The 144,179-nt window shown below is 46.6% G+C and overlaps 2 protein-coding genes across 3 annotated transcripts in view; both read right to left on the bottom strand.

Annotated features, from left to right (window-relative positions):
• Nucleotides 1-13,848: 13,848 nt before the first annotated feature.
• On the bottom strand, nucleotides 13,849-77,616 carry mut (methylmalonyl CoA mutase). 2 transcript variants are annotated; one of them, XM_038799941.1, is made up of 13 exons: nucleotides 77,175-77,616; nucleotides 69,072-69,119; nucleotides 64,280-64,647; nucleotides 62,191-62,348; nucleotides 56,132-56,303; nucleotides 54,693-54,941; nucleotides 46,221-46,332; nucleotides 38,461-38,576; nucleotides 37,941-38,056; nucleotides 21,273-21,404; nucleotides 19,292-19,439; nucleotides 16,736-16,903; nucleotides 13,849-14,348 (listed from the first exon to the last, which is right to left on the bottom strand). In XM_038799941.1, exons 1-13 carry the CDS (start codon nucleotides 77,524-77,526, stop codon nucleotides 14,220-14,222), a joined length of 2,268 nt encoding a protein of 755 aa, XP_038655869.1. In that variant the 5' UTR covers nucleotides 77,527-77,616; the 3' UTR covers nucleotides 13,849-14,219. The 2 variants fall into 2 exon arrangements, with proteins under 2 accessions (XP_038655869.1, XP_038655870.1); XM_038799942.1 differs by lacking the exon at nucleotides 69,072-69,119 and having other exon boundaries at nucleotides 77,175-77,526.
• Nucleotides 77,617-99,254: 21,638 nt separating this feature from the next.
• LOC119967418 (ammonium transporter Rh type A-like) overlaps nucleotides 99,255-144,179 on the bottom strand; it is a 66,744-nt gene continuing 21,819 nt past the window's right edge. The window contains exons 2-10 of the mRNA XM_038799943.1: nucleotides 141,784-141,970; nucleotides 138,197-138,347; nucleotides 130,039-130,186; nucleotides 125,135-125,301; nucleotides 122,775-122,912; nucleotides 114,354-114,487; nucleotides 107,130-107,239; nucleotides 103,448-103,521; nucleotides 99,255-101,914 (exon numbers count right to left, since the gene is read on the bottom strand). Coding sequence (XP_038655871.1) covers nucleotides 101,837-101,914; nucleotides 103,448-103,521; nucleotides 107,130-107,239; nucleotides 114,354-114,487; nucleotides 122,775-122,912; nucleotides 125,135-125,301; nucleotides 130,039-130,186; nucleotides 138,197-138,347; nucleotides 141,784-141,970 — 1,187 coding nt within the window. The 3' untranslated portion in view covers nucleotides 99,255-101,836. The remainder of the gene's footprint in view (nucleotides 101,915-103,447; nucleotides 103,522-107,129; nucleotides 107,240-114,353; nucleotides 114,488-122,774; nucleotides 122,913-125,134; nucleotides 125,302-130,038; nucleotides 130,187-138,196; nucleotides 138,348-141,783; nucleotides 141,971-144,179) is intronic.

A 144,179-nucleotide genomic window follows, 5' to 3' on the forward strand; every position in this document is an offset into this window, starting at 1 on the left:
ATCCCACACTCGGTCACCTGTTCGGATACACTGAGGGAGAATTCAGAATGTCCAATTCACCTAGCATGCACATCTTTCGGGACTTGTGGGATAAAACTGGAGCTGACACAGTCAGACGTGCAGACTCTGCACAGACAGTCACCCAAGCCGGGATTCTAACCTGGGTCCCTGGCGCTGTGAACCACTGTGCTACTGTACTGCCCATATAGGAGTGTCTAAAAATAAATTTAGAGTACCCTGATTATTTTTTTTCCCAATTAAGGGGCAATTTAGTGTGGCCAATCCACCTACCCTGCACATCTTTGGGTTGTGGGGGTGAGGCCCACACTGACACAGGGAGAATGTGTAAACTCCACATGGACAGTGACCTGGGCCGGGATCGAACTCGGGCCCTCGGTACTGTGAGGCACCGGTGCTAACCACCGCCACCGTGCTGCCCCCTTTTAAGGAGTGCCTTAAAAGAGGAAGGTTGCAGGCTGGGAATTCCAGAGCTTGGGGCCTAGACAACTGAATCCATGGCTGCCTATGATGGAGCAATTAAAATTGGAAATGCACAAGGAGCCAAAATTAGAGGAATGCAGACATCTTGGAGGTATGTGAGGCTGGAGGAGATTGCAGGGATAAGGAGGAGTTAACCCATGGAGTGATTTGGAAATGAGGATAAGAAATTTGAAATCAACATGTTGTTTGACTGGGAGTCTATGTTGGTCAGCAAGCGCTGAAGTGATAGAGGAACAGGACTTGGTGCAAGGCAAGGCACAGCCAACTGCATTTTGGATGACCCCCAGTTTACTGAGTAGAATGTGGGGAGTCCAGTCCTGGGTGGACTGGGTTAGTCAAGTCAAAAAGTAACAAAGGATGAGTTGAGATGAGCAAAGTCAGCTTGTTATGGAGGTGGTAAAAGGGAGGGGAATGGATCCACCAGATGGGGAATAAAGTTTATAATTGGTACCAAAAACGACGTCATACTTTCCAGTATTTAGTTGAAGGAAACTTCTGCTCGTCCTGTTTTTAAAAATTAATTTCCGGGATGTGGGAGTCGCTGGCTAGGTCAGCATTTATTACTCTTCCCTAATTACTATTGAGAAGGTGATGGTGAGCTGTCTTCTTGAACTGCTGCGGTGTAGGTAAACCCACAGTGCTGTGAGGGAGAGAATATCAGGATTTTCACCCAGTACTGTGTGTTGAATAAGCAGTCTGATAATTTGGTCATATTATATAGAGACGTTGCCCAGGGTAGAGGGGTCAATTACTAGGGGGCATAGGTTTAGAGGAGATGTATGAGGCAAGTTTTTTTAAGAGGGTAGTGGGTGCCTGGAACTCGCTGCCTGGGGAGGAGGTGGAGGCAAGGATGATAGTGTCGTTTAAGGGGCATCTTTTTTTTCTAAATTTAGAATACCCAATACATTTTTTTGAATTAAGGGGCAATTTAGCATAGCCAAGCTATCTAGCTTGCACATCTTTTTGGGTTGTGGGGGCGGAACCCACGCAAACACTGGGAGAATGTGCAAACTCCACGTGGGCAGTGACCCAGAGCCGGGATCGAACCTGGGACCTCAGCGCCGTGAGACTGCAGTGCTGCCCCATTTAAGGGGCAACTTGACAAATACATGAATAGGATGGGAATGGAGGGATACGGACCCCAGAAGTGTCGAAGATTTTAGTTTAGACGTGCAGCATGGTCAGCGCAGGCTTGGAGGGCCGAAGGGCATGTTCCTGTGATGTACTTTTCTTTGTTCTTGGAGGAGTTGAGACAGTTGTGGTAATGTAGAGCAGGGTTTTGCTGGTTCGTGTGAAAACTAACTCTGCTTTTGGATGATGCCACTGAGGGGCGCAATATAGTTGAGAAGCAGGATCGATTCCTGAGAGAGACTCCTGAGGCAACAGTGTAGGCACAGGAAGCGAAGCCGTTGCAAATGGTGCTCCCAATACAATTAGATAAAGATGGAGCCAAGTAAGAACAGTCCTACCCAACTGTAAGGTACTGGAACAGGTGGATTCAGAAAATCAATTATCTTAATACATCTGTGTATGTGTAGTATATTATGTTGAAATATTTCAAACTTGCTGGACAAGTCACACCACTCTGGTGTTTTGTAAGCAAACTTGTGCCAGCAGCAAAGCGTAGGCAAGCAGAAAAGTCAAGTTAACCTTATTGATAACATTGGCTAGGCTACACTTGGAGTACTGTAGATGTTTCTGGTCTCACTATTACAAAAATGACATAAAAACACTTGAGTGTTTACAAGATGATATCAGAACTGGAAGATGCAGTATCAACAAAGATTGAATAGGCTCCTTACTCTAGAAATGAGAACTTGAGAAGCAGCCAAAAATAAATCTTTAAAGTTATGAAGATATATGATGGGGCGAACTTAGGGATGTTATGATTTGAAGGCAGAATCAAATTTAGGAACCATAAATATAAGAGTAGTAAATCCAATGAGGAATTCAATATTTACAAATGAGTTGTTCCAACAGTTTATGCAAAGGAATGGAATACGCCTTGTGCATACCGCACCTTTTCATCCTGCTTCAATTGGTTTAGCGGAGAGAACTGTTCAGACATTGAAGGAAGAGAGACTAGTAATCTATCTAGCATGTGAAAAACGGTTGTACAATTATACAACAATGTACATTTATATTTATATAATATAAGAAAATAATTCCAAGCAAAAGAATTATCTAGTTAGAGGATCAAAAGTGAAGTCAAAAAGGAGGGTGTTGATGCAGGAAAGTGAGTTGGAGAGATGTTAGTTCAGGGAAATTTCAAAGCCTTGGGCCTATGCAATTAAACACAGCTAGGTTTAAACTAGCTTGGCAGGGGAATGGGGACCCGAGAGGGAATTTGAACAGAGAGGAAGATAGTTGGTAATGGCAGGAAAATAGTAGTAAGTGAAATTGGAAGGCAACAGAAACGAAGGCCAGAATCAAATCCGGTCAAAATATCCACAGCCGGATTTCCTTCTACTGTGATATCTGAAATCCAAGTTACGTTGTAAAGGAATAAGATCACCCGCGAGTGGTCCTTGGTTCAAAACAGCGCAACAATCCTGCACACTTAACTCATCTTTGTGCCTCATATTTGCCCTTAAACCCACCATCTATGGTCATCCTTGCAGATGAAATATTTTAACTTGCAAACAATTCTTCCATTGTTTAATTTTACTGCCAAAGATACTGGATAACTTCAGTTAAGAATAACTCCAGGTAGCCAACGTTGGTTGCTGCTAAAAATTTCTGAGAAAAATTCAATCATTCCTGTTAAAACGTCTCCACACACTGCCCCCCCACATAGCACTGTTCCCCCCCACATAGCACTGTACCCCCCCACAGCACTACGCCCCCCCACAGCACTGCCCCCTCCCCACAGCACTGCCCCCCTCCCCACAGCACTGCCCCACCTCCCCACAGCACTGCCCCCTCCCCACAGCACTGCCCCACCTCCCCACAGCACTGCCCCCCCTCCCCACAGCACTGCCACCCCCTCCCCACAGCACTGCCCCCCCTCCCCGCAGCACTGCCCCCCCTCCCCGCAGCACTGCCCCCTCCCCGCAGCACTGCCCCCCCTCCCCGCAGCACTGCCCCCCCTCCCCGCAGCACTGCCCCCCCTCCCCGCAGCACTGCCACCCCCTCCCCGCAGCACTGCCCCCCCCTCCCCGCAGCACTGCCCCCCGCCGCAGCACTGCCCCCCCCCCCACAGCACTGCCCCCCCCTCCCCAAAGCACTGCCACCCCCTCCCCAAAGCACTGCCACCCCCTCCCCAAAGCACTGCCACCCCCTCCCCACAGCACTGCCCCCCCACAGCACTGCGCCCCCCAGCACTGCGCCCCCCACAGCACTGCGCCCCCCACAGCACTGCCCCCCCCACAGCACTGCCCCCCCCACAGCACTGCCCCCCCCCACAGCACCACCCCTCCCCACTGCCCCACTCCCCACAGCACTGCCCCCCCTCCCCACAGCACTGCCACCCCCTCCCCACAGCACTGCCACCCCCTCCCCACAGCACTGCCACCCCCTCCCCACAGCACTGCCCCCCCTCCCCACAGCACTGCCCCCCCTCCCCACAGCACTGCCCCCCCACCCCACAGCACTGCCCCCCCACCCCACAGCACTGCCCCCCCACCCCACAGCACTGCCCCCCCCACCCCACAGCCCCCCCACCCCACAGCACTGCCCCCCTACCCCACAGCACTGCCCCCCTACCCCACAGCACTGCCCCCCACCCCACAGCACTGCCCCCCCACTCCACAGCACTGCCCCCCCACCCCACAGCACTGCCCCCCCCACCCCACAGCACTGCCCCCCTCCCCACAGCACTGCCCCCACACCCCACAGCACTGCCCCCCACACCCCACAGCACTGCCCCCCACCCCACAGCACTGCCCCCCCACCCCACAGCACTGCCCCCCACCCCACAGCCCCCCACCCCACAGCACTGCCCCCCCACCCCACAGCACTGCCCCCCACCCCACCCCACCCCACAGCACTGCTCCCCCCCACAGCACTGCCCCCCCACCCCACAGCACTGCCCCCCCACCCCACAGCACTGCCCCCCCACCCCACAGCACTGCCCCCCCACCCCACAGCACTGCCCCCCCACCCCACAGCACTGCCCCCCCACCCCACAGCACTGCCCACCCCACAGCACTGCCCCCCCAACCCCACAGCACTGCCCCCCCCACCCCACAGCACTGCCCCCCCACCCCCACAGCACTGCCCCCCCACCCCACAGCACTGCCCCCAACACCCCACAGCACTGCCCCCCCACCCCACAGCACTGCCCACACCCACAGCACTGCCCCCCCAACCCCACAGCACTGCCCCCCCACCCCACAGCACTGCCCCCCCCACCCCCACAGCACTGACCCCCCACCCCACAGCACTGCCCCCCACCCCACAGCACTGCCCCCCCCACCCCACAGCACTGCCCCCCCCACCCACCCACAGCACTGCCCCCCCACCCCACAGCACTGCCCCCCCCACCCCACAGCACTGCCCCCCCACCCCACAGCACTGCCCCCACCCCACAGCACTGCCCCCCCCCACCCCACAGCACTGCCCCCCCCACCCCACAGCACTGCCCCCCCACCCCACCCCACCCCACCCCACAGCACTGCCGCCCCCACAGCACTGCCCCCCCCACCCAAAGCACTGCCCCCCCACCCCACAGCACTGCCCCCCCCCCCACACACTGCCCCCCCCCCCACACACTGCCCCCCCCCCCACAGCACTGCCCCCCCACCCCCAGCACTGCCCCCCCACCCCACAGCACTGCCCCCCCCCCCCACAGCACTGCCCCCCCCACCCCACAGCACTGCCCCCCACCCCACAGCACTGCCCCCCCACCCCACATCCCCCCCCACCCCACAGCACTGCCCCCCCACCCCACAGCCTGCCCCCCCCCACCCCACAGCACTGCCCCCCCCCCCACAGCATGCCCCCCCCACCCACAGCACTGCCCCCCCCACAGCACTGCCCCCCCCCAGCACTGCCCCCCCCACAGCACCTGCCCCCCCACCCACCCACAGCACTGCCCCCCCACCCCACAGCACTGCCCCCCACCCCACCCCACAGCACTGCCCCCCCACCCCACAGCACTGCCCCCCCCCCACCCCACCCCACCCCACAGCACTGCCCCCCCCCCCCACCCCACCCCACAGCACCCCCCCCCACCCCACCCCACAGCACTGCCCCCCCACCCCACCCCACAGCACTGCCCCCCCACCCCACCCCACAGCACTGCCCCCACTCCACCCCACAGCACTGCCCCCACTCCACCCCACAGCACTGCCCCCACTCCACCCCACAGCACTGCCCCCACTCCACCCCACAGCACGGCCCCCACTCCACCCCACAGCACGGCCCCCACTCCACCCCACAGCACTGCCCCCACTCCACCCCACAGCACTGCCCCCACTCCACCCCACAGCACTGCCCCCACTCCACCCCACAGCACTGCCCCCACTCCACCCCACAGCACTGCCCTACTCCACCCCACAGCACTGCCCCCACTCCACCCCACAGCACTGCCCCCACTCCACCCCCACAGCACTGCCCTACTCCACCCCACAGCACTGCCCCCCCACCCCACAGCACTGCCCCCCCCCCACCCCACTGCCCCCCCACCCCCCACCCCACTGCCCCCCCACCCCACTGCCCCCCCACCCCACTGCCCCCCCACCCCACTGCCCCCCCCACCCCACTGCCCCCCCACCCCACTGCCCCCCCCCACCCCACTGCCCCCCCCACCCCACTGGCCCCCCCCCCCCACTGCCCCCCCACCCCACTGCCCCCCCCACCCCACTGCCCCCCCCACCCCACTGCCCCCCCCCACCCCACTGCCCCCCCCACCCCCCTGCCCCCCACCCTACAGCACTGCCCCCACCCTACAGCACTGCCCCCGCCCCACAGCACTGCCCCCCACCCCCGCTTCCCACCCCACACCACTGCCCCCCTCCCACACCACTGCCCTCCTCCCCACACAGCTCTGCCCCCCCTCCCCACACAGCTCTGCCCCCCCCCACACAGCTCTTCCCCCCCTCCCCACACAGCTCTGCCCCTCCTCCCCACACAGCTCTGCCCCTCCTCCCCACACAGCTCTGCGCCTCCCTCCCCTCCCCACACAGCTCTGCGCCCCCCTCCCCACACACAGCACTGCCCCCACTCCACCCCACAGCACTGCCCCCACTCCACCCCACAGCACTGCCCCCCCACCTCACAGCACTGCCCCTACTCCACCCCACAGCACTGCCCCTACTCCACCCCACAGCACTGCCCCTACTCCACCCCACAGCACTGCCCCCCCACCCCACAGCACTGCCCCCCCCACCCCACAGCACTGCCCCCCCACTCCACCCCACTGCCCCCCCACCCCACTGCCCCCCCACCCCACTGCCCCCCCACCCCACTGCCCCCCCACCCACTGCCCCCCCCCCCCACTGCCCCCCCCCCCCACTGCCCCCCCCACCCCACAGCACTGCCCCCCACCCTACAGCACTGCCCCCGCCCCACAGCACTGCCCCCCCCCCCCGCCCCCCACCCATGCTTCCCACCCCACACCACTGCCCCCCTCCCCACACCACTGCCCTCCTCCCCACACAGCTCTGCCCCCCCTCCCCACACAACTCTGCCCCCCCCCACACAGCTCTTCCCCCCCTCCCCACACAGCTCTGCCCCTCCTCCCCACACAGCTCTGCCCCTCCTCCCCACACAGCTCTGCCCCTCCTCCCCACACAGCTCTGCCCCTCCTCCCCACACAGCTCTGCGCCCCCCTCCCCACACAGCACTGTCCCCCCACCCCACACAGGAATGACCCCCCATACTGCACTGCCCCCCCCATACTGCACTGCCCCCCCACCCCACAGGAATGACCCCCCACACAGCACTGACCCCCCACTGACCCCACCCCACATCACTGACCCCCCACCACACAGCACTGACCCCCCCACTGACCCCACCCCACAGCACTGCCCCCCCCCCACAGCACTGCCCCCCCCCCCCACACAGCAATGCCCTCCCACACAGATGACCCCCTCAGCACTGTACCCCTCCCCCAGCACTGACCCCCCCTCAGCACTGACTCCCCCCCCCAGCACTGACTCCCCCCCCCCCCCCCCAGCACTGACTCCCCCCCCCCCCAGCACTGACTCCCCCCCCCCCCAACAGCACTGCCCCCTCCACACAGCACTGATCCCCCTCTGCACTCTGCTTCTCCTGGTCACCTACCTTCCCCCACAAAGCACTGACCCTCCACACAGCACGGCCCCCTCACATCACTGCCCCCCCACAGCACTGACCCCCCCATCACTGCCCCCCTCCACACAGCACTAACCCCTCCACACAGCACTGACCCCTCCACACAGCACTGCCCCCCACAGCACTGACCCCCCTCCACACAGCACTGACCCCTCCACACAGCACTGCTTCTCCTGATCACAGCTCCTGAAATAAGCTAGGTCTTTGTATCACTTACCTTCCCAGGATCCTCTCTGGATCTCCCTGCAGATTAACAGTTACAAATCAAGAGGAAAGAAAACAAAAAAAAAACAAAAAGGGAAAACGCACTTCCCTCCACTCTCCTCCCAAATTACAACATTTCAATCCCACTCTGGCTGCCTCACTCACTCAGGCAGTCTCCCACTTCATGTGCGCAAGGCTTACTGAGTGTGTTTTAGGCCTCTGTCTTGAATAGAGCTCAGCTAAGATGAAATGAGACATTAATTAGGCTTCAAACCAAAGATTGCAATTTACACCTTTTAGACCATAAGACATAGGAGAAGAATTAGGTAATTCGGCCCATCGAATCTGCTCCGCCATTCAATCATGGCTCACATTTTCTCATCCCCATTCTCCTGCCTTCTCCCCATAACCCCTGATCCTCTTATCAATCAAGAACCTAACTCTGTCTTAAAGACACCCGATGATTTGGCTTCCACAGCCTTCTGCGGTAAAGAGTTCCACAGATTCACCTCCCTCTGGCTGAAGAGATTCCTCCTCATCTCAATCTTTTGCCTCTAATCAGGCTTCAGGTGATTGACAGATAACTGCCACTCAGTAATTTAGGTGGGGGGCAGCTCCTTTTTGGTAGCTAACTAAGCCACTAAATGTATAATTGAAATAAAAACAGGAAAATTAGATTTATCATTTACCTCTTTAATTACCACACCACTCCAAATTACCAAGTTTCAATCCCACTCTGAATGCCTCACTCACTCAGGCTGTCTCCAACTTTACATGTGCAAAGCTTACAATTAAATTTGAAAAATCTTTGACAACCTTTTATGCGTGTGGATGGTCTCGTACTGCTTTGAATATTCCTCTAGCAAGAGTTATTCATAGGCCTGGCTCATGTCCATTTTTGAAAACGTCTTGCTTCCTACAAAGGTGGAAAACAGATCCTCTAGCCTCTGCCTCAATGTAGCATAAATAGTCTCTGCATGCTCCTCATTGATATTAAACATGTCATAATAGTGCTCCTCTGCCTGGTCTAATCTTTCCAAGCAATGTGCCATCGACTGAAGCTTCCTTGCATTTAAAGTTCCCTGCTCAGCCTTTAACATTCAATTAGCACCTCATCACTTTTTTGCTAAATGTCCCTTCTTGTGGCAGCACGGTGGCACAATGGTTAGCATTGCTGCCTCCCGGCACCGAGGTCCCAGGTTTGATCCCGGCCCTGGGTCACTGTCCGTGTGGAGATTGCACAATCTCCCCATGTTTACATGGTTTCACCCCACAACCGAAAAGATGTGCAGGGTAGGTGAATTGGCCATGCTAAATTTCCCTTAATTGGAAAAAAATAAATTGGATACTCTAAATTAATTTGTTTAAAAGTCCCTTCATGTTACACTGGTGACAAACAGTGTCTATAAACTTACAATGATTCGCATAGTGACCCTCCACACCCAAAACGTTCCAGTTTTCACCTTTTAACTTTCAGCTTCTTTTTCTACTTAATGCAATGCACCTGCCTGCGTTCTGCCATTGTCGTTCTGAATATCTTTTGCATTATTGGCAGCGATTTCCATGCCCTATGAAATTTCTGGAGCCTTCGTAAAAGTAATTGTGGCTTACCCCGGCAAACACCGCTGAATGCTATCCCTTTTAATGCCACCAACTAGTCTATCCTGCAGCATCTCTTCCAAAACTGCCCTGAACTCACAATGTTCAGAGAACTGGCGCAATTCAGCAACAAAATTAGCTAGACTGTCCCATGTTCCAAAACTTACTATGGGATTTGAAACATTGTACAATTACTGAGAGCTTAGGATGGTGGTGATTCTGAATGAGTGTAACTAAATCTGCACTGTAGGGTTTAGACAAGCTAGCAGGATAGCTAGGCAGTTGATAATTCAACAGAGAACATTGCGAATAATATGATTTTTTAAAAAGAGTTACCAAGCAGTTATGGTTTTTAATGTTAGCAGCTATTTATGCTCTCTTAGCAACCCATTGTGTGGAATTGGAGTCACATGCAGGTCCAACCAGGTAGGAGCAGGAGTCTAGAGGACATTCATGGACCAGTTAGGTTTCTACCAACATCAGCTTTAATTAACATTTTTATAACCCACAATTTACAACTTTAGTTAATTACTTTTCAAATTTTATTGGAGACAAAGCCTTTGCTTATCACTTTCCCCTTTGTTATACATTCAGAGCAATCATATTGCATGCTTTTTCTTTTTAGGGAGTATCATGTTGTGAAAAAAAAGACTTCTCAGCTGTCCGCTTTCTTTCTCGTCCATTTAAAATGAATTAGTGGTGTAGGTCGGAGGACTTCATGCAAATTGCCAGTGTTACTATGGAGATTAATAACTTTAAAAGATATTTGAATTTCCAGTGACTGAGTAGAAGGATCAGGTGCTAAGAATTCAAGTTAATAGTTTTACTGTAATAAACAAATCAAAAGCACCATTGTCTAAACACTATTCAGTAGGCAACTGGCACTCTAAACTACAGAAAAGATCCCCCATTTAACTTTTAAAATCATCAAATTTCCCCTCCATTTCAATAAAATTGCCTCTTACTCTTCTAAACTCCACAAATATCTGTCCCTGAAAAGGACACTTCATTCTCCAAGGAACCAGGAACAAATCAAGCTTCCTGCATCGTCTTAAAACTTTAAAAAGCTGTTGAGAGCTGACGAGGCGTCCGTAACACTGTGCAGAAAATCTACCTCATCCTTAACCTTCCTATCACTTTTAAGAACTTGCTGGATTTGCACATTAATTTCCTATTAAAGTTCTTTTGGAAAATAATAGCTTTAATTTAGAAACATAGAAAAAAGATGCAGGAGTCGGGCATTCGACCCTTAGAGCCTGCACCACCATTTAATATGATCATGCAAATTCGTTATCCCCCTCCCGTTTTCTCTTCATATCCTTAATCCCTTTAGCCGCAAGGGCCATTTCCTGCTCCCTCTTTAATATATCCAACAACCATCTGTGGTAGAGAATTCCCCAAGTTCACAACTCTGAGAGAAATTCTTCCTCAACTTAGTTCTGAATGGCTTGCCATTTATTCTGAGGCTGAGACCCCCTAGTACTAGACATCCCCAACATCGGGAACATTCATCCTGTATCTAGCCTGTCCAGTCCCATCAGGATTTTATATGTTTCTATGAGATTCCCTCTCATTTTTCTAAACTCCAGTGAGTAGAAGCCTTCCGATGTCAGTCCTATCATCCTGAGAATTAGTCTGGTGAACCTTCTGGACACTCTCAATAGCAAGAATGTCCTTCCTCAAACTAGGAGACCAAAACGGCACACAATATTCAAGGTGTGGCCTCACCAAGGCCCTGTATAACTGCAGCAAGACATCCCTACTCCTATACTCAAATCTTGTCGCTGTGAAGGCCAGCATGCCACTAGCTTTCCTCATCGCCTGCTGAACCTGCAGACCAACCTTCAGCGACTGTTCCACCATGACACCCAGGTCTTGTTGCACTTCCCCTTTTCCTAAACTGCCACCATTCAGATATGATGTGGAGATGCCGGCGTTGGACTGGGGTGAGCACAGTAAGAAGTCTTACAACACCAGGTTAAAGTCCAACAGGTTTGATTCAAACGCGAGGTTTCGGAGCGCAGCTCCTTCCTCGGGTGGGTGGCGGGGTATGTTCCAGAAACATTTGTATGGACAGGGTCGGAGGTGCTTGGAGTGCGGGCATTTGCAGGTGGTCGGATCGTTGCGGATCCAGGGAGAGGGATGATCGCAGGTTGGGGAGGTGTGGGTTGTCTCGGGCCAGAACAGTTGGTGGGATTTTGCGGGTCCGGGCCAGATGGTGGATGTGGTGCGACGTGGGTCCGGGATCCCTGTTGAGGCCGCGCTCGTGCGTGTGGAGCTTGGCTATGGGTTTTTGCTCGGCGATTCTGCGTTGTCGCGTGTCCTGGAGGCCGCCTTGGAGGGCGCTTGCCCGGAGATCAGAGGCTGGATGCCCTTGACTGCTGGGGTGTTCCCTGACTGGAGGGGAACGTTCCTGCCTGGTGGTTGTCGCACGGTGCCCGTTCGTTCGTTGTCGCGGTGTCTGCATGGTCTCGCCGGTGTGCCGCGCTTCGGGACATCCTTTCCTGCAGCGTGGGAGGTGGACTGCATTGGTCGGGTCGCATGGGTGTGTGCCGCGTGCCTGGTGGGTGGTGTTGCCACGTGTGGTGGTGGTGTCCGGGTCGATGGTCTGGCATGTCTTGCGGAGATTGCCCTGGCGGGGTTGTGTGGTGTCGTGGTCGCTGTTCTGAAGGCTGGGTAATTTGCTGCAAACAATGGTTTGCAAACCGCACCGACCTCCTCAGAAGACAAACACGGGACACCACTGACAGAGTACCCTTCGTCGTCCAGTACTTTCCTGGGGCGGAGAAGGGCAACACGGTAGCATTGTGGATAGCACAATCGCTTCACCGCTCCAGTGTCCCAGATTCGATTCCCACAGACAGTGGGTCACTGTCTGTGCTGAGTCTGCACATCCCCCCCGTGTGTGCGTGGGTTTCCTCCCACTGTCCAAAGATGTGCAGTTTAGGTGGATTGGCCATGATAAATTGCCCTTAATGTCCGAAATTGTCCTTAGTGTTGGGTGGGGTTACTGATTTATGGGGATAGGGTGGATGTGTTGACCTTGGGTAGGGTGCTCTTTCCAAGAGCCGGTGCAGACTCGATGGGCCGAATGGCCTCCTTCTGCACTGTAAATACTATGAAAAGCTATTCTTGGCTCCCCCGATGGCTTGCTTTCCTTCCAGTGGGTAATTTCTAATCTTAAAACTGACTTTCTATTAGAGAGATTGGAGATTCTTCCCTCTAGTTAAAGGTCAGCAAATCTTCTAGCATTGCTTAAATCCTCACAAACCTGGTCTTTTTAATCGGAGCAGGAGGTCCCAGCGAACAACGGAGACGGATTGGCTCTGTCTCTCTGCTTTCTCAGATTCTTGCAGGCTGATCGAAGAGATTCAGGGCTATCTTGAGAAACATGTAAAACATGATGCAATGGTTTGCTATGGACTCCATCCTTTCCTAAACCCATCCTCATGGCTACATGAATCACACAGGCCTTTTATGCAAGTATAAATGCAAATTAGGTATCCTCTGAACCCCCCCAAATCCATTCCATCTTGGAATTGAACAGACAATTTAAAGTATAACCATTTATAAAGCCTGACATTCTGAACATCTCTGAGAGACTTGAAGACTAAAAACATATTCACTCTAAGGAGAGCTGCTCTGGTCATGGTTGACAGGCGTGAACATCTTGCACCTTCTTCCCAGTAAAACAACCTGTCCATCACCACCGTTAATAACAAAGCCACACGTTGTCAGCAGGATTTAGAGACTTCTTCATTCCTCTATTCTACCCTAAAGTAAAGACAGAGTCACAAAACATAGAAATCTTATAAACTTTGCAGTATTTCCAATCTACATCATCATAATGCCAATGGTATGCACTTGCTCAGGATTTAGTTTCTCAGACCAAATAAACTAGTTTATATTCCAGTGGTGTGCAGAGGTTGCAGAAAGAAATGTTTGTAAATTGTCAGCACAGACTTAATGGAACAAATAGCCTCCTATTTTCATATTTTTATAAATAGTTCAAGTTAAGTCTCTATCAAATTTGTTTTGCTAACTCTGGTCTTTGGGCATACTCCTACTCGTTGACAATCATTTGCAACCAAATCCTCAGCCTCTGTAGAATTCCCTCCCTTGATTCATCGCTCAAACTCCCTTTAAGATCCTCCTTCAAAACCGTACTCTCTAGTTCATTTCTCCTAATATATTCTTTGGACATGTACCAATTTTCCTCATGTCTCTGAAATGTCTTTTTATGGCAATGATATTTAAAATATGCAAAGTAGAAGTGTAGACCAAAAATAATTAAATATTTTCAGAATTTTATTTGTATAGCTGGACATGAAACTGTAACTGTTTGCCATCATTAATTATGCAAATGCAATTAAATTCCAAAAATATATTAGGCATTTACCTTAAATTTATACATTTCAGTAACAATATGCCATTTACACAAGAGCTGTTATAACGTCTTTGTGAAAGCTTGCAATCAGTTATCAGAGTTTACAATCAGTAAGTGAACTGAAATACAAATAGTTACAATATATTGATAATCTACAAACTTTCCCAGAAAGTACAAAAGACAAATGTATTTCAAGTTATTTTTGACTGACATCAGTGAAAACAAATTTCATAACATATGTGAAATAAAAAGTAATCACTAGCATCCACAATCACATTAATTGCTGCCTCTTGACCAAATTTCTCTCAATGTCAGCAAGCACCTGAACAGCTGCAACTGGAATTCTGGTACCTGGGCCAAAGATGCTGCAAACGCCTGCCTTGTACAAGATGTTATAATCCTAGAGGAGTTAGAAAAAAATGTTAGCACTATCTTGCTTCTGTTTCAGACATATCAATCGGACGTACCCGAATTCGTACATTTTCTTAGTAGAAGCTTTTTCCTTTTTGGGTATGCCACGTTGAGGTATATACATATGTGTAGAAATAGAGAGAGAGATGGAGCGAGAGAGGGGGGTGGGGTGGGAGTAAGACCGAGAGAGCATCACTACAACTTAATTATATACAAATTGGAAAAAACTAGAATTTTGAGTTTTAAAATACTTAATTTATGAGCATTTGGAAAGACTGGATAATCACAAGGTCAACTCTTTAAGTTTTGCTATGCTTCCAGTTTTAAGTATCAAACAATTCAGAAAAGCTGTTCCATTTTCCTTCGTGGATCAAGACTGTACCAAATACTGAAAAAGCATATGCCCTGATCCTTTAGTTGATTAAATTTGTTTCTCCAAGTTAGTTAAACTTGCTAAGTTTCTATCCCAGTGGTTTCCAAATATTAGTATGTCCCGCAAAAGTAGGAACCATCAGATATACTTTCGTTTTGTAATTTCTCACCTGTCTTTCTTCTACCATCATCGTATTCACCTTGTGCATTTTTCCTCGATCCCAATCTCACTTAATTCCTGAGGATATATAACTGCTCTTCCTAATCCTACCTCCTTGCCCAGCCATGTGATTGCTACCACAATCAAGGTTCAGTTTCCTCAGGCATCGTTGCTCTCCTCTTCAAAACCTCAGTCATGACCCCCATTTTAAAAATATCCATTGGTTCACTCTAACACCATCCCATCTCTAATCTTTGCTTTCTCTCTAAAGTCCTCCAACAGGTTTACATCTGGAAACTGGTCAAATACCTCCAGTTCAGACTTTGTCTTTCTTAGTACTGAAACATGAGTAACAAATGAAACCCCGTGACATTACCATGGTGCATGCCTTCTCTCAAGCTTTCAGTACAATCCACCATTTCATTATTCGTCAATGCTTCTCTAACATCAAGTTCTATGGGACTGCCTGTGCATTGTTCTACTCTCAACCATCTGACCTCAACTGGTGCTTCTTCATGATGTGGAGATGCCGACATTGGACTGGGGTGAGCACAGTAAGAAGTCTTATAACACCAGGTTAAAGTCCAACAGGTTTGTGTCGAATCACTAGCTTTCGGAGCTAGTTGAGCTGCAAAACTAGAAGTTGATGCACATTTATTGCTCTTTCCCGACTGATACAAAACCCCTTTCCCCAGTTACAAAACCCCTCTGTGTTAGAGTATTTCAACTCAAAACATTGGTTTTGCATGGTGTATGAGATATTAGTGAGAAACGTCTGCAGAAACAGTGAGAACTCAAACCTCTCTTTCATTAAACAGCAATTAAAGAGTTTATTAAAATTGAAGAAAGATAACAAAACACTACAAAGAGCAATCTTATACTTCAGCACATTAACAGTAAGCACATTGTTCCTCAAAGACTGGAAATGCAAAAGCAGCAGTTTACCCCCGCAAACTAACCTCTACCGGACCCTCAGTTTCCCAAACAACCACCATAAATCTATTGGTTAAAACTAGCCAATGACCATCACATCGTACAGCCTAAATGATCACAAATGGGGAACAATCTTTGGTTTCACGAAGAAAACTATATTTTACATAAACTGGCTTTTGCCTTCAGCACTTCATCTCTAGCTGAGCGGTTTCCTGAGGTTTCTCTTGCTGTTGCTCCTTTTACATCTCATCTGAACCTAGCCCGCTTCCTGGCTCACACTCTGACTACTAATTGTATCAATAGCAAAGAACACACTTTGCTGCTTCTTCCATTGTCTTAGTTGCTGGCCAGACATGGTCTACATGGCAGTTTTATTTTAAACTTTGTGAAAAAAAAACATTAATTTTATAACATCCTCCTATTTTGTGACCCCTAATGTGTCAAACTAACATTTTGTGACACCTATCCTCTAGTTAAAATATCTCAAAGCACCATCAAAATTGGCCCAAATCCTCAAAGGATTGCGAATGTTAGAGGAAGAAAACTGAATCAGAAAAATCTTGGTCTTTTATGTAGTTAAAATATTAAAGAGGAAATCCAAATGAGAACCAATAAAATTTCTTCCTGTTACAGAATATAATAATTCTGATGATCATCACTACATTTTTCAGGCAGAGATATATTGTAGGCTGTTTTCACAAGCGTTTTCCCCATTTCCTTATGTCTAAATGATTAATATTACAATTACAAACAAAAAAGGTTAGCATAGCCATACATTTTTTTTTCCAATTGCCACCATTAAATGCAATCCGGACAAAAGAAATGTGATTATACTACCCACTTAATATCAGAGCATGCATCATTATTCACAGTACAAGAGTGACCCTAAAATTACATTTTAAATATAGTACCTGAGGAGGAATCACACCACCACAGATGACCAAAATGTCAGGGCGCCGAAGATCATAGAGCTCTTTAATGAGTGCTGGCACAAGGGTTTTGTGCCCAGCAGCCAATGAACTGACACCTACACAGTGTACATCTGCATCTACTGCTTGCTGAGCCACCTCTTGCGGAGTCTGGAAGTAAAATAGTGTTTTGTAGAGGTCTGATGACATTCTAATAATCTTCTAATCAGCATTAAATATGAGTGTATTTCAATGATAATATTTCCGTTATCTATTTTAAAACTGAAGCAGAATTTTAGACATCATTATCAACTAATAGCGCTCTGGCTATTTTCTGATCTATAACATCATAATACTTGTGGCAGAGTCTTAGATGCTTGGCCACACGGCATCTGATCTCTGAACTCCTTTTAACTTTCTTACTGAGTGGTTAAAATAAACATGCACATGCACACGAGACAATTGGTGGCAGGGTGCAAAGGGAATATGGAACAAAATGTAATATCTCCAAATTTGCAGATGACACCAAGTTGGGTGGGAGGGTGGGTTGTGAACAGGATGCACAGATCCTTCAGTGTGATTTGGACAAGTTGAATGAGTGAGCAGATGCAGTATAATTTGGAGAAATGCGATGTTATCCACTATGGTAGCAAAAGCGAGAAGGCAGATTATTATCTGAATGGCCATTTATTAGGAGAGGGGAATGTGCAATGAGACTTGGATGTCCTCGTACACAAGTCACTGAAGGTAAGCATGCAGGCGGTAAAGAAGGCAAATGGTATGTTGGCCTCATAGCGAGAGGATTCCAGTCAAGGAGCAGGGATGTCTTGCTGCAATTATACAGGGCCTTGGTGAGACCACACCTGGAATATTGTGTGCAGTTCTGGTCTCCTTATCTGAGGAAGGATAATAATAAATAATAATAATAATCGCTTATTGTCACAAGTAGGCTTCAATGTAGTTACTGTGAAAAGCCCCTAGTCGCCACATTTTGGCGCCTGTTCAGGGAGGCTGGTACGGGAATTGAACCTGCGCTGATGGCTTTGTTCTGCTTTACAAGCCAGCTGTTTAGCCACTGTGCTAAACCAGAGCCTGCATTATTCTTGCTCTAGAGGGAGTGCAGCGAAGGTTTAACAGATTCCTGGGATAGCTGGACTGATGTATGGGGAAAGATTGAATAGGTTGGGATTGTATTCGCTGGAGTTCAAAAGAATAAAGGGCGAATAGCGGAGAAACCTACAAAATTTTAACAGGACAAACAAGGTAGATGCAGGACGGATGTTCCCGACAATGGGTGTGTCCAGAACCAGGGATCACAGTCTGAGGATACGGGGTAGACCATTTAGGACAGAGATGAGGAGAAATGTCTTCACTCAAGAGTGGTCAGCCTATGGAATTTGTTACCACAGGAAGTAGTTGAGGCCAAAATATTGTATGTTTTCAAGAAGCAGTTTGACATAGCATTGAGGACAAAGGGGATCAAAGGTTATGACGGAAAGCAGGATTAGGTTATGGAATTGGGTGATCAGCCATGATCATAATGAATGGCGGAGCAGGCTCGTAGGGCCTCCTATTTCTATGTTTCTGTGTTTCTATACATGGATAATTTGTGTTTAATGGCTTTTATCAGCAACCATGTAGTCTTGATTAATACTGATCTTTAAAAATAAATAGTAGAATGCAAATTGTGCAAGAGTATTTTAAGACAAAGATATCTCCTATCTGCATATATTTTGAAAATAATAATTGCTGACAATTTTTAGTTGATTGTGCTCTCAGGGAAGGCTGCAGTTTTGAACTTCGTACTCAGTTTTGTTCTAATAAAATGGTTGCTTATCCCACAGTTAACCCATGGAAAATGAAAGTGCCAGTCGAACTTGTTTTCCTATACATCGTCAAACAAATCGTCAGAAATGAAACAAGCTACAGTCAAGGGATGTCATATCCTCAACAGCAAATGTAGGAAGTGGAATTGGAAACTTGTCAAATGCAAAGCTTTGCGTTCATTCAGTTTTGGTAATTAATTTCTCTAAACAATCATGTAGATTGTGGCCTCAGCCTTCATCGACATCTGGCAGTACGTAGTAAGTGCTGAGTAAGAAAGAATTAGTAATGAGATTGCAACTTTCATAGAGGGATGTAATTTAGAACATCAATTTTCTTGTTTAAAATGTAGGTGGTCATTGTGGAAAGGAGAGACAGCTTGTGGAAAATTATAACAGAACTAAACTTAACCTTTTGGGTTTTAAGGAAAACAAACGAACAGCATAGTGGGTGCCCATCATTTATAATTAAGAAGGAAACCACAGCTTCAGCCAACTGGAACCATGAGTCATTTTATTTTGCATCATCTTAAGGTGACCTTTTTTAAAAATATGAAGCATTTTACTAGCTTATCTAGCTTGAAATGACATACATGATGCATACCTGGTTGGCAATATGCAATTGTCAAATCATGTTCTCTGCCCTTACAGGAAACTAAATGGTAATATTTTTCTTTATAACTAAATTGGAAATCAAAGAAGTTTCTACCTCAAATTAGAATATCCGTCAAACTACCTGAAACAGTGGTCCTATATCCACATCAAAGCCAAGATCAGCAAATCCTGTTGCAATAACTTTTGCTCCTCTGTCGTGCCCATCTTGACCCATTTTTGCAACAAGCATTCGAGGTCGACGGCCTTCATTCTCTGCAAATTTTTCAATCCTATACATAACAGGACCAAAGCCAGACTTACTTATCAGCAAACAACGAACAAATTTCAGTTGACACGTCAAACAAACTTAAGAATTAGGAGCAGGAGTAGGCCACTTGGTCCCTCGAGCCTGGTCAGCTATTCAATAAGATAGTGGCTGATCTGAATGTAACCTCAACCCCACACCTACTAAACCTTGAATGAATATCTTTAAAACATTTGAAGAATATATATAACTTTGTACATTTATGTTGATTGAATAGACTTGGAGACAGTGCAGTGCTGCAGTGCAAATTTAGCAGAATATTAGGACTCCATAGGTTAGATGATGGAGAGTGATGAGAGTCAAGATGATAAACCAATCTTGAAAACATATAGGTTTAGGGGCAATTTATTTGAGCATTTTCAAAGTAATTGACTTAGGGCACAATCTAACCAAAATAAAACGGAGTCTGTTCTGGGTGGGATTAGCGGGGTAATTACCGGCGCTTGTAGCCACCCCACAGCACAAGGCCACAAGTAGCGCCATTTCAGGACGAATTCCAAAACCCCCGATGCAACCTCCAGACCAACCCTTCCCCAATGCCTTAATTCGCCTGTTGGGTGGTCCTCGCCCCCACCACCCTGCTCCCGCACCATCTCATGCGGACAGGGCACCCCTGGACGCAATCCCCAGTGCGGGCACATTATCAGCTTGCCATCTGGCACTTCAAACCTGTCACCCTGGCAGCATCACTGGGGTGCCAAGGTGGCACTGGTGCCAGGGTGCTCCCTTGCCAGGGGCCTGTGATCGCCTGGGAGACCTCCCAGGTACCATTCGGTGTGGGGACCAGTACTGATTGGTGCCTTGCAGGGGTCTCTGCGGTGAGGCTGGGAAGACGATCTATCCGGCATCAGCATGGCTAAGTCGGTTCTTAAACTTACTTAGCCGTACAAGACTGGGTCCTGCCCATTGTGGCCACATCCCGCCCCAATTCTGCTAGTGGGGAAGTATAGGAAAAGGGCATATAATGTTTGTGCAAACTGAATCTCCCTCCCGGCAAAGTTGTTATGATACCCTGGGCTAGTGCGCGGTCAACCCCACCCCAATTGTCCCAGAGTCACAACACAAGTGAATTAACCAATAGTTCTTAGAAAAATACCCAAAGTCTTTGGCCCTTGGCAGCCCAACAATTACAGTCATCAGGCGTATAAATGTAAACACAATTACTGTTTATTTACAACAAGGACTATAATGAAACATGCAGCAAATAGAACTGGTTAACTATTATCGGATTCCTAATCCCCGCCTTAACTTGCCCCCACCCTCAATATGGCAGACACACTCGGAGGGGAAGAAAGGGATAAAAAAAATCATAAAGGGAAAAAAGAAGAGTCCAATCACGACCTATTACCGGGCAGAGTAAAGCCTTTTGGGCAATCAAACTGACTCCCACCCCATTTCTCTCTCTGGTGCCAACAAGTCTAAAGCGCTTGTTTAAACCAGCAGAGACTAGCAGAGTGTTCTCTCCTGTAACTTCTGAATTCTGCTGCTTGACTTAAAGATAAATGTCCATTATGCATCCATGAATCAAAAATAGTATAACTGCAAAATAAAAGGGGAAATAAAGGAATAAACAGGAAGAAAGCTTACAAAATGAAAAATAATATTTCTAATAAACTTACTGGCAGCTGGAAAAATTAACTCAAAATAATTGGCGCCCATCTTAATTATACATTTGCTGAGGAATAACTGACTATTAAAATACTGAGTTTTAGGGTTTTAAATGAAATCATTCCTTTTTATATGTTTTAATAAGTCCCCCAAAAAACTATAAATATTATTAACTTAATTTTTAACTCACCGGTTTATTGCCATAGACATTTCTTCACTCTCACCAAATTCTTGTCGATACGCACCACTCACCATGCGATTATGAGGTTGATGTTCACCAAACACTTTTTTCATTGCATCTGTAATTTCTCCAACTGTACATCTAAATAAATGAGTTAATATAATTAGTCAGTTTGCCAATGATTGTTGTTAAATTAAATAAGACACAGTAAAGTGGGATTGGGCAAAAATATATATGTAAGAAAAGTTGGTGTCTTGACCACCAAATCCTCGATATTACTTCCCAAAATAAACTATGATGATTGATTTTATATTGTCAATCCTTTCCTCTATTGATGTATGAAAGTACTCTTTTGATACAATATAATTCTAAAGTGCATCAGTTGATTGATCCAATTTACAACCACGTCTACCACTGATGAACAGTGGCAACCATGTGTACCATGTATAAGATACACTGGAGGAACTCACCGCATTTCCATACACGTAGAGCAGCACGGTAGCACAGTGGTTAGCACGATGGCTTCACAGCACCAGGGTCCCAGGTTTGATTCCCACTTGGGTCGCTGTCTGTGTGGAGTCTGCACGTTCTCCCAGTGTCTGCATGGGTTCCCTCCGGGTTCTCCGGTTTCCTCCCACAGTCCAAAGATGTGTAGGTTAGGTGGATTGGCCATGCTAAATTGCCCTTGGGTTAGATGGGGTTGTTAGGTTAAGGGGATAGGGTGGAGGTGTGGGCTTAAGTAGGGTGCTCTTTCCAAGAGCCGGTGCAGACTTGATGGGCCGAATTGCCTCCTTCTGCACTGTAAATTCTATGATTCCCCAAAGGACAGGCAGCAATTTTGATTTTATTTTCATGGGATATGAACGATGCTGGCAAGGCCAGAGTTTCTTGCCAATGCCCAATTGCCTTCAGGAAGATGTTGTGTTGCTTTTTTAAAACTGCAGCAGTAGAAATTGTTCTTGTAAGCAGTCTCGAACATCCCCCTTAGGTGAATCAGGTGTGCATTTTCCTCTTTGTGCACACAACTCAGAATCCCAATATCTCGTTCCAAGGTATCATATTGGACTCAGAACATTAAAAAAATTAATTTATGGGACTAGGTGAACATTGCTGGCTAGACCAAAATTTGCTGCCCATCCCTAATTGCTCTCAAAAAGTGATGGTGAGCTGCCTTTTTGAACTGCTGCAAACGCTGAGATGTAGGTACACAAGAGTGGTGTTAGGGAAGGAATTCCAGGATTGTGACCTAGCGACAGTAAAAGGAGTGGTTGTGGGGTTGGAAGGTGCTGCCTAAGGAAATGCGGTGAGTTCCTGCAGTGCATCTTACATGGTACACATGGTTGCCACTGTTAGTCAGTGGTAGACGGATTGAATAGCTTCTGGAAGGGGTAGCAATCAAGTGGGCTGCTTTGTCCTGGATGACATCAAGCTGGAGTGTTGTTGGAGCTGCACTCATCCAGGCAAGTAGTAAGTATTCCATCACACTCATGATTTATGTCCTATGAATGGTGGACAGGCTTTGGAGAGTCAGGGGTGAGTTACTCGCCACAGGATTCCTAGCCTTTGACCTGTTCTGGTAGCCACAGCATTTATATGGCTAGTCCAGTTCAGTTTCTCGTCACCGGTACATCCAAGGATGTTGACAGTGGGGGCTTGAGAGATGTTAATGCCATTGAATGTCATGGGGCAGTGGTTGGACCCTCCCTTGTTGGAGATAATGATTGCCTGGCACTTGTGTGGCATGAATGCAATTTGTCACTATCAGCCCAAGCCTGGACATTGTCCAGGTCTTGCTGCATTTGAACATGAACTGATTCAGTATCTGAGGAGTTGTGAATGATGTTGAACATTGTGCAGTCATCCTCAAACATCCCCACTTCTGACCTTATGATGGAAGGAAGGTCATTGATAAAGCAGTTGAAGATGGCTGGGCCTAGGACACTACCCTGAGGAACACCTGCAGTGATGTCCTGGGGCTGAGATGACTGACCTCCAGCCACCACAACCATCTTCAGTGGAGAGTTTTCCTCCCGACTCCCATTGTCTAGAGTTTTTCTCGGGCTCCTTGATGCCACACTTGGGTCAAATGCTACCTTGATGTCAAGAGCAGTCATTCCCACCTCACCTCTGAGTGAGGCAGCCAGAGTGGGTATGAAACTTGGTAATTTGGAGCAGTGAGGTATTAAAGAGGTAAATGGGAAATCTAATTTTCCTGTTTTTTTTCCAGTTATAAGGAGCTGCCCCAACCCAAATAGCCGAGTGACAGTTAACTGTCAATCACCTGAAGCCTGATTGGAGGCAATTGCATTCTTCTGTTTGAAGCCTAACTGGTGTGCAAGTCATCTCAACCCAGCTGAGCTCCATGTAAGAGAGACATAAGTGCACTTTCAGTAAGCTTTGCGCACATGATGGGAGACAGCCTGAGAGAGGCAGCCACAATGGGATTGAAACCTGGTAATTTGGAGCAGTGTGGTAATTCGGTGCAGAGTGGGAGGAGGTGCTTTTTCCATTTTGTTTTGTTTTCTTTCTTCTTGCTTTATAACTGTTAATCTGCAGGGAGAGATTCAGAGAGCATCCCGGGAAGGTTAAGTGATATAAAGACCCACTTTGTGTATCTGCTGAGGTAAGTGAAGGGAAGAGATCAATAAATTTTCTTAAATAATTTAATTGGTGATAGAAACGTCAGTCATTTCTATCACCCGCATCTCACAAGTGCTGCACTTCTGAGATGGGGGAGATCCGTGACTCTTCCAGCATCTCCGCCGACCACATCTGCAGGAAGTGTACCCAATTGCAGATCCTCATAGACCTCATGGATAGGTTGGAGCAGTAGTTGGATGCACTTAGGAGCATGAAGGTGGCGGGAAGCATCAAAGACAGGAGTTTTAGTGATATGGTGACACCCAAGGTGCAGGCAGATGGATGAGTGACCGCTAGAAGGGGCAGGCAGTCGGTGCAGGAGTCCCCTGTGGTCGTCCCCTTCTCTAACAAGTAACCCGTTTTGGATACTGTTGGGGGGGGGGGGGGGGGGGGGGGGGGGGGGGGGGGGGGGGGGGGAGTGATGGCACATCAGGGAATAACCGTAGCAGCGGCCAGAGCAGGTCATCATGGTGGCTCTGTTGATAATCAGGGAGGGACAAAAAGCACCAGAGCAATAGTTATAGTGGATTCGATAGTTAGGGGTACTGATAAGCACTTCTGTGGATGTGAAAGAGACTCCAGGATGGTATGTTTCTTCCCTGGTGCCAGGGTCCAGGATGTCTCTGAATGGGCAGAATGCATTCTGAAGGGAGAGACTGAACATTCAGAAGTCATGATACATATTGGTACTAACGACATAGGCAGGAAGAGCAGCAGCAGTTTAGGGAGTTAGGTAGAAAGTTAAAAAGCAGGACCTCTAGGGTTGTAATTTTAGGATTACTCCCTGTGCCACTTGCCAGTGAGGCTAGAAATAGGAACATAGTACAGCTCAACACGTGGCTAAACAGCTGATGTAGGAGGGAGGGTTTCAGATACCTGGACCATTGGGATTTCTTCCGGGGCAGATGGGACCTGTACAAGAAGGACGATTGCATCTAAACTGGAGGGGCATAAATATTCTGGCCGGGATGTTTGCTAGTGTCACATGGGAGGATTTGAACTAGTTTGGTAGGGGGGTGGGAACTAAAACAAAGGTGAATTATCTGAAGGGGAACTAAAGATTAGGGCCAGTAAGACTCAGAGGAAGAGCAGGCAGGGTGTAGTTGCTGATCAAAGAGGGTCTGGTGGACTGTAGTGCATTTGCTTCAATGCAAGAAGTGTAACAGGCAAGGCAGATGAACTCAAGAGCTTGGAGTAGTCCTTGGAACTATGATGTTGTTGCCATTACAGAGACTTGGTTAAGGGAAGGACAGGATTGGCAGCTTAATGTTCCAGGATGTTTCAGGTGGGATGGAGGGGGATGTAAAAGGGGTGGAGGAGTTTCACTACTGGTTAAGGAGAATATCACAGCTATACTTCGGGAGAACACCTCGAAGGGCTCATGCAGCGAGGCAATATGGGTAGAGCTCAGGAATAGGAAGGGTGTAGTCACAATGTTGAGGGTTTACTACAGGCCTTCCAACAGCCAGTGGGAGATAGAGGAACAGATATATAGGCAAATTTTCAAAAGGTGTAAAAGTAACAGGGTTGTTGGGGTGGGTGATTTTAAACTTCCCCTATATTGACTGGGACTCACTTAGTGCTAGGGGCATGGATGGGGCAGAGTTTGTGAGGAACATCCAGGAGGGCTTCTTGAAACAGTATGTCGGTAGTCCAACTCGGGAAGGGGCCGTACTGGACCTGATATTGGGGAATGAGCCCTGCCAGGTGGTCGACGTTTCAATAGGGGAGGAGTTCGGGAACAGTGACCACAGCTCAGTAAGCTTTAAGATACTGATGGATAAAGATAAGTGTAGTCCTCAGGTGAAGGTGCTAAATTGGGGGAAGGCTAAGTAGAACAATAGTAGGCAGGAACTGAAGAATATAGATTGGGGGGGCAAATGTTTGAGGGCAAATCAACATCTGGCACATGGGAGGCTTTCAAGTGTAAGTTGATAGGAATCCAGGACCGGCACATTCTTGTAAGGATGAAGAATGAGTATGGCAAGTTTTGGGAACCTTGGATAGGGCAGCACGGTAGCATTGTGGATAGCACAATTGCTTCATAGCTCCAGGGTCCCAGGTTCGATTCCGGCTTGGGTCACTGTCTGTGTGGAGTCTGCACATCCTCCCCGTGTGTGCGTGGGTTTCCTCCGGGTGCTCCGGTTTCCTCTCACAGTCCAAAGATGTGCAGGTTTGGTGGATTGGCCATAATAAATTGCCCTTAGTGTCCAAAATTGCCCTTAGTGTTGGGTGGGGTTACTGGGTTATGGGGATAGGGTGGAGGTGTTGGCCTTGGGTAGGGTGCTCTTTCAAAGAGTCGGTGCAGACTCGATGGGCCGAATGGCCTCCTTCTGCACTGTAAATTCTATGATCTATAACGAGAGATATTGTAAACCTAGTCAAAAAGAAAAAGGATATAGCAGGACTGCAGAGCTTAATCTGATTTGTTGGTTGTGGGATCACTCCGCTCTATCTATTACTTCTTAATCGTACTGTTTGGCACACAATTAGTCCTGTGTTGTAGCTTCACCAGTTTGACACCTTATTTTTTAGGAATATCTGGTGCTGCTCCTGGCATGCCCTCCTTCATTAAACCAGCGTTGATCCACTGGCTTCATAGAATTTACAGTGCAGAAGGTGGCCATTCGGCCCATCGAGTCTGCACCGGCTCTTGGAAAGAGCACCCTACCCAAGCCCACACCTCCACCCTATCCCCATAACCCAGTAGACCCACTCAACACTGACAATTTTGGGCACTATGGGCAATTTTGGACACTGAGAGCAATTTATCATGACTAATCCACCTAACCTGCACATCTTTGGACTGTGGGAGGAAACCGGAGCACCCGGAGGAAACCCACGCACACACAGGGAGAATGTGCAGACTCCACACAGACAGTGATCCAAGCCGGGAATCGAATTTGGGACCCTGGAGCTGTGAAGCAATTGTGCTAACCACTATGCTACCTTGCTGCTTGGTTGTAACGGTAGAATGTGAGATATGTCGGTCCATGAGGTTAGATTGTGGTCGAATACAATTCTACTCCTGCTGATGGCCCACAGTCTTCAATTGCTAGATCTGGTCAAAGTCTATCCCATAAAGTGCAATGACAGTGCCACAGAACACAATGGAGGGTATGCTCCATGTGAAGACGGGTCGACGTCTCTACAAGATCACTTCTACCAATGCATATGTGGTAGGCAGGGTGGTGAGTATGAGGTCAAGTATGTTTTTCTCTCTTGTTGGTTCCCTCACCACCGACTGTAGTCTAAGTCTAGCAGCTATGTCCTTTAACTCTGTTTCTCCCTCCACAGATGCTGCCAGAGCTGCTGAGTTTTACCATCACTTTTGTTTTTACCCCAATATCTAGATCACCGTTTATCTTAATGAGCCTGGTCCAAATTGTTGATTTTATCTTTGAAAGATTTATTAGAAAGTCCATGATTCTCATTTTTTCCTGGTGGCATATCAGTGATTTAGCACTGTCCTGGAGAAAAATTAGTGACCCATTACGATGTTCAGAAAACCCAGGTTACAAAAGTAGAATTTGTTAACCCCAGGATCACACCTTGGAACACCAAAGATTCAACCTCTATTATTCAGTCAACAACTCTGTAAATAAGGGAAGACATAACTGATCCACTGACATAAAATCGTTATGCTGCAAATGCAGAAAACAGAGCAACTGGAGAAAAGAAATCTTCCTTAGTCAGAAGCTAAAAAGGCAAGCATACGAGATGAAATACAATGCTGCTGCATTACAGTCTTCAAATATCCATCAGTCCAAAATTCTTGCAATTATGGGGAAGATCTTCTTGAAGGAGAGCAGCCCCTCATATACTGAAATATTGCACCTAGAATTACGTACTGATTCCCCAGATCATCTTGTCTGGAAATTCCATAGCAATGATATCCCTTGATCTCCAACTAATATTCATCTCTAAGCAAAGGGAAAGTGAATCTGTCATAATGCAATCTTAGGAGGCATGGTGTTACAGTGGTTATCACTGCTGCCTCACAGTGCCAGGGACCCGAGTTCGATTTGAACCTTGGGTAACAGACTGTGGAGTTTGTACATTCTCCCCGTGTCTGCGTGGGTTTCCTCCAGATGCTCCGGTTTCCTCCCACAGTCCATAGGTCTGCAGGTTAGGTGGATTGGCCATTCTAAATTGCCCCTTAGGATGGAGTTCCTGGGGGAATGGGCAGAATAGAATGGTCTTTCGAAGGGTCCGTGCAGACTCGGTGAGCCGAATGGCCGCCTTCTGTACTGTTGGAATTCTATGAGAGGATGATGTAACCTTCTGGGCAGAGGAAGTTAAAAAAAAACTCAGCTTATTCATTGAGTCAATAAACTGGAATGATTCAGTCTATGTTAACTGACTTCGAAAAAGATTGAGTTTTCAACTGTAATAAATATATTAATACCAAAGTAGAAAAATAGTAATACCAAGGTGAAGAGAATAGGGAATGATATTCCTTCCTACTTTGAAAGACGCAGGTTGATTGTAGCCAATCTTGGTGCAAAAGAATGACAACAAATTAAAAGAACATGTATCAACATTCTTCTCCAAGAATGAGCAACCAAAGAGAATTAAGTGCATTGCAATTACATGCTTGAGTGATTGGAATGCACTTACTTCTCTTTGAAGTGGTTGATGTTTGTAAACATGGGTTTCAGCATTTAAGAGTCACTCACGCACGAAGGGAGATGAATGAAGCAAGGCTGCAGCTATTTTGTGGAAGATGTCACTCACAGCCCACTACCAGAAATGAATGAATGTTTGCAGCTACTGGATCCAAACTGTTCTCTTTCCAGGAATGGACACTTGGGGCGCGATTCTCCGGACTCACGACGGGTTGGAGAATAGCGGGCGTCGGAAATTTTTACGGCGACGCTGTTCCGACGCCCTCCCGCTATTCTCCGAACCCCGCAAATTGTCGGAGTCGCGTTTCCCGACAAACGCCTCCTTCCCGCCCCTGACACGACCAGAATCGCCACTGAGAGCCCCCCCCGCTATTCACCGGCCCGGATGGGCCGAAGTCCCGACGTTATGGCGCCCTGTTTGGACGTCGTGAAACACACCTGCTTTTTAAATTCGTCAACCAGTCGGCCTGGCTGACGACTGCTTGGAGGAGGTCAGGGCACCACTCTACGCACCGCTCAGCGCACCGTTCAGCGCACCGCTCGAGTCTGGCCACAACGGGGAAGGCATCCCTGGGAACGGGAGGGGGTCCAGAACGGGGGCAGTGGGGGGGAGACGGGGGAGGCAGTGGGGGAGACGGGGGAGGCAGTGGGGGAGACGGGGGAGGCAGTGGGGGAGACGGGGGAGGCAGTGGGGGAGACGGAGGGGGCAGTGGGGGAGACGGAGGGGGCAGTGGGGGAGACGGGGGAGGCAGTGGGGGAGACGGGGGGGGCAGTGGGGGAGACGGAGGGGCAGTGGGGGAGACGGAGGGGGCAGTGGGGGAGACGGAGGGGGCAGTGGGGGAGATGGGGGAGGCAGTGGGGGAGACGGAGGGGGCAGTGGGGGAGACGGAGGGGGCAGTGGGGGAGACGGAGGGGGCAGTGGGGGAGACGGGGGAGGCAGTGGGGGAGACGGAGGGGGCAGTGGGGGAGACGGAGGGGGCAGTGGGGGAGACGGAGGGGGCAGTGGGGGAGACGGGGGAGCAGTGGGGAGACGGGGGAGGCAGTGGGGAGACGGAGGGAGGCAGTGGGGGAGAGACGGGGAGGCAGTGGGGGAGACGGAGGGGGCAGTGGGGGAGACGGGGGAGGCAGTGGGGGAGACGGGGGAGGCAGTGGGGGAGACGGAGGGGCAGTGGGGGAGACGGAGGGGGCAGTGGGGGAGACGGAGGGGGCAGTGGGGGAGACGGAGGGGGCAGTGGGGGAGACGGAGGGGGGCAGTGGGGGAGACGGAGGGGGCTATGGGGAGACGGGAGGCAGTGGGGGAGACGGAGGGGCAGTGGGGGAGACGGAGGGGGCAGTGGGGGAGGAGGGGGGGGGCAGTGGGGGAGACGGAGGGGGCAGTGGGGGAGACGGAGGGGCAGTGGGGGAGACGGAGGGGGGCAGTGGGGGAGACGGAGGGGGCAGTGGGGGAGACGGAGGGGGCAGTGGGGGAGACGGCGGGGGCAGTGGGGGAGACGGAGGGGCAGTGGGGGAGACGGAGGGGGCAGTGGGGGAGACGGGGAGGCAGTGGGGGAGACGGGGGAGGCAAGTGGGGAGACGGGGGAGGCAGTGGGGGGAGACGGGGGAGGCAGTGGGGGAGACGGGGGGAGGCAGTGGGGGAGACGGGGGAGGCAGTGGGGGAGACGGGGGAGGCAGTGGGGGAGACGGGGGAGGCAGTGGGGGAGACGGGGGAGGCAGTGGGGGAGACGGAGGGGGCAGTGGGGGGCGACGGAGGGGGGGGGGGTTAGGTAGAGAGTGAGCCGTCCAACCCCGTAACAAATGTCTGCCACCATGCCATGGTGTGCAGGTGACGAGGACACGGGCCGCTGGTTCCCCTGTGGCTTCCGGCCACAGGCCACTGACGCACCCGTGAGGAGGCCATAGTTTACTGGCCGTTGGATGCAGAAAGTGACCAGGGGTTAGGCTGACCGCGTGTCAGCAGCGCGACCAGGCCACCGGGACACACTGGTATCCCATGGCTGGCGGCTGCCGAGGTGTCGACTAACATGTCCCGTTTCTCTGCCTCCTACCACCCTTCTGTAGGTTAGCACGATGCATGGGAACAGAACGGCTATGTTCTGCGCAGTGGTTGGGGCCGCTCTACTGGATTTGGAGATGCAGCAGCATCCACACCCACAACCCGCAGTGGCTGCAGGGCCAGCTGCAGCAGCGGAGGGAAGGGCCGAGGAGTTGCCAGTCGTCGAGCAGCATGGGGGGGGGGGGGGAGGGGGGGGGGAGGGGGGGGGGGGGAGGAGGAGGAGGAGGAGGAAGAGGAAGAGGAGAGAGTGAGGGTGCAGCCACGGCGTCAGAGGCGACGACCAAAGCCGAGGGTTGTACCGTGTCCGGGTCTCTTTCCTAACAATGCCGGACATCACCTGCAGGAGAAGACTCCGGCTGAGTAGGCAGACGGTGATACATATCTGCGAACTCCTGTCGCACCTCGCCCCACGTGGAACGGGGGGAGGACACGCGATCCCGGTAGCCATCAAGGTGACGGTCGCTCTGAACTTCTATACTACCGGCTCCTTCCAGTCTCCGAGCGGGGACGTCTCTGGGATCTCCCAGTCATCGGTGCACAGGTGCATCCGGGATGTGACCGACGCCCTCTATGCCATCGCCGATCGCTACATCACCTTTCCCGAGGACCGAGCAAGTCAAGACTCACGAGTCCGTGGATTTGCCAGTGTGGCCGGGATACCGAGGGTTCAGGGGTCAATCGACTGTGTTCACGTCCCCATGCGCCCGCCTGCTGTGGACAGGGACGTGTTCACAAACAGGAGGGGGACATACTCCATTAATGTCCAGGTGGTATGCGACCCCCACATGAGGTTCATGAACGTCTGTGCAAGGTTCCCAGGGAGTGTGCATGACTCCTACATACTAGCGCAGTCGTTCATCCCTGCGATGTTTGAGGGACGTCCCCCCCGGCTGAGGGGCTGGTTGCTAGGTGACAGGGGTTATCCGCTGAGGTCTTGGCTGATGACGCCTATACGGAGGCCTCAGACCAATGCGGAAACACGATACAACGAGGCCCATGCAGCAACCAGGGGTGTGGTGGAGCGCTGCCTTGGCCTCCTGAAGATGAGATTCAGGTGCCTGGACCGCTCCGGAGGGGCCCTGCAGTACCAGGCCGACAGGGTCGCTCGCATTGTAGTGGTCTGCTGTGCGCTGCACAACATCGCGATGCAGAGGGGAGATGACCTGTTGCAGGAGGCGGAGGGAGAAGCTAGTGGCAGTGGTGCCAGCACAGAGGAGGAGGAGGAGGAGGAGGAGGAGGAGGAGGACGCTGGCGGAGTGGCGGGCGCAGCACGCAGACACGACCCAGGTGCTGGTGATGTCCAGGAGGCGGCACGACGGACCCGGCAAGGACGGCGGGCACGCGACGCCATGGTGGCAGCACGGTTCACGCATCGCATGTGACGTCCCCGATGAACACCAAACCACCACCTGCATCGCTAGTCATGCAGAGGGTCACCACACAACTGCCACCACCACAACCCCCCCCCCCCCCCCCCCCCCCCCCCCCCCTCAGTGTACACTGCTCCACTTCGACATGACGCTTATCACTGGGTACAGACCGAATGGCACAACATCGATGGCTGTGTCAGCGGGTGTGATCAGTGCCATGTGGAATGATGACAGCCCGCTCTGCGAAGAGCTGTGAGCTCAGAATCGTTAGAGAGAGTCTGACCCATGGCAATAGCTGAACCATCCACCTTGGTGGCCGCTGAGTTCGTCACTGACACTCCATCACGTGCCCGCGTGGGCTAGCTGTGGGAGGGGGGTAGGGGCAGGGACTGCACACCCGGCACCGAGGTTTCACCACCCGTCACCCCCAGCGACACTCGGTCACCATCACGATTCCTGTGGAACAATCACACGGTATTACAAGTAAGGTGGAACAGTGCGTTTAATATTAACAATTATTTACAGGTGCCCTAGCCCCTACAACTAAACTGTGCCCTTCACCCGTGCCAACTTACTCAGTGTCTATCTTAGTTGCCTTACGGGCCCTACCACTACGTCTAAGTGAATCCCCAGATGATACAGCAGGAGTGGAGGAGGATTGCTGCGAATCGCCCCCCTCGACTCGTTTCTCCTTGGCTATGCGTTTCCTGGGGCGACCCGGCCTTGATGGGCCAGGCTGCTCTGCGGGCGTCTTGGGTGACATTGTGCCACCCTGCTCTGACTGCTGCCCACCCGATGCACCAGGGATGGGACGGGGGGAGGCCGAGAATTCCGGGACGTCCCGTGATGGAGTTAATGGGACGGGCCCCGAAACCTCCTCCTCCCTCGGGGAGCCCGGTGGCCCCCGGGCCTCACTTTGGGACAGAGGTGCGAGCGGGGAGGTTCCCCGTCGCACCACCGACACCTGGCGCTGCCAGTCCTGGAGGCCTGCAACGGTATCCACCAGGATCCGAAGGTTTGCAGAGACGGAGTCCAGGGAGTTAGACATTCCCGCCAGGGACTGTGCGATCTCAACCTGTGTGTGCACGACGCCATCCAGCACATGTGTCAGGCGGTTGATGGTCTCCGCGACTGACAGCTGGGACTGTGCTATCGACTGCTGGGACTGTGCCATGGCGTGCTGCGACTGGCCAATGACCTGCTGAGACTCGGCCATGGCCCGCAGGGCGCCGGCAATGTCGGTTTGGCTCTGGCACATTGCTGCCTGTGAGAGGGCAACCCTGTCCAGGGCCGAGGATGACGCGTGCACATTAACCCCAACGTCTTGCATAACCTGACCCATTGCCTCCACCGCGGATGCCACCCGTGCGGTGTCGGACTGGGTCTCTGCCATGAGCGGCACCACTCCCTGCTCTTGGACGCGGTTCGACTCCTCTAACAGCGTCTGCAGAGTCTGGAAGGAAGCCCTCATCCCGTCATTGTTTCCCTGGGTTTCCTGAGGCATCGGCTGTGCGGGTGGGTTGATAAACTCCAGGAACTCAGAAAACGTCTGGGAGCCAGCTGCATCCTGGGCCTGGTCTGGCCTCCGCGAGTCCGGGCCCTCTGTTGCTCCGACCTCCACCTGCTGTACCTGCTCATCTGTGATGTGCCAACCAGACTGTGCCCCAGGAGACTCATCACTAAATAGGCCCGCCGGGGTGTGTATCTCTGGGATGATGGATGTGGTGGGAGAAAGCAGTGCCGCAAGTCCGACGCTCTCAATGGTTAGGTCCTCGTCCATGGTGTGGGGCTGCTCAGCGACAGGAGGGTTGTCCCTGGCCATTTCTGGTGGTGGTGGTGGACTTCGAACCCTCTGTGCGTCCTGGTCCGCAGATTGGGTTGGGGCGGATAGGGCTGCCCGCTGATCGGGCACCCTCTGTTGTGAGGCCCCGGGTGAGGTGGCGGCAGATTCCTGTCTCCGTCTGCAGCCAGACGGCCCTGGTCGTTCGGCATCACGTCCTAGGGAAGAGAATGAGACGGGTTATTTCGATTTGCTCGGCAGGCCGCTGGACGGTCCCAGTGGGCAGGGTGTGTGAAGGGACAGAGGATGGGGAGGTGTCCCAGTGGGCAGGGTGTGTAAAGGGACAGAGGATGGGGAGGTGTCCCAGTGGGCAGGGTGTGTGAAGGGACAGAGGATGGGGAGGTGTCCCAGTGGGCAGGGTGTGTGAAGGGACAGAGGATGGGGGGGGGGGGGGGGGGGTGTGTTTGTCTGGGAGGGTTGTCTCACTTGCTGCAGTTCCGCCAACCTCGCATTGCGCGATATCGCGGGTGGCAGACCCCCCAACAAGGTCCAGTGCCCTCTGTTCAAAGGTGCTGAGGGGGTGCATGTTGGGCGAACCCCCTCCAGTCTTGTGCCGCTCACGGTGGTTATGACCGGCCTTGGCCTGTTGGGGGAGGGAACATAGGTAGATCATTACAAAACGGTAGGTATCAGCAGTCCGTTCTGATACTGACACAGTTTGGGGGGGGGCAAGTTGTCATCAGATGATTGCATCTCTCCTCGGGGCCAGAGCGCTGGGTCTGTGACAACTTTGTGAACCACCCTCAAATAACTCTGCCCCAATCCCAATCCCTCTCCCCCCCCCCCCCCCCCCCCCCCCCCCCCCCACCCCCCGGGCATTTAAGGGGGAGGGATGGTTGTGACTAGGGGGCACCCTCATGGCACTTACCCTGGCAGACCTGGTGAGGTCGTGTAGCTTCTTTCGGCACTGCTCTGCTGAGCGAGGGGTCTGCCCCACAGCACTGACGGCAGCAGCCACGTCACGCCAGGCCTGGCGTACCGTGCTGGCAGGTTGGCGATGCCCTCTCCGCGGGCGGATGATGCCCCTCCTCTGCTCCACGGCATCGAGCAGCGCCTCGACGTCTGCATCAATAAAGCGAGGAGCAGCTCGCCTAGGCTCCGACATCCTGCCCGACAGATTCTGTGGTCGCCCGCGCCTTTTTACGGCGTCGGGCGGCGTCACATGGGCGGGTTCGTGTCGTCGTCGCGTTCCGTCGTCATCACGCACGTAATTGACGCGGCCGCGCTGCTAGCCCATTTCCAGGAAGTGAATCGGTCGGGAAATAAAGCCTTCGCGACCGTCGTAAAACGGTCCCGATTTTTACGACCGTTTGCCGACTTTCCGCGGGTGCGGAGAATTTCGCCCTTGGTGCCTCCAGGTAAATGTTACAACTGTAATTCAGGTCACTGCCACAGTCTGGTCTTCTCTCTAGCTTCCAGACAGGAGCCTTTTTTTCTTGTGGGAGGAGGGGGGGGGGGGGGGGGGGGGTGGGGGATGGGGGAGGAGGGAAGAAGTGTCTCACTGTTTAGGGGTCCATTAGTTAGTGGATCCAGGGGTGAGGGGTTCTTTGCAATGCCGGGGGGGAGAAGAGATGTTGGCCGGCCGCAGGACTTCGCTATTTGGCCGCCTGCTCAAAATGACTGCCCGGCAGCGTCGCCATTCATAAAATTCTCAGACTTTTGTATCTCCTGCCCGATGGAAGAAGTTGGAAGAGAGAATAACCAGGGTGAGAGGGGCCTTTGATCATGCTGCCTACTTTCCCAAGGCAGTGGGAGGTGTAGATATGCTACGAGTATTGTGCTGTATGTTACAGATAAATCGAACTCTCTATGAACTGGCATTTTTGATCAACCAGAACCACCTATTCCCTGCATATGCCAAATAACAACAGGGAACCGGGTTCAATTCCGGCCTTGGGTGACTGTGGGGAGTTTGCACATTCTCCCAGCGTCTATGTGGCTTTCCTCTGGGTTGTGCGGTTTCTTCCTACAGTCCAAAGATGTGCCGGTTAGGTCGACTGACCATGCTAAAATTTCCCGTTCGTGTCCAAAGATGGGCAAGTTAGGTGGGGTTACAGGGATAGGGCAGGTGAGTGGGCAGAGGTAAGGTACTCTTTCAGAGGGTCGGTGCAGACTCGATGGGCTGAATAGCCTCCATCTGGGCTGTAGTGATTCTATTAAAAAGATTTTATTCGGGGGAAGGTAGCCGGGGGGAGGGGGGCTACGGGCTCGGTATGGGGGTTTGATGGCAAGCCAAGGCCCAAAACCAAACTATAAATAAATGCCTATAAACATGTGCCTCGGCCATATTGGGGAATGTAAAATATGTATGCTGGCTAAAGGGGGCGGCCACAATTATTGTTATGAAGGTGCTTACCTGTAAATATTCATGTTAAATTTTTGTGTTTTCCTTTTTTTTTTCTCTCTCTCTCTAATAACTTGTAATTTGTCATATATAAAATATGAAAACTCAATAAAAAAACATTTATAAAAAAAAAAAGATTTTATTGCAATCCCTCCCCTCCCATCAAAATAATCTTCTTCTTGGATGTTGTTGATGCATTTCATCATGATATCAATTTAGTTTTGGCAAGTCACTCCTGATTAGGTGTCGTGGAGGGTTCTATCTCCTAGCTTTAAATGTTCCTGGAGATATAGGTTTGTTCTCAGGAGGTCCATCAGTGATGTTGGGCGCCCACTGAATATGGGACACAATGGTGGTCTATCCACCATTCAAGTACCGAAAGTGGATAACGACTTAAAACACTTGGGTGCATAATTAATGAGGTCAGGAACAGGATTTGATGCACTGTCCTGCCAGCCTCCGGAGTGGAATAAACAACACTTTCCTGCCCAAGCCATGTCATTAAAAAATCAAAATGAGGGAATTACGCCCAATATTTCAGTCATGTTACATTATTCCATGACAGGTAAACAAAGACGCCAGTGGATACCCAAGAAAAAGAATATAGCGATCTATGCTCAGCATCCTTTTGTCTATTATCGCTTCTCTGTGAGTTGTCAGCCTGACTCAGATATGAGGACGGTCAGAAAGTTGTGAGTTTAAGGGTGTTTTTCTTTCTCTACTCAAGATTGCAGGCAACCTTCAAAGGCTAGCCACCCTTGTTCAAAAAATGGGTGGTTGACAGTTAAAAAATCAGGAATGGGGAAGGTAAGGTGTTCCCTTGGTTATCTTATTAATACATCCTGAAGCAGTTTTCAGTGGAGCCTGTGAAAGGGGGAGCAGCTCTTCCAGTTTCTGCACGAGGAGTGCTTAGCTAGGCAAATCATGATCTTTTGTCATTTATGGACTTGGTTTGCAATTCTCTGGTACAAACATGCAACACGGGCACCATGCACACTTTGTCCATTGTTATGAGGCATTGAGAATCTTAGGTCAGCAGTCCTTCAAGGGGCCATAGATGATTGCTCAAAAAAAAAGCGTAAATACTTTTCTGGGAGTATTTCTATGGGTCCACGTATGGATAGATAGATTTTTGATCAACAAGGGGATCAAGGGTTATGGGGAGAAGGCAGGAGAATGGGGATGAGAAAAATATCAATCATGAATGAATGGCGGAGCAGACTCAATGGGCCGAGTGGCCTAATTCTGCTCTTATGGGTCCACAGTGAAAAAAAGTACTCCTGCTAGCTCAACAAAAATATGCTTATCACTGCAAGCTCTCACCATCCCACAGCCAGCAAGCTGCATTAATGCTTTTTGTACGGCTTGTATTAGGCTCAAAACGGTTCTGCCATCCTCCCTGCCACGCCAGGTTTGGGCAGCTAACATATTAAATTTGGGTGGAAATTGAAGATTGGACATCTTGTAAAATGTGGAAGACTCAGAAATAAATGCAAGTCTATTCCTTTTTCCTGATATCAGGTCATTAATATTTATAAAACATATTAAATTACACCTCCAACACCTTATTTGCAAATCCATCAAGACAAAAGCAAAGTCTAAATCATAAGGAGAGCAAAAAGAATCTCTAAGTATTTGAACACTTTGCTGAAACTTATATACAAGTTTCAAGACAAGAATACACTTTGACTTCACATATGAGTTGACTGACCAAACCTGCAAGCCAAATATAGTCAGCTCTGTGACTAGCAATACATCAGATCTCAAATATTCATTCTTGGCATTAGGGAGCCTTGCTTTACCTTGCGCGAGCAGCTTCCACTGCAAGAGCCAGCAGGTTTTTCTCTCCTGAGCATGAACATTTGGTGATGGCATCAAGACATTGTTCCACCTCTGCACGATTTCTGGATGCTTTTAGCTAAGTCGAAGAAAGATATTCTTTGAATCAAGCACATTGCTTACTGAACCATAGTATTAATCCGATTAACAGAAATAAAAAAAGAGGAAACATTTTTTACTTCTTTCCACCAGTTTTCTACTTGGTCTAAATATGCATGTTACAATTTAGCATTATTGCTTGGCAACTGTAAAATAAAAGTAATATTTCCACAGGGGAATCCTAACCTTCCACAGAAATCTCAGAAAAAATGTATAAACCTTTTATTTTATTTTGCTTTGGTTTCTGCAGATCTTCCAAACTCTTACCATAATCTTAATTGAAGATCTCCGCAGAAATTAAAGAAACCATAACATTATAATGAATGTCAGTACAATTACTATGTTGTAGCTCTACTGGATACAACAACTGTGGAAACAACTTACCTTTTCCAGTTTTGCTATCTGTTGATTACGCACAGCAGTGTTATCAATAACCAACACATCAACAGTTTCCTCTTTCTCCAGGCGATACTTATTTACTCCTACTATTACCGTTGCACCTAATAAATAATGTGGGAAAGATACGCCATATTTAATTACTGCTCATTAAAGCACCATTAGTATTTTATTTGAAGATAATATCCCTCATCTGATGTAAAGTTTTCAAATTATAAAGAGTTCTTACAGCAGATTGCAAAGCCGCAAATGTATCCTATCACAACAGATTTTGAGGCTAAAATTTATGATTTAAATACCGTACAAGCAAATTTATTCTCAGATGACATAGTTTGGCTCTTAGCAGCATTTTAAATTAAAAAGGCACTGAGGCTTCGGGATTTCAGACTCCAGCTAAACGAAGTACCAACTGAAACATTTAAATTCAAAGAATTTATTAACCATAACAGTAAATATTTTATCAATGCTAACAAACATCCCCCACATCTCTAGGCTTCCTTTGTATTAACTTTACAGATAGGTTCATACAATTAGTAGCAGTCAAGATACAAATTACAAAAACACTGGAGGGATTAAATATTTTACAATTTACATGATACAGCACCTTAAATGTAATAAAAAGTTCCAAGGCTCTTCACAAAGGAGTTATCAAACAAAACCTACACTAACCTACACACAGATATTATGACAGATGACTAAAAGCTTGGTCAAAGGCTTAAAGGAGCATCTTGAAGGAAGCCAGAAATTTCAGAACTTAGGGTTTGGGCAGCTGAAAGGGTGGAGAGATTAATATTTGGGATGTGTAAAAGACCAGAATTGGAGGAGCAGGGATCCCAAAGGTTTGTGATGCAGAAATGCAAATAAACATATGTTCAGAGTAGAGCACAATACTGATTTCAACAGCAACATGATGAGATACAGGGAGAAAAAAAGATAAGTTCAAGGTCTATATCCAAAAGTAGGAACCTCATTGAGATAAAATATATTTATATAGATATAGAAGATTTGAATTTATCCATTAAAAGTTTCTGAAAATTAAACAACATTTTAGGAAAAATCTTTGTTTAGGGGGTGACGGCGTTTGGTATTCTCTGCCAGGCAGGTTGTTAGGAGTCTCAAACATTTATATTGCTAGAAATGGAATATTACTGTGCAGGAGCAGTGTACAACAGGAATGAGTTTTGACAAATGTCCTTTTTGCACATTTTTTCCCATTTTAGACTCTGTCACAGAATCCCAATGTGCTCGCTCTTGTCATTTGGTATTATTCCCACAGCCACATTTATTCTCTTTTTGTCTTATTCTCTGACATGTGCACAGACAGACTTTATCATAAAAATTGGAGAAAGGAAACAAACTCACTACCGTCTACATGCCATCTATGTTACATGCCTCGCAGACGTGAACAACTATTGATAAGCTAATTGAATTTGAGATGTGTATAGATAGGATATTCTACATATGCGTATGTTGAAAATATCTGGAGAAAAGCAGAAATTAGTGCATATCAAAGGAGGTTCCAATACTTCAGCCACATCAATAGAGCAGATAGTGGGCAACCACAATTATTGAAGAGGAAGTTGATGGAAAACATAGCAGAGGAGAAAATGGATGATGGATATAATGCACCGGATGCAGTTGGCTTATGTGGAACATGTAAGGAGCAATACAGGACAGATAGAGGTGGAGATCCATGACAGTCTACTTTCTGTGACGATGACAACATCAATCAAACCATGACTGTCACATTACACAAACTCTAACTTGCCCAAAATTATATTATCCTCATCTTGTCCTGCTTGCCAGTCATCCCAATGCTCAAGTCCTATATAAGATCCCTCAATTCTAATGTCGCAAAGCTAAGATCCTGTCCTCATTTACAAATCCCTCCACAGGTGGAGTGTCACTGTAATATTCTCCACCTATTCGCCCCTTCCATACAAACAGTGGCCGGGATTCTCCCCTACCCGGCGGGGTGGGGGGTCCCGACGTACCGGAGTGGCGAGAACCACTCCGGCGTCAGGCCTCCCCAAAGGTGCGGAATTCTCCACACCTTTAGGGGCTAGGCCCGTGCCTGAGTGGCTTCCGCTCCGCTGACCGACGCGAACGATGCCCCCACGGCACAGGCCCGCCCGCCGATCGATGGGCCCCGATCGCAGACCAGGCCACCGTGGGGGCACCCCCCAGGGTCAGATCACCCCGTGCCCCCCCCGCAGGACCCGCTCACGCCGCCTGCTCCCGCCGGCACCAGAGGTGGTTTAAACCACGTTGGCGGGAGAGGCCTGACAGCAGCTGGACTTCAGCCCAACACGGGCCGGAGAATCAACTGGCTCGGGGGGCCTGCCGACCGGCGCGATTCCCGCCCCCGCTGATTCCTGGGTGGCGGAGAATTCAAGCCACGGCGGGGCGGGATTAACGCCGGCCCCGGGCGATTCCCCGACCCTGCGGGAGGTCGGAGAATTCTGCCCCTTTTGTCCATCCCCACTCCCTTAACTCCATCATCCCAAACCCACAATTTCTACCACTTGGAAGGACAAAGGCAGCAGATGCATGGGAACACCACCACTTACAAGTTCCTTTCCAAGCTGCACACCATCCTGACTTGGAACCATATCAGCATTTCTTCACTGTTGCTGGGTTAAATCCTGGATTTCCCTTCCTAACAGCACAGTGCATGTTCCTACACACAGACTAGGGTGGTTAAAGAAAGCAAGTAAGGGCAATTAGGGATGGGCAATAAATATTGGCCAGTAACATCCACATCCCATGAAAGATTTAAAAAAACAGTAGAAGAGCCTTCAGTTAATTCATCCCTACTTTTAATTCCTCCCTAAACTTCTGTGTCTTTCAAAATTTCAAGATTGTAGCTCTGCCCAAACTGAATGAATATACTCTTTTTTTAAGAAAAGGCCTGGACATCCTCAGAAAGAAATCCACATGTATACAATAAATATATTACAACCAAACCTTATGGAGCATTTTTGGAACACTATCATTAATCAATCAGTGAGCTGCTGTTTTAATTCTACAAAGCTGATATACCACCAACAAACCCAGTAGTTATGCCAATAATATTACTTATAATGTTTTGGTGTATTTCAAGATTTAATAGAACTCAGCTGATTTGGATCAAGTCATGTGAACGCTTGACAGATTACTCTGGTGATTTAGTTTATGGGAAAATCTTAATTTTAAATGGCTAAAATGACTTTAATTGATGTGCTTGCACTGGGCTTTTAAATGGCTAAAATTACTTTAATTGATGTGCTTGCACTGGGCTTGGAGTATTGCTTCACGATGTACAATACTGCCTTTTCCCAAGTTGTTAAATGAGAGAATGGGAACTGTTTATTGCTCAGGTTATTCTGTACGACAGCAAAATCAATGATTAGACCTTAATTTTACCAACAACATAGGGTGCACTTCCCCCAAAAGGGAACAAAGTTCCCCAGCAAGCACATTTAGCTAAATGTTTCCCGGTGCTTGTAGTGTCAAGAAACACATTGCTATTCAATGCGTCTCGCATTGTATAAGAGGCCTGAACGGGACGCGCGGCAAAGGCCACATATAGCCCCCGTTTTGTAGCAAGAGACCGGGATGCCATTTTTAAGCATTGGTGAGATGCCTAACTTCCGACAAATCGAGAAATTATCAATGTTCTCCAATATTTATATGTTTACAACACTAAGACTAGAATTTAATCCATCTACTGAACCAAACATGGATTTCAATCCTTACAATTTGCTGGAGCGACTCGACAGTACAGCAAGATGGTCAAGGATCCTGGGCGGTACAGTGGTTAGCACTGCTGCCTCACAGTGCCAGGGACCAGGGTTCAATTCCAGATGACTGTCTGTACATTCTTTCCATGTCTGCGTGGGTTTCCTCCGGGTGCTCCAATTTCCTCCCACAGTCCAAAGATGTACAGGTTAGGTGGTTTGGCCATGCTAAATTGCCCCTTAGTGTCCAAAAGGTAAGGCGAGGTTACTGGGTTACAGGGGTACGGTGGAGCTTGTGTCCAGATAGATGTTCATTTGGAGGGTCAGTGCAGACTCAATGGGCCGATTGGCCTCCTTCTACACTGTCGGAATTCCACGAACACTCTGTTACATGGAATATTGCAAATTGTGAATCTCACTTTTCCAAGCTGATTGAAAACCCCCAAAAAATCAATTGCATTTGCTGTGATAATTAATGTCTACTACATCCAATAAAGTGAAAGTTATACTAGAAAATAGCTTTAGTTACAACTTGTGTTTTACCTATTCCTAAGTCCCAAACAAAAAAAGAATCTCCAGAAACTAAATGTTTTAATACGCCTGTTCAGGTACATAGAGGGAGAATCCAGAATGTCCAATTCACCTAACAAGCATGTCTTTCGGGACTTGTGGGAGGAAATCGGAGCACCCGGAGGAAACCCACGCAGCCACGGGGAGAATGTGCAGACTCCATACAGACAGTGACCCAAGCCGGGAATGAAACCTGGGACCCTGGCGCTGTGAAGCCATTGTACGAACCACTGTGCTACCGTGCTGCCCTATTTCGTCTGAAGAAAACACCTGTGTGACAGATTCATCCCGTGTGAACAACAAAGAAAGATCACCTAGAGATACTGCATGCATGAATATACCTGGAAAACATGCAGGGTGGGAACAGAGAAAAAAAAAACTTGTGCAGCACATCAGGTGAGTAAAGTTGATTAAGAAGCCCCTGTATCAAGGACAATAGTGCAGAAATAGGAAAATCATGTAAATAAAAATGGCAAAGTAATTTAAACATTAGTTAGTGGTTACAAACACTTACTAATGCAGTACATAATTTTAAGGTTTAAGACTGGAGTAGAGAGTTGGCATACTGGCAGTTCACATTCTGGGTTTGAATCAGGATCAAATTTGGGCAGAGCTACGATCTTGAAATTTCCTTGCAGGATTACAGTTATGTCAGGCACTGATCCTTATTTGGAGCCCCTTTAACATGGGACCACTAGAATAGCCAGTGCAGGAAAATAAATTTGCCATCAGATACAGGAGGGATGGCCTCAAGGTTGATGCTGGGACATTTTGTTAGGGTAGATAAAAATATACATTTGCTGGAAGCGCCTGATGCTGACACCCTGGATGGGATTCTCTGATCCTAGGTCTAAGTGTTGAAGCCATCGTAAACGGCGGAGCGTTTTGCGACGGCATCATCTGGCCCCTAGGATCAGCGATCCTGCGCCGCACAGGGGGCCGGCATGTCACTGGAGAGCCTCACGCTGCTCCAGCTACTGATGCGGGCGACAGAACGGGCGCCACAGGTCCGCCCATGCGCGCTACGGCCGCGCGTGTTCGCGCATGCACGTGGGTTGCCTTCTCCACATTGGCCCCGATGCAACATGGCGGAGAGCTACTGGGGCCCGGCGCGGAGGAACACAGCCCCCCCCAGGATCGGGATAATCGCCAGGCGGGGGCGGAGTCTCATAGAACGACCCCCCCGACCGGTGCCACGCCGGATCGGCGTCGGGAGGTGTCGCACGAATCGCGCCCCCACACCCCTGCGATTCTCCAACCCGCTGTGGGGTCGGAGAATCCCACCCCCTATATCTCGAACATGCTCTTATCTCAGTAGAGTAGAAATATCCTTAATCTTAATTTTAAAACAACTTGAGTTTTATGTTAAAGTTTCTTTGCTTACAACAAACAAATATCATTGCCTGCTGGAAACCTGCTAAGTTTTAAAATTACAAACCTTTGAAGTTTACTTCAACATTGAATGAGTTGTAGCAGCTAATCAAGGGCAGAGCATGGCGTCAATACTTTGTGGTTGTGGCTTTGATAAAACTGGCAAATGATGGAGTCTTCTTCACAAAAAAAAGCTTTTCTCTTGTGGGTGAGTCCAGAGGGCATAATCTAAAAAGTGGTCATCCATTTAAGACAGATGAGGAGGATTTTTTCCTCTCAAGAGGGAATCCGTGGAATTCTTTACTGCAGAGACTTGTAGAGGCTGGGTTAAGTAAGTCCAAGGCTGAGACAGCCATTTTTAATCAGTATGGGAGTCAAGGGATATGGAGGTACAGCAGGAAAGTGGAGTTCAGGATTATATCAGCCATGATCTCATTAAACTGTGGAGCAGACTCAATGGCCCTACATCTGCTCCTGCATCTTGTGGTCAAAATCAGATACACGACAATGCAAGTTATTTTATTCCTTTTCCCATGAAAACATTGTTCTCCACTATCTTTTGCTAGGGTAGTTTCACAAGAACTGGAGTACCTCATCCAAGTAGCCATTTCCAATTGCAAACCCAACAAGGGTCAGTAAGGTATTCAACTGTAGAAAGTTTTTCCCACTCACACAGTTTCAGCAGAGGCCACTGCAAAGCATTAAGGGACAGGAAGCCCGGATGATTTCTGTTCCAAATAAACCGTAGGCTCTCTATTGTTAGCCTTGCTATTATCTGCGAGCTTAGCAAAGACTGAACAAACTTGCAGCCTGCCTGATCCATGTGGCTCAGCTACCCAGAAGAACTACATGTTTCTAATTATTTATCTAGCTTCAGTGAGGCATATGCAGCAATGTTCTTCTTACAACATGCAGCTTAACAAGGAGGTGCAACTGAAAAGCACTATTCATCAAACGCAAAGTCAGATATTAATATTAATCTTTGAAATTGCAAAGTAAAAATGTTTAAATGCCAAATACTTGTTCTCTCACAAATATACATCACAATTTGATTTTTTTTGTGTAATTTAAGTTTGAATGTATTACCAAGATTTCTTATCTCATACTTACATTCGCAAAGGAACAACTCAATGTTCAGTTAACTTTGTTAAATATTAATTAATGTAGAGGCTAAATGTGTCAAAGTCCTGTCCATTTAGCCCACATAGAGGTCCCTCCTGTGCTTGGGAAACTCATGCCTAACAGAGATAGCTGCCTGAGGCAGGGGCCTTCTATGGGTAAAGATCATGCATGCCCTAAATACCAACATCCCTCCCTGTTTCCCCACTCCCGCTCATGCCACCCTCTCAGTCTCCGGCAAACCCACCTCACTTGCCTTACTCCTGGGGCTCAATCACCAATCTTCTGTGCGAGCTTTCTGTCGTACCAGCAGTGGCCAACGTTTCCAATAGCTATGCGTAGTAATATCAGTACTGGAATACTACTGGTCTCGGATTGGCCAGCAGCTCTCTGGGGCAGGAACTTCCTCCAGTGGATAAGGACTCTGATTCCGACTAGATTAAGTACCTGAATGGCGCTAACGCAAGTCGGGATGGAGAGGGGTGGGAGATGCAGACTTGCACCAGCAGGGTTCCCAACTGCTCTCTGGTCAGTGTACAAGTCCACTGCTACAAGCATTCATTCCCATCCTGCATTTCAATGCAGCAGAAATTGGAGACATTGGTGTGATATGCAAGTAATGCATATTACAAACACTGAAATATAATACTTTTTTTTGTTAACAGAATCCAATCCAAAACAGCATTAAACCAAACTTATAGTTACAAGATTATTAGTACTAATAATTTCCTATCTTTTAATACAGTGTCCATTTATTTCCATTGAAACAATTTAATAAAAACTATGATGATATGGCACAATTTATAACTCAATTACTTTGAGTTTGTGCTGTTACCAAAAATTCTAAAACTAAAAATTGATCTTTTTAAAAAGACAAAAACAATATCCGGTCTATTGTAATAAAGCTCATTTTTATCCTTTCATTCACCATTTCTTTCAGCATCAATTAACGGTTGTTGTTTTGTTTACCAGAATCAATCCTTGCTTGGTTTCTAGCTGCACACTCTTCAATACGAAGTTTTGGGATACCATCGGCTACCGCTTTAGCCATACCACCCATTTCTTCAATCTCATTGATAAGCTAAAATTAAACATAATTACATTTTAGTCTAGATTGCAGGAAACAATATTTTCATTTGACTGTAATGCTGCACTGGATTCAATTGTTGATAGAAAGTAGGTTAGGTTAAGGAGGCAATTTGAAGGGAGGGGAAAACTCGTAAGTGGTTATGTAACCTAGGCTTTACTTTATGAACAGTTGAAGAGAAAAAAGGAATCAAATATAAAAAGATGTTGGACTGAAAATCAGCCATCTTTATTGGGATGAAAAGAGACCTAGCTCAGACTGACTGGTTGGAAAACAAAAGGTAGATCAAAAAGCAGATCACCAAAGATATATTTAAATCAGAGATGAAGAAGGAACAGTGAAATATATTTGAAAAAGACCAGTGTTTCATGAATAAAGATATAAGTTAGCTCGGGACATAATATAGAAAGGGTATAACAGAGGCGATGACCATAAATCTTTAAAAACACTCCAGAATCAGAAATTGTCCCAAAGGACTGGAAGGTGACAAATGCTTTTCATCATTGTTCAAGAAAGTAATGTCTGGAAATTACTGACCAATTAGTCTATCCCTGTTGTGAGTAATTTAAAAAAAAAATCATATTAGAAGAAATTAGTGAACACTTAGAAAAGATTAGTCAGGGATATTCAGCATACATTTGTAAAGAACAGACTGATTGATTGGTATGAAGCCATGTTTCCCACCTCTATTTACCTTTTCAAAGCCACCAGACTCCTTGTATAACATCCAACATGAACAACTTGCTTGTCGTACCTTCAACAAAGTAACTTCCCAAAACCCTTCACACAAGTATGAGACAAAGCCACAGAAGATGATATTAGTGCCCAAAAGCTGAGTCATTGGCTTAAAGCAACTAACTGGCTATCACATAGAAGACAGAGGGTGGTGGTGGATGGAAAATGTTCAGACTGGATACCAGTTACCAGCAGTGTACCACAGGGATCAGTGCTGGGTCCTCTGCTATTTGTGATTTTTATCAATGATTTGGAGGAGGGGGCTGAAGGGTGAGTCAGTAAATTTGCTGATGACACCAAGATTGATGAAGTAGTGGGTGAGGTGGAGGGCTGTTGGAGGCTGCAAAGAGACATTGATAGGATGCAGAGTTGGGCCGAAAAATGGCAGATGGAGTTTAACCCTGATAAGTGCGAGGTGATTAATTTTGGTAGAAAAAAATTTGAATGCGGATTACAGGGTCAACGGCAGGGTTCTGAGGAATGTGGAGGAACAGAGAGATCTTGGGGTTCATATCCACAGATCTCTGAAGGTTGCCACTCAAGTGGATAAAGCCGTGAAGAAGGCCTATACTATAGTGTGTCAGCGTTTATTAACAGGGGGCTCGAGTTTAAGAGCCGCGGGGTTATGCTGCAACTACACATGACCCTGGTGAGACCACATTTGGAGTATTGTGTGCAGTTCTGGTCACCTCACTATAGGAAGGATGTGGAAGCATTGGAAAGGGTGCAAAGGAGATTTACCAGGGTGCTGCCTGGTTTGTAGGATAAGTGTTATGAGGAAAGGTTGAGGGAGCTAGGGATTTTCTCTTTAGAGCAGAGGAGGATGAGAGGCGACTTAATAGAGGTGTATAAGATGATGAGGGGGATAGATAGAGTGGACGTTCAGATACTATTTCCTCGGGTGGATGTAGCTGTTACAAGGGGGCATAACTATAAGGTTCAGGGTGGGAGATATAGGAGGGATGTCCGAGGTAGGTTCTTTACTCAGAGAGAGGTTAGGGTGTGGAATAGACTGCCTGCTGTGATAGTGGAGTCAGACACTTTAGGAACTTTCAAGCGGTTATGGAGCACACCGGAATGACAGGGAGTGGGATAGCTTGATCTTGGTTTTGGACAATGCTCGACACAACATTGAGGGCCGAAGGGCCTGTTCTGTGCTGTACAGTTCTACATTCTATATAAAGCAACATCTTAAAAAAGAGGAGAATGATGCAGAGACACAGAAATTTAGGGTGGTAATTCAGACTTTAGGGCCCAGGCAGCTGAAGGTTCAGTGATCAATGGTCAAAGAAAATAAACTTGGCATATGCAAGAGGTCAGATTTGGAGGAGTACTAGATCTTGTTTGGGGGGTGGGGGGGGGGGGGGGGGTGGGGGGAAAGAGAGGAGGCATGGGGTGTGATGGAAGGGTTTTAGAGCTTAAAAAGGGTTTCACAGATAGGGAGGGAGACTAGTTACTTGCGTAAATTGAGGTTGAGTGTATACAGGTAGAGGGCATTAATTGGAGGGTTACTTGAGCACATACAGACAGACACTGACACAGGAGTGGAGTGAAGCCAGGAAGTATGTACCTGTAGTTTCAATCTATAAATAAATCTATTTCAAGTAAAGACTGGTTCTGGTTTCTTTCTTCATTAACTGGCAATCGGAAATTTAAAAAACCCTTGGAGAGGTTTGAAGCATTTATCAGAATTTTAAAATCAAGGTATTGTTTGCTGGACCAGGAGACAACATAGATCAGCAAGTTTGGGTAAGTTCAAGTTGATAAAGTGACAAGGTGGGGGGCTAGGCAATACAGTGATGCCTTGAACTAACAAAGGCTTAGAGCAATAGATGAACTGAGGCAGAGGTGGAAGTAGGTACAAAGAACAAAGAAAACTACAAAAACAGGCCCTTCGGCCCTCCAAGCCTGCGCCGACCATGCTGCTCGTCTAAACTAAATTCTTCTACACTTCCGGGGTCCGTATCCCTCTATTCCCATCCTATTCATGCCCCTTAAACGTCACTATCATCCCTGCTTCCACCACCTCCTCCGGCAGCGAGTTCCAGGCATCCACTACCCTCTGTGTAAAAAACTTACCTCGTACATCTCCTCCAAATCTTGCCCCTCGCACCTTAAACCTATTCCCCCTAGTAATTGACCCCTCTACTCTGGGAAAAAGTCTCTGACTATCCACTCTGTCTATGCCCCTCAATTTTGTAGATCTATATCAGGTCGCCCCTCAACCTCCTTCATTCCAGTGAGAAGTAACCAAGTTTATTCAACCTCTCCTCATAGCTAATGCCCTCCATACCATTACCTCCAACATCCTGGTAAATCTCTTCTGCACCCTCTCTAAAACCTCCACATCCTTCTGGTCGTGTAGCGACCAGAATTGAACACTATACTCCAAGTGTGGCTTAACGAAGGTTCTATACAGCTGCAACATGACTTGCCAATTCTTATACTCAATGCCCCGACCAATAAAGGCAAGCATGCCGTATGCCTACTTGACTACCTTCTCCACCTGTGTTGCCCCTTTCAGTGACCTGTGGACATGTACATCAAGATCTCTCTGACTGTCAATACTCTTGAGGGTTCTACCATTCACTGTATATTCCCTACCTGTATTAGACCTTCCAAAATTCATTACCTCACATTTGTCCAGATTAAACTCCATCTGCCATCTCGCCGCCCACGTCTCCAAACTATCTAAATCTTGCTGTAGACTCTGACAGTTCTCAATCGGTATCCACAATTCCACCAACCTTTGTGTCGTCCGCAAACGTACTAATCAGACCAGTTACATTTCCTCCAAATCATTTATATATACTACGAACAGCAAAGGTCCCAGCATTGATCCCTGCGGAACACCACTAGACACAGCCCTCCAATCAGAAAAGCACCCTTCCATTGCTACTCTCTGCCTTCTACGACCTAGCCAGTTCTGTATCCACCTTGCCAACTCACCTCTGATCCCGTGTGACTTCACCTTTTGTACCAGTCAGCCATGAGGGACCTTGTCAAAGGCCTTACTGAAGTCCATATAGACAACATCCACTGCCCTACCTGCATCAATCATCTTTGTCACCTACTCAAAAAACTCTATCAAGTTAGTGAGGCACGACCTCCCCTTCACGAAACCGTGCTGCCTCTCGCTCATACGTCCACTTGCTTCCAAATGGGAGTAGATCCTGTCTCGAAGAATTCTCTCCAGTAATTTCCCTACCACTGACGCAAGGCTCACTGGCCTGTAGTTCCTGGATTATCCTTGCTCCCCTTCTTAAACACAAGAACAACATTGGCTATTCTCCTATCCTTTGGGACATCACCTAAAGACGCCCAACACTTCGTCTTTTTGGATCTCAATGTGACCCAGGCTATCTACATACCCTTCTCCAGACTCAACATCCACTAATTCCTTCTCTTTGGTGAATGCTGATGTAAAGTATTCACTTAGTACCTCGCCCATTTATTCTGACTCCACACATAGATTCCCTTCCGTCCTTCAGTGGGCCAACCCTTTTCTTGGCTACCCTTTTGCTTTTTATGTACGTGTAAAAAGCCTTGGGATTTTCCTTAACCCTATTTGCCAATGACTTTTTGTGACCCCTTTTAGCCCTCCTGACTCCTTGCTTAAGTTCTTGCTTAAGTTATGGTAGTGTTACAGAAGTTTAAGATGTCAGTCTTTGTGATGATGAGAATACTGGATTTAGCTCAGAGTCCATCAGGATGCCATAGTTAGAATGGTTTAACCTAGCTTAAGACAATAGTACGGGAGACAGATACCTAGGGAATGGAAGCTGTAGTGATCTTCAGTCTTCCCAATTAAGAGGAAATTGCTGCTCAGTTACTAATTATTAAGCAATGTGGCGACTCAAGAGGCAGTGGAAGGTCAGTACTGGTGGTGAAGTACACCTGGGTGTTGTCAACCTACATCCAGCCTCAAATAAGTTTTTAAATATTCTCCAGATAAACACGGGCATATCAAAAGTACTACGTCTTGTTTGGGCTGAACGTCTAACACCTCTAATACAAAAGACTGCCTACTTCCACAATTTTTTTTACCTTCACCTCAGCTCATAGACCTTTGCAATGCCCATTTATACCTTCTTCACTCAATTACTCCATTGATCTCCTGGCCAGCCTCAAATATTCTATCCCTCATAAACATCACTTACCAAACCTCTGTTACCGGTGTCTATTCTGCTCCACGTTATGTCTGCCCATCATACCTGCCTTCACTAATGTTCAAATATTGCAAATTTAAAATGTTCAGTTTTACATTTAAATCATTCCATTTCCTTGTCCCTACCCATATCATTTCTCCAGTCCAACTATCCATGCCCCTGCAGAACATGGGCAGCACGGTAGCACAGTGGTTAGCACAGTTGTTTCACAGCTCCAGGATCCCAGTTTCAATTCCAGGCTGGGTCACTGTCTGTGCGGAGCCTGCACGTTCTCTCTTTGTGTGCGTGGGTTTTCTCCGGGTGCTCCGGTTTCCTCCCACAATCTAAAGATGTGAGGGTTAAGTGGATTGGCCATACTAAATTGCCCTTAGTGTACATAAAAGGTTAAGTGGGGGTTACTGGGACAGGGTAAATATGTGGGCTTGAGTAGGGTGCTCTTTGTAAGGGCGGGTGCAGACTCGATGGGCCGAATAGCCTCCTTCTGCACTGCAAATTCTATGATTCTATGAACTCTATTACTACACTTTCTTGAGTATCTTGCCTTCACCTATATCGCTGTGCCCTTTTTCTATTGGTATATGGTTAGACTCGGCAAGTGAAAATAATATTAAAACAGATACCTTATCCCTTGAGTCTTCATTAACAAAATTAATAGCAGGAAGGCTGAAATGAATCAATGTTTGGAAAAAATTGAATCAACTGATGAAATAAGGTACTTATTACTGTTGTAAATGTCATGATTTTAAAAATGTAATTCAAGGGATGTAGCTTCGCTGGCCAGCCCAGCATGTATTGCCTATCACTATTGCCCTCGAAAAGCTGGTGGTGAGCTGCCTTCTAACTGCTGCAGTTCATGTACGCCAGCAGTGTAGGGAGGGAGTTCCAGGATTTTGACCCAGCAAACAGTGAAAGAACAACGATATGTCTGTTTCCAAGTCAGGATGGTGAGGGTCTCAGAGGGGAGATTCCAAGTGGTGGTGTTCCTATGTATCTACTGCCTTTGTCCTTCTTGATGGTAGTTGTCGTGGATTTGTAAGATCCTGTCTAAGGAGCCTTGATACATTCCTGCAGTGTATCTGGAAGAGGTTACACACTTCTGCTACTGTGTATCAGGGGTAGAGGGAGTGAATATTTGTGGATGGGATGCAGGCTTGGGATGACAATGTTTTCCAGAGTACTGTACTTGGAAAATAATATACACACAGTCTACTAAACTAATGGGAGGGCTGGTCTGAATCAGAGTGCTATAGCATGTCAATGCAATTGATATAATGAACAGGTTTGAGGAATTGAGTCTTCTTTAGTGTAGTGAAAGATGCTCATGTGGTTGTCATGGCATTATTGCCTGAGTCAGAAGGTTGTGGGATAAACATAGAACATACAGTGCAGAAGGCGGCCATTCGGCCCAAGGAGTCTGCATTGACCCACTTAAGTCCTCACTTCCACCCTATCCCCGTAACCCAATAACCCCCCCTAACCTTTTTTTGGTCACTAAGGGCAATTTATCACGGCCAATCGACCTAACCTACACGTCTTTGGACTGTGGGAGGAAACCAGTGCACCTGAGGAAACCCACGCAGACACGAGGAGAATGTGCAGACTCCTCACAGACAGTGACCCAGCGGGGAATCGAACCTGGGACCCTGGCGCTGTGAAGCCACGGTGCTATCCACTTGTGCTACCGGGCTGCCCTTAAAGCCACACTTCAAAGACCTGAGCACCAAATCTATACTGATATTTGAATTCTAAGTGCGTGCTGCAATGTTGAAAGTGTTCTGCGCGATTTACTGGCCACGCTGCACTGAAAGGCAGCGTGCTACGGTGCAATGACGGGAAACTGCCTCTCAGGATCTAAACGGTTTGCCACGCCTTGCAGGATTTAACACGATCTTGCGAAATGTTGTGAAGCCCACCCATTGTGGGCAGGATCTCTTTTTGGCAAATCTGCATATTAGAGAGAGAATATGCAGTTCCTTGAGTAAACTAAGGCATTGGGATCTATCCCCTTCACCTTGGAGACCCAAGGCAATACCGTTCAGCACAAACGGGGATTAAACAGAATGGCACTTGTGGGGATCTCCCAGAGGATTGGAGGGCCCGATGATGCATGTCCTCTGGGCAGGGTGGTACCCTGGCACTGCTGGTGTCACCTGGACACCTTGACAGTGCCAGTCTAACACTGGCCATCCCAAGGTGCTCAGGTGGCACTGCCAGCTGGCATGGGGCACTGCCAAGATGCCAGGCTGGCACTGCCCAAATACCAAGCTGGCATTTCTTGTGCGGCGATCAGGCGTAGGGGTGCCTGAGAACCCTTTATAGTGATTTGGGATTGGTGATTTGGGACCTCAGCCGCATGTTCCATGCTGAGGCCCCGTATCTAACCGGATGCACATTAGGTAGCGCTGTGTTTCTCGGCGTTGTGAGCAGCGGGAAATGCGGCTAAACATGTTCGCTATGGGGCATAGTTCCCATTTGGTTAAATCATGCCCATTATCTTTCATATGGAACATAAAGTGTGCCTTTCTTCTCAGGTGGATGCAAAAGACTTGGAAGTCAGACAGAGCTAAAGTTTAGCGTTGATTAGTTTCAGATAAATTTCTAGTCAATAAGCCTGATAAATCAGGATAGCATGGTGTAATTTATTAATTTATGTTAGAAAAGCATTGCAAAACAGATTAAAATTGTAATGTTCACAAATTAAACATAAATCAGCAGTTTTATTTGTTTATTGTCTTATCTAACTTTTGTGTGTTGCATTTGTCATCCTGGAAGATGGGAGACATATATGTGATTGCGAAGGGGGAATTACGAGACCACAGTATCCAGTTCACTTAATACAGTAAGAGGTGGTTAACAATCCTTGGTCCTGCCACTGCATGACTAGAAATTGGACAGCAAAGGTAAACTCTTGTGTATAAGGGATGTGTGACTCTTTTACAAGAGAAACTAGTGATATTGAACAATATATTGTGCCGATCTGAAATTTCATAAAGCAAAGGATAAGGGAAAAAGAATGGAGAATTGGGATTTAAAATTAAAAGAAAATCGCTGTGCCTAATAAATCACTTTAATTTAAATGGCTTGGTCTTGTTTTCAAATTTAAATGACGTAGGTCAGTTTCAGAATACAGCAAAGTTAACTGAAGGAACAAAAAGTCAGGCATTTAAAGCCAAATTAAAAACCACACTTTAAAAAGCTAAACCATCCCCAAAACCAACAAAATCTAAAAAATGGATTCTAGACACGTTGGCTGAAGATTTCCATCTGTAAAAGAATTGTAACATGAATGCTCCCGTCAAAATATTATTTCAGCGGTCTACATCTCCAGTTATCATCCTATAAAAGTATAATTTTTTTTTGATTGTTGTACTGTATTGCATTTCATAGATTATTCACCATGTAATTTATCATAATCAGTGTCTGTTGACATTGATGCTTAGATGCACTGACCTCTAAAGCAGCATCATACACCTCATTCGTAAGAGACTCCATCATAAATGAACCTGCCCATGGATCTGCCACTTTGGGGATTCCAGATTCCTCTTGTAAGATGATTTGAGTATTTCTGGCAATCCGGGAGCTCTGTAATGTGGGTAGACTTAATGCCTCATCAAAGGAATTAGTATGTAATGACTGAGTTCCACCAAACACAGCTGCCATTGCTTCAATCACTGTGCGGACAATATTATTATGTGGATCCTGAAATTGAAAGATTACATTAACATTTGAACAAAATAATTTTAAAAACTGATTATTTTACTTAATATTCTCAAAGTGGAAAGGAATTGTTACAAAAACTAGAAAAACACACCCTGGAGAAAAAAAACGATTTAGAATATTTGTATTCTGGTTTTTCCCCATGAATAGGGAGATTCCATCTATTTTTTAAATGAATTTAAAGTGCCCAAGTCATTTGTTTTCCAATTAAGGGGCAATTTACCATGCCCAATCCACATATCCCTAACTTCGGTTGTGGGACTGAGACCCACACAGACACGAGGAGGATGTACAAACTCCACACGGACAGTGGCCCGGGGCTGCGATTGAACCCGTGGCGCCGTGAGGAAGCAGTGCTAACCACTGCACCACCCAGGGAGATTTCATATTTAAAATGTGCAATTCACCAAGGAGGTTGCTTTATATTTGGGTGTGATTCTATTTGAAAAATGAATGTAAAAACTATGCCCCAGCAAAGAGAACTGAGGACTGTTCATCATTCTCCCCCTTTCCTTGTGATTGAGAATGAGTATTTACTTCCAATGTCATATCAAATGAAATATGAAACTTTTATTCCTCAGGCTAAAGACAATTGGATCAAAGTCCCAGAATAACAACGTACTTCAAATAGTGAACCAGGAAATAAAAGAAACACCCAGTAGCCTTCACTTTTTAATCATTTTACAGACAGCAAAAGAAAGATGGAGCATACACACAAGATTAGGTAGCATAAGCTTGAAAAGGAAACCTAAACAAATCTATGAAATTTTCTTATTGGAGAAATTGGACGCTCCACAAATTATAAAATTAGATTTTTAGGGCCAGTGAGGTTGTTCAATTATAATTGTAAACTTCGTATACCATTGAAAACTTATTCAACAAGTCAAGACTTTTGCAAGGATTTTTACAATGAGATTAAAAAGGTGAATGTTCACAATAATGCAAGTGATTTTTAAAGATCACTTTTTAAAAATCTGTGGGAATTTCAAGAATGCACCACTGACCACCACTTCCGGATTTAACCCTTTAACTGCACGTTAATATCAAAAGTTGTTTTCAGTTTCAGTTGTGATGGCCAAACTGTTCACACGTTGTTCTCGTCATGACAACCATAAAAGTGTGGGCCTTTATGTTGATACTTTCAATATTAGATTTCTATTATGTATACTAACCTGCTCAGTGAGGGACCAACCAGAAGTCTGGCAATGAGCTCGCAGCAGCAAAGATTTAGGCTGTTTAGCATTAAACCTTTCTTTCATTAAATGAGCCCAAAGCCGTCTAGCTGCTCTCAGCTTTGCTATTTCCATGTAAAAATTCATACCTATTCCCCAAAAGAAAGAAAGTCTGTAATATAAAGGTGACAAAGTTAATATTTGAAATGTTTGAATATCTTCAAATTTCTCACTATTATTTAGAATTACTTTTCACATTATCAATTATGTTTTCTGTTGGATACATACGGTTGTAAATTGAATGATCTAGTTAACTGGACAAACTTGCTTCAATTATCAGTGTAATTGTCTTGAGTTAAGAGAAACATAAAATGAGCTTATGACTTTATGGTCATTAAAATTTTTAATGTTTTCAACTAAGGAAATGCAAGTTGCCAGAATTTGCACATCTGCACATGGTGATTTTCAATGAAGATTCAATTTGAACTAGACTTGATAATGTGAAAAGCTCTAGTCATCAGCTTTCCTCTGAATAAACATAATAATAATCGCTTATTGTTACTTTGAAAAGGTCCTAGTCGCCACATTCCGGTGCCTGTTCGGGGAAGATGGTACGGGAATTGAACCCGCGCTGCTGGCCTTGTTCTGCATTACAGGCCAGCTGTTTAGCCCACTGTGCTAAACCAGCCACTTTACTAATTCAAGTAGTGTTGGAAATGTAGCTCCAATCTACATTTCTATACAACATGGGTAGTAGAACTTGAAATAGGGTCTTATTTTTCATCCTCTCTCAAACTTGATGTGGCTCAATAGCAACTCACATCTCAGTCGGAAATTTGTGTATTCAACTCCCTCCCTAGAGACGCACAAAATTATAGTACAAAGGTGAGAGACTGCTGGAGGTGCCATTTTTCAGATGAGACATTAAACAGAAGCCTAATTTGTCCTATCAGCAGGATGTAAAAGATCCTGTGGCATTAAAAGAGGAGACAGGGAGATTTCCCTGCCCCAGGACCAATATTTATCCTTCTCAAGCATTAATAAAACAGGCACTGGTCATTATCTCATTGCTTTTTTTGTGGACCTTGCTGTTCAAAATTGGGTTATCCTATTTCCTACATTTTAAAATTTGAGTTACTGTAGTAACATTTCATTGTCTTTTTTGTGCATTTTGTGACGTCTTACAGTCGTGAAAAGCACTGGATAAATTTTCTTTCTTCAATGGTAGAAAACAGAAAGGTAATTTCTTATACAAATTTTTTTTTTTATGAAGTACAAAAATGATGCAAGGCCACATCTCATTTGCAATACTGTGCACTTTGGAAGCAGCTGGAATAAAGGTACAGCTGAACAACAGCCTTACTAGAGAAGTTGAAGCAGGGTCCAGTTATTTTCTACAATACAAGAGATGGGGTGAAGAACATCTTCAGATGTTCAATATAATAATAATCTTTATTAGTGTCACATTAGTAGGCTTACATTAACACTGCAATGAAGTACTGTGAAAATTCCCAAGTCGCCACACTCAGATCCAAGAGGCCAAAGGCTCAGCATTTTAGTTGACAGTGTTAACTTAATTCACCATAAGAATACACAAAATACATTAATGTATTAGATACTACCAAAAGCACGTTGAAGTTCAATCCATATTGGCTTCATTCAGACCCAGCTAGCTTAACGCAAGTGCAATTGGAGGCTGCCTCCTGTCAATCTAAAACTCTGTCTGCTCTATTGTACTCCTCCATTCCTTTTTCAGCTAGACACTTTTCTCAAACCCTATTGTTAAGGCAGTCACTTAAGATGTGGGCCCTATTCAGAACACACTTTGGGCTACAAGCTCTTTTATTATGTAGCCTTTTGATGCAAATGATTTATCTCCTTCATTCGGAGACTTTGCCTTTCACGTCTGGCATGCAACAAATGTCAATACCCCTTGCTAACTTATATATTGATGATACTTTGCTTCTTTTGACTTTATCTCGGAAATATGAGACGCAATCCACCAGCCGAGTGTAACCGGTAGATCCTGGAGGGAGCCTCCCGCGAGCTTCCCAGCAGCATTTACACTTCGCGGGATGTAATGATATCATGGTTGTGTTGTAATTCACTGACTGACCACTAGGAGTCTCATTAGTATATAAGTTAATGTGAGAGTTAGGTGACCTCACTGACTCGGGAGCCAGGAGTGGTTGCTTGTGGATGTTAATACTGTTATTCATCTGTTGTTTTGTATATATTTGATACAGTAAATGTTAATAAATCATTTATAGCTTTAGCTGCAAGTGTTCTTGTAATATAAATCATTACACGGGATATACCCAAGCCCCGCGAGGGTTCAAAAATCAGAATTCCGCCCAAATGTCGCATCTAAGTAGGTTTTAATCCTACAGGCAAGCATACCCGGGATCTACCAGCCTCCCCAGCAAGGCTGCAGCTGAGCGTCGTCATTCAGTACTGGTCTACACCAACGTGCACCAGGCAGAACGGCACTTGGGGAGGTCTTCTGGCCATGGGAGGCCCCTGGGTGGTCAGGGATAGGGCAGGTTGGCCCCCCGGCGCTCCCCTGGAACACAGGAACCATGGCACTGCCCAGCAGGGACCTTGGCACTGTCAAGGTGCCCAGGTGGCAGTGCCAAGTTGGCAGCAGCATTGCATGGATGTGAGGATGACACTGCCAAGGGTTAAGGCCCAAGCGAGGCCATGCCCATTAAAGGAGGGTGGACTTGAAGGAGTGGGGGGATGGGGGGTGCCTGGCTGGTAAGTAGAGATCTCTGGGGTGTTTTTTTTTGGAGGGGTGGGGTTGTGCAAATGGGCATTGGGGGGGGGGGGGGTGGCCTGAAGAGGGAAGCCCTCAGGGATCCCATTGAAGGGTGTCCTCACTTGGGGTTGGGGGGAAAGAGTCATGCCATGTGTGTGGGGGTGGCATTGTCCATGGGTGGGGGCGTAGGGGACCCACAAGCTCACCGAGAGATCCGGGTACTCTTTCAAAATGGTGGCCCGACATCAGAGTTCAGCTCCCCACTGCTGAAAAAAATTCTATGTGTGGGCTAAGAAACTCTCCAGGACCCAAAAAGATGATGAAGTGTCGTTTGATAACAGACGGGAACTCGCCGACAGAGCCAGCGGGAAACTCCCTGCAAAACCTGCCACAAATGTACTTGGAAATCTTTCCATTAAATTGCCCCATGATCTGTCTCCCTTAAATTTCTTTTGTTACATACAAATCTGAAATTGCCTGTGCAAAAAACCCCTAAGAACTAAATCCTTTAATTTGGAGAATTGGAGGGGTGTCTTTTCCAAATTATATTCTCTAATCTTTTCACTCCACCATTCTTCACTTTCTACCTTAAAACTATTTGAGAGCAAGATTTTGATTCAGACTTAGTAGAAGATAACTAGAAGTCTATTCCCTCTTGTGCAATTTCCGCATCTCAATGTACAAAGGGATGGGTTGCTACAAATTAAAATCTTATATCATGCCCATCTATTCAAAGTTAAATTATCCAAGATTTATCCACATTTTGATCCAACCTGCCCTACTTCCCCATCCTCTCTAATTCAAATGTACTGGCTGCCTCCTAAACTGACTTTGTTTTGAATAAAATTTTGCACCACGCTCATAATTTTATTGGTAACATTGAACCTTCTTCTATTACAAAACTCTTTTGGAGTGGACCCAAATGGCAAAAATTCAGACGAATGCCTTTTCAACATTATTGGGTAGGTGCATTATTCTGTTAAATTGAAAGCAGTCTGCCCCAAGTGATCTTTTGCACAATCTTTAATTTGAGAAAATAAAGTACATTATAAGAGACTCCACTGATGGATTTTATGTAGCTTGGCAACCTTTCCTAGATTATTTTGAGAACTACAGCTCTCTACATTCATATAACTGATCCTAATTAGGTAGCACAGTGGTTAGCACTGTTGCTTCACAGCACCAGGGTCCCAGGTTTGATTACCGCCTTGGGTCACTGTCTGTGCGGAGTCTGCACGTTCTCCCCGTGGCTGCGTTGGTTTCCTCTGGGTGCTCCAGTTTCCTCCCACAAGTCACGAAAGACAAAGCAGACCGTGGGAACTACCGAGGAATCACCCTGCTCTCCATTGCTGGGAAGATCATTGCCTGAATCCTAGCTAGCTGCTTTGCCTAGTCTCTGAAGAAATGCTTCCGGAAAGCCAGTGTGGCTTCCAATCAAATTGTGGAACAGTGGTCACGTTTTTCACTGCTCGGCAACTTCAAGGGAAATGCCAGGAGCCAACATCAACCATTCAACATGACCTTCATCGATCTGACCAAGGCCTTAACTCAGTCGGGAAGTGCTATGGAAGACCTTGTCAAAGGCCAGCGATTCAGATCATTTCATCAACATCCTCCGAAAACTCCACGAAAGATGTTTGCGACAGTCCTCACCAACAGAAATAAGACAGAAATCTTCAAGGTCAAGACTGGAGTGAAGCAGGGTACGTCATCACTCCCACCCTTTCTCCATCTTCACCATGCTTCACCTCGCCAAGAAGAGCAAGCTTCTCAGTGAAGTAGACATCGTCTACAGGATGGAAGGAAAACATTTCAACCTCAACCAGTTGAACTCTAGAAAACAACACTGACATCGCTCATGGAACATCAGCATATGGACGAGTTTGACATCGCCACTCTCTCAGAAGAGAATCTCCAAGCCATATATGACACCTTCGCGGAAGCAAGTCTTCGCGGTCTCAGTCTCAAGAAGACTCAAGTCCTTTACCAAAGTGCCCAAGTCTCTCCCTCCATCAAGATCAATGGAAAAGCCCTACCAAATGTGAAACATTTCCCCTACCTGGAGAGCCGCATCTCATCTAAGGCTGACAATATCATATCCAATCTGCAAGCACCTCCTTCGGACACCAAAGGGCGAGAGTCTTTGACGATCATGATATCTGTGCTAAAATCAAGATCATTCCAAGTCTTCTATACGGGTCAGAAAATTCAACTACTACAAGACACTGGCGGAGACGGATTCTCCACTTGATCTGGGAGGATGGCGTACTAACATCAGCATCCTTGAAGGAGCCAAGAGCACCACCATGTCAGAGTCCCGACTGCCAAAGCAAATTTTCGTCCCCCAACTCAAGGAAGGCTCCTGGAAAAAAGGAGGACAAAAGAAGCGCTTCAAGTCACCCTGAAGGCTTACCTCAAAAAATGCTACATAGACATCAACACATGGGAGAGCCTTGCTCAGTGGAGACCTATTGGAGGAACCTCCTAATTGAAGGGACACAATTCTTCGAGGACACCTGTCGGCAAGAGGAGTCTCAGAAAAGGAGCCTGGCAAAGGAATACCAACAATCTAGAGTACCAAGGACCAACCCCACCTTCCAGAAACACCTGCCATGTGTCAAAGATGCGGCTCTAGGAACGGGTTCATCAGCCATGCAACGACCCACAAAACCCATGACCAGTAACGTTTCTTAAGTGGACGATCATACTCTTCAGCAAATGATCACCAAAAGTGGGGAGTCTATTATTCACTAACATTAAAATGTCTGCTATATTAACAGACATCAGTGCAGCAAGGATGCATCCCAGAATATTAGTAGGGGCTGTTTAGCACAGGGCTTTGAAAGCAGACCAAGCAGGCCAGCAGCACGGTTCGATTCCCGTAACAGCCTCCCTGAACAGGCGCCGGAATGTGGCGACTAGGGGCTTTTCACAGTAACTTCATTTGAAGCCTACTCGTGACAATAAGCGGTTTTCATTTTTTTCATATTACATTTTTGAAAACGAGAGAATTTAACTCTGTACACAAATCCTTTCTGTTTCCTGAAACAATCTGTGTCAATTACTGTGCTTCATGTACTTCTCAATAGTTGGCATCTTTCTCCCATATGTTATATTGTTAACTGATTGTCCCATTAAAACATTTCTGAAATCTAAAGGTAACTAAAGTGTCTTATACACTACATTGCATCAACTAAGTGCATGATTTTAAAAAGTTTGATAAAATCAGATTAACGAGTTATTTTTTAATAGACAAGTTGCTTTTGTTTTACCAAAAATGCAAAGTTGTGTTCTTTATTACCGTGGTGCAAAGTCATCAACATTAAGTCCAACTTGGAGTCCAGTCCTGCAGTATTCTAAACCATTTGCTATGGTATAAGCTAATTCCAAAACAGCACCAGCACCAGCTTCTTGGAGGTGGTATCCACTGATAGAAATAGAGTTAAATCGAGGCATATACTGTGGAGGAAGAAACAGATTTTAAAAATAAAACCATTTAGCAACACTGCCTCTTCTATGGAAAGGTAGATTAAAAGAGAACGAGACAGAAAATATTTTTACAGTATGGAAATTGAACGTGAAGAACTCGTCTTATTCAATTTTATAGCGGAGAATTATTTTCAAGTCTAACTTGATTATGCACGAGATTCTTTCCTTCACTAGTTAAGCACTTTTTCCTTCTGTATCTTTCATGGTCAAGCAGACAGTGAGGTTTTTATGGTTTAAAAATCCTGTTCTATTTTTTTTTTTGCTCTAAGAAGTAGTATTTCTCACTGCAGATTATTTATAATTCAGTTTGTTCTCTATGTTAACATCAGAAATGTACTAATACTTTACACCATCAGGACACCCTGATTATTTTATTTTTTTAAGGATTTATTTGTAATTATCTTTTACACCAATGTTACTACTGAATCCCTATTCAGGGTGTTACTCAGTATGACTACCTATTCCAGTCAATGAAACAGCAGCAAAATTTTCAACAGATTAAAAAGCCAATTTTGAAAATATTTCCACCATGCTTAATAGCTGTTCGATGAAGCATGTTTTTAACAAAATGTTAAACTATCCTTTTCTTTATTCAGGTGCCAGCAGACTTGCATTTCCAGTTTGATTTTTTTTTAGATGTTTAATACTTACTGAGAAAATACTCATACTGGTGACTCACAACTGGTGACAAACAATATTCAACAGCACACAACAATGGAAACCAATAGTTTCATAAAATTCAGGTTAGGCCACATAGAGTTCAGTTCTGAATACATATCAGGAAGGATACCTATTTGTTTTAGAGGAATGCAGTGCAGATTCACCAGATTGATTTCAGGGATGAAAGGATTAAATTATGAGGACAGATTGAACAGATTAGGTTTGTATTCCCTCGGACATAGGAGATTAAAGGATGCTCTAATTAAGATGTTGAGGATGATTAAAAGAGTTAATATGGTACATAGAAACAATTTCATTCAGAGGGAAGTCCTTAACAAAAGGGGATCACTGTAAAATTAGAACCAGACCATTGATGGGTGATGCCACAAAGGGTGGTGGAAATCAGGAACTTTAAATTGCTTTTGAGACTAGGTCAATTGGAAATTTCAAAAGGCCTGACAGATTTTTATTAGGCAAAGATTGTGGAACCAAGGTAGGTGAAGAGGGATGCAAATCAATCATGATCTACATGAATGGTGGGCCGACTTGAGGAGGAGAATGGCCTACCCTCGGTCATTTAGTCAGTGTATCTATCTCAAGGGCTTTCCTTATGAATAAATGACATGCAATATTTTTCATGCTTAAGACCTGAATGTGCTGTCTAAGGGTGTGGTGGAGACAGGTTCAATGGAGGAATTCAACAGAAAATTGGATTATCTGAAAAAGGAAGAATGTGCAGCATTATGGGAAGGTAGGGAAAGGTAGGTGCATTACTCATTTAGAGCATTGGTGTGGACATAGCCAAATTCAGGAACGCCAAATTCTACCAAAAAGGAATAGACACAGAGACTGTCGTATTGAATTGTAGATATGTATAGAAATTACATATCAGGGATCTGTTATATAAATGTTAGTTGTTGCCGTTGTACTAATGAACTAAAGAGGGTTGGGTGTTATATATCTGGGAATAGATATAGCTCTTGGGGCTAAAGGGATCAAGGGATATGGGGGGGGGGGGGGGAGGCGGGATCAGGGCAGTGAACTCAAAGATCAGCAATTATCATAATGAATGGCGGAGCAGACTCGAAGTGTCGAATAGCCTCTTCCTGCTTCTATTTTCTACAGTTTCCTTCTTATGTAACAATTCTGTCATAAATGATTTTTAGAAAAACATATCCACATTCCTAGGTAGTAGCAATTGAACGAAACATTTTTGGTATACAAACCAAAAATATACTAACTTTAGCAGTATACTGGAATATATCAGCTATAATCTTCATGGAAGGTTCAGGTGGGAAAATGAAAGTGTTCCTGACCATGAATTCTTTCAGTATGTCATTCTGAATGGTGCCTGTTAACTTCTCTGAAGGAACACCTTGCTCTTGACCCGTCACAATGAACATAGCCAGGATTGGCAGCACCGCACCATTCATAGTCATGGAAACAGACATCTTTTCCAAAGGAATTGATTCAAACAACAATTTCATATCTTCAACACTGTCTATTGCAACTCCTGCCATTCCAACATCTCCAAAAACACGAGGGTTATCCGAATCATATCCTCTGTGAGTGGCAAGATCAAAAGCCACCGAAAGACCCTGTTGGCCAGCTTTAGAAGAATAAATGAATCAGCATTATCATACACCAGAATTATGTTACAATACACATTGAAACACACAAAATTACTTTAACATCAAAAAGCACCATAGTATTGAGCTGTAAAATGATAACATAATGGGATTGATCTTGTTGGAGCAGAGCATCTTTTGCACGCAGAGTGACCACATTTGGAAACTAAATGGCTCAGGATAATTCGTTTTTAAAAGAGACGGTAAAAGTGGAATGGGAGAAAGACACGTAAAAATGGAATGGGAGAATGGGTTTCCCTTACAATAAAGGATGGACAAAGACAATAAAGAGAAACTATCTTAAGTCAAAAAAATAAAGTACAGATGGAACTAAGAAATAGCCTGGGGCAGAAAACATTGAGTTGTATATAGGACACCGTCATCAAGGGAAGAGATTAAGGCAAGAAATTAGGGATACCTGTAATAAAATAATACAGTTATCATAGATTAATCTTCATGTAGCTGGGCAAACCAAATTTACAGCAAAGTTCACAGAAAAGTTTTCGAAACCAGTGTTGAGGAAACAACTAGGGATCAAGCTATTCTGCAATTAGAATTGTGTAACGAGAAAGGGTTATTTACTAATCTTGCCATAAGGGGGCCTCCTCCAGGGAAGAGTAACGGTAATATGATAGAATTTTATACTGAGTTTGAAAATGATTTATTGAATTCAAAAATAAGTTATTACATTTAGCAAAGCAAACAATGTAGGTACGAGGGGTAAGTTGGTTGATGTAGATTATGGAAATACATGTCAAGATACGGTGGTAAACAAGAAATGAGCACCATTTGAAAAAAATATACATAATTTACAACAAAAATATATTTATTTATGGCATAAAAAAGAGAAAAAGTGGTCTAACCAAGGCTAACAGTTAAAAATAATATTAGATCAAAAGAAGCTTATAACGATGCTCATAGAAGTTGCTTGAAGCATGATTGAAAGATTTCAGAATTTAGTCATGGGAGACAAAGAAATCCCTGATGAAAGAGAATATGAGAGTAGACTAGCAAGAGACATAAAAACTGTGGCGAATGCAGGATTTTAGATATATTGGATTATAAACATTTGGCAATTTAAGGGTTAATAACCTGGGTTAGAGTGTGTGTTTGACTGCAGTAGTCATGTTTTTAAAAAGACTCTTGTGTTGCAAGACCAGGAGCCAGAGTTGAAATTGTAAAAGAGTAAAATGTCTGGGCTAATGCACTGTTGTTGTGCGAGGGTGGGGCCCTGGGGGGTTAATGTTTTCAGCCTGGGGTGATGATGTAATTGCTGAGTGGAGCTACAATATTCAGACATCATTTTAAAAAATTAATTTACAGTACCAAATTTTTTTTCCCAATTAAGGGGCAATTTAGCATGGCCATTCCACTTACCCTGCATACGTTTGTGTTTGTGGGGATGAGACCCACACAGACACGGGGATTATGTGCACATTCCACACAGACGGTGACCAGGGCCGGGATTGAACCCGGGTCCTCCGCGCCGTGAAGCAGCAGTGCCATTGTGCCACCAGGTATTCAGACATTTTGAGAAAGCTTTGGAGTCTAGTTCTGATCTGGCTAACTCTTTAGATCATAATAAAGGTAATTTGTCCTCACAGTAGGACAGTTAACAAAAGATTAATAATATTTAAAGCAGTACAGACTTGTCTGAGGACAAGGGGGGGGGGATGCTTTGCAACAAACCAGTTGAAACAGCTTTTCGAAGACATCCAGCCAGAATCTGCGGGGGTTCTAACAGGAGCCAAATTTGTTCTCGAAAGCAAGTATTATTCTGTACCATTAGGATGTAGGATGGATTGAGAACTGTATGTTACTTTCCTGCTGTTTAATTCGGAATAGAGATAGTAATTATGGGTATTGCATTTACTGTATTGAGTGGCATTGTTTAAGGGGAATTGTAAGTTATTTTTGGGCATGCATTTAACGAGTTTAATATAGTGTTAACAATAAAGATTTTGTTTTCAAATACCAAATTCCTATTTCTTTGTGTAATCACTCCAGGAATGACATATTCTTTCAAAAATAAAATATTGGGGTTTCGGTCCAGTATCCGAGCCACTGTTGGGGTCTGGTCTGAGACCATAATAAAACAGATTGTAAATGGTTTTCTTAGCATATATAGGAAGAGGTTAGTGAAAGCAAATATAGTCCAGAGGCAGAGACATTTGTAAAAATATAGAGATAGCAAAATAATAAATAGCGAGATAATAAAAAATAGCGAGAAAAATAGCAGCACGGTAGCATTGTGGATAGCACAATTGCTTCACAGCTCCAGGGTCCCAAGTTCGATTTCGACTTGGGTCACTGTCTGTGTGGAATCTGCACATCCTCCCCGTGTGTGCGTGGGTTTGCTCCGGGTACTCCGGTTTCCTCCCAGTCCAAAGATGTGCAGGTTGGGTGGATTGGTCATGATAAATTGCCCTTAGTGTCCAAATTTCTATGATTAACCTAGGACAAAAGTTCGGCACAACATCGTGGGCCGAAGGGCCTGTTCTGTGCTGTATTTATCTATCTCTCTAACTGGCAGAGTTACTAAACTGTGTTATATGTGTCTTCACATTTGAAGAAGACACAACAAACACTCCAGAAATAATAGTAACCAATGGTTTAGTGAGAGTGAGAAACTTAAAGGAATCATTATAAAGAACTAGTAGCACTGGAGAGGTTCATGAAACTAAATGGCAACAAATTCCCCTGAATCTGATGCCCCACATCTCGGGTTTGAAAAGACGTATCAGCAGAAATATTGGATGCATTGGCGTTGATATCCAGAATTCCTTAGCTTCAAGAATAATTCCCGAACATCATCATGGCATTTATGAAAGGAAGAGAAGGGAACGATAGGCCAGTTAGCTCAGTTGCTGAGTGTACATAAGACAGAGGTTGATATGTTTGTGGGACTACGGAATTAGGGACATGGCAATAGTGAAAAAAGTGAAATTGAGGTTCAACTGCAATCTGACTAAATGACTGAAGAGGCTCGAAAGGGCAAACAGCCTACTCCAGCTTCTATTTCTGATGTGGACTGTTAGCTGGACTTTCTCATCCACCCTTCAGCTTGAAAATAATTTTTGTTGTAACTTCTTGAACGTGCAAATTGATTACAGCACAGCCAGAGCAAAAGAGCATCAAGGAATTTAGTAAACTGCAGGACAAATGGTGCATCTCCATAATAGTAGATAATACCTATTTTGATTTCCAATCAGCCTTGATAAATTACCATAGTAGACTCATGACTACGGTCAGAGCCTGTGGAGTCATGGGATAAGTGGAAGAATGGATTGCAAGCTGGCTACAAAACAGAAAACGGATGATGGGTTAAAGGCCTCAGCTTGGCAAATGATGGAAGTGGTATTCCACAAAGATCAGTGTTGTGATCATTGTTGTTCACTATTTACATCAGTGGTAGGCATCCTAGGCTGGTGAGTGGGCCGCAAGCATGGCTCTCCTGCATCTTAGTGGGCCGCAAGAATGAAATGGGGTATGTTCACTAACCATGACCCTATTAATAAGAATGGATATTTTTAAAATATCAAATATTTAATACTGATTTATAGAAAATGCATAATCATTTGTATATTAATATAACTATCAACTTTAAATGGCAAAAACAAAATAAATATTTACGCTGTGATTGGACAGAGGGTGTGCACAGCTCGCGCAGTCAATGTTGTCTGCTATCAGCACACACCTCACTTCATGTGCCCTTTACGTGCGCGTACCACTTCAATCATACCATTTGGAAAAAAAACTACATGGATGGACACCAGTGGAATGTGGCAACCCTGCACTTGGGTAACAGTCAACAAAGTGATTTGTGGGCCACACTCAGAACCCTGATGGGAAGCATGTAGTCCCTTGGCTGCAGGTTGCCCACCACTGATTTACATCAAATGGTCTGGACTTGGGAATTAGAAGTACAGCACGGTAGCATGGTGGTTAGCATAAATGCTTCACAGCTCCAGGGTCCCAGGTTCGATTCCCGGCTGGGTCACTGTCTGTGTGGAGTCTGCACGTCCTCCCCCTGTGTGCGTGGGTTTCCTCCGGGTGCTCCGGTTTCCTCCCACAGTCCAAAGATGTGCGGGTTAGGTGGATTGGACATGCTAAATTGCCCGTAGTGTCCTAATAAAAGTAAGGTTAGGGGGGGTTGTTGGGTTACGGGTATAGGGTGGATACGTGGGTTTGAGTAGGGTGATCATGGTTCGGCACAACATTGAGGGCCGAAGGGCCTGTTCTGTGCTGTACTGTTCTATGTTCTATGTTCTAAATCTACAAATAAAAACAAATTGGGAAGCGGCGAGAGGAGGATGTAACAAAATCCTGGAAAGAGATTGGGACCTTGTAAAATGGGTCTGTAATAGCAAAATAAACTTCAACACAGATAGATGCAAGTTGGTACCTTTTGATTGGAAGAACAAGGGGGTAACATACTCTTTCAAATGCGTGTCTAAATGGGATAGATGAACAGCAGACCTGAGGTTAATTTCTAGGATAGACTGAAAAGCAGAAAGCTTTTGATAAACTTATATTTAACCTTGGTTGGATACAATCAACAGCTCTGATCTCGATATTATAAAAAAGGACATAGAAACATTGGAGAAGGTATGAAACCACATTTACTGGAATGATACCAGGACTGAGAATTTAGTTACATCTACCAGATAGGATCAAATATGTTGAGGGATCTTTATAGAAAAGAAAGCTGAATGGTGGTGACCTGATGGAAATATTGGATTATAAAATGGTTTGATACGGCAGATGGAGAGTAGATTTAGGGATAATATTTATAATTTTAGTCTCATATGCAAATATAACATGATAGTTGGACAGAACTGACTAGAAAACCCAGAGAAACGTCTTTACCCTGAGAGTGGTTAAAAATTGGAACTCACTACAGTATCTGAAGCAAATAACCATTGATGCATTTAACTGGAAGCTAGATAATGGGATGAGATGAAGAAGTGGGAAAGCAGGCCTGCACGGAGCATAAAGACATTGGGCCAAATGGCCTGTTTTTGTGCTGTAAATGCTTTGCTACCAATGAAAATGTTGCTGAAAAAAAGACATGTTATCAAAGCTTTTCATCTTGCACTCATCAGGACAACTCACAAGAAATTACCAACAGTAAAAGGGGAACAATAATTTAGACTGCATGAGAAAAGTGTGATTGTTGGTTGGCAAGTGCACTCCAATTGGTGGAGATTTGCCATGGAGAATGCAGCATGGAACAGTTGACTGCCCAAATTTCAACTGCCCAACAGTTCAAATTTAAACAGGCAGGTTGACTGCTCAGTTGAAAATAAAAGGCAGAATGTGAGAACACGTTACTTCTGTCTACAAAGGAAAGGGCCCTGTATCTGAATATATATGGCTTCTGGCATACTCACAGAAAGCTAATCATCATTTAAAATATTAACGGTGTCAGCCTGACATCGGTAGTGGGGAAAATGCTGCAGTCAATTATTAATTATGAAATAACCGAGCTTTTGGAAAGTGGGGACAGGATAGGTCCAAGTCAGCATGGTTTCACAAAAGTGAAATTAATGCTTGACAAATCTTCTGGATTTTTTTGAGGATGTGACCAGTAGAGTGGACAAGGGTTCACCAGTGGATATTGCGTATCTGGACTTTCAAAAGGCATTTGGCAAGGTCCCACACAAGATATTAGTGAGCAGAATTAAAGCTCATGGTATTGGGGGTAATGTATTGACGTGGATACAGAACTGGTTGGCAGGCAGGAAGCAAAGTGTGGGAATAAATGGGTCCTTTTCAGAGCGGCAGGCAGTGACTAGTGAGGCAGCGCAGGGTTCAATGCTGGGGCCCCAGCTGTTCACAATATACATTAATGATTTGGATTAAGGAATTGCATGCAACATCTCCAAATTTGCAGACGATACAAAGCTGGGTGGCAATATGTGCTGGGAGGATGATGCAAAGAGGCTGCAGGGTGACTGGGACAGGCTGGCTGCGTGGGCAAATGCAATATAATGTGGGTATATGTGAAATTACCCACTGAAAAACAGGAAGGCAGATTATCTGAATGGTAAGAAGTCTTACAACACCAGGTTAAAGTCCAACAGGTTTGATTCAAACACGAGCTTTCGGAGCGCAGCTCCTTCCTCAGGTGAATGGCGAGGTATGTTCCAGAAACATTTATATAGACAAAGTCAGAGATGCTGGACAATGCTTGGAATGCAGGCATTTGCAGGTAATCAAATCATTACAGATCCAGGGAGAGGGATAATCACAGGTTAAAGAGGTGTGAATTGTCTCAAGCCAGAACAGTTGGTAGGATTTTGCAAGTCCAGGCCAGATGGTGGGGGGTGGATGTAATGCGACATGAATCCACGATCCCTGTTGAGGTCGCACTCATGCGTGCGGAACTTAGCTATAAGATTTTGCTCGGCAATTCTGCATTGTCGCGTGTCCTGAAGACCGCCTTGGAGAACGCTTACCCGGAGATCAGAGGCTGAATGCCCTTGACTGCTGAAGTGTTCCCCGACTGGAAGGGAACATTCCTGCCTGGTGATTGTCGCACGATGCCCGTTTATTCGTTGTCGCAGTGTCTGCATGGTCTCGCCAATGTACCACGCTTCGGGACATCCTTTCCTGCAGCATAAGAGGTAGACTACATTGGTCGAGTCGCACGAGTATGTGCCGCGTACCTGGTGGGTGGTGTTACCACGTGTAATGGTGGTATCCAAGTCGATGATCTGGCATGTCTTGCAGAGATTGCCCTGGCAGGGTTGTGTGGTGACGTGGTCGCTGTTCTGAAGGCTGGGTAATTTGTTGGACTTTAACCTGGTGTTGTAAGACTTCTTACTGTGCTCACCCCAGTCCAACGCCGGCATCTCCACATCATATCTGAATGGTGGCAGTTTAGGAAAAGGGGAAGTGCAACAAGACTTGGGTGTCATGGTGGAACAGTCGCTGAAGGTTGGTCTGCAGGTTCAGCAGGCGATGAGGAAAGCTAGTGGCATGCTGGCCTTCACAGCGACAAGATTTGAGTATAGGAGTAGGGATGTCTTGCTGCAGTTATACAGGGCTTTGGTGAGGCCACACCTTGAATATTGTGTGCCGTTTTGGTCTCCTAGTTTGAGGAAGGACATTCTTGCTATTGAGAGTGTCCAGAAGGTTCACCAGACTAATTCTCAGGATGATAGGACTGACATCGGAAGGCTTCTACTTACTGGAGTTTAGAAAAATGAGAGGGAATCTCATAGAAACATATAAAATCCTGATGGGACTGGACAGGCTAGATACAGGATGAATGTTCCCGATGTTGGGGATGTCTAGTACTAGGGGGTCTCAGCCTCAGAATAAATGGCAAGCCATTCAGAACTAAGTTGAGGAAGAATTTCTCTGAGTTGTGAACTTGGGGAATTCTCTACCACAGAAAGCTGTTGGGGCCAGGTTGTTGGATATATTAAAGAGGGAGCAGGAAATGGCCCTTGCGGCTAAAGGGATTAAGGATATGAAGAGAAAACGGGAGGGGGATAACGAATTTGCATGATCATATTAAATGGTGGTTCAGGCTCTAAGGGTCGAATGCCCGACTCCTGCATCTTTTTTCTATGTTTCTAAATTAAAGCTATTATTTTCCAAAAGAACTTTAATAGGAAATTAATGTGCAAATCCAGCAAGTTCTTAAAAGTGTTAGGAAGGTTAAGGATGAGGTAGATTTTCTGCACAGTGTTACGGACGCCTCGTCAGCTCTCAACAGCTTTTTAAAGTTTTAAGACGATGCAGGAAGCTCGATTTGTTCCGGGGGTGATAACATAAGAAAAACGGGCTTGGTTATTTTATAAACAAACTTTATTAAAACAAAAGAAAAAACATTTAAACTCCAACACTAACAAACCACATGTAGTTTATTAATCTTAACACACGAGTGGCAGCACGGTAGCACAGTGGTTAGCACAGTTGCTTCATAGCGCCAGGGTCCCAGGTTCGATTACCGGCTTGGGTCACTGTCTGTGCGGAGTCTACACGTTCTCCCCGTGTCTGCATGGGTTTCCTCCAGGTGCTCTGGCTTCCACCCACAAGTCTCAAAACATATGCTGTTAGGTGAATTACATTCTGAATTCTCCCTCTGTGTACTCGAACAGGTGCCGGAATGTGGCGACTAGAGGCTTTTCACAGTAACTTCATTGCAGTGTTAATGTAAGCCTACTTGTGACAATAAAGATTATTATTAATAGTTCCCATTAAACAGCACTCTATGTTACTTATACAGGAACACAAAGGCAATGCTTGCAATTACAAAGTAATTTTTCTTCTGTTCGGGACATTTGTTCACAACCATTTTCCAAAGCCAGCCTCAGTGGCAACTTTCGTGACCTCTCTGTCGATTTCCAAATTCTTCTTCTGAACCTGTTCAAAACAGGATTCTTTTTCTCTCTTTCTCTAAGCACTGCCCAGCACCCTCAAGCGAATCTGGGGTTTCCTGACTTGAACATATCTTTGTTATTCTGGGGTTTCCAGACTTGAACATATCTTTGTTATCTTGGGACATCGTTATCTTGGGCCAAAAGGCCATTAGACTCTGTAGTGGGTTAGTAGCTGGTCAGACAGGAGTGTCTCAAAGAACAATGGATCTAGGGCATCCTGCGTATTCCCACTAACAAGTTTAAATCTGATAGGAAAAATGTAACTCAGCCAGGTGTGGGCATATCCTGTGAAAGCAGCCCCTCCTTCCCCCCCCCCCCCCCCCACCGTGCCCCAAGTCCAATCCTGCCACTATTTTCTAAGTGCTTTGCTGTAAAATCTTTGATAATGGTTCTTGTATTTTCCCTACTCCCGATGTCTTTAATTACTGGTCTATAATTCCCTGTTTTCTCTCTACCTCTCTTTTTAAATAGTTGAGTTACATGAGCTACCTTCCAATCTGCTGGAATTGTTCCAGAGTCAAAAGAATCCTCTACTGTATTGTGGCTATTTTAATTTCCCAATCTATATGCAGATTAAAATCATCGATAATTGCAGATGTTCCTTTATCGCATTCGTCTCTAATTTCCTGTTTAATATCATTCCCAAAATCACCACTGCAGTTTTGGGGTCTATGTAATCTTTATTAGTGTCACAAGTAGGCTTACATTAACACTTCATGGAAGTTACTGTGAAAATCCCTTAGTTGCCACACTCCGGTGCCTGTTCTAGTACACCGAGGGAGAATTCAGACTGTCCAATTCACCTAACAAGCACATCTTTTGAGACTTGTGGGAGGACACCGGAGTGCCCAGAGTACAATGCCCCTAATGATTTTTGCCCCTTGGTGTTTCCCAGCTCTCCCCATACAGATTTCATATTGTCGGAGCTAATATCCTCCCTCACTATTGCATTAGTTTCCTCTTTAACCAGCACTGTCACTCCATCGCCTTTTCCTTTTTTGCCTGTCCTTCCTAAATACAGAATACCCCTCGATGCTCAGTTCCCATCCCGATTATATCTATTTGAGGGATTAGTTCAGCCGCTTTATTGCGAACGCTCCATGCATTAAGACACAAAGCCTTTAAGCGTGTCTTTTTAACATTACTCTTCCTCCTAGTATTTTTCACTGTGGCCCTGTTTGAATCTGTCCCTTAGTTTCTCTGCCTATCACTTTTCTTATTCCTCTTTTCATCTTTTGTTTTTGTCCTAGTTTCCTCGTCCTCTGACTTCTTGCATAGGTTCCCATCTGGTCCTGCCCAGGTGTAACCCGTCCAGTTTGTACTGGTCCCATCTCCCCCAGAACCAGTCCCAATGCCCTGGGAATCTGAAAGCCTCCCCCCACACCATCGCTTCAGTCACATATTCATCCGATATCTCCTGCTATTTCTACTCTGACTAGCACGTGGCACTGGTAGTAATCCTGAGGTCCCTACCTTCAAAGTCCTACTTCTTAACTCTCTATATTCTTCTTTTAGGACTTCATCCCTTTTTTAAAAAAAACTTTGTCACTTGTACCAACAGGTGCCACAACCACTGGCTGTTCCCCCTCCAGAGTATCCTGTAACCACTCAGACATCCTTGACCCTAGCACCAGGGAGGCAACATACCATTCTGGAGTCTCGTTTGCAGCCACAGAAACACCTATCTATACTCATTACAATTGAATCTCCCATAACTATTGCATTGCCGCATTTTTCACTCTCCCCTCTGCAGCAGAACCAACCATGGCGCAACAAATTTGGCTGTTGCTGCTTCCCTCAACAACATCCAAAGTGGTATATCTGTTTTGCAGGGAAATGGCCACAGGAGATTCATACAATGCCTGCCTAGCTCTCTTGCTCTGCCTGGTGGTCATCCATTCTCTTCCTGCCTGCAGATAGACCACCTCTCGAAAGAGGTTTGTTTAAATGTGCTGCTTCAAAACTCCACATCATTTTTCAGACCCAATTGATTGATTTTTAAACAGGTCTGCAGGTCCCCCAGAGAGACCCGCCGCAGCTGTTGCAACTGAGGGAACCCATTAGAAGCAACAGCCCACACACTCTCTTTACTCGCCGCCCACCCTCTCGGGCAGTGTTAAGTCTCTCCCATTGCAAGTTCTACGCTGGCTGCCCATTAATTGGCAAATCTTTGCAAAGCAATGGGCTGCTTTGTCCTGGGTGGTATCAAGTTTCTTGAGTGATGTTGGAGCTGCAGTCACCTAGGCAGGTAGTTACCTAGGCCCTACACCCACTTGGTGTAAATGGGTTTCACGGCAAACCCCTCCGGCATTTCCTCTGGGTGCTCCGGTTTCCTCCCACGGTCCAGGGATGTGCAGGTTGGGTGGATTGGCCATGCTAAATTGCTCCTCGTGTCCAAACAAAAAGGTTAGGTGGGGTTAATGGTTACAGGAATAGAGTGAAGGTGTGGTTTACGAAGTTGTGCTCTTTCCAAGGGCCGGTGCAGACACGATGGGCCGAATGGCCTCCTTCTGCACTGTAAATTCTATGATATACATACTTCATCACTTTTCCAACTTGTGTCTTGAAGATGGTGGACAATCAGGCGAGTTACTTGCTGCAGGATTCCTTATCTCCGATGCATGTGTAAAACAGATGGGTTATAGTTTGGATAGGATACTTTAAAATCTATAGATGCATGGAATCCCTATGAGGAGGGAAGAGGCCAGTTGGCCCTACGAGTTTGCACCGACCCTCTGAAAGAGCACTCTACCTAGGCCCACTCACTCACCCTATCTAACCTGCACATCTTTGGACTGTGGGAGGAAACTGAAGCACACGGCAGAAACCCACACGGACACGGGGAGAACGTGCAAACTCTAGTCACCCAAGACCAAAATCAAATCTGGGTCCCTGGGCCAGTGAGGCAAGCAGTGCTAACCAATGTGCTACAGAACGTTCACCCAACCACTCCAGAATTTTACCCCCAGCACCACTTCCCTTCCCCCAGCAAGTTAACCAACAGCTACAGGATAGCCCGATGGCAAGTGACGTCAGGAGATTGGAGACATCGAGCCCCTGGCCCGACACCCCTGGAGTCCCGCCCTGGCCCCGCAGCCCCTGGCTCCACCCAAGGGGACCCCACCCCTGACTCCAACCAAGGAGACCCCGCCCCTGGCCCCACACCCTGGGAGTCTCCACCCCAGACCAGACATCCCAGGAGAGTCCACCCCTGGGAGGACATCCCAGGAGACCCCGCCCCCCTGGGCAATCCCACGCCCCCCCCCCCCCCGCCAATCCCACGCCCCCCCCCCGCCAATCCCACGCCCCCCCCCCGCCAATCCCACGCCCCCCCCCCGCCAATCCCACGCCCCCCCCCCCGCCAATCCCACGCCCCCCCCCTCCTCCGAGGCCATCCCACGCCCCCCCCCCCCTCCTCCGAGGCCATCCCACGCGCCCCCCGCTCCTCCGAGGCCATCCCACGCCCCCCCCCCTCCTCCGGGGCCATCCCACGCCCCCCCCCCCCTCCTCCGAGGCCTCCCCGCCCCCACCCCTCCTCCGAGGCCATCCACGCCCCCCCCTCCTCCGAGGCCATCCCACGCCCCCCCTCCTCCGAGGCCATCCCACGCCCCCCCCTCCTCCGAGGCCATCCCACGCCCCCCCCCCCTCCGAGGCCATCCCACGCCCCCCCCCCTCCTCCGAGGCCATCCCACGCCCCCCCCCCCCTCCTCCGAGGCCATCCACGCCCCCCCCCCCTCCTCCGAGGCCATCCCACGCCCCCCCCCCCTCCTCCGAGGCCATCCCACGCCCCCCCCCCCCTCCTCCGAGGCCATCCCACGCCCCCCCCCCCCCCTCCGAGGTCATCCCACGCCCCCCCCCCTCCTCCGAGGTCATCCCACGCCCCCCCCCCCTCCTCCGAGGTCATCCCACGCCCCCCCCCCCTCCTCCGAGGTCATCCCACGCCCCCCCCCTCCTCCGAGGCCCCACTCATCCCCACCCCTGGCCCTGCACCCCAGGAGACCCTGCCCCTGGCCCACCCCCAGGAGACTCAGCCCCCCTGGAGACCCTGCCCCCCTGGAGACCCCACCACCAGGAGACCCCGCCCCCTGGCTCCCCGCTGGGCCCAAGCTGACCTTTGATGTTATCGCGGTAAAACCGGTTGCTCTCCTCCACCGTGCTGAAACCGGCGTACTGCCGGATGGTCCAGGGCCTGGACGTGTACATGGTCGGGTAGGGGCCCCTGGTGTAAGGCCACCTGCCGGGTAGCTCCTCGGCCAGATCCGCCACGTCCCGCTTGGTGTAAACGGGTTTGATGGCGACCCCCTCTGGCGTTTCCCAGATCAGATCATTGGCTTTCTTCCCCTTCAGCTGTTTCTCCGCCAAAGCGACCCACTCCGGGTGTAAGAGGTGCTTGCCGCGGCGCAGCACCTCACCGGAGGCTCGAGGCCTCAGAAAGTGACAGAGCACTGGCCGTGCCCGCAACATGGCTCCAGTCAGTGCCACCCCCGGCCTGGCCTGTCTCTCCTTCCCTGGAGCAGGCCTCAGTCCCTTACTGCCAGCCCGGAGATTGAGTGACAGCAACACTGACCAATCGGAGCCTCGACAAATCGCCCAATGGAGCTTCGCATCAGCCAATAGGCGCAAGGGGCGGGGCGGGGGTATTGTGACTTTCAAGGTGTCACGAGCTGGGGACAAAGGGAAATGCTGCAAATGCTCAGCAGGTCAGGCAGCATCTGTGCAGAGGAACAGTCACCCCACACACAAGGCGCAGAGTCTTCATGGAAATTACCCAGAATCGACAACTTGCTCTGCTCCCCAGGAACCTCCGTGGAAATGTCCAATTCTGAATTAGAGTGGGAGGCATTGCACAGTAGCGACGTACTTGCTTGGATAATTACACAGATGTTAGACTGAAAAATTCTAGTCCAAAAACGTGCAAGTTAGGTGGATAGGCCATGCTAAATTGCTCCTTAGTATTCAAAAGGTTAGGTGGGGGATAGGGTCAGCATGTGGGCCTAGGCCTAAGGACGGTGCTCTTTCCAAGGGTTAGTGCAGACTTGATGGGCTGAATGGCCTCTTTCTGCACAATGGAGATTCTGTACCATTCTATGATTCTTACTCCTGGGTTACACAGTAGTGGCACAGTGCTGCCTCACATGCCAGGGCTCGGGTTCGATTCCGGCATTGGGTGACTGGAGCTTGCACATTCCCTCTGTGTGGTTTCCTCTGGGTGCTCCGGTTTCCTCATACAGTTCAAAGATATGCCTGTTGGATGGATTGGCTTTTCTAAAATTGTCCCTTAGTACTAAAGAATGTGCAGGTTGGGTGGGATTACGGGAATAGTGCAGTGCAGCGGGCCTAGGTCTGGTGCTCATTCAGAGGATCGATGCAGACACAATGGGCCAAGTGGCCCTTCTGCACTATAGTGATTCAATGACTGACAACCCTCGTAACCTCTCAAACCTACAACTCCCCTTGACTAGACCTGACAACCACTCATAATCCTACCATCCCCAATCATTCTAGCCCCTGACCCCGTAGCCCCTCCCAATCAACCTAATCTACTCGCCCACCTTTCCATCTGAAAGCAAAGGATGTCATGGAATGGCATTTCAAAAGCTGAAGGAATTCATTTGGCTGGGTTTTATCAAGACAACACACCTAGTTTCATTCTGCCTTTGTTGCAATTTATTTCTCTTCAAAAATAAGAAATGGTGGACCCATAAATAAATGTCTGAGCGAGCCAAACCAAATAGAGCTCAGAGGACAAAATAATAATCAAAAATAATAATCTTTATTGTCACAAGTAAGCATACATTAACACTGCAATGCACAGAGGTCCCAGGTTCGATCCTGGCTCTGGTTCACTGTCCATGTGGAGTTTGCACGTTCTCCCCGTGTTTGCTTTGGTTTTGCCCCCACAACCCAGAGATATGCAGGATAGGTGGATTGGCCATGCTAAATTGCCGCTCAATTGGAAAAAATGAATTGGGTACTCTAAATCTATTTTTTAAAAACCACTGCAATGAGGTTGCTGTGAAAAGCCCCTTTTCACCACATTCTGGCATCTGTTCGGGACACAGAGAGAATTCAGAATGCCCAATTCACCTAACAAGCACCTCTTTTGGGACTTGTGGGAGGAAACCGGGAAACCCACGCAGACACAGGGAGAACATGCAGACTTCGCACAGACAGTGTTCTAAGCCGGGAATCGAATCCAGGATCCTGGCGCTGTGAAGCAACCGTGCTAACCACTGTGCTACTGTTGTAGCCACCGAAGTTGGCCACTTCCCGACATAAAATAGAGAATTGAAATGCATGCAGGGAAAATTGGACAATGCCAGAAAGACAAGCAGGCTGCAGAATCTCTCTGTGTATTCTGTCTGCAAAGACACCAGACCGCACTGAAACTAACAGTTGTGCATATTAATGAAGCGATCCCGGGAACAATGGATACAACGATTAGCTACAATTGGGACATTCTATAGAAGGTCAGACTTCCCGGCGCCAACGGGAGTCTGAAACAATAAGTTACAAACAGCCCCAAGAACCGCCCAGCGTTCGGGAAACAGCCCCAGTATTGGGGAATTCAAACCAATCGATTGGTATGAGGTCCAATCGATTGCAAGCAGGTATAGGGTCCGCCCAGATGGGCGCGAAGCCCCTGTGACCTATAAAGGACAGATCCCAAGTCCAGCTCTCTCTCTTAGCCGGCCCTCCCAGCAGAACACCTTTGCAGCAGCTCTCTAAGAACTTGAACGTGAGAAGGAGAGGCCTGGCCAACAGCTACATCGACAAGTAAGTGTCAACCAACGCACGCTACGAGAGTAGACACTCCTGACCCCTTAGCCCGTACCAACTGGGAAGTCTGCAGTCTCAGGACAGAACAAGAGGCCATTGTTCCCTGATCCAGTGTGTTCCCTTATCGAAGATAAATATTGGCTTATAGTGGTAGGAATAGTTTAGTCCGTTAGTATTAGTTGCATGAGTATCGATTTACTGTGTAATAATAAATGTGTTTGATTGAACCTTACTAACTGGTGTATTGAGTCAATGATCTGAACTTGAACTTGAACCTCATGGCGGTATCATAAGGATACCTGGCGACTCTAGAGCTAAGGAACAAAACAGAGCCAATTGAGTGTAAAGCACACTTAGCAACATTTAGTGGCGAACTCTGACGGGACTCGACTAGAAGTGGCTCCCCCACTCTGAAAGAACCCAGCAATTTGAATCAGAAATCCAATTAGGAAGAAGGAAAAACCACAAGTGTTCAAGTAGTTCACATCAATCCTCATAATTCGGAAGTCCGTTTTTGCATGCGTAACTAACTATAAGGTAAAACCGAGAGATTTGTTGCGAAAAAACTGTCGGGAGTTTATACTTCGGAAATTAGCGAAAGCCGTACCCGTATTTTATAACACCGCCTTAGCATCCCTTGTTCTAAATTTAAGAGAGAGCATTGAGAAAGAGATGGCCATACAGGCAATGGAACTCCTCATGCACCCCCAGGAATTCGTGGTCGCAGCGACCAGCAGAGTAGGAACGTGTCCCGTTTGGGAACAAGAGATCAGAAAGTACCTCAAAGGGAAGGGATGGCCCCTTTGGAGCGAATTCTGTTCGAATGAGGAAACAGGCCCCGGGAGTATAGGACATACTTGGTGGGAGGACCTGAGCGCAATTCACAAAAGGAATCTAGGAAAAGCACATAAGCCGATGGCAATTGTGTCCTGTTTGGCACAATTGCGAGACACAGAGGAGGTCGTCAGGACGCTCCGCGCAGATTTAGAGGAAAGGAATAGAATGAGTAAAGTGGACGTCAGTGACATAGAAAGAGAGAATATGGAGTTAAGAAGGAGGCTTGCAGCAAAAGATGTAGAGGTGGATGATGCCAAGAGGGCACACCAGTCTTGTCTGGCACACTTAAGCAGCTCCCAAACACAGTATGAAAAGGCCTATCAGGATGTGCAGCGCGCAGTCCTGGTAAAAGAGGAAACCAAGAAGCAGGTAGAGGCTTTGCAAAGGCAATGCAGCGACCTGAAGGCAGCTTTAAGAGCACTCCATGCTGCCACCACTGAGCAAAGGCAAAGCACAGTGGACCACGCTAAATGTAGGAAGCAGATTGCGGAGCTGCAATCTCTGCTTTCTGTTCAAAATGGGTTCCAAACCACATTTGGGACACAACTAGAGGAAGAGAATGGCCCAGATTGGCAGGAATTGCAGGAGACAGCCCAGCGATATGTTCAGGGAACATGTGCGCTAGAAACGCAGCAGAAAGGGAAAGCGCCCCAACCCCCCACAGAACAGATAGCACCAGCACCAATGAACCCAGTCACCACCCAAAGGAAAGCAAATGTAGACGGCGCACCCGAGATCGCTTATACCACCCCCTTAACTGTGACCCAATTATGGGACGAGTGCGAGAAAGTCACACCGTTGCTCCCTACTTCAGACCCCCACCATTTCTTTGCGAAGATAAAACAGCAGGCGACCATGCACGGCCTGGACGAAAGAGAGCATGTTAAGCTCACGGTTTTGTGTTTAGACACATCCGTGGGAGCAGCCCTTCCCAACCCACAACGTTGGAGGAGGAACCCTAGAGCAAATGCATACAGCGATACTGGATGCAATCGGGTATAATAGAGGAGACCCCGTAGAAGGTCTGAACCAATGTTGGTAGAAAAAGACCGAGCACCCCACAGCGTTTGCAGGACGGCTGTGGATTGACTTTACTGCAATTTTTGGAGACTTAGAATGCGCTCGTTTGGCCCCAGATAACATGGCCAAATGGACCCGCACCCTTATCTCCCATGCCACAGAGGCAGGACAGAAAGCCTGCTCTAACTATGACCCCACAGAAGAGGCCCATAATGAAAAGTGGGTACTTAAGAGATTGTCCCGCGCTTGGGAGCAATCTGTTCATGGCGAAGCAACATTTAAAAAGCCCGATGAGGCTCAAGCTGATGTAGACATTCAGGCAGTAAGAGCACACCAAAACCCCGCATGGGTAAATGAGGGACAGAACAGCCTCCCACAGAAGTCGCAGGAATGGTATAGCTGTGGACAACTGGGACACTTTGCACGGGAGTGCAACGGCTTCTGGTCAATCCCATTGGCAAAGGCGTGCCAGTACAAATTCGCATTCACTTTTAAAGGTCAGCAGTACACGTGGACATGCCTTCCACAAGGATTCCATAATTCCCCCTCCATTTTCAACCGACAGCTGGCAAATGGATTATCAAAATTTTCTCACCCCGAATGTCTGGTCCAGTATGTGGACGACCTATTACTGCAGACAGACACCAAGGCAGAGCACATCATACTTCTGTCTGAATTCCTGGAACTACTGCAAACAATTGGATGTAAAGTGAACCCCAGAAAGGCCCAAATACTGGAGAGTAAAGTGATGTATTTGGGTACAATCATCACGCATGGCAAACGTGAGATCGAGTACAAAAGAATTGACTCGATCATCAAATTGCCCCTTCCCCACAATGTTTCAGCCCTCCGGTCATTTTTAGGACTGGTTGGGTACTGTCGGAACCATATTGACGGTTTCGCGACAAAGGCAGCCCCCCTTTCAGACCTCCTTAAGAAAGGAGCCCCTTGGGAATGGCTTCCGCAGCATACAGATGCTGTGGACGATTTAAAAAGAGCCCTTAGCGCAGCCCCGGCACTCCAAGTTCCAGACCCGCTTTCCCCCTATGCAATTGAGGTAGCAAGCACAGATCTGACCCTCTCGGCCGTGCTCCTTCAGGAACGGCACGAGCAGCTAAGACCAGTGGCTTATGCCTCCAGAATTTTAGATCCAGTAGAGAAAGGATTTTCAGCTTTCGAAAGGCACCTGCTCACAGTATTCTGGGCAGTACAGTACTTTTCGTACATCACCGGACTCAACCCCATAACGATTCTGACCGAATACACCCCCACACAGCTTCTATTAGACGGACGACTGAAGGACGGTTCAGTTAGTCACATCAGAGCAGCTAGATGGACCCTTCTACTGCAAGGACGGGACATCACTGTGAAACGCACTAAGACACACACCTTTCTAGCCGACAACCTCCATTACCCAGGAACAACCCATGAGTGTGAGATAATATCCCCCACTCACAATACAGGACCCTTCATTGCAAAGACACCCCCCAGGAAGATAGGAAGTTCACCCCAGTACCCCCAGCACACAGACACGTGCGCACCTTTGAAGATTTATGTGGATGGTTCATCCACCGTTTTAGATGGCAAACGTATTACTGGATGCGGTATATACGTGGAGGACGTGCAGGGCCGCGCCTTTGAAGAGATCGCATTGCAACTTCCAGGTCACTTAGGCACGCAGGCAGCAGAACTAGCTGCAATCGTATATATAGTGGACCACCCAGATTCGTTCCCCAGCCCGGCAGATATATATTCTGATAGACTATATGTCTGCAACAGCCTCACAGAATTCCTACCCCTGTGGAAAGCAAGAGGATTTGTTTCCGCATACGGTAAACGCCTTCCTTCAGCCCCATTGCTCCGCCACATTTTAGAGAAAGCGAAAGATAGAACTTTTGGAATAATTAAAGTAAGAAGTCACCACCGTTCATCCCCCCCTGGAAATGTGAAAGCCGACACACTGGCTAAGGCAGGTTCCAGGCATGGACATTTTTGGAACCCCCCGAAAGCGCCCCAGTGAATGCAGTTCAGGTCTCGCAAACTAATATCGAGGATTTAGTGCAGGCCCAGAAGCAGGATAGTAATCTCAGGGAGATTGTTAAAGGAAAGTACCCAGCCCCGTTCGAAAGATTTAGAAGATCACTGACCACCCATGAGGGTGTTGTTTTAAAAGATACTTTGTATGTGGTTCCTGAGCAGGATAGGAATCAGCTCATTTGTTTATTCCATGATGGTCATGGACACCAAGGAATAGACCCCACTACTGCCCACCTTAGACAGCTCTGTTGGTGGCCAGGAATGAAAGAAGATGTAACGCATTACGTTGAGAATTGCCTTATCTGTGCCCAGAATAACCCGGACAGATTCTCTAGGAAAGCACAGCTTAGCCACACCCGCCCCGTTAACAGCCCCTGGACGAATCTCCAAATTGATTTTATTAGACCATTGCCCCCGTGCCGGAATGGTTACAAATATGTGTTGGTTGTGATAGACACCTTTACAAAATGGGTTAAGCCTTCTCATCATGCACTAATACGGCCAAAACCACTGCTAAAATTTTGACACACCACCACATCTTTACAAGATGGGGACTCTCCTGCAGCATAGAATCAGACCAAGGCTCCCACTTTACGGGACGTGTCATGAAGAACATCCTCACGATTTTTGGCATTAGCCAAAAATTCCACCCTCAGTCGAGTGGTATCGTGGGGCGCATGAATCGGACCCTAAATTCCACCCTCCGTAAAATGGTCCAGGTCCTCCCATTCGCGTTGATGTTTTTACGGAATACTGTTTCAACTTTTACAGGTTTCACACCACACACGCTCATGACCGAACGCCCCATGAAAGGAACAGAGTATTTGTTAGGGATCGATTTGACCACCCCAGAATTGACGGCCCTCACACACGAGAAGGCAGTCAAACAAATGGTATAAAATATTAAATCGGCTCAGCTCGCAGCCGCGGTAAAGTTAGGCACCAGAAGGAAACAGAGCAAGGCCTGTTTTGACAAGACGGTACACGCCACTGAGTTTGCAGTAGGGAAGCAGGTTATGCTCTCTGTCTACAATCCCAGTACATTCCTCGCACCCAAATACTCTGGCCCCTACACCATTGCAGATAAAGTTAGCCCTTCCGTTTACAAAATAAAGTACCCCAATGGGAAGACTGCCTGGTTCCATATTAACCAGTTAAAGGCATATGGAACACAGTCCAACCATACACATCACGTCATGTTTGACACAACACACCACGCCTCGCCCACAAGAGACGTATTTCCACCCTCCCCCTCACAGACCAGCACCTCCACGGACTCGACCTCGACTCCGCCCATTGACTTTAGACCCCGCCCCTACACGCCCACAAGCTGCCATAGCAGAGACAGCGGCAGTGACTCCGACGAAAGCCACAGCACTCCTCGCCACTGCCCCGATACAACAGACCCCACACACAGCGAATACGAAGCCGACTCGAGTGATCCCTTTGCGATCACATACATAAAAGCCCCAGAACCAGAATCCCCGGCCCACACTGACGACCCCACTTTCGCTCACTCAAATTTGGACACAACTCATTGGCATCGCGACAATTCATCCAGGCTCGTCCGGAACGACGAGATGGACCCCCATTCACACATTGCAACCATAGCACGCCTGATCCATACAAGGGTATGGGATCCGGGAGAAGAGGATGACTTTAAGTCTGACTCCCGACACGGCAACCCCATTGCGACCCTGTTCGCAGAAGATGATGATTGAGGTGTCCTGAAGATGTAAAAAGAGGAACCGCTTGAGAGATAAACGGTGTCCTTTTCTGATGGAACCTGCAAGTTTTGTGTTGCATGTTTGTTTGTTTGTGTTTGTTTGGGGTTTTTTTCCATGAACAGTAGCTCTACAGCCAGACACCAAGTTTGTCCGCAGAAACCCAAGAGAATTTGCCAGACGCCTTATCAGCTGAAATGTCTGAAGTCCAGCCGACAGGCAAATCGGCCGAAACCTCTGAGAGCTTGCTAGCTCCAGTTTCGTAACTGCTCTTCTGTTTGAAGGATAGAAGAGGCAACCCCCATGATGACTACATTCTTGCCCATTCGTTTCAGGTCGCTCAGGCAGTGGAGTAATGGCATTGAGGACCCGCCCTGTCTGAGGACCCCCCTCTGGTCAGCTAAGCTCGGGTACAGCACAGCACGCCCTACCCGGGGATTCCACCCAAATCATACCCGTCGCGGCCCATACGCAACTCATTTCGAAAGTCTTGTTTCTAAAAGTTTGGTTTTGTTTGTTTTATTTGAGGTCGCCCTTTGGTTGCCAATTCCACATGCTATTTACATCCAGGAACATTGGGATGGTAAATTGCACAGCCTGCAAGACGGCTCGCAGAGTCACAGTATTTAAGTATATGTCTGGTCCTAAATTCGTTTTGAACAAAAAATAAAATAAAATGAGGGAGTCACAGAGAGTGATCATTCATAAAGGGTATTTAGCAGTACAGGACAGACAGACGGTAAGATCCGAGATGTTAAACAAGATGGTAACAGACACTATGCTTGATCCAACAGAAGATCCAGCGAAGACACCGGAAGAAAAGAAAAGAAAGAAGATGAAGACCCCAGTTGTTGTTGTACTATGGATTATGGGATCCATGTGGTTGCGCGCGGACGCGAACCCCCTTTCCCCCATGACACCAGCCGTTAATGTTTCACTTCCTCAGGCCACTCAAAGCCCAGAAACAAGCAGCAGTAACCCGACCTGGTGTACCAAATTTATGAATTGGTACTTCTTGTCATACGTAGTGGAATCACTCTTGACGATAGCAGTAATCTGCATCATAGTGCAGACCTGTCGGATGAGGAAATGGCGAAGGAGAGCCTACCGCTCTCGTACCTCTACGGTATATAGGATGAGATCCCCTATCTTTGGTTTCCACCAGTCCCCCGAACCCCTTGAAATGTAATAAAGGATTTTTTTCATTGTTGTTGTTCTGTAAATAAAGAAATGTGCTTTTGAACGATTGTGTACCTCTGGGATCGACTGCCGAGCCAGAGAAATGAATCATGATTGCTGCCATTATTGTTGTATTGATAGGAAGTTAGAATTACATAGAATTTACAGTGCAGAAGGAGGCCATTCGGCCCATCAAGTCTGCACCGGCTCCTGGAAAGAGCACCCTACCCAAGGTTAACACCTCCACCCTATCCCCATAACCCAGTAACCCCACCCAACACTAAGGGCAATTTTGGACACTAAGGGCAATTTATCATGGCCAATTCACCTAACCTGCACACCTTTGGACTGTGGGAGGAAACCGGAGCACCCGGAGGAAACCCACGCACACACGGGGAGGATGTGCAGACTCCACACAGACAGTGACCCAAGCCGGAATCAAACCTGGGACCCTGGAGCTGTGAAGCGATTGCGCTATCCACAATGCTACCGTGCTGCTGAATGATTGAATGTAAGTTGAGTATAGTTTATTAAGGATAGTTAGAGGTTCCCGTTGTGATTTGGTAATGCATGTCCCCTTATGACATAGCGCCAAATAGATATTGTAAGGTAAAAATTTCTGCACAGTTGAGGAAAGTGCAGAAGCCATGGAACACACTGAGGTCAGTGGATGGAAACGACATCGGTGAGTGATCCTTCACGTTAGGATCACAAGGAGGGAGTGTAGCCATCGAAGTTGGCCACTTCCCGACATAAAATGGAGAATTGAAATGCATGCAGGGAAAATTGGACAATGTCAGAAAGACAAGCAGGCTGCAGAATCTCTCTGTATTCTGTCTGCAAAAAAACCAGACAGCATTGAAACTAACAGTTATGCATATTAATGAAGCGATCCCAGGGAACAATGGATACAACGATTAGCTACAATTGGGACATTCTATAGAAGGTCAGACTTCCCGGCGCCAACGGAAGTCTGAAACAATAAGTTACAAACAGCCCCAAGAACCGCCCAGCGATCGGGAAACAGCCCCAGTATTGGGGAATTCAAACCAATCGATTGGTATGAGGTCCAATCGATTGCAAGCAGGTATAGGGTCTGCCCAGATGGGCGCGAAGCCCCTGTGACCTATAAAGGACAGATCCCAAGTCCAGCTCTCTCTCTTAGCTGGCCCTCCCAGCAGAACACCATTGCAGCAGCTCTCTAAGAACTTGAACGTGAGAAGGAGAGGCCTGGCCAACAGCTACATCGACAAGTAAGTGTCAACCAACGCACGCTACGAGAGTTGACACTCCTGACCCCTTAGCCCGTACCAACTGGGAAGCCTGCAGTCTCAGGACAGAACAAGAGGCCATTGTTCCCTGATCCAGTGTGTTCCCTTATCGAAGATAAGTATTGGCTTATAGTGGTAGGAATAGTTTAGTCCGTTAGTATTAGTTGCATGAGTATCGATTTACTGTGTAATAATAAATGTGTTTGATTGAACCTTACTAACTGGTGTATTGAGACATTGATCTGAACTTGAACTTGAACCTCGTGGCGGTATCATGAGGATAGCTGGCGACTCTAGAGCTAAGGAATACAACAGAGCCAATTGAGTGTAAAGAACACTTAGCAACACTGTGCATGTTATAATTATTACAAGAACAAAAAGTCCACCTGACTGAGTGATTTGAGGATGCAATAAACTTGTACCTGGTTCTCCTTCCTGTTTGAATTGACCTTATTTGAATTGGTCTGTTTCCATAGAATCGCTACAGTGCAAAATAAGGTAATTCAGCCCATCAAGTGCAGTGAACCCCTGAAAAAGCACTCCATCCAGGCCCACTCCCGTGCCTCATCCCCACAACCCTGCACATTGACCATGGTCAATCCACCTGCACATCTTTGGACACTAGAAGGGGCAATTTAGCCTGGCCAATCCACCTAACCTGCACATCCTTGGACATTGGGAGGAAACCGGAGTACCCAGAGAAAACCATGCAGACACAGGGTGAACGTGCAAACTCTGCACAGACAGTCACCCAAGGTCGGAATTGAACCAGGGTCCTTGGCACTGGGAGGAAGCAGTGCTAACCACTGTGCCACCATAAATTAAATTCCAAGGTAAGGTCATCCTTCTCAGCCCTTACTGCATGGTTGCCTGAGCAACCATGTATGCAGCAAATCTTAATAAGTGGCAGAGCAAAAACATCATAGAAAAAATACAATTAAAATTTTAAAGAAGTAATTCCTCCAAAAAAATCTCAGAAGCAGCCCCAATTAAAGATGTTATGCCAAGACGACTTCCAGCAGTGACCATGGAGTGAGCGGTCGCACATTTGGAGCTCCCACTCAAGGTTGATTTTTTTTCGTCCTTTCCCCATTCGTAGGGTGGACGTTTGGATGGGAAAAGGTGTTGTAGTGCTAGGAGAATGTGAGACTCCACTGGTGTGGCTGGTGGATGGATCCACAAACCAGAAGTGGGTCGAGAAGAAGGGAGCTGGTTGAGCAGGAGAATCATTTTGCATCACAGGTGATGATGGCAGAGGGTAAAGGACCTGTCCTGCCCTCCCAGTGATCCACGAAGCAGCTTGTATGAGAAGGTCAGCCAGCAGAGAAGGGAAGCCCAAGAGGACGTAGCCAGGCTGGAAGAGCCACTTAAAGCGGGGATTAACCGTATGGAGCAGAGGCTGGACTCATAGGGCCAGGTGTTTCAGAAAGTGGAGGAGATGGTGGGGGAGCACGAGTAGCAGCTCGCTCGTAGGTGACTGAGATATGGAGTGATGTGAGAGACGCAAAAATGGCTGAAGAAGGATCTGGAGAACCGCTCCATGAGACAAAACTTGCGGATCGAAGGCATTGAAGGAGCGGATGCTGGCACGTATGTGGCCAAGATGTTGGAAAAGCTGATGGGGGAGTGGTTCTTCGACATGTCCTTGGAGGTCAACTGAGCGTACATGGCACTGATGAGGAGGCCGCAGAAGGGCTAGCTGCCGAGGGCAATAGTGGTGAGGCTGCACCGTTTCCTGGACAAGGAGAAGATTTTGCGATGGGTCAGGCAAACAAGGAGGTGCACCTGGGAAGGGAACGACCTGCAGGTGTACCAGGACCTGGGTGCTAAACTGGTGAAGAGGTGGGCTGGGTTCAACCGGGTCAAGGCTGCCCTCCTCAAGAAAGGGGTGAAGTTTGGGGTGCTGTACCCCCCCCCCCCCCCCCTCTACATCAATGGCTCCAAAGTGGAGATGGTCGATAGCTTTAAGTTCCTGGGGGTCACCATCACCAACAGTCTGTCCTGGTCCACTAACTTTGATGCAACAGTCAAGAAAGCCGAACAACATCTCTACTTCCTACGGAAGCTAAATTAATTTGGCATGTCTGTATCGACTCTCACAAACCTCTACAGATGTGCAATAGAGAGCATTCTATCCAACTGCATCACAGCTTGGTATGGCAACTGCTTGGGCCAAGAACGTAAGAAACTGCAGAGTGTGGTGAACTCAGCCCAACACATCACACAAGCTTGCCACCCTCCCATTCATTCTGTCTACCTCTTCCGCTGCCTCAGGAAGGCAGGCAGCATTGTCAGAGAGCCCTCACACCCAGGCTTTGCCCTCTTCCAGACCCTTCTATCAGGCAGAAGATACAGACGTCTGAAGACCTGCACATCCAGACATAGTAACAGTTTCTTACCCACAGCTATTCGACTCCTCAACAACGCCCCCTCGGACTGATCTCTGTACGAACACTATTCACGACGCCCAATGCTGCTCTTGCTCATGTATTTGCTTTGTTTGGCCCTTGTTCCGCACTAACCAATTACTATTTGTCGATGTACTTTGTCGATTATTCTTTTTGTCTGCTGTGTACGTACTGATTACATTCCCTTGGCTGCAGAAAAATATTTTTCATTGCACTTCGGTACATGTGACAATAAATAAATCAATCTATCAATCTGTACCCAGCCCGCCTCTGGGTGACTTTCCAGAATCAGGAACATTATTTGGTATGCCAGAGGATGCAATGGAATTTTTAGGGACAATGGACTGGCAGGAGAAGGAGGATATTGAACTTTTGAGGAGTGTGAGGAGGTGTTTTTTTTCCTAAAGCTAAATGAGCTGCGGGAACAGGAATTCACCAGAGTATTCTGATTCTGTACAGGTCACAACTCGGGGAAAAAGTCAAACTACAGTTTGGCAAAAATATTCTAAGCTGCTTTGTGGATAAGGGGATCACTTGTGCCCTTGGAGTGGAGGAAGTTGGTTGTAGTATAGACCCTAGGAGCCAGGATCCAAAATGGTGGGAAAATCTGGCACCGTGGATGCATTTGATGAAGACCGTGAGATTTGGAACTCATAAGGAAAGATTCCAATTATATCTCATAGCGAATCAAACACTGCAGGACGTAAAGGACACAGCCTTTCTCAGTTTGCTTGGGTGTAAAACGTTTATGCTGCTACAAAACTTGTTTCATCCAGCAAAACCGGCAGCCAAGTCCTATATTGAAAATTTTAGAAGGGCATTTCTCACCTAGATTGTTGTTAATCGCAGAAAGCAGTTAGGAAGAAGATTAAAGCATTTTACAATTTGTAGCGGCTTTAAGGAAGTTATCAAAACACTGCGAGTTTTGTGTAACACTTGATGACACATCATGATAGGCCTTATTTGTGGACTCCGCAGTGAAAGTGTTCAGAGGAAGCAGCTTACTGTAGCAATTTACTCTCAAAGCTGCTTTGGAAGTGACCACATCTATGGATCTAGCAACGAGAAAAGTTTCACAGATAGGGTTGGAGTGAAGATTCACAAAATGGATACCACAAGAAACAAGGCTGCTAGGGGACAACCATGTCACTGATTACACAGGTGGACACTCTGCGGAGGAATGTTGGAGTAGAGACAATAAGTGTAAAAACTGGCAAAAAGGACATATTGTCAAGGCATGTTGGGTTCAGAAAACTTCACCAAGGATATTGTTGGTTAACATCTAGGAGATAAGTGCTTTATTTCCTCTTTTTCTCAGCAGAAAGCATTTAACTGCTTTTGATATGGTGACCACGGTTAAATCATAGCTAGATATTTATATTGTGGTAAAGTTCACAGCAGGGTACTTGAGATGCATTCAAAAGTGAAGGAAAATGACAATAAACAATCCAAACACCAGGCTGTCTGGAAGCTATTACCTTGTCAATTACAGCCTATTAAAAGTTATTTATATTTGAAAGTGAATAGAAACTTTGTATATCAAAGGATCTCAGGTGGGTTAAAGCCTTGTGATAGTTTTGGCTTTCTATGAAGTAATAGCTGTTGCTATTTGAGGCAGCAGGTTTAAGGGAAAGGTAAGTGAAAAAGTAGTGATTTTTCACTGTTTCTGCCTGGACTGCTCTTTAGCTTCCAGGCACAGGTGACAGATTGGGGAGGAGGGGGTTCTCTGATATGGGGGGTCTCTGATATGGAGGGTCTCTGATATAAGAAGTCTCTGAGAGGGGGGCCTCTGATATGGAGGGTTTCTCATGTGGGGTCTTATTTGGGGATCTCTGGGATGGGGGTCTCAGAGATGGGGGTCTCCTATATGGGGAGGTCACTGATATGGAGGTGTCACTGATATGGGCTGACATGTTAATATGGTGTGTAGCCCTGTGCCCAACCGGGTCCAGAGGCTACATGGTGGCCCCGGCTGGCACTGCGGGCTCTGCCCCCATGTGTTCCCCCCCCCCCCCCCGCATCACCGCACACCTGCTCCCGTTGTTAGCAGGCACCGTGGGGGCCTCCGTCACTGGTGCCTATCCCTGATGTCAGGTGTACCATCAGCTGGTACTGCCCTAGCCAGCAGTTCGCTCCACAACCCAGTAGGGGCTACAGTGGGTGTGTCCTGGGTGGGGCACCATAAGGACATGATTTGTGGGCCCACCTATCTTCTACCCCTTCAAACAACCTGCTCATCCTAGCCACCGCACATGTGCCCTGTGGGCCACCTTGAACTGAATAAGGCTAAGCCTCGCGCGCAACGAGGATTCATATACCGCTCCTTTAGCTCTTCTCAACTGCCCCACCACCTTACCTCTTATCCACCTGCAGAATCTCATCCACTAATGTCTGCCCACTCAATCGGGCCGCCGACTACCCGCAACTCAGCGCAGTCACCCTGGATCAATCCCGCCCCAAGCACCTACGAAGTTCGATGGCGGAGGTCCAGATCAACGGGTACAGCACGCCATGCCTCTTTGACTCCAGGAGCACCGAGAGCTTTATACATCCAGAGCTGGTAAGACGCTGTTCGCTTTCTATTTTTCCGGTGAGCCAAACTATCGCCCTCGCTTCGGGCTCCCACACAGTCCAAATCCAAGGACGCACCGTTGCTACGCTCACAATTTGAGGCGCTAGTTATTCTAAATTTAAACTTTATGTCCTGCCCGACCTCTGCGCGCCACTCTTATTAGGCCTGGATTTCCAGTGCAACCTCAAGAGCCTCACCCTCAGCTTCGGTGGGCCCCTGCCCCCACTCACTATCTGCAGCCTAGCCACGCTGCGCATCTCCCCCCCTCCGCTCTTCGCCAATCTCACTCCAGATTGCAAGCCAGTAGCTACTCGCAGCAGGCGATACAGCCTACAGAATAGGGTCTTTATCGTCGGGGGGCACAAAACTGACCCCCTTGTTGAAAAGGTGCGCCTCCTCCATTCCAACCCCCAGTACGCATTCGTGGAGTTCCCCGACGGTCGCCAGGACACAGTATCCCTTCGAGACCTGGCACCTGCTGGATCCAGCCCCCCCCTACCCCCGCTGAGGAACCCCTTACCCCGTTCCCTATGTTGCCGCCCCCTCGCGCACCCGATTCCGCAAGCTCACCCCACCAGTTCCACGCGCCAGAACCAGCTTGCCCCCAGTCTCCGGTCGAGCCAGAGGTGTATAAAGTTCGGACGAGACCCGCCCTGGAATCTGCCATCGTACCCCAGCTCTCAACACCCACGCAGCCACTGCAAGATGCTGCAACCCCGGTGCTCCACAGATAGAAAAGAACAATTCATCCACCGGACAGACTAACTCTGTGAGCCACCAACCCCGCTGGACTCGATTTTTTTCACAGGGGGTGAATGTGGTGAATGTGATTCACACCGGATTATAATCTGTATATACATATGTCTATATTGTAAATGCAGTTGCACTACCTGTCCTCTAGGGGGAGTAGCTCTGGGAATGCTCGAGTTGTACTCGAGTCTCCCTTGGCTCTGCCCAGGACTCCTCCCCCGGAAGCTGCTGTATAAAGATCAGTGCCACATGGTCGGCCGGCCAGTTCACCGAAAGTTCAATGGCTAATAGGCTGGCTCTGTTGTGAGTATATTAAAACCGCTATTCTAATCCTACAAGCACGTGTCCGTAGAATTGTTGGTTCCAAGACTTCTGTTTCCTCCCACAGTCCAAAGATGTGCAGGTTAAGTGGATTGGCCATGACAAATTGGTCCTAGTTGCATTTATGGCAATAGTGTGGAGATAGGGTGTTCCTTCAGAGGGCCAATGAAGACCCGATGGGCTGAATGGCCTCCTTGCACACTGTCAGGATTCTATGATTCTAAAAAATGGAAGGGAGGAACCCAGAAAAATTACAATCACCAGCCAAGTGATATTGAGGAAATTGTTAGGTCTGTGGGCTAATGAACGTCACCTGAAGGTCATGAAGTAAGAGGCTGGTAAGATCCTTGATGCATTCATTTTAATTTTCCAAAATTACCTAGATTTGGAGATGGTTCCACTAGATTGTAAAATAGCAAATGTAACTCATTTATTATAAAGGGGAGGGAAACAGAAAGCAGGAAATTATAGGCAAGTTCGCCTCACATCTGTTCGCCTCACAATTAAAGTTGGGCACAGCAAAATGTTAACATACTGATACAGCAGAGCACTTGGAAAAATTCAAGGCAGTTAGTTCGAGTCAAAATGGTTTTGTGAAGGAGAAATCATGTTTAACCAATTTATTGGAGTTCTCTGAAGGAGTCACACGTGTTGTGGACAAAGGGGAACCAGTGGATGTACAGTACTTAAATTTCCAGGAGACATTTGATAAAGTATCACATCAAAGGTTATTACAGAAAATAAAAACTCATGGTTTAGATTGTAGTGTATTCACATAATAAATGCTTATTGTTACAAGTCGGCTTCAATTAAGTTACTGTGAAAAGCCCCCAACTGAAGATTGGCAAGCTAACAGGAAACAGAGGGTTAGCTTAAATGGGTCTTTTTCTGTGATGACAGATGTGTCACGGGGATCAGTGCTGGGGCCTCAACATTTTACAATTTAAATGACTTGGATGAAAGGAAAGATATGGTTGCTAAATTTACTGACAACAGATAGGACTAAAGTAAATTGTGAAGAAGATATAAGGAGGCTACAAAGGAACATAGGCTAAGTGAGTAGGCAAAAAATCTGGCAAACAAAGTATAATGTGGCAAAATGTGAAATTGTCTATTTTGGGGCGAAGAATAAACAAAAAACCTATCTAAATGGTGAGAGATTGCAGAGCTCTGGTGCACAGAGGGATTTGGGTTTCTGACTGCATGGATCACAAAAGGCTAATATACAGGTACAACAAGTAATTACGAAGCTAATAGAATGTTATTGTTTATTCTGAGGGGAATTGATTACAAAATTAGGGAGGTTATGCATCAGTTGTACAGGGCATTGGTGAGACCACTGCTGAAGTATTGTGTACAGCGTTGGTCTCCTTATTTAGGGAAAGATGTAAGTGCATCAGAAGCAGTTCAGAACAGATTTATTAGAATAGGCAGGTTGTCATATGAGGAAAGGTTGGAGAGGTTAGGTTTGTATTCACAAAGGTTAGAAGAGTAAGAAGCAACTTGATATAAGAATTGGCAAGTTATGTTGCAGCTGTATAGAACCTTAGTTAGGTCACACTTGGAGTATAGTGGTCAATTCTGGTTGCCACACTACCAGAAGGATGTGGAGGCTTTAGAGAGGGTGCAGAAGAGATTTACCAGGATGTTGCCTGGTATGGAGGGCATTAGCTATGAGGAGCAGTTGAATAAACTCGGTTTGTTCTCACTGGAACGATGGAGGTTGAGGGGCGACGTGATAGAGGTCTACAAAATTATGAGGGGCATAGACAGAGTGGATCGTCAGAGGCTTTTCCTCAGGGAAGAGGGGTCAATTACTAGGGGGCATAGGTTTAAGGTGCGAGGGGCAAGGTTTAGAGTAGATGTACGACGCAAGTTTTTTACACAGAGGGCAGTGGGTGCCTGGAACTCGCTGCTGGAGGAGGTGGTGGAAACAGGGACAATAGTGATATTTAAGGGGCATCTTGATAAATACATGAATAGGATGGGAATAGAGGGATACAGACCCAGGAAATGTAGAAGATTGTAGTTTAGTCAGGCAGCATGGTCGGCAAGGGCTTGGAGGGCCGATGGGCCTGTTCCTGTGCTGTACGTTTCTTTGTTCTTTTGATTGAAACCTTTAAAATCCTATGGAGAGGAGATCTTTCCTTTTGTCAGAGAATCTAGAGCTTGGGGTCACTGTTTAAAATTAAGGGATCACTCAATAAAGACAAATGAGGAGAATTATTTTCTCTAAGAAGGTTGTGAGTTCTGGAACTCTCTTCCTCAAAAGGTAGTGGAAGCAGAGTCTTTGAATATACTTAAGGCAGAGCTAGATAGATTCTTGATTACCAAGGGGGTAAAAAGTTATCAGGGGTCGGCAGGATAGTGGGGTTGAGGTTATCGATCAGCAATTATTTTATTGAAAGGTGGAGTAGGCTTGAGCAGCCAACTGTTCATATGTTTGTATGATATTACTGTGCCAAGTTTGGTGGTTGAAATTGAGTTATATTGCCCTTGCTTCTCTGAGTATCTCCACTCATTCATGTTCAACATGGAGTAGTATTAAAATAAGTCAACTTGTTACTAAAGGGAAATCCTATTTAACAAAATTATTGGAGTTTTTTGAGGGTATAACTAGTCAAGTAGATAAAAGGGAACTGGTAGACATAGTATACCTGGATTTTCAAAAGGTTTTTAATAAGGTTATTTTGTTGCATTTCATTGTTTGTCGTTATGTTTTATATTTTCTGTAAAAAAAATTCCAATAAAAATTATATTTTAAAAAAAAATAAGGTTCACAAAAAGGTTAATAAGGAAGATGAGTTAGCATGGAGTTAGAGATAATATATTGGCATGGATAGAGGATTATTTAATAGATAAGAAACAGATGGTGGACTTAAATGGGTGATTTTCAAGTTGGCAGGAAGTAAATAGTGGAGTACCATGGGGTCAGTGCTGGGACCTTAGCTATTTACAATAAATGACTTAGATGAAGAGACAGAAAGTAATGCATCTAAATTTGCTGATGACACAAAGCTAGGTAAGATGGTAAGCTGTGGGGAGGATATAGAGAGGCTGCTAAGAGTTAGAAAGGTTATGTCAGTCGGCAACAATATAGCAGCTGAATTTTAATGTAGAGATGTCTGAAGTTATTCATTTTGGTCGAAATAGAAGAGTTTAATTTTTTTTTTAAAGTGAGAAACTTTTAAGTATAAATTGTCAAAGAGTCTTGGGTTTGCTCATACAAGGAATGCAAAATGTTAACATACAGGCACAGCAAACAATTTGGAAAGCAAATGGCATGTTGGCCTTTACTGGGACTGGAGTACAGGAATAAAGAAGTCTTGCTGGAGTTGCACAAGGCTTTGCGGAGAACACATCTGGAGTATTGTGTTCAGTTTTGGTCTCTATATTTAAGGAAAGGAGACGGTACAATGAATGTTCACTAAATTGGTTCCTGGAATGACAGGTCACCCTATGATGAGAGATTGAGCAAATTGGATCCAATTTCTGTTAAAGTAGAGTTTAGAGGAATGAGAGGCATTCGCACTGAAATGCGACCAGCTTTTGCCAAAGAAGACCTTGAACGAGAGAGAGGAGGGGTTTGGGACAGCAGCCGCCAGCAAGTAAGTGTCTCACAACGATCGCTACCAGAGATAGACACTCCTGACCCCTTTTTAACCCGTACCAACCTGAAGTCTGCAGACGAGAGCAGAGCAAGAGACCTTGTCCCCTGATCCGGCAGTTCCCTTTGAGATAAGTATTGGTTTATTTAGTGGTAGGAATAGTTTAATCCTCTTAGCGTGTGCATGGGTAGTATTATAATTGTATTATAATAAACTCAGTTGTTTGAACTTACTAATTGGTGTATGGTTTTATTGCTTTGAACTTGACCTTGAAACTTGTGGCGGTATCTTAACGATACCTGGCGACTCCAGAGCTAAGTAACGAAACAGAGCCAAATTGAGTGTTAAGCACACTCACCCAGAACGAGCAACAAGAGGAATGAGAGGCATTCGCACTGAAATGTTTAAGATTCTGAAGGGGCTTGACAGAGTAGCCACCGACAGATTGTTTCTCTGGGTGAGGAATCTAAAACACAGGGACACATTCTCAGGATAAGAGGTTGATTATTTAGAACTGAGAAGAGGAGAAATTACTTCACTCAAAGGGTTGTAATTCTCTACCCCAGAAGGTTGTCGATGCTACATCATTGAATACACTTAAGACTGGGAGAAACAGATTTTTTTCCCTCAAGGAATTAAGGGTAAAGGAAATATGCAGGGAAGTGGATCTGAAGCCCAAGATCAGCCATGATCGTAGTGAATGGAGGAACAGGCCTGAAGAGCCATTTGGTCTATATTCCTATCCCTATTTCTTGTGTTCTTGATTAATAAGTTAATCATTACCAACACTCCCATCTGGCTCAAGATGGCTCAAGGTGCTGCCAGAGTTTTGTCGGCTCCCTGCCAGCTCTCTCCCACAGATCCTCTTCCTACATCTGCCAGCTCTCTCCACAGATCCTCTTCTTACATCTCTTACAGCTTCAAATTCCTGGTCCACCAACAGGTTCAAAAGCAGTTTCTACCCCGCTGTTACCAGAATCCTGAATGACCCTCTTATGGACTGACCTGATCTCTCCAAACTGAGTAGTACTACATTCCATATGCTTCAGCAATATCGGAGTCTATGTATTTATATTGTGTATTTATCATATGTCCTATGTTTTTTCATGTATGGAACGATCTGCCTGGACTGTACATGTACATGTGACAATAAATCAAATCCAAACCTGATTGTACATCACAGTGCAATGGGAGGTTTGCTCAGTTACTTTGGAAGCTATAAATACTAGAAATGGGCAGCACGGTGGCGCAGTGGTCCCAGGTTTGACCCGGCTCTGGGTCACTCTCTGTGTGGAGTTTGCACATTCCTCCCTTATTTGCGTGGGTTTTGCCCCCATAACCCAAAGATGTGCGGGGTATTTGGATTGGCCACGCTAAATTGCCTCTTAATTGGAAAAATTGAATTGGGTACGCTAAATTTATTAAAAAAACAAAAAAGACTAGGAATAAACTGGAGTCACATGTCGGCCAGTCCAAGTAAGGAGGACAGACTTTTCATGAGAATAAGGTAGCTTCCCTAGTTATTTTGCTGGTGCTAGCACACATTTTTGATGGGCCAAATGGCTTCCTCCTGTGTTGTAAAATTGTATGAAAATACTAAATTTATTGAATTTTGTCTCATGGTTCTACATGGTAGAACTTGAACTCACAACTTCCATGTTACTTGTCAAATACGATAACTCATAGGCTGCCATACCTTTTATTTTAAAAGTAATTGTGTTATAAAACATGTATAGAAATTTAAACAAGTAGATAATAATGAAAGAATCAGCAGTTAGAAATTTTCTATAAAAACAGAAAACACATTTCTTATAAAAGCTATTAGGCACATTGTTACATGGAAATTTGTAACTTTTAGACAGCATTTGATCTATTAAACACGCAATATGGATTACATTGAAGCCTTTTCACAAGCTAGGGGATACATTGTGTGTCCACCTGTTCCTTTTTGTTAATGTATATTACTTTTCACTGGATTACTGTTAGTATTTCAGCTACATTCACAGTTATTATAAATGTCTTGTAGAATTTTACATAGAATAATGAAACCAGTGATATTTCAGGTTCCATTTATAAAATTTATACCTACATTTTAGCAGTGATGTTTGCTAATGCTCACCAACATCAAAAATATAATTATTTTGTTGTTCAATATAATATTTTGCACCAGCAAGATTACAATTTTGTAGCTTTCTATGAATCATTTTATTTCAATATGTAGTTCTTACTCTTAACTGCTACAAATTTACAGGAAATTTGGTTTGGAAATATTTTATAGATTTAAAAAACTGCAGAGTACATTTATTTTGAAAAGTTTAAATAGCTTATAATGGTCCTTTCCATCTGCATGAGAAATTGTGATATTCTTGCCTTGAGTGTAATATTTCCATCCTTCAATTCAAATCCCTCCATGGCTTCGCTTCTGTCTACTACGTAATCTCCTTCACCCCTAAAATGCTCTGAGTTCTGCGTTCTTCCAGATCTGCTCCACCTCCTTTGCTCCAGTATTGGTAGACATGCTTTCAAGCTGTGTAGGCACTAAACTCTGGAATCTTCTCCCTTAATCTCGCCACCTTTCTTTCCTTTTTTAAGACACTCCTTAAAACCTACCCCTTTCATCTTAGTCACCTACTTAATTCCTCCTTCGGTTTGGTGTCAATTTTTGTCAGATTGCACTCTCCTTAAAAACCTCGGCACAATTTGCTCTGTTATGTGGATGTAAGTTATTCTTGTAAGGAGTTTGTGTAGAAAGGTTTTTGGAAATACAATAGGCAATGATATAAATCTATTTTTGCTCTTTGATCTTAGTTCATTCACCAACTTCAGATTTTTATTTAACTTATTTATTGTGTTAAAATTTAGCTTCCTTAGTTTCCTTCCCTTCTCTTTCAATGCACTGGTTCGTGTTGGGAAAATATTTCTTAAGTATCAGCAGTCTGTCCATCACTTGACCAAAGTGCCCATTCTTTATGAATAAAACTGGTGAGTAATGGCAGGTTATTTGACCGTATGAGAAATATAAACAAGCCGCGTTCTGTCCTCGTATGTGCACTGCCCAAAGATCTTTTGACACTGATGAGGATTCAGAACCCTGGATGATTTATTTTGTACTCCTTATTTGAGGGACACCGATGTTGACTCCCCCCCCCCCCCCCCCCCCCCCCCCCACACACACTTTAGTATATATTAGAAAGCACAATAAATAATTTGGCATTCATATTGTGCCTTTCATATCCTTGGGGCATCCAAATGGTTTCACATGCAATTAATGATTTGCTTTGAAGTATAATCACTGTTGTTACATGTGGTAGCGGAATCTGCCCTCATGAAGCCTCACAAACAACAATGAAATAACCAGATACCCTCGTTTGGTATTTTTGGTTGGCGCAGTGGTGTTGGTGCTAAAATTGGGCGAACTCCCCTTATTATATTTTCTTTATTATTTTCATGGAATGTGGGTTTCACTGGCAAGGCCAACATTTGTTGCCCAATCCTAATCGTCCTTCAACTAGGTGGTTTGCTAGGCCATTATATAGGGCAATTAGAGTCAACGACATTGTTGTGGGCCTGGAGTCACATGTAGGCCAGATCAAGTAAGGATGGCAGATGTCCTTTCCATCAGGGAATTGAACCAGATGTTTTTTCCACAGTTGATGATTGTTTCCTGGTCACCATTACTGACAAGCTTTATTAATTGAATTAAAATTCCACCAGCTGGGATTCGAACCAATGTACACAGAGCAGTAGCCTGGGCCTCTGGATTACTTGTCCATTGACATTACCACAATGTTACCATCTCCACTCTTCAAATAGTGCCACCGGATCTTGTAAATCCACTTGACAAGCTGAACAGCGCCACTCAATCCGAAAGACTGCACCTTCAGCAATGTAGAACTCCTTCAGTATCTTACTGTCAGCCAATTTGTCCTGTAGTGTGATTGAATCCACAATCACCTGAAGTCCTGCCTCCCTGCAACTACAACTCAAAAAAGAGAATTCTAACTGTTGTGTATCGGCAAAACAAATGGGGTTCAGCAAATTAAGAAAGACATGATCAAAAAGGAATATAAAAAGAATGCATATTTACCAGTGGAGGAAAATATTTTGTTTTTATCTGATTATTATACTTTATGCATTTATCTTTTGTTACGCATTTGAATAGACTACCACATAAAATATTTAGAAAGAACACTGTTTACAATTTAACACTGCCGAATTCCTTTTAGTTGGCTCTAAAGGTTTATGTACTTTAAAAAATCATGTTGTATCATGCGTCAGCATTAGTTGTCTGCCTTCCATGTTCTGAAGAAAGCAAATCTTCATGTTCATTTTTACCATTTGGCACCTATGATTAAGTGAAAGAATCACATGATTAAAAGAAAATAAATAATGATGTTGAACACTCGTTGAACCTGAATGGGCTGAATTTGTTTGCTGTGTGTGTGTTTGTGTGTGTGGGGGGCGGGGGGTGGTGGGGGGCGGGGGGGTGGGGGGGGGCGGGGGGTGGTGGGGGGGGGGCACGTAAATTGGGTGGGCACCCATTCTTCCACCACTGAGCTATCCCCTATAATGTGGCAGTCTGTCTGCTGTAATTAAATGAACAATTAAGGTGAATTAGGCTCGTTATGACATGGATCTTGCTCACGCCCTAAAATGTTTGGAAGCAGGAACCCGGATTTTTCACTTCAACATGTTAATGTGGGGGAAAGGAAAGTTCCTTGGGAGCTGTCCTTTACCGATTGTGGAGCAGCATACCTTTGGTTCCCTCGTAACCATTTGCTCTCTTAAACCCAACACCAACCCCCTCCCCACTGGCCGCTCACCCTACCCTGCCCAAACCATCCCTGGACTTGCCTGTTCCTTGGATCTAAGACCTTGAAGTCCTTTGTTCACCAGCACTCCCAGCATTGGCCACTGACTATTAGGTAATTTGGACATTCTGAATTCTCCCTCTGTGTACCCGAAAAGGCCCAGGAATGTGGCAACTAGGGGCTTTTCACAGTAACTTCATTGCAGTGATAATGTAAGCCTACTTGTGATAGTAAAGATTATCAATATTAATATTATTGGCGTATGCCTGGCGTTGCTGGGATTGATGGAGCCACTGGCCAATCTTGAACATCACTCCAATCTAATCCAATTTAAACAACAGCTGAACAGACTAGAAAGTTATTTTTAGCAACTCTTTAGCAGTTCACAGAAGATTTAACCTGGAATGGGCTGGTTGTCTAATGAGGAAATTTTGGATAGACGCGGCTTGTATCCGCTGTACTTTTGAAAAGTAAAAGAGGACTTGATTGAAACATATAAGATCCTGAGGGTTCTTGGCAGGGTGGATGTGGAGAGGATGGGCACGATTACCCCAAAAAGGAACAAAGTCTCCTCGCAAGCGCATTTAGCCGCATGTCTCCCAGCACTCACACTGCCACTAAACACGTGGCTATTCAATGTGACTCGCACTGAATAAGAGGCCTGAATGGGGAATGCACGGCTGAGGCTGTACTTAGCCCCGTTTTGTACAGTGGGGAGCTCCACGCACCGGAACTCCCCATTTGAGCGAGAGATCGGGACACCATTTTTAAATGGCGCCTCAATCTCTGAGGCACTGAAACAATTTCCGACCTTCCCAGCCCGAACGCAATATGTTCAGCATTAATAATGTCTATTAAATACTCATTTCTGAGATTCAGTACTCAAGATATGTGGAAGACAATGTCAATATTGAAGTATGAAGGCAAAATTAGATTCATTAAAAACAAAATAACGAATCCCCTTTCAGCACATCAGCAGAATAGAATGCAAAATTTAAGCCATAAATGAAATTGAAAAGGTAGCACTCTAATGTGAAACTTTATGTGAATATATTGAAATTTCGTACCTCCCAGTAAATTTGATCATCAAAACAATTTTGATCTGGTGGTTGCCCCCAAAAGGGAATGCGTAGAATGAAACCTGTGAAGAGAGAATTGGTTGCTTTTTGAATTATAAATAGCTATCTTTTCCATTAGAGCATTTATTTGTCTACACAGTGAAAGGAAGAATCCCATCAGAGCACAGCTGATCAATTTTTTGCCTATGATACAGTTCCCAGTTTTTATTGACATTTACGTCTTAAATAATGGGTGTGATTCAGCGCCTTGTCACGCCCGACTTGGTGGCAGTATGAGATCGTTGAACTGACAAGAGGCCACTTGCGAGATTCACGACACTCAAAAAGTCTTGTGAGATTCAATGGCATCTCGCAAGAAGGTGCGATCTGGATCTTGCCTCACTGGGTGTAATCAAGACCAGCAAATTTAAATACATCATTAGGTTAATTTAAATATTTGTTCATCGGGTTCACCCAGCGCCCTGGACTCAACAACCATGCCTGGGAGACCTCATCACGGCGCCGTTTAGTACTGGTCCACACAAATATGGACCAGTCTTAACGGCATCTGGGGAGGTCTCCCAGGCCACTGGAGACCCCCTAGTGGTCGGGAAAGAGCAGGATTGTGCCCGGGCCCTCCCCTTGACACCTGGACACCTTGGCACTGCCAGTTTTGTAGGGTGCCAGGGTGGCAGTGCCAGGGTGCGGGCCGGGGGGATACATTGCCAGCTAGAGGGGGGGGCTTGAAGGAAGGGGGTTTCCGGGAGCCTCCCCAAGGTTGCAGATGGGGTTGGGGGGAAGATCGGGGCAGCCTTTCAAAATGGTGCCCTGATATCCAGCAGCCTTTCCTGCTGGTGAGATCAGCCCGCCAGCAGGAAATCCATCTAAGTGTGACCCCAGTGGAGAGAATCTCCCCGAGGCCAAACAACACAGCAGAGTACCTGTGATAGTCACCACTAGTGACATATTATATGTATTACGGCACTGCCCGTATATTAAGGGTACAATGGTAAATCTCTGCCTGCTGGCTCCGCCCAGCAGGTGGCATATAAAAATGTGTGCTCTCCGATGCTGCAGCCATTCTGGTTCCAGCTACAGGAGGCACTACACCTTGCTCAATAAAGCCTCGATTGTTCCACCATTCTCGTCTTGTGGTAATTGACGGCGCATCAGTACCATTGACTAGCAGGATGTCTCTTGGCCTAATCAGTGGTCTTTAACTCAAGTCCGCTGAATCGCGCACAATATTTTGCCAGCTTTCTAAGTGGTTTTCGGTTATCAAGATCCTTTCAAAGATAAGTTATTCCTACAATAATCTATTAATCAAATGAATAAATGATCGATCTTCAAATTAATCTAAGGTTTCTTTTGAAAATCTGCAAGAGAAGTCGCCTTTGTGTGAATACTTGCTACTTGATTAACAATATATTGACACCAATTAAAATTGTCGCATCCCTATATTGATTTGTTGGTTGTAGGAAAATGCTGAGCGCAGGATAACATCCAAAACTGAAAAGTTAGGACAGTTCGTCATAGTTAAGGACATAGTTAAGGGGCGGCACGGTGCAGAGTGGTTAACACTGTTGCTTCACAGCTCCAGGGTCTCAGGTTCAATTCCCGGCTTGGGTCACTGTCTGTGTGGAGTTTGCATGTTCTCCCCATGTCTCCGTGGGTTTCCAACGGTTTCCTCCCACAAGTCCCGAAAGACGTGCTGTTAGGTGAATTGGATATTCTGAATTCTCCCTCGGTGTACTCGAACAGGTGCCGGAATGTGGCAACGAGGGGCTTTTCACAGTAACTTCACTGCAATATTAATGTAAGCCTACTTGTGACAATAAAAATATTATTATTATTCTGCACCTTGAATGCAATATTTTGCCATATCGTCGGAGCACAAGTTAGTATGTTTTAATGTGCCATGCACTAACATTTTCTGCAAAATGGAGTAACTTTTATTAGTTTTGCATAGATCACATTTTCTGATGGGGATATCAACAGGAGAAATCAGTTAATCACATTGGCTCTTTCAGGCAGTCATATAATAAATATGTATAATAGTTGCATAATGTAATAATAAATTGTTAATTGGTTGGCTTCATAGATGGTCATAAGTGATCTCGCCCAACATTAATGCCTGAGGACAATCTTGTATATTTGCAGTTACTTATTTTTTATAAATAAATTTGGAGTACCCAATTCATTTTTCCAATGAAGTGGCAATTTAGCATGGCCAATCCACCTACCCTGCACATCTTTGGGTTGTGGGGCGAAACCCACGCAAACCCCGCCTGCTGCACTGGATCTCAGGCAAGCCGCCCCCCCCCCCCCCCAGATCTCTTCAAGCCCTCCCCCTGAATCGCTGGCAAGCCCCTCTCCAAAATACTGGCAAGCTCCCCCCAAACGCAGGCAAGGTGGCCCCCTCTCCTAAATGAGTAATATCTTGTGGCTTGCCGAATGCAGCCCCCCCCCCCTCCCTGCCCAGTATCTCCAGTATCCCCTCCCCTTTCGGACCCCACTCCTTGACAGTACCAATACAACAGAGTGAACACTTTAAAAAAAAAATTTACAGTACCCAATTCATTTTTTCCAATTAAAGGGCAATTTAGCGTGGCCAATTCACCTAGCCTGCACATCTTTGGGTTGTGGGGGTGAAACCCACGCAAACACGGGGAGAATGTGCAAACTCCACACGGACAGTGACCCAGAGCCGGGATCGAACCTGGGACCTTGGTGCCGTGAGGCTGCAGTGCTGCCCTCAGAGTGAACACTTATAACTACAACCTGACATGCTGTCAGTCAATTTAATGATGGAAGACTTGCCACACGACCCCTACCCTGGGAATGTCCACTGACCTTGGTCCCTCCATCCCTGCCTGAGTCCTTGCCCCGATCCCACCTCCTCAGAAGGAACCTGCTAGTCACTCTGAAGGAAAGTGAAATGAAATGAAAATGAAAATCGCTTATTGTCACGAGTAGGCTTCAATGAAGTTACTGTGAAAAGCCCCTAGTCGCCACATTCCGGCGCCTGTTCGGGGAGGCTGTTACGAGAGGATACTCACCCACTTGCCCCCCCCCTCTCCATGGTACCTGGCCCCTGCTTGTCAGGACCAGGAGAGATTGGTGCTCAGGGGATTTCCAGCTGTGGGGGAAATAGGAGCATACTGGGAGACTGGAGCCTGCGGCCTCAAACCTGGCAATTATATTTAAATTCAGGGCTTGATCAGCTGTATTCAGGTTCTCACCCGCTTTGGCCAAGAACCTGATCGGGCCAGGTACAGCAAGTTGGGAGACTCACAACCGGTTTGATGCCAGGTGAGAATCCCGTTTTGGGGACTCACACCCAATTGAACAGACCATCGGGAATTCCATCTGGGGCTAACAGCCCTGGAGAATCGTGGCCAACATGTAAACTTGCAACCTTCCATCACTATCTTGACTAACAGGCTACCAGGCCTATAAAGCCTGGCTAGTTTGAATATGATCATATTTAACTTGAATAGGGGAGCCAGGTTTAAGTATTAAAAATGGGTAAATACACTTCTACAATGGGCAACAAAGGCTCCTGGACCTACATCAAGTTCAGAAATTGCAATCCAAACAATTATTTTTTTACTTTATTTATTCTTGTATTTCTATTTGTGATGGAAAGTGCATGGAACAAAGTATTATTGGTAGTATTTCATATTCTGACCTGTGATGATTCCTCCAAGGAGGGCCACAGCAAGAGTAGCACCCAATCCAGCAGCTTGGTATCCAGCCTGTTTAATACTATCTCTTGATTCCGGGAAAGTTAACACAAATCTGAAAGAAAAAGTTAAACATTAGAGGCTGGATTCTCCGTTTGGGAGATGTTCCTGCCGGGAGCGAATATCAAACAATTTGCGTTTCCATTTGGGGCAGGGAGGATGGGGCGTGATTCGTTCCGCGATTTAGGACATGCAAATGCGCCAGCACTCTGCCTGCAAGAATTGGAAGCAATTCCCAGCACAGCGGGCAGTGTAACTGCTGAGGCAGGACTTAGCAGTAAAGAGCCTGACAGCTGGAGCTGTTTTAAGCACTCCACTCACCACACACACATTGCAACCACGAATATAGCTCATAGAAAACCTTCCCCCTGACATCGGGAGTGTGCGGTGAACCCACTGCTCGATGCCAATGAGGAGAGGAGGAATACCCTCTTCCCCAAGGTGCGCCGCAGACTCAAACCCACCCTCCTGACCAGCACCTAGGAGGTGATGGCAGAGGCAGTCAGTGCTGCCAGTCTAACCAGGAGGAGGTAACTCATGATCCCAAGGGGTGGGGGTCGCTTGTCAGGCCTCTGCCCTGAGAGGGACACAGAACCTGGGAGGGTTTCAAAGGCCACGGTGCAGGTGTTCTTTGCTTGGTGTGAGCTCTGCTAATCTCCTGCCATCACTTCTGAGGAGTGCCAACACCTGGTGGACCACTGATTGAGCATGACCATGCCATCCCCTTGATGATACCCACCATGCCCACAATCCTTGAGAGTTTTTGAAGCCTCTCGCTCCCCCTCAACAGCGATGCCTAGTTTCTGCTGGTAAATACTTGCACCAATTGGCACCCATGTGCCCTCTGCCTAAGAGGGGCGGAGGGAGTATTGCAGAAGGCCCAACCCACTAATGAGGTTTAAATCCATGACATTTTACGTTTTTCATGGACCACTGAGGCGGGATGCAAACGTTTATATTGCCACCAGCGGGGGACCGGAGCATGGTGGCAGAATGGGCACAGGGTGAAAATCACAATTTTTCTATTGCATGCTATTTTCTACCCATTCACAAATTGTACTTCCACCAGCAGGAAGTGGAGAATTAAGATCTAGAAGTTCTGCTTATTACATTATTAAAAGCTTGTTTAGTTATAGGGGTGAATTTTGTTTGGGAGAATACGGGCGGGATTCTCCGTCCCAGGTTGCCTGGAATATGTTCCCCAATGGGAGGGAGAATTGGGCATCGGGGGAAAATCAGAATCGCCACCGGGCACCAATCAGAACTCAATGCTCTACCTCTCCGCTGGCAGCGTGAACAAGGTCTATGATGCGCGCCAGCTGGGGATGCAAATAAATGGGTCTTCATGTCCCGGTCTCCAGTGATTCCCGGGGCCCCACGGCTGGGAATCATGTGGGTGCAGATCACTTGTGGTTTTTACCAGTGTAGTCCTGATGTGTTGAACTTCGCGTTGGGCCAAGGGGGCAACATTGACCACATTAAAGAGATGTAAGTGCATTGCAAGCACAAACTGCATTCCAATCAGTCAACCGCATGATTTCACTGCACTTAACTCTCTTTGATGTTGTTAATGTTCAAAAACATTAGGATTTCACCGCACAGGCCACTGAGCGTGAAAGGATATGAATGAACCAAAGCTGCAGATGTTTTTTTACAGACTTTCAATCACAGACCACTACTCAAAAGCTATGAACGGCTTGCAGCTAATGGATTTGTGGGAACCGGATGCAGGCATAACAGGAATGGACATGTGGAGCTACAAGGTAAGTGTTACAGCTATAATGCTTCCCAGTGCCCATGTTTGCACAGGTCTCTAGCTTCCAGACAGGGGTCCCTTTTCTGGGGGGTGGGGGGAAGGGGAGGGAAGGGGGAAGGGGGGGAGGAGGTATCTGTGGAGGGGGTTCCTTTAGGCACGGGGTCCCTGGGGGATCCCCTTATTACAGAGGTCTCTGGGGGGGTACTCTATTACAGGTTTCATTGAGGAATCATTGGAACATAGGAATTAGGAACAGAAGTAGGCAATTCAGCCCTTCGAACCTGCTCTGCCACTCAATCAGTTCATGGATGAGCCCTTCATGGTCATAAATCCACTTTCCTGCCTGTTTCCCATATCCCTTTAACCCATTTTTTAAAATCAGGAATATATCTATCTCCTTAAAGCCATTTAATGATTCAGACTCCACCGTACTATGGGGCAGCGAGTTCCACAAATTCACCATCCTCTGCGAGACGTAGTTGGTCCTCATCTCAATTTTAAAGCTGAGTCTCTCAACCTATATCTGTGACCTCTCATTCTAGATTGCCCTACAAGGGGGAACATTTGGTCTATGTTTACTTTACCAATCCCTCTTAGTATTTTATATACCTCAATCAGATCACACTTTTATCCATCTGATCTCCAGCGAATATAAGCCCAAACTGTTCAATCTCTCCCCATTTGTCAACCCATTCATCACCGGAATCAATCTGGTGAACCTCTTCTGAACTGTCTCCAACGTGACCACATCCTTCTTCAAATAAGGAGACCAAAACTGGGCACACTACTCCAGATTGGGCAGCAGGGTAGCATGGTGGTTAGCATAAATGCTTCACAGCTCCAGGGTCCCAGGTTCGATTCCCGGCTGGGTCACTGTCTGTGTGGAGTCTGCACGTCCTCCCCCTGTGTGCGTGGGTTTCCTCCGGGTGCTCCGGTTTCCTCCCACAGTCCAAAGATGTGCGGGTTAGGTGGATTGGCCATGCTAAATTGCCCGTAGTGTCCTAATAAAAGTAAGGTTAAGGGGGGGGGGGGGTTGTTGGGTTACGGGTATAGGGTGGATACGTGGGTTTGAGTAGGGTGATCATGGCTCGGCACAACATTGAGGGCCGAAGGGCCTGTTCTGTGCTGTACTGTTCTATGTTCTAGATGTGGTCTCACCAAGACCCTATACAATCACAACAACACTTCTCTACTTTTATACTCCAGTCATTTTTCAATAAATGCTAACATTTTAAATTACATTTGTACCTGCATACCGACTTCCTGCTATTCATGAACAATGACACCCAGATCCCTCTGCCCAAGTGCATTTTGAACCTGCTTTCCATTTAGATAATAATTTGCCTTCCTTTTTTTGGCACTTATCCACATCAAACTCCATCTGGCAAATTTTGGCCCATTTGCCTAGCCTATCTAAATCCGTCTGTAAACTCTTCGGCGTGATCGAACGGCCATGCTGTGCCTGAAAAGCAGCTCGCCATGACATAATGCGGCCGATTGAAGCCAGGAGACCCGGCTCCCGGGGTCTACCCAGTTTGCAAAGCCTCGCAAGATCTAACGCAATGTAAATCCCACCCTCAGTTTTTTGCAAATGGAAAATAATAAGACTGGAGAAAAAAACGTAAATAAGAAAATATTAAAGTGAGACAGCTAGTCTCACTTTAATATGCAGTTTCCCTGAGGTGCCCTTTGCCTCAAAGACCTTGTGTGTGCACCATTCAGGACTGGTCTCCACAAACAGGTGCCAGTCGAAATGGTATTTGTGGGTGTCTCCGAGAGGATTGGAATCCTGCAGGTGCATGCTCTTTGTGCAGTGTGGTACACTGACACTGCTGGTGCCACCCAGGCACACTGGCAGTGCCACCTTGGTGCCAGCCTGGCTCTTCAAAAGTGCTCAGGTTGCATTGCCAGCTGGTAGGGGCATTGCCAGGGTGTCAGCCTGGCATTGCCAAGCTGGCGATCAGGCCAGGGATACCCTGTGCGGGTGTGGGGGGTGGGGGGAGCTGGGGAGGACTTGTTTCTACAGGAGATGTCAAAACTGAGATCTTACCAGTTTCATTATAAAATATTATGGATGAGGAATGCCAGTCAACTCTGTTCATAGACTCACAAAATTCCCCTTGAGAAGGTAAGCCATTTCAGAGAGCAGTTAAGAGTCTACCACATTGTTGTGGGCCTGGAATCCCACATAGGTCAAATTGGGTAAGAATGGAAGATTTCCTTTCCAAAAGGACATTAACAAAGCAGATTTTTTGAAATGACATTGTTACTGAAACTAGCTTTTTAAATTCCAGATTTATCTAATTATTTGTATTTAAATTCCCCAGTGGGATTTGAACTGGCATACACATCATCAATCCTGCCATCTGGATTATTAGTCCAGCAATATAACCACTGTGCTAAAATGCCCCCAGTCACTTATGCCGAGAGTAACGATTTTATTTATTTCTTTTGTGAGGGACACGAAGAATCCATCACGAATTTGAGAGCAAAAAAAACCTTAACTTTATTTACACTAATATTTACACAGCACCAGTAGTTCGCTCTAGCCAGTACCTAACTGGCCGGCTCTATTTATACAACAGAAAAGGTTAATGATTGCACTTTATATGGGGGAGCTCTTATTCCCCAAGATCTATGGGGTAACCAATTGTCCCGAGCCAATAGGATCTGTGCAGATTACAACTGTTTCTTATTTACATTTTTTCTCTAGTCTTACCACTGTGTAACAGGTTTAAACCAAATACAGAGGCAGGAAAGGGGAGAAAGAACAAAATAAGGACTGTGGTAAGGGAAAAAAAACAAGAGAAATTAAGTGACAAGGGATGATGGTGCAAGGCAAAAGGAGGTGGTACCAGAACAAGTGAAGAAACAAAAGATGGGTCCAATGCAGGCATAAATTACAAATATAGAATTATCGGCAACAGCTGTCATCCCAAAAAAGGGAGCAAAGGACACAATTAAAAATTATTGAACTCTGTAGGCTGTAATGCAATTGTGAGCGACCTGTGGCCGGCAGGCTGTATGCGACCCAACAGACTTCTGAGTGCGGCCTGCAAGACATTTTATTGACTGTTGCCTACGTGCAGATTTACCAGTCTCTGCTGGTTTCCATTCACGTAGTTTTTTCCATCCAGTATTACTAAGTGATTCGGCATGTAAAGCAAGAGCATGTGAAGTGAGGTGCATGCTGATTGCACTTAATGACTGTGAGACCTGTGCGCTCCCTCTGCATCCAGTCAAAGGATTGCTATGGTTCAACCTACACACCCTGAAAATTTTAGGTATGCAAGTGCAGTTAGCAAAACTACTCTATCGCAGGAGACTTTCTTGGTTACAACACCTCTCAACGTGGGAGGTTGTGCTTTTTTATGTTACTTGTATACTTTGAATAAGGTAAGCATAAATATTTATATTATTTGACTATTTGAGGTTGATGACAATTCTATTAATATATGAATGATTAAACATTTTCTATACTTCGTTATGAAATATTTCACATGTATTAAATGTACTTAAATTGTTTCCATGGGTCATGGTTGGCGCATAAACCCAATTTCAATCTTGTGGACCACTGAGATGAAGGAGGGCCATTCATATCGCCCACTCACTAGCTTAGGTAGCTCATCACTGCTGTAAAGTGCCTAATCAAAAAAGCCAATATAGAGCATCATTTGAATAGTGTGGAGCACCGAGGTAAGCGAGGACAGCATGAGAGTGCAGAGCAGAATTAAAAGGACAGGTGACTGGAAACTCATGTCCTGCTCAGAAAAGTGGTCATTTGGTTCTCCTCAGTGTAAAGGAGACTGCATACTGAGCGGTGAGTATTGGTTATGAGGTTGAAAGAAGATCAGACAAATCACTGATTCAGCAGGAAGCAGTGTTTGGAGCCTTGGAGAGTGAAAAAGGAAGAAGTAAAAGAGTAGAAATTTCCAATCTTGCGCGTACGCAGTCAGGTACCATGTGAAGGTAAGTAGGTGGTGGGAGTGATTGGGAATGTAGACCAGGATACCGCAACAGGAATGGTCCCCTTGGAATATTGAAAGGAGCGGGAAAGGTTTGTTTGGTAGTGACATTATGCTGGAGGCAGCAGAAAAAGTGGAGGATGATGTGTTGAATGTGGAGGTTGGTGGAGCAGAAGATGAGGACAAGTGGAACCGTATTGTTGTTCTGGGAAGAAGTGGAAAGTGTGAGAAAAGAGGTGCAGGAAATCAAATGGACATTGTCAAGGGCCGTGTCAATTACAACAACGCATGATTCTCAGTTGAGGATGGAGCAAGACATTTAAGATTTGCTTAATAGAAAAGTTGCATCATCAGAACAGATCATGACGGTTTGCCTGTCTCCAGAAATGGGGACAGAGAAGTCGATGGAAATAAAGGGCTAGTTGCAGATGGAGCACACAAAGGCAATTAGGGGAAGGGTGGAAATTGGAAGCACATTTTTTTAAATTTTCCAACTGGGAGGAGAGAGCAGGAAGTGGATGTTGTCACAAGAACTTGCAAAAGAGATGAAGGAAGGGAGCTGATTAGGACTGGAGCAAAGAATGTTGTACAAAATCCAAAGAAAGCAGGCAGAGCTAGGACTATACTGGTTCCGATACAAACCTTTTTATTTGGAAGAAGTGACTGCAGTTAAAGGAAAGTTCTTCAATGTGAGGACATGTTTAGCCAGGCAGTGATTGGGCCTCTGTTCCTGGAAAAAAATGGAGAGAACTCAGACTGTCCTAGGAATGGAGGTGTAAAGAGATGGATTATCCATGCCCTAAAAAATGGTTAGAACCAAGAAACAGTAAAATGCTAAAATAGCAGAAAGCTTCAGAAAATCACAGATGTAAGTGGGAAGAGATGAAATAAGGTGAAAAAAATAGACCAAGGTAAGAATAAATCAGTTCTGGGGGGAAATCTGGCTGAAATGACAGTCCTATTAGAACAGTCCTGTTTTGATAAGGAGATGGATATGAGCTGTTTGTGGCTGGGGGTCTATGAGGTTGGAAGGCATGGAGGGAGGACTGCCAGAGGAGATGAGCAGTTGATAGCTTGATGGTTGATGGTAGAGGCACAGTCCAGGAGAGATAAGAGGAAGTGTCAGAGTTGCATTCAGTCTCCGTGTGATAGAGGTGTTTGCAAAATAACAACAGCAGTGCCCTTTTCAGCAAGAGAATGGAATATCACAAGTTCAGAGGGTGATAAGTTAAATTGTGTGAGGGGAGCTGAGATTTTGAGAAAGTCAATGTCATGCCAGCAGTTTGCAATTAAACGAGCCATTGAATTAGCCTGTTTCCAATTGTTTGAATACTCTAACCACTATTTGATATCTGCAAGTTGACATTGGTCACAGCTTTTGATTTAATTGTTTGTAATATACATAACATGATGACACATAACATCTTGTATCCCTTAGTGAAACTCACCCGTTGCCATATAATTGTTGACTGGCCATAGCAGATGCAATTATACCAGCCAGACCTCCAAGTATTCCAGGCATGCCATGAAGATTATGTACACCACACGTATCTTGTATCTTCAATTTAGATGCAAAAATTGGCTGGAAAAAGAAAAAGAAAAATAATGCAATTAATGGAATAATTGAGGGGTTTCTTTCAGAAAAGGAAGCATTCAGTTTTGATATTTGTCACAAATGGAAATCTAATATATAATTTATATATGACTTAATACAAATCTATAAAGCATATCCATTCTACTGAGCACATCATTGTAGATTGAGCAAGGCTGAAATCAAAGGAAGAAAGGAAGAAATAAAAAAGCTTTAAAATGTTGGCCAGCCTACGAGAGTCTTCATCACAATCATTTTGTGAAACACCTTGCTTCTGTCTGGGATGGAAATTGAAAGAATTTTATAACAGCCAGACAATCTGATGCCTTATGTGGTAGCCTGGCAACGATGAAGGGGAAAGATCTTCGCGTGAACAAACTGAGTTTAGGACTCCACTCTCTAGGGTGACCCTCCCCTGCTGTGAATCATAGAATCCCTAAGTGCAGAAAGAGGCCATTCAACCCATTGAGTCTGCTCCAACCCTCAAAAAGAACATGCATCCTAGGCCCACTCCACTGTCCTATCCCTGTAACCCCGCGCATTGATCATGGCCAAACCACCTGACCTGCACATCTTTGGACTGCGGAAGGAAACCGGAGCACCCGGAGGAAACCCATACAGACATGGAGAGAAAGTGCAAATTCCACAAGACAGTCACCTAAGGCTGGTATTGAACTTGTGTCCCTGGTGCAGTGAGGCAGCAGTGCTAACCACTGTGTCAATGTGTCACCCTGTGTTGTCTTAAAGAGACAGGCACCTTAATCCACCAATCATGACCACCAAGGCAGCAAAGCTCAAATTGATTTCCCACTCCCTTCTTTTATCTTCTCTTTAATATCAACATTGAATTAACTGTCATGTTTTTTCTTCTTTAATAATTTTTCTTGCTGAATTCTGCCATCAATATTTACTACTTCCCTTTTATGTTGAAGTTTTGATGAACTAATCTTTTGCCTTTTTCTCATGTCTGATAAACCTTTTTACTCTATTTTGTCATTCTTATTTTGTAAAATATATTCACAGATTATTAAATTGATTAATTACCTTGTGGTAAAAATGAATTACATTCTTGGCCTCTGCCTGTTATTTTCTCTGCCCCATTTGGGACAACTTCATTAAGAGACTGTGTTCTGTCTGTTTAATGAAATGTTGGCTCCAAACTGTTAACCTGTCTTTTTCTTTCAGATGCTGACTGACCTGGTGTAAATTCTCAGAAAAGCAAACATTGGCCATGACTCTCCCGAATCAAATCTAAGTGCTTCCGCCAATGGGAAAACCTGTGTGTTTCCCACTAGCGCTGGCAGTGCTGCTGCGGCACGATACAAAGGCACCTTGAAACATTTTTGGAGTGGGGCGGATTTAGCGCTGGCCTAGAGAGAGGCAGGGAAAGGCTGGCTGACAGGAAAAGCTCCATCGAGATCGGGGTGCCCCCTAACAAGCTCATTTGACCCTTAATTATCTAATTAAATATTGTGGTCAGACTGATGTTTTCGATACCCCCGCGGCAAGTAAAATGAGCGTGCGTTTACAAGCTCATTTGAAATAAGGCACCCCGATCTCAGAATAACACAGCAGCCCACAATCACAGGCACAATCCCCCCCTCCCTCCCCCACCCCCCAATTGTTGGAAAGGCCCTCCCAATCGCTCAGGAACTTCCCTCCCCACTGCAAGGTGAGCGGCTCCGCATTATGGGCTCACTAAATGCTCGCCTCGGGTGCTACCACTCAGTCCCCATGATAGGCCTCAACCCCTTCAGTCCCCCCTTTAGTCCCCCCTTCAGTTTCCCCCTTCAGTTCCCCCTGAAGGCCCTAATCTCCCTCAGTCCTCACCTTCAAGCTGCACCCTCTTCAGCCCTACACTCAGTGCCCCCCCTTCAGGCTCTTAGCCCCCTCCAGGGCCTGCAGTCCCCCCTTCAGTGCCCCCCCCCCCCCACCCCCCACAGTTTTCCCTTTCAGGTCCCCATAGTCCCCCTGGGCAGCAAGGTAGCACAAGTGGCTAGCACTGTGGCTTCACAGTGCCAGGGTCCCAGGTTCGATTCCCCGCTGGGTCACTGCCTGTGTGGCGTCTGCACGTTCTCCCCGTGTCTGCGTGGGTTTCCTCCGGGTGCTTCGGTTTCCTCCCTCAGTCCAAAGACATGCAGGTTAGGTGGATTGGCCATGATAAATTGCCCTTAGTGACCAAAAAGGTTAGGAGGGGTTATTGGGTTATGGGGATAGGGCAGAAGTGAGGGCTTTAGTGGGTCGGCGCAGACTTGATGGGCCAAATGGCCTCCTTCTACACTGTATGTTCTATGTTCAGGCCCCTTGGCAGTGCCGACCTGGTGCCGTGGATTCGGAGGGGGAACAAAGCTACAGAAGGAGGACTAACCATATGACCCCCATCCTGGGAAAGACCCCTTACCTGAGCCCCTCCAGTCTAGCCCGAGACCACTTGACCCCATCTTTCCTGAAGGATACCCGCCCCTCGCACCCTAGAAGTTTGTATAGAGTGGGTACTCACCCCTTTGCTTAAATCAGTTATAATCAGGTTTCACCCACTCTACTTGGGCCAGGCAAAGATTTGACGCCCAGGGCGATTTCCACTTTGGCGCTCACACCAGATTCAAAGGGCCCTCAGGAATCCTGCCAGGGACTAGCAGACCCTGAGAATCACGTCCATTATTTCTGATATGAACAGACAACGGGCAGCATCTTGTGAAGACGTGGTAGTTTCACTCACCCGGAAGCAAAGTCGGTGTTGAGCTGACGCAATGGATGCTAAGTGCCAAGGCTGCTGCTGTGACTGCAAGCAGGCCCAAAAAGTAGACACAATGGATTCCGGAGCAAGTTTAGGCAGCCAAGGGAGGGGGAAAGGGTTTGGGTTTTAGGGGTAGTGTGATTTATAGAGAAGGAAGGTAGAAAGAAAGGGGGTGGTACCTTAAAGGGCTGACCCCCAATGCATAAAGGACATCACCTGAAGATAGTATCCCACTTCCTTCCCATCCTTTTAAAAACCTCTGCCCAACTGCCCGTGCCACCTATGTTATAGGATAGGCAGAATGTTGTCAGGGTCAATTGACTTGTTAACAATCTCATTTGACCCTTAATTATCTAATTAAATATCGTGGTCAGACTGATGTTTTCGATACCCCCGCAGCAAGTAAAATGAGCGTGCGTTTACAAGCTCATTTGACCCTTGATTATCTATTTAAATATGGTGGTCAGACTGATGTTTTCGATACCCCCCACCACCCAGTAACGTTTGGGGTGTGCGTTTGGGCTGAGTAGGAAGGTGGGTTTGGGGGTGGGGGTAGAACGTGCCTTATTTTACATGCACACCCCACTGAAAATACCCCCAGCAGGATCATGTAAAATCAGCTCAATGACTGAGCTGGGGAACGATTGGCCGTTGAAGTTGCTCCCACCCCATTGTCCTAATTTTGCTAGAAGTGCAATGGACGATATTTTTACATGCAGATGAAGTTTCTGGCGTTATGAGAGCACATTGAAATTTTCCTGCTAATGTTAAATGATCTTTCAAACATGTTTTCATTAGCTCATGCTAATCCGACACCTTTAATGTGTTTCTTAAGTACGTATGGGGCCTATGAATAATAATCACAAAACAATATTTCCATCCTTTTTTCCTTGTCTCCTTTATTTACAGTCATATATTAAAAGAAAATTAACAAAATATTTCCCTCAGCATTGGCAATACTGCTTGTAGTTTGGCTGCAGAAGATCTTCGGAAATTGGATCAACATTTATTGGACAATGAGAAACGACTGGCTGCATTACAAGGTGAAAACCACTAGACAAGCAGCAATTACGGCTGACGATTATGAGCTAATTCATAAATTTAAACCTTTGTTCCATCACCCTCATAATTTTGTAAAGGATAGGAAGTGGGCGAGTGAAATGAAGGCAGGTAGCCAAAGTAAGGACTAGATTGCTGGAAATGCTCTGAGATTCCTTCTCATACCAGGAAGGAGGGTATCGAGGGTTCAGGTGAGACTCGAAAGCCTAGCTGTCACCAATGTAATAAGGTGACACGTTTGTTCAGCGTGTTGAAAGTTGTGAGGAAATCCCATGGGACCTGTTGGAGTTCAAATGAAGGATTCACAGAATACTACGGTGCAGAAGAGGATCTAATCTGCACCAATGCATGAAAGGCCCTGACCTGCCCACCTAATCCCACTTGCCAGCACTTGACCTTGAATGTTATGGCGTGCCAAGTACTCATCCCGGTACCTGTTAAAGGATATGAGGCAACCCGCCTCTACCACTCTCCCAGGTAATGCATTCCAGACCGTCACCACCTCTGGGTAAAAAAGTTTATTCTCAAATCCCCCCTGAACCCCTCACTTTGAACTTGTGTCCCCTTGTTGCGCTAACAATTGCACACAGAAACACGAAACGGTACAAAAGAGGCTTTATTACCGTGAGATGTTGTTATGTCAAGTGGAGCTGTAAAATGGCAGCTCAGGAGACCTCATGGATATTTATACTGCTCCTGTGGGCGGAGCTAGCCTGCAGGGGCTTACCGACAAGCCTGTAATAGCCGGTACTATTGTACATCCCCTAATAGAGGCACACACATATATATACAGTGGTATTACCACACCCCTCATAACTGACCCTTCAACTAAAAGGAACAATTGCTCCCTATCCACCCTGTCCATGCCCCTAATAATCTTGTACACATCAATCAGGCCTCCCCTCAGTCTTCTCTGCTCCAGAGAAAACAACCCAAGCCTATCCAAACTCTCTTTATAACTTAAATGATCCATTCCAGGCAACATTCTAGTAAATCTTCTCTGCACCCCCTTCAGTGCAATTACATTCTTCCTATAATGTAGTGACCAGAATTGCACACAGTACTCCAACTGTGGCCTTAGCAAAATTCTACACAGATGAAAAAGGAACAAAAGTGGGAATACTACAGGGTAGATTGTAGCTTTAACTGGGCTTAGGAGACCTGAGGTAAACACTGTTGTGGGAGCAGGTCTGATGAATGAGGTAAATGAGAAATATACAGGTTTTTTTGTCTAAGGGAAAGATCACCCTATTTTCTTCAACTGCGGTAGCCAAACCCATAACAATTTTAAGGACACGGGTGCTACTCAAGCTCTCCTACTGGAGAAGGATTTGCTTTTCCCTCCAGAGAGTTCAATGAAAGCTAAGGTATTAGTGAAGGGGATATATGGAAATTATATCTCGGTTCTATTGTATAAAGTACAATTGGAGTGTGATTTAGTGTCAGGTCCAGTGGTGGTCGGAGTGGTTAAGAAGTTACCAGTGGATAGAATAGACTTACTTTTGGGGAATGATTTGGCAAGAGTGAAGGTTTCAGCTTCACCCATATTCACAGAGTGTCTGAATTACTGTGGATAGCGCATGAGATACCAATGGCATAACAGGTGGGAATTAAGAAAACAGATTAGGCATTAAATGACACAAAGAAAGAAATGTTGCAAGACATTAATCACACATCAAATGACAATGGTACTGAATTTAATACTGCTGATACTGATATTCTCTACGAGAATAATTCCTCACAGAAGTTGGTCAAAGATAAAATCCAGTAGAAAACCAGGTTCTGAGAACTCCAAGACTGAAGGTGATCCTAAGAAAGAGGAGTTTGAATCTAATAGTTATAACACTGATATTCAGGTGAGAGTTCCGAATCTGATTTGGATTCTGATTATGAAGTAATGATAAACAACTATTACCAAATAGACCTGTCACTAATTGATCTTGAACTGATGGCAAGTAATTATTCCAAACCTAAGGAAGAAGAAAGAAAATCAGAAGACGAAGGTAAATTGGAATTACATAAAAGTAATTTGTTACAGCTTCTTGCAGTAAAGCCCTTGCCATCCACTTCAAGTGCTCCCAGAGCTTGCCTGTTTTGAAGGAAGATGTGCATAATGGCATGGCATCAGCTATTCAGGACGAGGACAGCAATGACTGTGAAATGACAAATAGCTGATTAACCCACATCCTTTTAAAAACCCACAGTGCCTCTTCAAGGTAAAGGAAGGAAATTTCAAAGGAAATGAAATAATTAGTGATCAATTGTTTTTGAAAGTGAAGAGGACGGTGGATGAAGAACCGCTGGTGAGCTGGTGATCAATGAATTGGCCAAATGGCTGTATTCTGTCCGGTGCCAGGATGAAGGAAGGGTTAAATTGTGAACTGTTTTGCTCCCTCTGCACTGGGCCGCCTTTAAAAATAGCGCCCTGATCATCGGCTGTCTAAGTTGCCGGTGGATGGGAATCAGCATGTCCTGCCAGTGATATGTCGTGGATCCCGATCACTGAACAGTCTCAGGTTACAAGGCAGAGAAAGCCACCTTGGTGTGGGTGGCTTCACTGCCACTTTTCCTGCCCAACATCATCCTTTGCCGATATCCAAGGAAATCTCACCCGAAATGTCACAAACCATCCAGCGCTTTGCAGCAATTCTCAAATCCTATCTCTTCACCTCAAACTGCTGGCTTTTTCACACATTAATCATGAAGGGCACCATGAACTCACCATTATTTTCCCAGTAGATTCCGGACTAATATCGGAGTTAGAATGGGTAAAACATATTATAAAATAGTTGCGATCTACTCCACTAATCTATTTATTTATTTGTCTATTCAGTGGGTTTGCAATGATTTTAAATAAAATTTACTTGCAGCTGTCATGATTGCAATTATCTTTTTCAAAGATTTTATGAGAAAATATCTGCATCAAAGTTTACAAAATACACAATTTCAAGGAGGTTTTTAAAACAGAATATCAGTTTATACTTTTTGGTGAATGTTGTGAATTGTGATGCAGACCACTCATGTATATCAGGGCGGAATTCTCTGATCATGAGGCTAAGTGTTGACGCCGTCGTAAATGCCGTCGCGTTTCACAACGGCGTCAACTTGCCCCCAGGAGCAGCGATTCTGACCCCTACAGGGGGCCAGCATGGCACTGGAGTGACCCATGCTGCTCCAGCTGCCGATACCGGCGTCAAGGGGCGGCGCGGGTCTGCGCAGTGCGACCGGCGCCAATGCGCGCATGCGCAGTGCGAACGGTGCGATTGTGTGCATGCGCGGTGGCTACAGGGACCAGCGTGGAGCAAAAGAGGCCCTCAGCCCGAGAGGCCGGCCCGCTGTTTGATAGGCCCCAATCGCGGGCCAGGCCACAGCAGGTAGGACCCCTCGCTGCCCTCACCAGGCCGCCCGCGGATGGATGCACGCTGAGGTCCCGTCGGGTAAGACCACATGTGGACGGCGCCGGCGGGACTCGATTTTTTTTCCGACCACTCGACCCATCCCAGGTGGAGAATTGCCGGTGGGGCCGCGTAGAGCAGCCCCCAACCGGCGCCGCGCTGATCGCGCCAGTGCCAACGGCACCGATTCTGTGCTCTCTGGAGAATCGGCGGTCAGGTGTCGTGGCGGCGTCGTGCGATTCGCGCCCGGCTCTGCGATTCTCCGGCCGGGCCTGGGCTGAGAGAAACCCGCCCAGGTTTTGCTTTTTCCTTTATGGATTCTCCCTTCTGTGGACTAAGTCCCCACGCCGGCGGGAGAACCAGCGGCAACCATCCTGGCGTCAACAGTCCCCGAAAGTGCGGAATTCTCCTCACTTTTGGGGGCTAGGTGGACGCCGGAGGGGTTGGTGCCACTTCAGTCATCGCCGAATAGATGGCGCGAGTTCACGGATGTGGGGAAGGGCTGGCGTGATCTCGCGCTTGCGCAGAACTGCCGGCATGATTCAGTGCATGCGCAGACCGGTCGGTGTATTTTGGCGCCTGTGCGGGGGAGGAGGTTCTCTCTCTGCGCCGGCCCCTGTAGGGCTCCGCCAAGGCCGGAAGACATTCCCCCACAGAACAAGCCTGCCCGCAGATCGGTGGGCCGCGATCACAGGCCAGGCCACCGTGGGCGGCCCCTCCGGGGTCGGACCCCCTGCGTGCCCCCCCCCCCAAGGACTGCCCCCGCCGACTCACCTGCTAGGTCCCGCCAGTACGTGAGTTGAGTGATACACGCCGGTTGGACTGGCCAAAAATGGCGGCCGCTTGGTCCTTCAGGGCCCGGAGTATTGCCGGGGGTGCCGCTGCCAATGGCCCCCGACTGACGTGGCATGAATCCTACCCCACCTGAAAAAAGGACGCCGTAGAATACGTCAGCCGGCGTCAGGGTGGGTCAGAGAATCCTGCCCCATGGAGAGATTTCCAACTTGGTCTATTGATGCTAAGCCAAGGTGCGATAGATACTACCCCAAAATCAGAGATTCAATAATGCAAAAAGGTCAGAACCTACCGTCAGATATTTGAATCCAATTGTGGAGATTATTCCAGCTATGACTCCAATCAGCAGACTTCCATAGGGATAGATCATCATGTCAGCAGAGGTTCCAGCAGCCACACCACCTGCCAGAGTAGCATTCTGTATATGAACCTGCACAAAGAGAAACAAACACTAGCTTCATTTGGGAAAAAGCACAGTAATACTTCCTTGACACATTTAAAATTAACCCAGTTTGTAGGAGTCAATCAGAAGAAAGGGTTGCCTCAAAGGTCATAATTTTGACCAAAATACCCATCACAACTATTTTACCTTGGTTCAGCAATGCCAAGAAAATACAATAATATAATACAATATACCCCCATAAGAATGTGGACAAATATGTGACTAAGGCCTTTAAGTGGTCATTAATTGGCACTTAAGAGCCCCAATAGTTGGCAGAGCAGTAAGTTCAACCATGGACCTTCCCACCCAGAACCTAATTTTGGCAGATATGGGGAGGTGTTAGGGTTGTAATGTTAAAGGATTAAATATTACGCAGCGGAACATGAACCATCTAAATTCTTTTTGTTTACAAATTAGGAGGCGTTGATTTGTTTTTAATTCAGCCACGATAAGCACTGCATTATCATGTACATTGATGCTCATTGAAGTTAATGATTGAAAACTAAAATTTATTAATGTTCAATTTGAAATCTGACTGAAGCCCAGCAGCAGAAGTTCACACAAGAAATTTAATCTTCAATTGTTGCATTAGAAAATGTCAGCTGGTCCCTCGGCAGAAAATTATATCTGCAAAATTCTTCCCTCCTCAAACTTGTGAAAATTGAATACTGAATACTGCAGTTTTTTAAGACCAGTAAAATAGATTGATACAACTAATGAAATGCCGGAAACTCCCTGAATTTGTTCTGTGATAACTAAATTGGAGTGACTTTTTTTTCCAATTAAGGAGCAATATTAGCCTGGCCAATCCACCTAACCACATCTTTGGGTGTGGGGGTGAAACCCATGCAAACTCCCCACAGACAGTGACCTGGGGCCAGGGTCGAACCCCGGTCCTCAGTGCCGTAGGTAGCAGTGTTAACCATTGTGCCACCCTATCTAAATTGGAGTGACAACGAGGTTGAGGATTTATGATTTAATTTTGGTGGCAATGAATTGATTGTTCCTCCTATTATATTTGCTGTTGTAACTACAATGGATAGAGTAACTCCTCTTTGTGGTCAATAGCTGAGCTATTCTACTTCAAGCAGTGAAAGAAATGGAAAGCGAGGCCAGAATCTTGTGCTGTCACTGGTGGCGAGCTAGGAGACAGGAAGGATGTCTGTTCAGGGGGAATAGTGACATACCAGAGCCCTAACACCTTCCCACATCTGCTAGAATTAAGTTCTGTTTGGGAAGGACCATGGTTGACCTTGTTGCTCAGCCAACCATTGGGGCCCTTAAGTGGCCAATTAATGACCACTTAAGGGCTTCATCCTGCCACCAGTGTTATTAACCCAGTTGCAGGCAGGCCTATCGGCATCCAATGTGTTAGATTGGTAAAATTGTTGCAACCATCTTGTCTCTCTTGGGGATTGTGGTAGTATGACTAGGGGTATTACGGTACCTTAGAAGTGAGCTGCTATTGGTGCAGAGGACTCGCTGCCCATTGGCCCGGGTAAGTCATGTGCCTCTCAGCCGATTGGCTGAGAGGTAGGCAGCTCCGCCTACAAGGCGGGATATAAGAACCCGTGCTTCCTGGTAGTCGGCCATTCTTTTGTACGTCTGCTGCCGTGCACACATCTTGTTCATTAAAGCCTATCGTTTGGATCTCATCTTCGTCTCGTGTCCAATTGATGGTGCATCAGGGATCGAAGGACTGGATATAAGGAAGGGGGAGTGTGACCCTCCCTGATAGCCACCACCGACCCTCCTGCGCCCCACCCCCTACCACAAACATTAATCGCTTGTGTCACTCCATGATCTGAGGACTCCAGTGCCTGTCCTTCCAGCAGCAGCCACAATCTTCCCAGTGGCACTGCTGAGCACAACAGCTGCCATCCTCTGATTGACCTGCAGCTTTCTGTAGGCGAGGCTTCCACCCTTGAAGTATGGATTCCTGGGGAAAGTCTGCTGCTGGACTCATCACTACCTGATTGGTGTATGGTGTGATGGACCTTTCCAAAAAGAGGCTTCACAGGTGTCTTGCTGCCTTCCCAGCCAGCAGGCAACATCTCTGACAGCTCAGCAAGGTTCAACCCATAATTTCTCAAAGTTAATTAATGAAGGAGTAATGTATCAGAAATTTCCCTAATTGAAGAGCAATATGATATCCTGATAGAGTCAGTAATTATGGCAAAATTAATAAATATAAAAATATTCATCCTCACCATATCCAATCTTCCCTTCTTATCAAGTAAGCTAGATAGGGCATAAGCAGTGAGCACACATGCAGCCAATGAATAGTAAGTGTTGATAATGGCTCGGTACTGTCCATCGGGATTTTCTACAATGGCGGAGTTGAAACTTGGCCAAAACATCCATAAGAAAAGAGTACCTGCAACATATTTAGAACAATATGTAGTTATATTGGAGCTTTAAAAACAACAGTTGTCAATGTGTCAAAAATAAATCTGACATTATTGGTTATGTTGAAGATTAACAGTCCTCCCGATGTTAATACCTTCAACATATATTTAAAAAATAAAAAACAACTGGCAGAGGTATCTTTAGCATTGAGCATTATCTAATTGTTGTATCAGCACTATCTAGGAACAGCCGGTCCAACAAAATAGATTAATTACTTAATTTCACGTGTATTTTTTAGGTAAACAATTGGTTCGAATATGAGTTCAAAAACAGCTCAACCATATAGGATAAAATCTGTTTTGTTTGTAGGCAGTATCTGGCAGTATCAGTTCAGTTCCCAGACTATTGCATCTACATCCCCCTAATTTAGTTCAAGTTGTTATTAAATTAACAAACCTGCAAGATTGTGATGCGCAAGTTAATAAACATCATACGGATCTGGTAGTACTCTTCTGAGGTTTGACTTGGGACATATTTTTCGGATAAAATATGTGGACTATTAATTCTGTATGTAATGTTAGGGCAAGATTTCCATGGTCCTAATCAGGACCATAAAAAATGTCTGCCCAGATAAACTAAATTTGGGCAGGGTATTCAGGTGGCAAGGGACTGGGGTCAGATTCATAAAATAAATTTGGGGCAGGGTGATTGAACAAATGAAAGGGGACTTTTGCAGGTGGGACGTGCTCCCGCTGTCATTGACAGGGAGGGTACAGACTGTGAAAATGACAGTCTTCCCAAGATTGCTGATTGTGTTTCAGTGTCTCCCAATCTTTATCCCCAAGACATTTTTTAGGAAAATTAACAGTGATCTTGGGTTTTATATGGGCTGGGAAAGCCCCGAGAGTGAAGAAGATCCTTCTTGAGTGGGGACGTGGGGAGGGAACTTTATCAATTATTAATGGGCGGCTAATCACACTGGGCTAAATCGCTAGCTTTGAAAGCAGGCCAAGGCAGGCCAGGAGCACTGTTCAATTCCCGCACCAGCCTCCCCGAACAGGCGCCGGAATGTGGTGACTAGGGACTTTTCACAGCAACTTCATTTGAAACCTACTTGTTACAATAAGCGACTTTCATTTAATTTCATTTCATATTTCGATGGTCAGGAAGTGGGTAGTGGGAGAGGGGTCGGTGTGGTAATGGGTAGAGGCAGCATTGTGTAAGGGCACTGGAGGCTGTTAACGGCACCTCTGCCATTCTCACGGGCTCGGTACTCCACAAGCCCAGTGGTAGTGGCAGCCCTGAGAGTGTGGGGGCAATGGACGCAGTATTAGAGACTGGAGGGGGTGTCGGTATGGTCACCAATCTGTGACAGTAACCAGTTCGCTCGGTGGGGGGGCTGGATGGGAGCTTTAGGATGTGGTAGCGGGTAGGGATTGAGAGATTTGGGGATCCCTTCTTTGAGGAGGGGTTCCCGAGCCTGGAGCTTCTAGAGGAGGAGTTCGAGTTGCTGTGTGGGAACGGATTTCGGTACCTGCAGGTCCCAAGTTTCCCTCGCCTCTCTCTAAGGGGACTACAGGATAGAGTGATGTTAAAATCAGGGGTTGGGGAGGGGCGGGTCTCGGAAATATACAAGGAATTGATGAAGTGGGAAGGGGTCCCAATCAGGGAGGTGAAGAGGAAGTGGGAGGTTGAGTTGGGGGGGGGGGGGGGGGAGTTGGAAGTCAGGCTATGGGAGAAGGCCCTGAAAAGGGTCAATGCATCCTCGTCGTGTGCCAGGGCCAGGCTCAGCCTTAAACAGTTCAAGGTGGTCCACAGGGCTCATATGACTGTGGCCTGGTTGAGTAGGTTTTTTGAGGAGGTGGAGGATGGTGTGGGATGGGCGGGGGGGAGTCCAGTGAATCATGTGTTCTGGGTGTGCCTGAAGCTGAGGGGATTTTGGCAGGGATCCTCAGATGTCATGTCAGAGGTCCTGAAAGGGAGGGTGACTCCGAGTCCAGAGATGGCAATATTTGGAGTGTCGGAAGATCTGGGATTGCGGGGGGGTGGGGGGGGGGGGGGGGGGGGTAGAGAGAAAGGCTGATGTTTTGGCCTTTGCCTCCCTGGTGGCCCAGAGACAGATTTTGCTGGTACAGAGGGACTCGGAGCCTCCAAAGTCGGGGGTGTGGGCCAGTGACATGGCAGGGTTTCCCAAGCTAGAGAAGATTAAGTTCGCCTTAAGGGGTTCATTACAGAGGTTCGCTCGGAGTTGGCAGTCGCTCATCAACTTCTTTAAGGAAAACTGACTGTCTGACTGTCAGCAGAAGGGGGGCGGGGGGAGGGGGGGTTGGAATGGGGTGGGGGGTGGAGGGAAGGTATGGAAGTGGAGAATAAGGGCAGGGAATCTAATATATGGGTAGTTAGGAGTTAGGGTGGGGGGAAGTTGGGCATGTTACTGTGGTGTTTTTGCGGGTGTTGGATCGCTCTGCTAATTAGAATGTTGATATGTTAAAATGTTAAAATGATATATGCCTCAATAAAATGTTTTCTAAAAAAAAATGTCCGCCCAGCAAGGTGGCCTAAGGCCCCTTTGAAATGGTTGATGTTTGTAAGCATTGTGGTTACAGCACTTCAGAGTTACTCATCCATGAACAGAGATAAATGAAGCAAGCTTCACAGTTGTGTTTGTGGAAGCTGTCAATCGCAGCCCACTAAGAGAAATGAACCAATGGCTTGTAGGTAAAGGTTCTGAGGGGTTTAAACATAAGTAACTGCTATCTTCTTTCCAGGAATGGACACATGGTGCTTTCTCTGTCTGAGCCAGCAGCCCACATGAGTGTTACAAAAATATTTTTTTTCATGACCCTGGCTGAACTGCTCTCTAGCTTGCAGACAGGGCTCTCTTTTCTGGGGAGGGTGGGGATCTGTGATGGAGTTCCTTTAGTTAGGGGATCTCTGTGGGGGGTTCTTTTAGTTAGCGGGTCTCTGGGTGGTCCCTTTAGTTTGGGGATCTGTTTAGTTAGGAGGTCTCTGTGGGGAGGTCCCCTTGTTTAGGGCATCTTTAGGGGTCTCTTTATTTAGGGGGTCTTTGGGGGGCAGTGTGGATGTTGTGAGGGTGGGGTTGACATGTCTGGAATTGTGGGGGGGGGAGGAGAGGGTGGCCCTCGGGTGGCCTTTGGGGGCAACCCCCTTAAGGGGTTACCCTTTTGGCTCACGGCAAGGCCCACCACGTCAGGACCACGTTTGTCCATGCCTGTTGTAGTTCACGCCCAGATGATTCCTGGCTTGGAGGACCAGAGAATCGCGAAGGCCAGAGAATCTGGTGCCCAGTCCGCTAAGTGGATGCAAATGGGCCATTAAGACCCATTTCCTTTCTCCCACTGACGCGTGAGTGAGAATCCCGATTCTACCACAAGGGGGGAGGGAGGGGGCAGAACATCGTAAATGGGGGGGGGGGACCAATCCCGTTTTACCCCTGACACCTGATTCTCTGCTGCATTGGGAAATACGCTTCCAGCGGCGGGTGGCAGATGGTTTTGTCCTCTCTTTCTCTATCCATAGAATCATAGACTCTCTACAGTGCAGAAGGAGGCCATTTGGCCCATCGAATCTGCATCGACCCTCTGAAAGCGCACTCCACCCAAGTCCACACCCCTGCTGTAGAACTCCATAACCTAATCTACGCATCGCTGGACAAACTAAATGGCAGTGTTAATGACTGTGCCCCTGTGCCGTCCCTGTGCCGCCGTGTTGCCCAGGTTTTCTGCTGAGTTTTTCCCACATTTCCTATTTTTTGCCAAAGTAAGTACAGCTTTTGGACAATGCATGTTTGGTTCATATTTGAGTCATCAAATAAACAAGAACAACTTGCAAATACATAATAACTTTAATGTAGAAGAATGTCGTAAAGTGCTTCAGTGGCCAGTATTTAGAATTAGAATTAGAACAGTACAGCACAGAACAGGCCCTTCGGCCCTCGATGTTTTGCCGAGCAATGATCACCCTACTCAAGCCCACGTATACCTATACCAGTAACCCAACAACCCCCATTAACCTTATTTTTTAGGACACTAAGGGCAATTTAGCCTGGCCAATCCACCTAACCCGCACATCTTTGGACTGTGGGAGGAAACCGGAGCACCCGGAGGAAACCCACGCACACACGGGGAGGATGTGCAGACTCCGCACAGACAGTGACCCAGCCGGGAATCGAACCTGGGACCCTGGAGCTGTGAAGCATTTATGCTAACCACCATGCTACCGTGCTGCCTAAACACGGAGACACGTAGACAAACAACATTAATATAAGGCCCTAAAATTGACATTAGGAGAGGAGGCCAAATGCTTGGTCAATAAGTAAAGTTGAAAGCATCATCTCAAAGGGGGAGAGAGCTACGAAGAAGCAAAGAGGTTTGGAGAGGCAATTCTAGATCTTAAGGCCTAGTCAGCTGATGATATAGGCACCAGTGTGGGATAATAAAAGGGGGAATCTACAAAAGGCCATTGTTGGAGGAATTCAGCGTTCTCAAAGGATTGTAGGTCTGGAGGAGTTTACAGAGGAGTGGGGGTTGGAGGGGGGGGAGTGATACCATTGGGGGATTTGAACAAGAGGATGAGAATTTAAAATCAAATCAACAGAGCAGGCACGGAATGTAGTACTAGAGGAGATTGTAGCAATAGATTTGAGTAAGGTACAGTAGATCAGAAATATATGTTTTGTAGGTTAATGCAGAATGTGCATCTTATGTTCTAAAATGACTGCCAAAAGTTGTATATTTTTACTTACCAATCATAGCAAATAAATCCGAGTGATACACAGATCCTTCATTATCATGGCCAGCTTGCAATCCTGGCCTATATAGGACACGAGAAACAGCCAGACCAAAATATGCGCCAAAAGCATGAATAGTCATTGATGCACCAACATCTTTGACCTGTAAAATATCCAAAAACTCTCTGTCACTTTATCTAGATTAGTGAAAATGCATATAACTCCAAATTATTTGAAACAATTGAAAAGCTGCATTTGTACCCCTAACCCATCGCAGCCCGTACAAAATCAAATAGAAACATCTGTAAATATTCAGCAGGCCAGGGAATGTCTGCAGAGAGAGAAAGAGTTCATGTTTCATTTCATAGAATCATAGAAACCTTACAGTGCAGATTGGTACGAAAACTAAAATCACATGGAAGTCGGGGATACAGAACTGGCTTGGTTAGAGGGTAGCAGTGGAAGGGTGTTTTTCTGAATGGAGATCAGTAGCTAATGGTGTTCCACAGGGATCAGTGTTGGGACCTCTGTTGTTTGTAGTATATATAAATGATCTGGAGAAAAATGTGGGTGGTCTGATTAGTAAGTTTGCTGATGACACGAAGATTGGCGGAGTTGCTGATAGTGCCGAGCATTGGCAGTGGATACAACAGGACATAGATAGATTGGAGGCTTGGGCACAGAAATGGCAGATGGCGTTTAATCTGGACAAATGCAAGGTGATGCATTTTGGAGGTTCAAATCTAGGTATGAATTATACTGTAAATGGCAGAACCCTTAGGAACATTAATAATAATAGTAATAATCTTTATTGTCACAAGTAGGCTTACATTAACACTGCAATGAAATTATTGTGAAAAGCCCCTAATCGCCACATTCCACTGCTTGTTCGGGTACACAGAGGGAGAATTCAGAATGTTCAAATTATAGCATGTCTTTCAGCACGTCTAACAGCACATCTTTCGTGAGCTGTGGGAGGAAACCGGAGTCCCTGGAGGAAACTCACGCAGACACGGGGAGAACGTGCAGACTCCGCACAGGCAGTGACCCAAGCCGGGAATCAAACCTGGATCCCTGGCGCGGTGAAGCAACAGTCCTAACCACTATGCTACCATGCCACCCTATTAACATTAACACTCAGAGGAACCTGGACGTGCAGGACCACAGTTCCCTAAAAGTGGAAACACAGGTGGCCAAGGTGATTAAGAAGGCATATGGTATGCTTGCCTTCATCAGCAGGGGCATTGAGTACAAGAGCTGGGAAATCATGTTGCAGCTATGTAAAACCTTGGTTAGGCCACATTTGGAATATTGCGTACAGTTCTGGTCACCACATTATCAGAAGGATGTAGAAGGTTTGGAGAGAGTGCAAAGAACAAAGGCACAATATCACAGTGGTTAGCACTATTGCTTCACAGCGCCAGGGTCCCATGTTCAATTCCCGGCTTGGATCACTCTGTGCGGAGTCTCCACGTTCTCCCCGTTTCTGTGTGGTTTTCCTCAGCACGCTCTGGTTTCCTCCCACAAGTCCCGAAAGATGTGCTGTTAGGTGAATTGAACATTCTGGATTCTCCCGAACAGACGCCGGAGTGTGGCAACTAGGTGATTTTCACAGTAACTTTATTGCAGTGTTAATGTCAGCCTACATCTGACACTAATAAAGATTATTATTAAGAAGGTTCACCAGGATGTTCATAGAATTTACAGTGCAAAAGGAGGCCATTTGACCCATTGAGCCCATGTTACCTGAACTCGAGGTGTTGGCTATGAGGAGAAGTTGAATAAAGTAGGATTGTTTTCACTGGAAAGACGGTAGTTGAGGCTAGACCTGATAGAGGTCTGCAAAATTATGAGAGGCATAGACAGGGTGGATAGGCTTTTTCCAAGGGTGGAAATGTGAATTACAAGGGGCCACGGTTCAAGATGAGAGGGGGAAAGTTTAAGGGAGATGTGCGGGGTAGATTTTTCACGCAGGGAGTGGTGGGTGCCTGGAACGCATTGCCAGAGGATGTGGTGGAAGCAGGCACATTAGAAACATTTAGGAGGAATCTGGACGGGTACATGAATAGGGAGGAAATAAAGAGATACGGATTGAGTAAGGGCAGAAGGTTTTGTTTTTTGTTCGGGCACCATGTTCGGCAAGGCTTGGAGGGCCAAAGGGCCTGTTCCTGTGCTATACTTTGCTTTGTTCTTTGAGGCTATTCGGCCTATCAGGTCTGCACCGACCCTCTGAGAGAGGCCCAAGTCCCCACTCTATTCCCGTAAATCCACCTAATCGATTTTTGGACTCTTAAGGGGCACTTTAGCGTGGCCAACCCACCTATCCTGCACATCTTTCGACTGTGGAAGGAAACCTGATCACCCAAAGGAAACCCACGCAGACAAAGGGAGAACATGCAAACTCCACAGTCACCCAAGGCTGGAATTGAACCCAGGTCCCTGGCATTATGAGGCAGCAGTGCTAACCACTGTGCCACTGTGCTGTCCTCTTGTCAGCTAAACTTTCACAGGTACTGCCTAACCTGCTGTGTTTTTGCAGAATTTTCTCTTTTTATTTCAGACATCCAGCTTCCACTAGATTTTGCTTTCATCTTAACAATTTCATTGGTTTTGTCATTGTGCTTTCTTCAGTGCGTGCGTAAAATATTTGGATATAATCAAGGGCCTTTTTGTTATAGTTTTCATCAGATTGTAGAATGATACTGCACAGATAGCAGCTATTCAGTTCATCCTCACCCGATTCTCATAGAATCTCATTGACTGTCAGCTTACCCCATAGCCCTCTTTCCTCCCCACCATTTTCCTTTCCTCCCCACCATTTCCCTCCTTCATCTCCCTCATTCCCCTCCTCCCCATTATTCTGCTTCCTCCAACATCCCCCATTTCCCGATCCTCCCACATCCCCCCCCCCCCCCCCCCCCCCCCCCCCAACAACCCTCTGCTCATCGCCGCTACAGACTACCAGGGTCTATGTAACATCACCCCAAGGTGATAGACCTGTGTCAACATTGTCAGCGGGTCAATAAAAAAGGCAGGAGAACAATGATCACTCGCTGTGAGGTAAGCTCAGGTGCTCCTCAGTTCCTGCCAGTGTTTGACCCTGTCTTTCTACTGACAGCGCGCTCACACCCATCGTCTGAATGGGGTCTGCCCCAGAAGCCTGTTCACTAATGTCGCCCATTCAGGCGTGTGTCTCTGCACAGGTGGAAGGTGGGGGTGACTGCTTTGATGCCTCGATGGTGGTCTCCTCGGAGCTCTCCTCCTTGGAGATCTCTTGGTGGCGGGGGGGGGGGGGGGGGGGGGGAGGGGGAGTGAATGACTCTGGATGCCCTGCCCTCACCAGGTGGAGACCCTGCAAGTGAATGGACACGTGGTCAGTGAGAAGGAACGATCATTTTGTCTGACATGAACAACTCACTTGAGGCAGGTCATCTGGGTGAAGGGACAGTGGATCCTCACCACTGCTGCGCAAGCCAAACCTGCTGTCGGTGACTGCACTCTCCTCAGACAACTCTGTCATTTTCAGGGGCAGTCTTCATTGGGGGTGAGGATCTGGATTGCTGGTAGTTTCCCCCCCCCCCCCCCCCCCCCCCCCCCACCCCCCACCGTCTTGACCTTTCCCACTTATTATGGGCTATCTTGTACTGCCCAGACAACGAGAGAGCTTTGTGAGCCATGTGCATGATGAGTGCAGTGACGTGTGTGGACACTGCAACTGGACATGAAGAGGTTATGCTGCTGGTTGCCAGGGGTTGCTGAGCAACGAAGATTGGATCTGGGAAGGGTGCGAGGTGTCAGCCAGGATGATTGCGAATTTGAGGGGTGGGAGGCAGAACTGATGCCTTACCCTTCCAGCTTGGTGGAGGGTGTTGGTCTTCTTCCAACACTCAACGTTAGTCCTCCTGGTTACGCTGTCTGAACTGACAGCCGCAGCCACTGCCTCCCAGGCAATATTGGTGACCCTCCTGCTGGCCCTCCAACCCCTCGGGGGAACAGGATGTCCCGCCTCGCATCCATGCCGTCCAGAAGCCTGGCAGGCTGGCATCCCCAAAGTGAGGAGCACGTCCGCACGCTGCCATGCCCGTGTTGACTGTGGAGTCAGTGGTGAGGGAGCGTTTAACAGCAGCTCCCCTTGTTAGCTGCGAGATGCTGAGGCATGAGGCTGACGAATCAGACGGCGAGACAGGAGTAATGGCGATCAGCTCGTGGGCGCTCATTTTGGTTCTAACTGCCGTTAAATACAGGCCAGGATCTCGCCAATGCAGCTGTTGAGAAGCACCCCACCAATGGCACCCAAAATGACAGTTAAAAGTGTTTCTGTTAAATTGCACCATAAATCTCTGACCTGATTACTGGCTACAAACCAAGCCTCTCTAATCTCTCCATCTAACTAAAGTCTTGTATCCCTGATGCCATTCTCAAAATCTCCTCTGGACTGTCTCTCACAACAGTCTCTTCCTAAGTGTGGTGCCTAGAAATGGCTGCAAAAGCTCAGACCTAAGAAGCGATTATGAAATATTTTGCTTAACTTCCTTTCTTTTGTGCTGAAGGGCGGGATTCTCCGTCAGCCAACGCCAGAATTGGGAAACGCGATTGAGCAGAGAATCGGTTCCAACGCCAAATCGCGATTCTCCATCAACTCGACGGTGGCGCCAATGCGTTCCGGAACACGTGTACAGGGAACAGTGTTTGAATATCATTAGCGGGCCTGATCCGGTATTCTTCAGGGTCACCGCGAGCTCCGCCTCCAATGAGCCGAGTTCCTAATGGCATGGTTCACTTGTACTTTCAAAAATTGTGAAACCAACGTGGTGGCTGCTGAGGGAGCGAGGTGGTAGGACATGGAGAGAAGCGGCCATGGGCTGACGGGCCGGACACTGGCCAGGCTGGCTGGGGTGGTGGGCCCTGCCAGGACCGCGGAGGGGGGGAATGAGGGAGTTGGCCGAGTGGCCAGGGTGACCCCCACGGGACTGGGGCAGCATTCAGCATGGACCGCCATTACCACTGCCTTCAAGGTAGCCATCTTGTTGCGCACCCAATGACCACCATGTCGCCCGGTGGACCTGGTTGGCCACGAGGATTTGCACCATGGTAAAATGTTGGTATTTTACCCTTTGCAGACAATGGATATTGGAATTCAACCAGCAATTGCTCACCTGGGGGCAGCAGGGGAGCATGGTGGTTAGCATAAATGCTTCACAGCTCCAGGGTCCCAGGTTCGATTCCCGGCTGGGTCACTGTCTGTGTGGAGTCTGCACGTCCTCCCCCTGTGTGCGTGGGTTTCCTCCGGGAGCTCCGGTTTCCTCCCACAATCCAAAGATGTGCGGGTTAGGTGGATTGGCCATGCTAAATTGCCCGTAGTGTCCTAATAAAAGTAAGGGGGGGGTTGTTGGGTTACAGGTATAGGGTGGATACGTGGGTTTGAATAGGGTGATCATGGCTCGGCACAACATTGAGGGCCGAAGGGCCTGTTCTGTGCTGTACTGTTCTATGTTCTATGTAATGGCCTTCCTGCTAGTCGCCGCAGACCTGGGGCATGCCCTGCGGCTGTACGAGCGGGCGCTGCTCGAGGAGGAGGAAGCTGCAGTAGCGGACTGTGCAGCTGCAGAGGGACAGGTGGCAGACTCCCAGGTTGGAGAGCCGGCTGCCCAACAGGCTGAGGAAGAGGCGCCGCATGAGGCCTCGTGTTCCAGCAGCGTCTGTCATTCGAGGACCTGCCGGACTGGGCATGCCGTTGAAGACTCCGGCTGAGCAGAGAGAGAGACAGTGTGACATGTCTGCCAGATGATGGCACACCTGGTACGGGGCGGGGGGGGGGGGTTAAGGCGGAGGACACCAGCTCCCGGTGGCCATCAAGGTGACAGTTGCCCTGAACATTTACACGATGGAGTCCTTCCAGGCGATGAGTGGGAATCTGTGCGGGATCTCACAGACCTCAGTGCACAGGTGCATCCTATATGCCCAGGCAGCTTACAGGCTCTAACACTGCATCTCAGTGGTTCCCCAGACTAAGCCCCCGCGCTTTGCGGAAGCCGTCTTCCGACCCTCAGATGGTGCATTTGATCTTCTCCAGGTGGAGAAATTCTGACAATTGTTTTCTAATTGCAGAAAATCCGGCGAATTTGGTATTGTTTCTCATGAGAATGATGTGTTCCACGTGGCGCCGGAGCTAGTCCCTTAACTCTGCTATTTCCTCAGCAGAATCGGTCCAGGTGTGGCACCAGTTTTTCCTGTGGTGGAAGTCCATGAATTCTGCGTTGGTTTCAACACTTTGAAACAGGGAATCGCACCCTATATCTCTGTCTTTAAAACCACAGGCACCAGAGAATATTTAGCAACCTTCTCAACTTCTTCTAGCAGTCTCAAAGATTTTAAAAATTCTACTATTTAGTTTTTGTTTTAATCTCTCTTCCTTTCACCACCCAGATTACAGCACCCTAAATAAACCGACAAATTTTGAATTGCAAGAAAGCAAAATGTTTTTTAATGTAAACCAAGACAAATTATTTGTTCATATAAATCACAAGCATCCAAAATGTATTCATTCATCCTAAAAGGACAGCTATAGTGTTCCACTGATAGAAAAACAATACCGTGATCTGTGAAGATTCGTGCTTTGAACAAAATATTGATGGATTTTGACATTTGAGCCATAAATCTGTCCTGTACTTTACTAGAGCAACCACTTGTAAACATAGCAGCCTTAAATCAATCAAGTTTTATGGTGCAAATTTTGCAAGTTGTGCACCCAATATAAAGCAAATTAAAAATTCAGGTACTTAGATCTCCCAGATGCAGCCAACTCAATTTCCTGGTTATTAACTTTTATGATACAAGCTTCCTACCCACTGGGTCTGTTAACTCTCAAAACTTCTTTCTTATGTTTTTTAATTATTTTGGATGTTGTATAATGTTAACTGAATTGTTTTTTCCACATGGAATGCATATACCTGACGACCTACTAGACAATTGAAAATTTGAAGAGACTTTGGACTAGAATTGTTGTTGCTGAGGATAACAAATGAATGTCTAATTTGTTCGCTATTCCTCTGTGTTTTGTTTTAATGGAGGCCCCAAAAATATCTTGGTAATTTTACCCTGTTGTTCTGGGACACTGCCCTGCGTCAATTGGCATGCCCTATTTTTAAAAATGTTTTTATTCAGGTTTCTCATTTTATACAAAATAAACAAGTCTGTGTAGAGTAGATACAATTTACAACAGCCAAACATTGGAGATAACCCCCAAGCCCCTACCCCCTGAGCCCCTACCAATTGACCCCCCCCCCCCCCCCCGTCCTTTTTCTTTCTACTTTAAAATTATTTTTGTTGACTTTTTACATCTGTACACTGTACAATAGGTGAGCTGGACGATTCATACGTACAATTTTGTCACTGTTGCCCCCATGGCTTTGGTGGGCGGGGCCCTCTGGCCCCCTCCTCGATCTTTTCCCGTGTCCCCTGTCCCTCCCATGTTCCTATTTGCTCTGTGTGATCCTATCTGCCATCACTGGTTCCCCCGCACCCCCCCCCCCCCTTCCTATCCACTATTGGCCTCAAACTGGTCTTGGAACAGGCTGATGAATAGCCCCCACGCTTTGTGGAAGCCCTCATCCGAATGTCAGATGGTGTATTTCATCTTCTCCAGGTGGAGAAATTCTGACAATTGTTTTTCTAATTGCAGAAAAGATGGTGGAAAAAGCCGCCATTGCCATCAACGGCTCCATAAGACCATAAGACATAGGAGCAGAATTAGGTCACTCGGCCCATCGAGTCTGCTTCACCATTAAATCATGGCTGATATTTGTCTCATCCCCATTCTCCTGCTCAACATCACTTTCTCCATGTTCGATCGGACTTTGCTGATTTCTGAGACAATTCTGTCCCTTCTAAGATCCCCCTGAATACTTTTTATCCTTCTTTCCACCTCAGTGATGATGTTGACATCAACACTCATTGGCAATTCCTAATTTTAACTAATTCCTTTCCAGATCCTCAACATTTCTCATCCCTCAATCTTTTGTAATCTCTCTAAAATCCAAAAATTAATTCTAAACTTTCTTCACTTCATCAATTTCACTTCCAGTTTATCTAATTTTTTTTCAGCCTGAGTTGTGCCCTGTACTGTGACCCTTGACATTTTACCTTGTGGTCTCAGAAAATGAGGCATACGTACCTTCAAGATACCAGTAACCAGGTGCTCATTGCAAGCAAATATCGTTATCTCGAGCAGAGTCATAATCAGAAGCTGGATTGGACTGGTCTTTCCCAAGATGGCTCCAAATGAAATCAGAACAGTTGCTGTGCTGAAGTCTGCATTAATTAAGCTACAGAACAAGAATATTAACATTACTTTCCATTGTTTATGTTTTAAGTTCAGTTCAGTGGCTATTAACAGCCATTGGTGACCAATGGCCACTAGTTATATGTAGCTGATTTGGAATCCAGGTGTGGGCTACTGCATTTCAGATTAGTAAATAAAAATTAATAATTATAACCACCATTTGGCATGTGGTCTATTAACATGGCATACGCATACATAATTAACCATTTTATGAGTTTGCTGGTAAAATTATGAAATGAAAGCAGTGTGCGTGAATCATTTTTGATCATTACTTGCTTTAACTCCTTGGTGGAAGTCCATTCACCCGCATTATGTTCGACTAAAATTACTACCTACGTCTACATGCCTACTCAGCAATTTCTATTGGACCACTGTTGGTAGTTTCAAAATCAATAGTTTTAGTGTAACCCAACCATTTTCAGGTTAATTTAAGTTATAAGTGTTGTAATGATAAGTTAAAATGCCATTTTGTATTAACACTGAGATAAGAAGCCATTTAAACGACTAAACCAATTGCGGTATTACTGGAAACCAACAAGATCAGTCAAATACAGAGCCTTAATAGCAATTAATCAATAAATGTATAAGTAAGGCTTGTAATATAGCCTGGCACATGAAATTTGTAATGTTTTATAATTATGCATTATTAACACTTGGTTCTAAGTACACTAATCATACATCATAAGACCTGTAAAAGGCTGTCTTCCCAACTGGTTTGGAGAGATGACATTAACTGTGTTGATATTGATTGAATGAATCATAAATTGACAGCCAGTTAACTTAACCATTCATTGTTCAGCATTTAAATTAACTTAAGATAAGTCACGTAGCTTAAGAGAAGCCATTGTCTTGAATTTAAGACAGTGGATCAGATTTTCTGCTCCTATGGTTTTGTGGCTGAGGTGGCCTACCATTGGTGGGATCTTCTGCTGCTTTCAACAGGGTTTCCCATTGTTCTCACCCTCTGTCACTGGGGAACCCACAGCGAGAGGTCGACAGGACTAGAAAATACTGCCCAAGGTGTGTACTTAGCTAAAACCAATTGGCTAGCTCTTATCCCATTATTGACAAACTATGGACCAATTGGCTATTCACAACAACTTGGCTAAGTTGGGCTTACAACATCTTTAAAGTATAAAATAAAGGTCTCAAGAAGCCAACTTTGTTGGCAGATCATCCGTATTGTTGGAGTCATCGCTTCACATCTTGGCCTGTTCAATCAAGGAAAGTGATGAGAAATCTGTTCAATTGCTAAAGTTAAGCTTGTTCCTCTTACTGTCAATTACTGCTAATTTCTGTTGATTGACAATATACTTTCCATGTTTCTGACTTGTTACCTTTTACTTTTTAATTGTCAATAAACCTTCTGAATTCACCATTTAAAGTGTTTGTTCTTGCCGGATGGTCAAGACTTGTTGAACTTGGTTTGATTTACAACTGGGAAGTTCTTGCAAACAACCTGAACCGCATCAACTTTCTTCAAGCACCCTGGTCACGAGCAGCCAAATCTGTTCCATATATAGCAAAAAGCTGCACGTGGCAATCTTAATTAATGCCTATTCAGAAAGTCACAAGAATAGCTGCCATGGGACGTTTTTGTGTGGTATTGATATTTTTTCGAGACTGTGGTTTGGATAATTTGTTGGGGAACTTCACTGTATTTCCAATGTCTGCTGTACTTTAGGGTGGAGTGCACCTCTTATATGGTGATGTTGTATTAGTTACACATTTGATTTGGGCTGTTTCTTTAATCATCTTGAGAATTATGAAAGGAACAAATTATAAGTATATTACAGATTATAACTGAAATGATAGGGTAGATTTACAAATACTCTGGTATTCTATTGGGAATTCTGGTGCAGAGGTTAGGAGACGGTGCAGAACTTTTATCCATTATTTTAAATATAGGATAAGATGATCATAAGACCTGCAGTGCAGGGAGCCATCCAATGACCAATACATTACTTCATCAGGACCAAATCACTTTTTGAGCTTTAATGCATATATTTGTCCATCAATGAATCAATATGGGTGATATTTACCGGCCGCGCCACACTGGAATTGGAATGGGATGGCCAGTAAAGGCCGGGAGAGGCCTCTTCCGGGAGTCTCAACAATAGTGACGCCCTGCAAGGTCTAACGATATCTCGCGGGGTGTCATGATCTGGATCCTGCCCACAGGCGGCATGGTAGCACAGTAGTTAGCACTGTCGCTTCACACATCCAGTGTCCCAGGTTCGATTTGCGGCATTGGTCACTGACTTTGCGGAGTCTGCACGTTCTCCCCGTATCTGCGTGGATTTCCTCCGGGTGCTCCGGTTTCCTCCCACAGTCCAAAGATGTGTGGGTTATGCAGGTTAGGTGGATTGGCCATGCTAAATTGCCCTCAGTGTCCAAAAAGCTTAAGTGGGGTTACTGGGTTATCGGGATAAGGTGGAGGTGCGGGCTTGGGTGGGGTGCTCTTTCCAAGGGCTGGTGCAGACTCGATGGGCTGAATGGCCTCCCTCTGCACTATAAATTCAATGATTCGAATAGGCAGGATCCAGACTTGCATACTCAAGTGAGCTTAAGTGGTCACTTAACCATGTTGATGCTAGATCCAACCGGCTCCCAGGATCTATTGGCTTCACCAAGGAGACCCCAGCAGGATGCTGATTTGTACTGGGCCACAAAAATGGAGCAATTCAGGCCTTTGAGGCACCTGGGTAGTCAGAGACAGAGTGGCCCTCTAGCACCTGGGCATCTTAGCACTGCCAGGCTGGCACCTTGGTACTGCTACCTGGGTACTGCCAAGGTGCCCAGGTGGCACTGCCAGGCTGCTGGGAGCACTGACAGGGTGGCAGTGCCTACATGCCCAGGTTCCAGGCTGGCTCTTCCAAGGGTCAATGCCTGGGAAGTGCATTCACATGAGAGGAGGTGGTGAGGGGGACATGAAGGGTGGGTGGAGGTGAAGGGTGGATATGAAGTGGCCAATAAAAGATTAGGGGGTGAAGGAAGGAGGTCCTGAAAGAGGAGGGGCCCAAAAGGGGGCGTGGAGTGGCCTGGAAAGGGGACCCTCAGTGACCCCATAGCAGGATATCTTCACTTGGGGGATGTGGGGTAATGTCCATGGGGGGTGACAGTGTCGATGGGTGGGGGAACCTTCAAGTTCACTTGGAGATCAGGGCATCCTTTCAAAATGGCGGCCCGATCTCTAAGGAGCCAGCCTGGCCAGCGAGTTCAGCTCCCAGTTAGGAAAACATTTCTAAGTGTGGGTTAGACGGGTGAGAAACTCCCCAGGGGCCAAAAAAGCGACTAAGTGTGATTAAATAGCGGTGTGGATCTCACTGCCAAAGCCGATGGGAATCACCCAGCCACACCCACCCAAAATTACACTTAGAAACGTTCCCGTTAAATTGTGCCCCCCCCCAAACAAATACCTGAAAATGTTGACTTTAATTTTTCCATCATCTGAATGGTGCAGCCAGCCTTGCATCAATGTGCCCCACTGAAGACCAAATGCAGCAATGAGTAAATTAAATCCAACACTGCTGAATCCATATTTCTTCAAGAAAGTCATCAGAAATCCAAATCCAACAAAGATCATTACGTGCACATCCTGGAAACCTGAATAAGAAATATGTACAACTTATTATTACCATTAGTTTATCCTAAAATGTACACAGGAAAAACAGCGGCTGATTTTCTTGACTTACCATGTTCAGTGCTGAAGAGGATTAGTAAATACAGGGCGTGATCTACTGGCTGTTCATGCTGGCAGGATATTCAGGTCCCACGCTGGCACAATGGTTTCCTGGTGATGAGGGGTGCAGTCACCGGGAAATCCCATTGACAGTGGCGGGGTCGGTAAATCCCGCTGGCGGACTGTCTCCGCCGCCGAAAAACACGCGGTGGGTTGGTTGGTAAATCCCGCATTGTTCCTGTCCAAGCTTTTTTTCTGGCTATTCGTTTTGTTTGTTGGTGTTTGCAGGATTGAGGCTAGGACGTCACGAAGGCTCAACAAACTAAGGATCTTCATTCAGGAGATGTGTTCAGTACAGGCTGAAGACCTACTCTGTGCAGTTACCCGTGCAAACAGTCGATGACGTCACCTCCAATTATGTCATACATGCATTAAAGCCCTATTCAGCTTCAATGTTGCTGTGAAGTAATCACAATAAATACACAACGGGCTGAATTCTCCACCTCATGCTGTGAGCATTGTGAAGAAAATAGTGTTTCCGATGCTCCGGCCCCCCCACCACTGGCGTCGGGATCAAGGTTCACACTCAGCGCTAGCGGGAGGATGCAAATGGATCATTAAGACCCATTTACAACCACTAAGTGGGCAGGTCAGCATATTCTCTGGGCCCGTGTGATTTTCCGGTCCTCTGGACCGGGAATCACGTGGGCAAGAATTACTACTGTTACTGGAAAACTTGGCCCTAACGTGGTGGACCTCAAGATGGGGGTAACACTTTAAGGGAATTCCTGCCAATGTCCATCCAAAGGTCACTCATCCCCCCCTCAAAATGCAAGACCTTCCCACCTCAACCAGGTTCCCCCTCGCCGCTGCCTCCCCCCCCTCCCCCCCCCCCCCCCCCCCCCACCTGAGACCCCCTAAATGAAGGGTTAAGTTCTGTCAGTCTCTAGCTGACCGCTTCTAAATCACTCAGCTGTGAAGGGCAGTGAATGCAAAGCACCTAATACTGTTTGGAGTGGTCCAGGAGCTTGTCAATCAAAGCTTGATGTTTATCAACGTTGCGGTTAGACTGCTTCCAAGTTACTTAACCGTGAAGGAAGGTGAATGGAACAATGCTGACAGCTGGGTGTGCGAGGAAGCTGTCAATCACAGCCTAGTAGAATCAATATTAAGGAGAAATGATTACAATTAAATAAGGGTAACTACAAAGACATGAGGGAGGAGCTCACCAGAGTATTTTTTTAACAAAACAATTTTATTGAGGTATTTTTTGGCATTGTAAACAGTTACAGATTACAGAAATGTGCAAACATCAATGGAAAACCAACACTTCAACCAAGCCATAATGCACATAACCGGTCCTCTCCCATAAACACTACCCGCCTATTTATCCCTCTTCCTACTCTACTCGAATCTCCCCCCCCCCCCCCCCCCCCCCCCCCCACACCCCCCCGCTGACGTTCAATCTCCTGCGAAGAAGTCGATGAATGGTTGCGACCTTTGGGCAAACCCCAATACAGATCCCCTCGAGGCAAACTTGATTTCTTTCCAGACCCAGAAAACTCGACATGTCCGAAACCCATAGTTCGGTCTTCAGGGGTTCTGAGTCCCTCCATGCCAGCAGTATTCACCGCCGGGCTATTAGGGAAGCAAAGGCCAGAACGTCGGCCTCTTTCTCCTCCTGGACCCCCGGGTCTTCCGAAACCCCGAAAATTGCCACCTTTGGACTCATCACCACCCTTGTTTTCAGTACCCGGGACATGACACCCGCAAATCCCTCCCAGTACCACCTAAGCTTAGGGCATGCCCAAAACATGTGAACGTGGTTCGCTGGTCCTCCCGCGCATCTAACGCACTTGTCCTCTCCCCCATAGAATTTGCTCATCCAAGTCATGTGGGCCCGGTGAACAACCTTAAACTGAATCAGGCTGAGCCTGGCACATGTTGCGGTTGAGTTTACCCTACTCAGGGCTTCCGCCCATACCCCGTCCTCCATCTCCCCACTGAGTTCCTCCTACCATTTGAGTTTCAGTTCCTCCGTCTGGGACTCTTCCCCCTTCATGAGCACCTTGTAAATATCCAAGACTCTACCCTCTCCTCCTTCTTCTCTAGAGACTATTCTGTCCTGGATCC

This window comes from Scyliorhinus canicula, chromosome 6 (genome assembly GCF_902713615.1).
Source record: "Scyliorhinus canicula chromosome 6, sScyCan1.1, whole genome shotgun sequence".
NCBI classification, from domain to species: Eukaryota; Metazoa; Chordata; class Chondrichthyes; order Carcharhiniformes; family Scyliorhinidae; genus Scyliorhinus; species Scyliorhinus canicula.

What these genes read in the sequence shown, in the direction of transcription:
- mut (XM_038799941.1), bottom strand. Translation starts at nt 77,526, where the DNA reads ATGTTGCGGGCACGGCCAGTGCTCTGTCACTTTCTGAGGCCTCGAGCC. An exon ending in CCAAGCAAGGATTGATTCTG is followed by an intron (nt 38,577 to 46,220) that starts GTAAACAAAACA and finishes ATTATTTATTAG; the next exon opens with GTGCAACGGTAATAGTAGGA. An exon ending in ATGTCTATGGCAATAAACCG is followed by an intron (nt 19,440 to 21,272) that starts GTGAGTTAAAAA and finishes TGTTATGTATAG; the next exon opens with GATTGAAAAATTTGCAGAGA.